The sequence below is a fragment of the Physcomitrium patens genome, chromosome 1 (genome assembly GCF_059467195.1).
Source record: "Physcomitrium patens ecotype Gransden chromosome 1, ASM5946719v1, whole genome shotgun sequence".
NCBI lineage: Eukaryota > Viridiplantae > Streptophyta > Bryopsida > Funariales > Funariaceae > Physcomitrium > Physcomitrium patens.
Window position 1 is genome coordinate 21,010,482 of NC_143410.1, and position 144,179 is coordinate 21,154,660.

The 144,179-nt window shown below is 35.0% G+C and overlaps 7 protein-coding genes and 2 long non-coding RNA genes across 27 annotated transcripts; 4 read left to right on the forward strand and 5 right to left on the reverse strand.

Annotated features, from left to right (window-relative positions):
• Window positions 1–8,881: 8,881 nt before the first annotated feature.
• Window positions 8,882–10,218, reverse strand: LOC112286295 (large ribosomal subunit protein eL28z). The gene is made up of 4 exons (XM_024528052.3): window positions 10,150–10,218; window positions 9,493–9,641; window positions 9,236–9,396; window positions 8,882–9,083 (listed from the first exon to the last, which is right to left on the reverse strand). The coding sequence occupies exons 2-4, from the start codon at window positions 9,638–9,640 to the stop codon at window positions 8,946–8,948; spliced, it is 447 nt and encodes a 148-aa protein (XP_024383820.1). The 5' UTR covers window position 9,641; window positions 10,150–10,218; the 3' UTR covers window positions 8,882–8,945.
• An 884-nt stretch (window positions 10,219–11,102) lies between these two features.
• LOC112286284 (uncharacterized) lies at window positions 11,103–16,779 on the reverse strand. 2 transcript variants are annotated; one of them, XR_016504739.1, is made up of 11 exons: window positions 16,220–16,779; window positions 15,774–15,946; window positions 15,107–15,534; window positions 14,657–14,762; window positions 13,565–14,272; window positions 13,277–13,397; window positions 12,512–12,713; window positions 12,219–12,380; window positions 12,000–12,088; window positions 11,433–11,805; window positions 11,103–11,321 (listed from the first exon to the last, which is right to left on the reverse strand). XR_016504739.1 is itself a non-coding variant. In XM_024528038.3 (10 exons), exons 1-10 carry the CDS (start codon window positions 16,330–16,332, stop codon window positions 11,664–11,666), a joined length of 2,244 nt encoding a protein of 747 aa, XP_024383806.1. In that variant the 5' UTR covers window positions 16,333–16,779; the 3' UTR covers window positions 11,103–11,663. The 2 variants fall into 2 exon arrangements, 1 of the variants encoding a protein (XP_024383806.1); XM_024528038.3 differs by having other exon boundaries at window positions 11,103–11,805.
• A 2,500-nt stretch (window positions 16,780–19,279) lies between these two features.
• LOC112287860 (3-isopropylmalate dehydratase small subunit 1) lies at window positions 19,280–21,134 on the forward strand. The gene is made up of 2 exons (XM_024531414.3): window positions 19,280–19,871; window positions 20,542–21,134. The coding sequence occupies exons 1-2, from the start codon at window positions 19,354–19,356 to the stop codon at window positions 20,852–20,854; spliced, it is 831 nt and encodes a 276-aa protein (XP_024387182.1). The 5' UTR covers window positions 19,280–19,353; the 3' UTR covers window positions 20,855–21,134.
• A 379-nt stretch (window positions 21,135–21,513) lies between these two features.
• LOC141045805 (uncharacterized) lies at window positions 21,514–22,378 on the forward strand. The gene is made up of 2 exons (XR_012218262.2): window positions 21,514–21,638; window positions 22,151–22,378. It is a non-coding gene; the product is annotated as an uncharacterized LOC141045805 (long non-coding RNA).
• Window positions 22,379–36,132: 13,754 nt separating this feature from the next.
• Window positions 36,133–38,316, forward strand: LOC112280048 (uncharacterized). The gene is made up of 2 exons (XM_024514988.3): window positions 36,133–36,266; window positions 36,733–38,316. The coding sequence occupies exon 2, from the start codon at window positions 36,748–36,750 to the stop codon at window positions 38,197–38,199; it is 1,452 nt and encodes a 483-aa protein (XP_024370756.1). The 5' UTR covers window positions 36,133–36,266; window positions 36,733–36,747; the 3' UTR covers window positions 38,200–38,316.
• Window positions 38,317–54,486: 16,170 nt separating this feature from the next.
• On the reverse strand, window positions 54,487–57,983 carry LOC112290338 (uncharacterized). 5 transcript variants are annotated; one of them, XM_024536696.3, is made up of 8 exons: window positions 57,530–57,983; window positions 57,116–57,390; window positions 56,417–56,784; window positions 56,169–56,306; window positions 55,830–55,904; window positions 55,508–55,687; window positions 55,170–55,379; window positions 54,487–54,998 (listed from the first exon to the last, which is right to left on the reverse strand). In XM_024536696.3, the coding sequence occupies exons 2-8, from the start codon at window positions 57,369–57,371 to the stop codon at window positions 54,879–54,881; spliced, it is 1,347 nt and encodes a 448-aa protein (XP_024392464.1). In that variant the 5' UTR covers window positions 57,372–57,390; window positions 57,530–57,983; the 3' UTR covers window positions 54,487–54,878. The 5 variants fall into 5 exon arrangements, with proteins under 5 accessions (XP_024392464.1, XP_024392380.1, XP_024392307.1 ...); XM_024536612.3 differs by having other exon boundaries at window positions 57,116–57,401; XM_024536539.3 differs by having other exon boundaries at window positions 57,116–57,416; window positions 57,530–57,982.
• Window positions 57,984–59,676: 1,693 nt separating this feature from the next.
• LOC112285979 (uncharacterized) lies at window positions 59,677–64,530 on the reverse strand. Its single transcript, XM_024527415.3, has 8 exons — window positions 63,826–64,530; window positions 62,520–62,667; window positions 62,264–62,414; window positions 61,796–61,921; window positions 61,465–61,545; window positions 61,136–61,328; window positions 60,719–60,983; window positions 59,677–60,539 (listed from the first exon to the last, which is right to left on the reverse strand). Exons 1-8 carry the CDS (start codon window positions 64,018–64,020, stop codon window positions 60,313–60,315), a joined length of 1,386 nt encoding a protein of 461 aa, XP_024383183.1. The 5' UTR covers window positions 64,021–64,530; the 3' UTR covers window positions 59,677–60,312.
• Window positions 64,531–69,721: 5,191 nt separating this feature from the next.
• On the forward strand, window positions 69,722–80,460 carry LOC112291753 (ATP-dependent DNA helicase SRS2-like protein At4g25120). 14 transcript variants are annotated; one of them, XR_016504758.1, is made up of 30 exons: window positions 69,722–69,902; window positions 70,102–70,333; window positions 70,685–71,600; window positions 71,729–71,770; window positions 71,962–72,125; window positions 72,323–72,539; window positions 72,860–72,916; window positions 73,085–73,202; window positions 73,369–73,502; window positions 73,826–73,900; window positions 74,085–74,210; window positions 74,492–74,623; window positions 74,743–74,826; window positions 74,948–75,061; window positions 75,269–75,369; window positions 75,624–75,693; window positions 75,897–75,947; window positions 76,115–76,192; window positions 76,367–76,600; window positions 76,809–76,847; window positions 77,124–77,195; window positions 77,354–77,440; window positions 77,607–77,663; window positions 78,022–78,184; window positions 78,592–78,793; window positions 78,938–78,988; window positions 79,364–79,426; window positions 79,553–79,612; window positions 79,807–79,869; window positions 79,969–80,460. XR_016504758.1 is itself a non-coding variant. In XM_090253131.1 (30 exons), the coding sequence occupies exons 2-30, from the start codon at window positions 70,113–70,115 to the stop codon at window positions 80,056–80,058; spliced, it is 3,921 nt and encodes a 1,306-aa protein (XP_090109257.1). In that variant the 5' UTR covers window positions 69,728–69,902; window positions 70,102–70,112; the 3' UTR covers window positions 80,059–80,460. The 14 variants fall into 14 exon arrangements, 10 of the variants coding, with proteins under 10 accessions (XP_090109270.1, XP_090109267.1, XP_090109257.1 ...); XR_016504762.1 differs by having other exon boundaries at window positions 69,723–69,902; window positions 78,592–78,685; XR_016504755.1 differs by having other exon boundaries at window positions 69,724–69,902; window positions 78,022–78,332.
• On the reverse strand, window positions 80,415–81,276 carry LOC149989933 (uncharacterized). The gene is made up of 2 exons (XR_016504763.1): window positions 81,059–81,276; window positions 80,415–80,865 (listed from the first exon to the last, which is right to left on the reverse strand). It is a non-coding gene; the product is annotated as an uncharacterized LOC149989933 (long non-coding RNA).
• Between the last annotated feature and the right edge of the window lie 62,903 nt (window positions 81,277–144,179).

A 144,179-nucleotide genomic window follows, 5' to 3' on the forward strand; every position in this document is an offset into this window, starting at 1 on the left:
ATGACGGAAAGTTCAGAGTCCAAGTTAGATGCTATCATGAATGCCCTCGCTACGTTATCACAAAGAACTGCAGAGATTGAAGGAATCGTGGCAAGGCTTCATAATGATGGAGCATCTGGGATGACACAATCTAGGTTGCACCAGCCTCAAACTTCTACACTTGGAGAAGCAACTTTGCCTCAGGTTCGACAAGCACCGCTGGTTCTACAACATAAGGAACCCCGAGTTAGCCTTCCAGACAAGTTCGATGGTACACGTTCCAAGTTTCGAGGATTCATCAACCAAATCAAGTTGATAACAGTTTTACAGCCCGAACCCTATCCAACGGAGGAGTCACGTGTTGGGCTTGTTGGAACCTTACTTACATGACAAGCTCTATCATAGTTTGCTCCTTTGTTTGAGAAGCGATCGTCCATACTAAACAACTTTGAAATCTTTTTGGAGGCATTTGCGGAAGCATTTGGTGAACACGACAAGGTTCGATGGGCTACAACAAAGATCCGGTCACTACGACAAGGGATGCGTTCTACATCAGTCTATGCATCGGACTTCAGGCAATTAGCATGCGACATCAATTGGGACGAAGAAGCGTTGATGAGTCAATTCTATTGGGGTTTAAGGGACGATGTGAAGGATTTGCTATTAACTCTTCTTGATCCGCAAACGCTCAACGAAGCTATTAGCCAAGCTGTGAAGTGCGATAACCGCCTATTCCAACATCGCCAAGACCAACATTCAAGACAACATACGGTTCGCCACATCCCAACTATGTCGGCAAGCAGCGTGAATTCACATTCAGAGGTAGAAGACATGCAAATTGATGCAGTACGTGTCAAATCTCTTACTCTAGAAGAAAAAAAGCGGCGTATGGAGGAAGGTCTATGCTTGTATTGCGGTGAAGAAGGCCACAAAGTTGGAAACTGTCCTAAGAAGCAAAATCGACGTATTATCAAGACTAGGGGTGTGATTATTCAGGAAAACGAAGATGCCCAGCCACAATAAGAACCGTGTGGCTGGACAGTGAAATATCGCAACAACAACCAGGTTCCTTTCTTTCCGCTCAACCTGCCCTTTGTTTTACAATCCCTTTGCTTATTGGCCCTCAGAAACTGAGAACCTTAGCATTATTAGATTTAGGAGCATGTGCTTGTTTCTTAGACGAAGAATTCGCAAGGCGTCATAAGATCCCTTTAGTACAAAAATCCAAACTTATTCACGTTGAGGTCATAGATGGACGACCTTTATTGTTTGGTAGTGTCACCCATGAATCAGAACCTATAGAAGTGACATTTAAGGACCATAGTAGTCATATTATTTTCAATATTATTAGAACCCCATCAAATCCTATTATTCTTGGTCTTTCCTGGTTGGAAAAGCATAACCCATCCATAGATTGGAAGTTGCGGAAGATGACCTTTCCTACAAAACCACCCAAGAGCAAGTCTAGTAGAAAACCCCGAATAGAGAAATCCTTATTTATTGGAGCAAGAGCGTTTATAAGATTGTCCAAGGAAGGCACACCATTTGTCATTTATGCGGCTCCAACTACCGGGAAGAAGATCTCGACAGCAAGTATACCGGAGCAATATAAGGATTTTAAAGACGTGTTTCAAAAGAAAAATGCCGACATGCTACGAAAACACAGACCATATGATTGCGCCATAGACTTACAGGAAGGAGCACAACCGCCTTTTGGCCCAATCTACAATCTATTGCAGTTGGAGTTGGCAGAGTTGCGGAAGTACATCGACGAGAATTTAGCCAAGAACTTCATCCATCATTCAAAATCATCAGCTGGAGCACCCATCTTATTTGTGAAGAAGAAAGATGGCTCGTTGCGGATGTGCGTGGACTATCGAGGCCTCAACAAGGTAACAAAAAAGAATCGTTACCCGTTACCCTTGATTTCTGGTCTCTTAGAACAACTTGGATGTGCAAGGATCTTTACAAAAATTGATCTAAGGGGAGCTTACAACCTCGTACGAATCAAGGAAGGAGATGAGTGGAAGACAGCGTTCCGTACAAGGTATGGCCATTTTGAATATAATGTCATGCCCTTTGGTCTTACCAATGCTCCATCGGTCTTTCAACATATGATGAATGACATTTTCTGAGAGTACCTTAACAATTTTGTTATCATCTATTTAGATGATATTTTGATATTCTCCAAAAATGACGAAGAGCATGAAAAACACGTTCGTTTGGTATTGGAGAAACTACGCGAGCGAGGACTATATGCCAAGTTGGAGAAGTGTTTATTTCACCAAATAGAGATGGAGTTTCTGGGGTTCGTTGCGACTACGAAAGGCTTGAAGATGGACCCCAAGAAGGTGGAAGCAATTGTGGCTTGGGAGGTTCCGAAGACGGTTAGAGATGTACAATGCTTTCTTGGTTTTGCCAACTTCTATCGGATCTTTATCAAGAATTACTCTCAAGTTGCTGCTCCTCTCACTCGGTTGACATGCAAGGATAAGCTGGAATGGGGACCTCTAGTAGAAAAGGCGTTTCAAAACCTGAAGACCGCATTTACTACGGCTCCAATCTTGGTACATTCAGACTTTACAAAGGCCTTCTATTTAGAAACTGATGCTTTGGATTTTGCTTTGGGAGTTGTACTTTCACAAATGAGAGAAGATAAGAAGCTCCATCCGGTTGCATTCTATTCTCCAAAGGTCTCTGCTGCTGAAATCAATTATGAGATCCACGATAAGGAACTTCTTGCTATAGTGGATTCTTTCCAAGAATGGCGTCACTTTCTTGAAAGAGCTGCACATCCAGTGACCGTATACATAGATCACAAGAATTTGGAGTATTTCATGTCGGCTCGAGTTCTAAATCGACATCAAGCTCGATGGAGTATGTTGCTATCTAGGTTCAATTTTATTATCACTTATCGACCTGGAAAGCAGCAAGGACTATCTGATGCCTTATCGAGGAAATCGTATCCTGTACCAAAGGCTGGAGAAGCAACGTTTGATCAACAATGTACGACATTGTTGGAGCCAGAGCAATTTCAGCTTTGCGCTATTATTATGCCAATTGATGTTGACTTCCTGAATCAAGTACGTGCCGTAACCATTGAAGATTCAGTAGCCATTGATATTAAGCAGCGTGCCAATGACGACAAGTTCAAGGTGGAAGGAGATCTTTTATACTTTGAAGAGCGGTTATATATCCCAAAAAGACCAGCACGACTCCGAGTTCTTCAATCTCGCCACGATTTTCCAGCTGCGGGACATTTTGAATTCAACAAGACCTTGGAGCTTATTTCTCGAGATTTTTGGTGGCCCCAAATGTGGAAGGATGTGAAAGATTTTGTCCTCTCCTGCGACATCTGTTCAAGATCCAAGAATCCTCGGCATCGCCCTTATGGACTCCTACAGCCATTGCCGATTCCACGTCGACCATGGTCTTCAATTTCCATGGACTTCATCATGGACCTGCCATCATCGAATTCATTTGACAGCATCTTTGTCGTGGTAGATCGGCTTACAAAAATGGCACACTTTGTCCCTTGCAAGAAGACATCGTCCAGTGAAGTCACAGCAAGGCTCTTTCTCGATAATGTGTATCGATATCATGGACTACCAGATGATATCGTATCAGATCGAGGAACCCAGTTCGTATCGAAGTTTTGGAGATCTCTCTTTGAGATACTGAAGGTGGATATTAAGCTTTCTTTGGCTTTTCATCCTCAAACTGATGGTCAAACGGAACGGGTGAACCAAGTCTTGGAACAATACTTACGATACAGCATCAACTATCAGCAAGACGATTGGACCACATATCTGCCGCTAGCCGAGTTTGCATATAACAACACCCTCCATGCGTCGACTCAATACACACCATTCTTTTCCAACTATGGGTATCATCCAAAGCTTGATTTATTGAGTCCATCAACAAATAACAATCTAGCAGCTGAAGGATTTACCAAAAAAATATCAGAGCTTCAAAATACATTGAAGCTTCAATTACAATCCGCTCAAGAATCCTACAAGGCGTCTGCAGATAGATTTCGGAATCAAGCACCTACTTTCAAAATTAGAGATAAAGCATGGCTTCTTCGACGGAATATCAAGACCAAGCGACCATGTGATAAGTTGGACTATCGAAGATTGGGACCATTTATCATCCAAAAGCAAATCAATCCAGTGGCGTACCGTCTGGAATTACCGGCTTCTATGAAGGTATATCCAATCTTTCATGTTTCTTTATTGGAGCCTTATCAAGAGTCATCTTTTCCTGGAAGAGTGCAATGTCCGCCACCTAGTATTGAGATCAAGAACCACGAGGAATACGAGGTTGAAAAGGTGCTGGATTCTCGGCGAAGGTGGGGCAAGTTGAAATATCTTGTTCATTGGTGCGACTACGACATTAATGAGTGAACGTGAGAGCCAGCTGAAAATCTCACCAATGCACCGCAAAAGATACAGGAGTTTCATCAACAACATCCTCATAAACCTAAGCCGGTTCGACAATAGCTTCTTTCTGAAGCTTGTTCACCCAAGAATATAAGAAAGGGAGAGAGCACTACCAAAATTCGTAGTTGATGTAATTATTTTCTCCAAGATAAAATAGAATTTTTTCAGTATCCATAGTTTGGTCTTCTGATATGGATAGCCAAGAAATAGATACTATGCCAGTCAGATTACTTCAACCAACTAGTTCACGAAGGCGACCCCGAGATGAAGAACCACCTGCACCACAACGACAACGGAGGATACCAAGTAACCGATCACTGGTGATTGTATTTGAGTCCGAGCCTGCTTGCGATGGTCAACCAGAAGGCATATTTGAAGGACAATTTCACAATGAAGATACGGAAGTTCATGCTTGGTCAGAAGTTGAAGGAGTGGGCCACTACCGTTGGCTTCAAGGGCCGATGAACCACTTACCTCGTGAACAACAGTTGGAGTTCATAGTAGATGTTATGCGACAGATCTTCATTTTCTTGCGTTGGTACTGATTGACAACAACATTGCTTCTCAGAGACCTTGAAGCTAAAGGAGGGGGTGATGTTAGAGACATAGTCCTTAAAACCTTCTAGAGACAAGTTTCTAGAACCTTCTAGAGACAAGCTTCTAGAACCTTCTAGAAGCAAGTCTCTGGAACCTTCTAGAAGCAAGTCTCTGGAACCTTCTAGAAGCTTCTTAGTTGGTAGAAGATGTTCGGGACATAGTCCTTAGAACCTTCTAGAGATAAGTTTCTAGAACCTTCTAGAAACAAGTCTCTGGAACCTTCTAGAAGCTTCCTAGTTGGTAGAAGTTGCTTAAGAAGCTTCCTAGTTGGTAGAAGTTGCTTAAGAAGCTTCCTAGTTGGTAGAAGTTGCTTAAGAAGCTTCCTAGTTGGTAGAAGTTGCTTGAGAAGCTTCCTAAATAGGAGTATATATTGGAATCGAGGCTGAAGAGTTCTTCAGTCTCGACAACACATCTCTTGGAGCTCTAGCTCTCCTCTTTGGTGTTGTTCTTGTATTCATCTGATTAATCTAGTTCTTGCCAGTTCTTCTTGAACTTCTTGGTAGATATCAAGTCTGTATTCTATGTCCGTGACAAAAGAATATAGTTCAATAAGCACAAACCATTACATTTAGAAATGCATAGATATACATGTGAGATAGAATATGCAAAAAAAAACAAAACAAAACAAAATAAGAGCAATAGTACAAACTATTAAAATTGGGATGGAAGATAAATACATGGCTTTGTTACAATCTATTAGTTTCAATGCAATAGAATTTGAATAGGCTAAATATCCAAACAAAACTTATATAGTGTTAATTAATAATTTTTAAGTTAAACCATCATGTAACTCTCAAAAGTGAGAAAAATTACACAAGTATTTTAAAATCAAAAGATACAAAAGTCTTAAGTTGTGAAGAAAAAGTGCTCTATATACAAATATAATAAGATATGTATTTTTATTTCTAAACAAAATATAAATTTATTTGTTAGCTAACTTTCTCATCATTTATCATTTATTAAATATTTATTATTTCTTACATGCATATGTATAGAATCTTTAAACAAAAAAATTAAAATAAATGTATTAAGACTAAGTTGTTAGAAAGACAAGTGGAAATAGATCAAGGAGCAATTGAACATGAATGTGAGGTTAAAAAACAATAAAAATTTAGTTGTTTATCTTTGCATTGTACTAAAGTTTCTAATACAAGACGTAGAAGAAAGCCATGATTCACATCCATAAAAGCAATTAAATTGTTGTTGTTCCTATGACTATCTTTGAAGTTGTAAAAGACTATTTCTTTCACTCTTGCACTTTCATTCTTATATCTTATGTACTTGTAATTACATTACCATCATATATTTACAAATATATACTTAACAAATAAATTTCTATACTTAATTTTGTAGAGTAAATAATTAAAATAATTATATTAATAATTATTATAATTAGTTGGGATTCTATTTAAAATATTTTTAGCATTGTTAGACACACAATTAGACATTTTTTTATTCTAGAAATCAATACATAATAAATTACTAGTATAATAAATTTAAATACTTATTTCTATTATAAAATCTTCCAAATTGATAGTTTATATATATTACAAAATTTGTTGAGAAATAGGTTTCTTAATACACACTTTTTTCTTTAATACAAGTTATTAAAGTAGCAAGACTTTTAATCTACTAATCTTCTTTATAAAACTTATTGAAATCAATCAATTCTTCATCTCTAATTTATGCAAATTTGGATATGAAGGATTTTAAAATAATAGTGAATAAAATGACAAAATGATAAGATTTTTACTTTAAAAGAAAATTTTAATAACATTAATAAAATTTAGAAAAAAAATAGTAGTTTAAATTTTAAATTTCAATTAAATCAAAAAAATACTATTATAAAAAGATTTTAATGGTCTTAAAAAATCACAATAATCTAAATAATTTGACATATAAGAATTTAATTTAATGTTCAAAGATAGTTTGTTTTATAATGACTCAATAAACAATTACAATCTCTATGTTTTATGAACAATTCTAATAGTGATTCAAAGTTTTGGAAGTCCCTTATTCTTTGAAGGATTTGAAAACATAACACCACTATACTCTATCAACTCAACTACAAGTGGCTTACAAATAGATTATGGCTTATATTCTATTTTAGGCATGAAATACTAAAAGAAAAAAATCTTCCAACCAAAAGGTATAAAGATTATAAAGCAACTCATTGTAGAAACATGTTCATAAACTAATTTAAAAATATGCACTAATATGCTCTTTAAGTAATAAATGTGCCCAAACATTAGATTTGAAATATCCGTTTTCAGAATCAAAAAATGATTTTAATTGATCAAAACTCTTAAATAAACATCAAATTTTGTCAGAATAGATGAAACATTTACTAAAGGTTGGCTTGAAAAAAGTAAAATGTCATGTAATGGATTTTCTTTTTCTTTGCATGTCTGACCTAAACTCAGAGTCAACTCACCTAAACTCAGAGTCAAGTTTATGATGTCCTTTTGTAATCAGCCCTCCTTTTTTTAACTAAATGTACCATCAGGGTTAAGCCCTATGAGTTCCAAAATAAGACATGTACCTTTCCCAAGAAATACAGGTTCGATAACCCAATAGAGCGATTCTGAGCGATGCAAATCCAAATGGAGCGTGCAGCTGTGCAGCTTCTTCACCACCCTTGTCTGTGAAGAGGCAAATCCATGGGCGAGATGATCAAGATTCTATACAACCAGTAGAAACTTTTCGAAGATGTACCCAATGAACAGAACTGGATTGCCCCCGCCAGCATCTTCCTCCACTTCTCCTGAAGAGCGAGGTCTTTGCGAGATTTAAAGAACCCAACTGAGTGGACTTAAAAATAAAAAATAAAAAAAACAAGAAAGTAATCCCGAAGTCCAGTTTCAGGGAGATCAAGGTGAGATCATTTTTAGAGTCAATCGAAGTTGATCAAGTATATATATTGCAAGCCTGTAGAGGCGAAACAGTTTGCAGCAAGAGTGTGTAATAAGAGAGCGAGAGAGAAAGATGTTTTTCACAATAAGGTGTCGAGCTAGAAGAGAGTTTCGTGACGAGAAAGGGAATTACCCGCGTTGGTTTTACTCGTTGTTCAACCTTCCCGATGAGAAACAACACTGTTTGAAGCACAGAGGACCCAAAACGCTGAGCAGTTTCTACTGCCTGGATTGCTGTTCTAGGATTTGCGGGAAATGTTGCACCGAGGATCACCGTAGTCATGAGAAGTTCCAGCTTTGGATATCCACGCGCTGCTTAACCATTCGATCCAAGGACCTGTTGAAGAGGGGTATCCAACTGGATGACGTCTTCTCGTGTATCTGCAACAGCCAGGAGGTTACATTCATTTTCAGTCGACATCCGCCGCTGCAGAACAGATCGTCGAGGCCGTGCTGCTGTGTTGTGTGCGGGCATAGGTTCAAGTGCGACAACATCAAATACTGTTCGCTAAAGTGCCTGGTGCTTGGTCGAGGGCGAAAACTTCACGCACCGAACCCCAGCGACAGCATGCAAAATGAGGGTGGGCAACAAGAGGGGGCTCCAGCGGCGGAGGAAAAGCAAGAGAGGGAGCCTCCTTTGGGTCCGCCTGGAGGGATCGATGATGTTCCAGGGAGGAGAAGGCTTCGGAGCAGGAAACAACGCTTCCCGCGCAAAGCACCCTTATACTCCGACACGCCGGGCTGGCTGCTCCAGCCCCCACACTGATGTTCTTTTTAATAAATTGACATTGATTCATTTTCAATCTTATAGGTTTTTAGGAGAAAATAGAAACATCAGCGTAATTAAGCAGCCGACTCCGCATGTATCGTTACAATATATTTCACTGGCTGCTGAAACTCACAGTTAGTTGCTCAAGCATTAATAGAAACTGAAACATTCACTACGGGGAAGAAATAAAATGCCCACCGGGTCCAATTATTGAAATAAAATTATATTCCAAAAAGAATACATCGTCTACTTCTTTGCTGCTGTTCTAGCCTTGGACTTTTTCTTGGTGGCACCAGCCTTGGCCACACGGAGACTCTTATGTACAGCGGCCAACCTGGCCAATGCGGCGGACTTCAAATCAGCCCTGTAGCCATTAGAGGCAACCTACGTCCACAAAGACACGGAAATTTAGCACTGCTATCTAAGAGTTCAACAAAAGAATTCCAACTAGTGACTTTTAGGAGTTAGATGGCAAATCTAGAAGTGTGACACTAAGAGGTGAGAAAACTCCGTTTCAATTGAAGCGTAAAAAGCACCTGATTGACCACGGTCTTAGCCATCTTGCGGAAATCCTTCTTCAAGAGAGAGTTGTGGCGCAGCTTGGCAGGCTGGTTCCTTTTCTTGGTCTTCGTGGTGGTCAGGACCACCGAAAGACCTTCGGCGGGTGCGATGGCCACAGACTTCTTGTTCGCCAACCCTAAAAGTTGAGCGAGTTAATTAACGTATTAACAACGATGTGAATTAAAGGCCAGGGAAATGGAAGACAACAGTTCTAACAATGACGAGGAGCTACCTGAGTACTTGAAGGTGTTCAGATTATACAAGTTATTGGGCTCTGAGCTAAAGGTCACTGAGTTGTTGTTGTTTCCATTTCTCTTCACCAAAAACCTGTTACTGTTCTTGACCAACAACCAGATCAAGTCATCCGATACAGCCGCCATTCTGCACTTACAAGGAAGCACATGAGTACAGAATCAACAAAAATCCTTAAAAAAACAAAAACAAAAAAACAAAAAAAATTCAGTCGATATCGCAATCAAACTATTCACCTCAATTCATAAAACAATCAAATCAATCAAGAGAGACTTCAACATTACATAACTATCCTCGACACGCGAAAGCCCTAAAAATTCACGCAACTCATTCATTAATGGATCAACGCACACAAAACCCAGAATCAGAGAAAATGCGGACGTAAAACCCGCGCCCTACCCTACAACCGACACAAACCCTCTTGAGGATTTTTCGGAGATTGCATGCAAGCACATTCTCACAAGCACATTTCGAAACACCCACCAACTCCCAAAACCTTAAGGCGTAACACAGAACCCTAATCCGACCTCGCAGCCGATGCCCAGAAAAACAAAAATGGGCTGCACTGTTCTAATCATTCAAAAGCTTGCAAGTAACACTGAGAGGAATGACGAGGGTAGAGGAATGAACGAAGTACCTGGAAAAGCGAAGGACGCGTGAGGCCTGCAGCGGGGAAGAGATGGAAAATTTTCAGCGCCAGTTGCAAGTCCGCAAAGAGGGAGCCTTGAGGCGATGCGGCAGGACTAAGTACCAACCTTTCCCTGGGCAAGCCCTCCGCCCATCTGGATGGATGGGTGGATGGATGATTTAAGGCTTCATCCTTTATTGATTTATATCATCTGTTTCCTCATCCATCCAACTGAGGCCATCGTTCGCCGTTCGCGGCGTTCCCGTTCCCGTTCTTCAAGGAACTGGGAGGACAGTGTTTCATAAATATTTTTGTTACAAAAAAAATTGTAAATTTTTATGTTATTATAAAATGATAGCCATAAAAAATTTCGGAAAATCATGATAATTTCTTTCTGTATAAAAATTTAATTTCTTGTTGATTTTTTCAAAAAATTGACCAAAGTAGCAATGATAACTATTTGTTTAGTTTCTTTCAAATTTGAGAAGAAAAATTTTGCTGTAATTACCTAGCTCTTGTATCAACCCAATAAATTAAAATACAAAAATTTGAAACAACATGCATACATACATACATATACGTTTCTTTATTGCATGTAATAATTTATAAAATTAAAAAAAATAATGTTAGTCAACTTTAAACAGGAACCAGTTGAATTCTTGGATAGTTTATTATTGAGTTTACACCTAAATCCACAAAAACATACTTGTAATTAGTTAAAATCTAGATAAATGAAAACAATAACTTCTAAAGATCTGTTTTATTTAAAACTTTTAAACCTTCACATGTTTTAAAATACATAATTTAAGTAACCTAAAATATATTCTCGATGTCTTTCACAAATGGTGAATAGACTTGACGGTTCATTTTTTTAGCAGGCATAATGATAGGAAGCATTTTGCAGAACATAAGAGGATTCACATAAGGGCATAAGGTTTCTACCTTTGACCCACAATGCTCGATTTAGCCATGAACTAAAACCAAAATGATCAGGACTTAAAATGCAATCACATGTGTAATATGATTGGAGATATTGATACAGAACTGTGTTTCAATCCATGACAAGACTGAGGAAAATTGGATGGGGTTTCTTAAATGTGAGAACTCATCACTCTAGCCTGCAGATACTCGAATTATGCAGCGTCCTCAAGTTCTCTGGGAGGTGAACCTATTCTAAACCCCTGCAAGTACAGAATCAACGGTCAAATTTGAGATATCTAAACAAAGCTGGTGTGAGGTAACTTCTAATCAGATGGCACAATAATAACCCAGTGTGACTTGACGCTACTTACATTGTCACTGAATTCTCTGAACTTAGTTGAACATAATCATCCAACGCCACTTGATTGCAGCAAGGGAAGAATTCTACGTGCAAGGAGGTACTGTAAACTTGTAGTGTACAAGACTAACTAAAGGTAGTCAAGCCATTCCCATTTCAGGTTTTCCTGTTGAAGGGAAGGCAATACGTTGACACTGTAAATTACCACCCTCCTGTAGCTTAAACAACACAGCATTCAATTTGTTCACGAAGTCCTCAATTTGTTCACGTAAGCAAGGAATCCAGTGAGACGTGGGGCTGTGCGGACTCGCTCTGAACGTCTCACAGAGGCTTCTTCAACTGCGTATCTTTGAGCAAGCTCCTTAGATCTCTTCTGCAATGCATTACTGCAATACCACAGCGTAGAGGTTCATATCAGATATTTCAAAATAGTCATAATATAAACATCTTCAGGATATCAAGAATGTAAATGTTCTTTACTGATTTGTTCAAACCATAAAACGTACTCCATTTTCGATCCCGGCCAAAAATCTTTGAAACAACTTGGTCCCAGTAATAAGGACTGAAAGACCCAATTCACCTAATTTTGACTTGATACGTTTCCAATTGCTTGCGCAGAGCCTTCTCCCTTATTCCTTTAACATTTAAAGAGCCAATCAACGCATCAAGCTGCAATCAGCAACTAATCAGTTAAATAGCGAAAACAAATCCCGTGTGAAAGAACTAAGAACAAAGCCAAGATTCTGCTATAGAAGTCGATATTCGATGAGGGACATGAACAACTGACAAAGAGGCGTACCTCCTCTTTTCCAGCGTAGTAACCCCAATGTGTGGAATCTTCGCTCTCCACAAAAAGTCGACCCTCCCTATTGAAAAACCAGAAGCGATTGTGATCGCGATCCTTCCCAAGTGGTACTGTGAGAACACACAGTTTTTCCAATTCTCGATCCAGCTGTTCAAGCTGTAGTTGAGCATCCAGGCCACAAAATAAATACTACAAACATCCTGTCCCATAATTATACAATTTTAGGATTATCAGAAATGCTATCATCAGTGTAACAGCAATTGTGCATAGAGATCCCAGATGCACACCTTCTTCTGTCTTTCAGACACCTTTTGCTCTTGCAATTTGCGCACCACCAAGGCATCGGCCTCACCTTTCCTCTTCTTCTGCTCCTCAACTCTCTGTCTTTCCTTTTCCTTTTCCTTCTCTTCTGCAAGTTTCTTTTTCACCTTTTTCTTAAGTTGTTCTTGCCTGGAACGACTGGCCGATACATGCTTATTTTCTTTGTCCCTGTCGGTTTCCAAAATTAATTATCTCAGGTACATGTAACACTTCACAAGTATGAAACATGGAGGACAATTCTCACAAGATCTTTTACTTACATGTCTCTTAACAACTGGTCCAGAGCTCTAGTGCTTCATGTATTTTGGGCTGTCATAGTCATTTGATACGTACTATTGGATACAGTTGCTACTGTGATGATTGCAGACAACGCCCGAGACATTAAGGTAGCATTAAACTTATGTTGGGTTAAACAGTCAATCACTAAAAAGAACGTTGTCAAAACTTTACGGTCGGCTATACAATACGTCATACAGTCTTAATAGCGATCCTTAGGAATAAGATTCCAATCACTCCCCCTCAAAACATAAGCTACGCAAAGGAGTTGCATAAGTCACGCAAAATAAGAATTGTAACTGTGCAAACCGACACTGAGAGCATGCCTCGTTATAGCCGTCGGTCTCCGAGACCGACTGGCAAAAGTGTTGCATGTTCTGAGAATAAACTTAGCTTTTTGAAATACAGATTTCTTAATCAACTTCGCAAATCCAAACAAAACGCAGCAGACTCACCCTGAAACTCCGTTATTGACAGGTGAATGATTCCCATATGAGTTTCGCTTGCCTTTCACCTTCCAAACTGTCGGATGCTTATCTTCAGTCAGCTCCTCGTCATCCTCATCTTCATCATCCTCTGCACCACATCAAGACGACGGTGAGGCTCAAAATCACAAAATAAAAACTAAAAACGAACCTTTAAGGTCTTGATAGGTAAGCATATAAAATATCTACCACTGTCGATGCCTAGCTTAGAAACCATCCTCTAAACTTTAAAGAAAAAAATGAGTTCACAGCTCATACCTCCCTCTCCATTCTCTAAACGTTGTTCTACTTGTTCACCGTTCTCCACACCTCTGCCATTTGCTTGCTCTGCCCGCTGCTGCTTCAAAAGTTCCTTTTCTTCTTTTCTCTGTTTGACTTCTAACGCCTCGATCTCCCTCTTTTGAGCAACAATGAGTTGATACTCCGCAATGTTCTCATCAATCTGATTTCTAATGATACCAGAGTTGAGACAATTGTTCACTAATGTCTGCACAATATTCACCTTTTCAGAAACCTTTACTTGCTTGAAGTAGCCCTTTCGAATCATGGAAATTACATTACTGGACACTCCTTGTTGGCTCGGCAGCTCCAAGAAGTCACAAAGGTCATCCTTCCATTTGGCCATGGTGACCTCAACTCGTTTCTTCCTCTTCTGCTGGAACTCATCCCTCAGGGTTGGGTCGGTCAAAGCTGCTCGGAGCAGTGAATGAATCATCTCCAGCAACAATGGAGCCTCGCCTTCTCTATAGTCAAGTGACTTCTCGAAGTCCTCTAATAAGAAAGGAGAGAGAAGGAGGGTTTTTCCAAACAAGCAACAGAAGTCCCAAACCATCAACATGTCGCCAGTGCACTCAACAGGCACAACAAAATCAGTTGCTGGAACTGGCCGGTCATGTAGAGGAGGATCATTTGCTGATAATTTAACTTGAGTATCCTCGATCGGATAGCGAATGGGTGGTGGTATCACTGCACAAATTCGTAACATCATATCAGCTCTGAAATCTTGTAAACTCATATTGGCGAACCTTGTGCTTATCCAGCAGAGAATAGTCAAATAGTCCATCCAACAGTCGATGAAGGTCTCAAGAACAGCTTCAAAGAATACATCAAACTGAAGCAGTTCAAGCACTATCCATTTACTCATCACTCTCCTTGTAAAAGCAAGACTTATAACCTTGTTTCTTTAGTCTGTGAACGTGAATTTCCGTAAAGGATTTCATCAAATAACCAACATGTTCCAAAATATATTTCAATATCTAACTTGCAGGACTCACTCATATTGCAACTTACATATACCACAGCAACTGATTAAAATTCAAGATCCACAGCAGCTCGGAAGTAAGGTGACACCTCTTTCCACGTGTTGTCTTTTGCTATCGCCCTTCCTTCCGACTCCGGTAGCCTCGCTTCTCTTTCTCTTCCTAACCCCTTGTATCCCGTTTGCCACTTTGGAAACCTACATTACAAAGTTGATACACATTACTAAAGATAAAAGAGGTAAAACTACCTGCATCAGAAGCAAAACACTAATACTATGTCTAAAGTGTTTTGCTCAGGACAGATATTACCAAAAAAATAGAAATAATAGCTGCTGGCAGCGAACCCATGTCGGTTTAAATGGCTCAAAGACATTGATTGGGCTTAAACCGATCATGTAAAAGCGGGAAAAACGCAGCCATGACTTAGAGGATGCATTTCACAAGGCACCTGACAGGCTCAGACAACTTCGGAGTAGGATATCGGGAAAAGCAGGATACAGTTGAGACTTGCGATTCAGTTGAGAAAGACTTCCACCCTTACCTCGAATTTTTCACTAGATAAGTTTCGCTTCGACTGTTTTTTAGCAGCCACTTTAGGTCGTTCAGCAACTGGGATCGGTATTTTAAACTTTCGAGCAAGTTTTTCGTGCACAGACCAGGCCGAGTTCCGAGATAGACCTGATGAAGCCGACTCTCTGATGAACGCCTTCAGAAGAACTCGAGAAAATGGTTGCTTTTTGCGCCGCAAATTCTCCGCCACTATCTGAGAGGTACCAGTTTTCCTCCCTTCGTCGTCCAACCAAGCAACTTCATATAAAGGACTTCTATCCTCTTCTTGGTTAAAAACTTTTAAAATCCGACACGTTCCTAGTGCCTCATCTTGTACCCCCGTAACCTCCTCTCCCGGTACAAATCTCTCCTTGAAAATTTTGTAGATTCTATCGACCAGCTCATCAACACGCAAAGGACCTGAAAACAGAATCATAAAACCTCAGAAATATGCCTGAAATAATCAGAGCATGCCTTTGAGGAGGGTTCACAAAGAAAAGAAAGTTCATGGATATCTACTTCCAGCACGACAACTTCAAGTTCCATCGTCGGTTCATCGCTGAAAAGCATACAAGAAAGAATGCCTACCCTAATTCAGAAAGTAATTAATGGTGTCAACGTAGTTGATGTTGACAAAATAAAGGGAGAAAGCAACTTACTCAAGTGAACCATGCGTAAAACAGGCCCCATGAATTCCTTAGGAAACTGTTGCACTTTCTCCGTGGCCTTGCGTTCAGAGACTAGCGCTTCCTCGTAAGTTAAATTCGTCTTCCCCGAAACTTTGCACGTCCACAACCTCCGCCGGTAGAATTTCATGCAACTCAAATATTCTCTAAGATGTAGTGAAGGGAAAAATGCGCGAAAGAAACGAAACAAGTACAAACTGCTTCAATCCATTCACGCTCACAAACAAAGCACGTGGGAAGACCGCATACTCAATAGAGCAAAAAAAATGGCAATAAGGAGATCGAGTCATGTATCTTCGCAACCCAGTGGAGAAAAACTTCTCCTCGTCACTCTGAAGGAAGCGCAACAAAATAAACCGCCGCCTAGAGGCGAAAATCATCAACAACCAAAAAAATCAAAACAATGAAGGGATGGATACTTATAATCCCGAAAAACCTCCTTCGTGAATCGCACTTTAAAAACGTCCTCATCAGGCAGCAGGTCCTTCGGCGGTTTCCGGAGCACATAAGGCTTACGCTTGAACAGCGGCATTCTGGAAACCCGTGAGCTACCTCTGCCACCACCGCCACGCTTGCCTCGTCGCAATGCGGCACATAGGCGTCGACACTTGTCGTCGGTGCGCACTCTCACAGCGAATTCAACACCTCAACACCGTCCCCTCCGCGCATGGCATCACACTCTTCTCTTCTCATCTCATCCCCACCCGCTAATTAGGTCTTCTCGCAACACGCCTGTCGAACCCCCTTTCCCCACCACACCCCCAGCCAGCCTACACCAGTCGACTTTAATTAAAATCCACTCACAGTGCGTCTCGCTCTTCCCACTCTCGCTCAATCAATCCTCTCTGTCCTCCCCGCCACGACTTCCAAGCGAAACCAGCGGCACGCGCGCGCTGCTGTTCGCGAGCCCCAGGTGGAACCAAGCGATCCGGCGAAAGCCACAGCGTTTCGGAGTTGGGGCGTGGCGGGCGATGGCAGTGGTGGCGAGCCTCATGAGCCTCCGCAGTCGTGGCTTTGGTCTTGCTCCCTCCCTCCCTCTCCCCCCAGCGCTCGCGTTGCCAGCTCTGCCTCGTTGCTGCCTCCCCCCACTGCGTGATTTCCAGCTCCGTTTCGTCCCCCCCCCCCCCCCCCCCCCCCCGCTTCCTGGCGCCACTCTCGGACGCACGCGTGGTCTCGTCCGCCGTTCCTCCATTGTCGTGTCTTCCCCATGGAAGGACTCTCGTCCGCGGCGTCGTTTTCTGGACGGACGACTGACGTGGTCTCCGTTTCGTTCACTATTCGTTGTTCTCGTCGCCGGTGCGACTGGTGGTTGGTGGATGAGAAAGAGCCTCGTTCAGACTGCCGTGCTTTCACTGGCTTGTGAAGCAACTAACTCTTGGAATGGGTGTCCACGTCAGCTTGTCCACGTGTGCAGTTACGTGGACTAGTCGAGGATTTTACAAGGGAGATTCGTCGTGTGTGTTTCGGTCATCTTAACAGATGTATAATATTCAAAACGCTCATCTTTACAGTTTCAATGTTTAAATTATTATTGACATGATGTTCTTTTTTAGGTCAGTATCTCAATAATAATAATTACACACTCTATTCCTCGAATTTTTTCTATAATACAATACTAATTCATGAAATCTATAAAAAATAAAAAAATAAACCTTATTGGATTAATTTTAAATTTCAAGACGTTGGGTTCTATTTTTAAATGTTTTCAAAAAAAATTGGAATAGTGGGAAAATTACTTCAATCTTGAAATATATAATTACATTTTTTTAATTGTTTTGTGGAGAAGGCGAATATTGTTTTAAGAGTTAAGTTCATGTTAAGTATATTGTTTTTATATTTATTATGATACCAATACATACTTACATGTTATCAATACATACTTACATGTTATCAATACACACTTACATGTCTTTATTAAAAATAAAAATAAAAATAAAATAATAAAATAAATCTCACTATGTTTATGGAATCATAAATTTGATATTCTATTATTTTAGAGAATACACGGTGAAAGTTTTTTGAGTTTAAGATGTCAAAGTAAATTACTTTGCTAGAAGCATCGATGAAAGATTATGGATTACCAAAGGTTGTGTTAAGTAAAGATAGCAACATATTACAACTTGGATGGGAGTTTTACGTCTTTAAACTAGCTTTGCTTCCTTATAACATATTAAAATAAAAGAAAATAAATATTATGTCAGCATTTGAGCAATATACATGTGACATAGAGAGTTTACCTATATGATTTAGAATGGTATAAAATAAAATATAGCTATATGGAGTTTTTATAAGATTTTAGAGTGATAGCACTTTGATTTCAATAATAACATATTCATGCTTCAAATATTTTCAGTAGATTTGGATGCGGAGTCTTCTAAAATCTTACACAGATTACAACAGGAGAGTAATTTTAATTAAATTTTTATTGAATTAAATAAATATATATTAACCAAGTGATTTTTATTTTATTTCTGAAAAAATCCAATTAACAAACTTATAGATAGTAGTAGCAGGCCAAAATTAATTTGGCACCAAAACATATACTGATATATTTAAACCTTAACTGATCAACACTCCTTGCAATTATTTATACAAGCATCTTTTTTGTTAAAATTTTATTTTATGATCATATTATCTAATCAATTATTTTAGTTATTAAATCTTTTATTTTTTATTTGTAATCACCAACTGTATGTATATATATATATATATATAAATGTTAAAATTTGTGACCATTCAATGGAATTATCATTAAACCACTTTTAAAAGCACATAAGATGTTCTATTGGTACCTTGCCAACAAATGTTTCTGTAAAGTGCCACTCAATCTCTATGTAAATGGATAGGCTAGTCTTGTATAAATGTATTATTTATTTATTTATTTATTTTTCGGTTTAATATGTTCATTATTAAAATAGAGTGGTAACAAACTCTATAACATAACCCTTCTATATTTGGGGGGAAAAATATAAAAGAGAGAAAAAAATGGAATCCAAAAATTCATAAAGAATTTTATTAATAAAGTGTTAATTAATTTCGTGAACTTTATTATCAAAAGGCAACTGGAAAAATGTTTAAAATGAAATAGTAGTGATGTTTAGTCACATTCAAATCATTATAAAACATGAAATAATTAAAAATAGCACGAATCAAGATGGTTCTAAGTATTGTTTTCACAAACACACTGTAATTTCGATTAATATATATATATATATATATATATGTTTAGGAATAATAGGTTGAAGACCACAGAACGGGCAGGGCGAAGCTTCAGGGGGTCAGGGGGATAGGGCCCCACCCGCGACGCAACGAACCCACCAACTAGAGCCACGGAATAAGGAGACTTGGGCACGACGCAAGCCACATCCCCACTGTCCAGGTCGGTCATAGACCGCGCGGTCTAAAGAAAGGGGGCGTATCTCCGTGGACCTCCCACAAAGAGGAGGCCGTCATTGGAGGTAGAATTTGAGAGAGTTTGAGAGTGTGTTTGAGTGTGTGTGTGGCGTTGCGAGTTTTTGTAGGGTTAAGGAGCTCGATTGTGGCCCTGGGCACCATGGCTGGCGTTGCACTGGGAATACGGGTCGGGGTTGCGACCCCTGCTACTTCTTCGTCTGCGTCCTCCTCTTTCTCCCTGCGTCGGGTTTCTTCTTCTTCTTGCGTTTTGGTGCCATCTCTCCGGAGAGCTGTTGCTTCCCGGGATTGCGTCAATGGTGGCTTTGTGACACTGCTCGATGCGAGGAAGCAGAAGATCTTAGTGTCCACGGGGACGGCTGGCCAGGTGCGAGCCCTTGCGCACGAAGCTGGAGCTGTGATTGAGGAGGATTCTGGTCGTGGTAATCGGATAATTCACGGCCGTTGCTTCATTGTTGGGGATAACATTGACACGGACCAAATCATTCCTGCTGAGTACCTGACCCTGGTGCCTTCGAAGCCCGATGAGTATGAGAAGCTTGGGAGCTACGCTATGATTGGGCTTCCTCAGGAATGGGGAAAGTTTGTCGAAGATGGGAAGATGAAGACCGAGTACAAGGTCATCATTGGTGGCGCCAATTTCGGCTGTGGATCTTCTAGGTGCCTGTCATTCTTATGCCTTCTTCATTTTAAATGCTTTTTTATTTTTATTTTTTATGAATGTCTGTTTTAAGGGTTTTTCTTTGCGCAGAGATTTGGCTTACGACTAATTTTCCTTCGCTCTTTGCTCTCAATTGTATAATTTGATTGAATCTGAGGGTCATGGTGTACGCAGCTTCTGTCTTTGGTCTGCGGTGCTGCTCATTCACTATCTGTAGTGTACATTGTCAAATTCAGAAGGCTTGTCAGGGGTTTTCAGGGTTTATGGAGGGTTGAATCATTAGAACCCGTGTCGTTGTACTGTCAGCATGCACATGGGAAAGAGATGTTCCAGTCGTGCAGTATATGCTTTGGGCTAGTTTTTATCGAAGAATGTTTTGTGTAGTGGTTTTTTAACGTGAGTAGAGTGACGTGTCCTCGTAATCCAATCCACTTAGTTGGAAAGTTGATCATATTGAACAAACATTGAAATTTCACTTTCATTTTCGTTTCTTTTTCTGTTTTTCTGTATTTTATTTTTTATATTGTGTGTGTGTGTACATGTTCACTTCTTGGTTTTTTTCGGCTGAGTAGGATGATGAATATGCCTACTCTTGGAGGTTTTCTGATCGTGATAGCTCCGTAGTTACGCATTCCTGAACATCTGGTTATGTCCTGTACAAATTTGCAGGGAGCATGCACCAGTGGCATTAGGTGCTGCTGGTTGTCGTGCCGTGGTAGCCGAATCGTACGCAAGAATCTTCTTCCGAAATTCAGTTGCAACAGGAGAGCTGTATCCTTGTGAAACACAAGAAAAAATCTGGGAGGAGAACCATACTGGCGATTATGTAACTTTGGACATGGAGAAAGATGTGCTGGTGAATCACACAACTGGGAAGCAATACAACTTGAAGCCTATTGGTGAGGCAGGACCAGTCATTGATGCCGGTGGGATATTTGCTTATGCGAGAAAAACTGGAATGATTGCATCTCCAGCACAATAGGCACCCGGTTCTAGTGGTTTCAAGCGTGTCTCACCTTGAGCATCTACTGCTTGCAGTAACTATTTTTCGCCCTCATGTTCCCGTTTTTTAAGCTAAATTGAAATATTTGATTTGTTTAATTTGGTGGCTATTGCCAAGTTTAAACCGATTATATAAAATCATTTAGCCCTGAAGTTGTTCAGGAAGTGGCTGTTTACAAGGACCATAAGTTCTTACAGAATTTCCCTCATGGAACAAGGAGCGTGTGACTATATTTCAAATGGTCACTTCTATTCTCGTCTGGAGCTTTGCAGGTCAATTCCTTGTGGGTGGCTATGGTTCGTTGTTCTGCTGAGTTTGTGAATGTTCCAGAGGACCTTATTAGATAATAGCTGAAGTATCGAACTTCCCAAGTTTCGATATGCATTATCTCCTCTTCATTTGGATAATTTTTTTAGTGTGATAGATTCACCTATACATTATGTGGAATTGATTGCAATTACTCTTACAAAATACTGGAATTTTGAGGAGTGACCATCGTTGGGTTCTTCTTGATCTTGTTCTAAAGAACCTCAGTCCTCGGTGGAACTGCAAAGCATTTAAGTATCAATTGATGTCTATTGACACAGAGCCATTCAGGTTCACGGTGAAAATATTTGAAGAATGGCACGACTCCATCAGGAGGTTGGGTTGCATATACAACTACATGGTTGTGAGCGTATGATTTACGTCCAATGCTCACGAGGATTCGAAACGCTCCAATGAGCCAGATGCCGTCAACGGATTTGTAATGGGAACCTTTGAGGTGCGTTACTGGGCAGTCGTGATTCTCTAATCATAACGATGATTTAGGTTGTGGGAGCACCTACAGACGCTTGAAGGCCGAGAGTGATTTTTGATTGCCAAACAAGTCTGCAGAACGAGTTGACACTATGCATCGCTGCGGTCAACCTCACATCAACATGCACCACGGTAGTCAAGACCTGAAGTCCAAACCAGGAACATTGTAGCAGACCCTCATTTCTTCATGCTTCCACAAATCCAATTTTTCTCTGTGCAACGCTTCCCATCCGGCTTTGCCGCACATCCTCATTGCACGTATACTTAGACTGTATCAGCACCTTCTGAACTCTCATCAATGGCCAATTTATTTGACGAGGAAGAGATTCCACAACGTGGAGTTAATCTTGCTTGTGACTTGAGCAAGGGAGGGACCCAAATCACCCTCAACTGGCGATCAGCACGCTGATGCGCAGTGGCAACTTTTCATGGTAAAATTTTCAGATGTGAGGGCTGACTGCAATTTCCTACCTGCAGGAATCAGAGGTTTACAAGCAAAACTCTCGTTGAGTGTATGAGATCAGAGACAGTGGTAATCTATTCTTCCATCGTTCGTCTGCCCAGCTTTGTGCCAAGTGGGAGGCTTATTTTGGACTTGCACTTATGTGGGTACGTCGGTTTGATCACATTAATGTTGCATTCGTAGTTGGTGGTCCTGTTTAATATACCGTTCGGACACAGTGTGGATCTATTTGACTGTTTCAATGATCAGTTCTTAGCTTCAAATGGATAATGCTTGTTCTGATTTAAACTTCATAGCAAGAGTGTGATATATGTGCAAGGAGGGAGAAGTTACCGAGGAAAAGCACTAATACTGAATGATACGTACACTGTCCATTTTATTATATCTGGCTCTTATTTTTTTCCGCATTCTACTAATCTATGGCTCATTATTAGATTTCCACACTTCATGCATGGATTTTCTTAGTACACTGTAACATCTAAGGTGTAATATAGTTTAAATTTAAAAATTTGAACTTATGTAAAAAAAATGAATTGAAATGGTTTCTTCATAATAATATTTCATACAATTCAAGTAAATTTTTTTGGACATATCATCTCATCTCAAGTGATGATTTGCAAATGGATTCTGAAAAAGTACAAATTATTATGAATCAAAAAATCTCAAGAACTATACATGATATCTAATCTTTTTTGAGATTTGTTGACTATTGTCAAAAATTTGTTAAGAATTTCTCTTAAGTTTTTTTCTCAGTTTTTTTATTTACATGATTAATTTGCAAAGATAAAATTCAAGTATAATCAAAATGAAAAATTAATATTTTAAGGTTTAAAAATAAGATTTATCTTAATTCCTATTTTGTATTGTCTAATATTTTTGAAGTTATTTTTTTATAAGAAAAAATATATTTTGTTTTTATAAGAACAAATTAGATTTTGTAGTAGGTGTAGTTTTATTACAAATGGATAGTGATAATAGACTTCATCCTATTTCTTTTTATTCAAAAACATTCTTAATAGTCAATATTAATTGTGAGATCTCCAATATAAAATTTATTACCAGTGTGGATTCATTCTAAGAACAATAAAAAATTTAAGAAGACTCTTCTTATTCAATCAAAATTTATATTGATTATTAGAATCTTAATTATTTCATATCAATATGTATCTCAAATTATTGTTAAGCTAATTAGAGCATGTCTTTGTCACAATTTATATTTAATATTTCATATTAATCTTGAAAAAATAAGAATTATCAATTACCTTGTCTAGATGTTTTAGTCTTGTATTTAAAAAAATAAATAAATACTGCATATAATTAAAAATGGGCCAAGTTTTTAAAACTGGAGCAACTATACTTTAAGTTCCTAAGTCAATAATTCAAATTGATTCTACTTTCCTTGAAGAAGTTTATTCTAGTATGTTATTGAACCTTCTTGTTTTTGATGTTAAAAATAACCTTTATAATGATTTCAATAAATTTGATTTTAATGATAATTTTCTTTATTATGTATGATACTTATAAATTCTAAAAGATCAAATATAATTATGTGCATTTCAAATATAACATGAATTTCTAATAATATAGCACATAAGATATTAAAAAAAACTTTGGAACTTATTTTAAAAGATTCTTGGTGGCTTCAAATATGAAAATTTGTCAAAATATCTATTCAACCATATTACAATTGTTTTAAAGTAAAGATTCCATGTTATCAATCATATAGACTTTTTCAACTTCTACCTATTATAAAGCAAATTTGGTCATTTATTTCAATGAATTTTTATTACAAATCTTTTGATCATAAATTCTTATAATTCTATTTTTATAATGGTAAATTATCTTATCAAAATTTTATACTTTTTACTATATAAAAAATTAACCATTAGTAAAAAAAAAAACTAATTAATTTTTTCATAAATAATATATATAAAAATTATAGACTTATAAATAATATTATATCTAATTAAGAGCCAAACTTTACATCAAAATTTTAGAATATACTTATTAATATATAAAAGATAAATATCAAGTTATCTTTAGCTTTTTATCTTTAAATTAATTGACAAATAAAATTTATAAATTAAATACTAGATTAATTCTTGTAATACACCATCAACTATTATCAAATCAATTAGACAAATTTATTGCCATAATCAAAATTTCATATGATAAAATAATACATTCTTCTCTTGTCATAAACATACATATTTACCTTAATAATTATCTAGGTTATATGAATAGATAGAAGTAAGTACCAATAAATAAATTTGATAATATCTTATGAAAAGCTTCTTAGAAGCTTTATAGATGCAGATTTGCTTTTAAACATGTCTACAAATGATTTATTGGTTGCAAACTTGGCCAATAAGTTAGCTACATGTTGATATTTTGACTACTTGTGATATAAGTTGGATATATGGCACACATCTAGAAAACTTGCTTTGCAAATTAGACACATCTCCTACAAATTACATATGTGTTGGAGGTCCTATAAAATGTGGATAAGTGGCTCTTAGATAGATGGTATATATAAAAGTAAGAGTGAGGCCTTCTTTATTCTTGTAAATTCTTTTTAAAATTCTAATCTAGTTTTAAGGATCTCTAGTTTTCTTGACTTTTGGTAGTAGTCATATTAATTGCTTCTTGAATATATATATTATTTTTATTTTTATTTTTTTTCTATCTTTTATTGAAAAATATCTTACTTATTTATTTACATTCATTGAATTCTTGTCTTTGACAGATTGACAAGAATATACTTACAATATTAGAGCTTTATCTTTTTTTTAATTAAAAATAAATTATGTCTTTTTCTTGATAAAACATAAGTATATTAGAAGTTAGAAATTATCCTCTTTGAAGTTGATATTATTCTTAGAATTTTTATGTTCTCAAATTCTTTCTTATATTTGTCTTAAGCAATATTAAATATCTTCTTTTTTTTATTGTGTTATGATAGCAAAGCTTATTAAAATAAAAAGTACAATGATATAAATGTAAGAATAATTAAAAAAATTAATTCTTGCAAGAAGTTTAATTTACCACCACAAGTAGCAATAAAATTGATAAGAAATGAAGATATAGAGATGATTGGAACTGCTTCAACATCTATACTAAATCATGTTATTTCTCCCATAGTGGAACATCCTTCAAGTGTTAGATAATCAAAAGTTGCCTTGTTTGAAAAGTTTAATGGCACAAGATCATAGTTTTAAAGACTCATTAATCAAGTGCAACTAATGATTCAACTTTAACTCCAAAACTATCCAATTCCAAGATTACAAGTTAGTTTTATTAAAATATTATTTAAATTTTTTAATTTTAATTTTAATTTTTTTATCTTTATTTTTATCTTTTTTTAAACAAAATGATCTAATATTAAGTAATTAAGAGGTTTTTTTGGCAAATATTTAATCCATGTATAGAAAACATGATGTAATTTGTATTACAACCAATAAGATCCATATTTTACAATAAGATAATTTATCATTAATATTATATGTTTGAAAATTTTGATAACTTGTAATTAATATCAAATAAGATGATACTATAATTATTAGTCAATTATTCTATAGATTAGAATATGAAGTAATTAAATTAATGCTAAAATTACTTGATCCTGAGAAATTGAGTCAAATAATTAACTTTGGTGTAAAGTGTAACAATTGACTTTTAAAATTTTGATTTGAGAATTGCTTAATTAAGATTCAATATTTTCATAATTTAATGGAAATATCCACGTTTTTAAAATACATATATTTGGAAGTAGAAGATATACAAATAGATATGATATGTTTTAAATATCTTACTAAATAAAAAATACTTATTGTTGTTAAGAAAGATTATACTTATATTATAGCAAACCTAAAACAATGAAGCAACTTTTGGCTGTAGCACCAGAATGTCGATCTACATTGAATTTAGTGCTAATACGATGCAGATCCCACACTAAAGAAATTCATGAAGTTAGCTTAAACCCAGATCCGAGAGCACCAACAATCGATGTATCAATCAATGGCGTTTTAATTCCAGAGATTCAGGTCGATGGTGGCTCCAGTGTGAATTTAATGAACACGGATATAATGGAGGACTTGGATCTAAAGCAATTGCTACCTACGACATTGGTCTTGCGAATGGCAGATCATAGTTGGGTAAAGCCAATGGGAATCTTATGCAATATTGCCACTGTAATCACGGGATTGACATACAAAATCAATTATATTGTATTCTGATTATAGAGTTTTACGTTATTGTATCCCATTTTATTGGGCAGACCTTGGCTTTATCAAGCCAAAACTAAGAACTATTGGGGCCGAGGCACATTGACAATTGGAAAAGGCCGGGATCAGATTGTTCTACAGATGTACCTGGTACAATATTATGGAGAATCTCAATTGCCAAAATCAAAATTTACATCGGACAACGAGAGTCAATTGATTGAGGCAGATGACGATGCTATAGGTTCTTTGCAATTTGGGGTAGGACAAAACACTTCAACAGCAAAGGAAGGAGTCTACCAATGTGGAAGTCCCGGTGAATATTTACTGCATCAAGAGGATGCGACTAACCCGGATCATGCTATTGCCGAATGGATGAACAATCTTGCAGTCAATAGAGTCAACACATTGGAACAGATTTGGGTGGTTCCCATATGTCGGATAATACAAGATATTCAAATCAGGAGAAGATAATTAAATCAGAGGTTGTTGAAGACCCTGTGTGTCAATCTATTAACCTGGGCACCAACAAAACGCCACAGCTAATTAAAATATATACCGATATTATTGGTATAGAATTGAATGCTTGGAAACAATTTTTTGTCCATCACAAATCTACCTTTGTATAGTCGTATGCGGATTTGAAAGGGATTCCAGTTGACATGTGTGAGCACCAGATTATTTTGGAGGAGGGTGTTACGTCAGTTCGGCAAAGACAACACCGGCTTAATCCAAAATATTTTCTTTTAGTGAAAGAGGAATTGGATAAAATCCTCGACGTGGGTTTTATTTATCTTGTTTCGCATAGTGCATGGGTGTCGCCAATCGTGATGGTACCAAAGAAGAATGGAAAAATCAAGATATGTCAAAATTTCTGAAAGTTAAATATGGCCACCAAAAAAGATTACCTTTCATGGACAGTATGGATAACCTGTTGTCATTATCACCAAGTAGTAAAAGAATAAGAGTGGGGCACCAGTTAAAGTCATTCTGTGGTATTGTTTTGGGTTGGTTGGAGTGCCATTTTCTTGTATTTCTTATGTTTTCAAGAGTAGTAGTTCCAAATAAAAGTTAACAGTGAGGAGCCAGTCACAAGTGTCGATTGAAGATGTTCTAGAATGGATGAGTCAGCAGCAACAACAATTGGAACTTTGAGATGTCTAGATCTTGAAATTAGAAGCTCAAGTCTGTGAATTGGGAGAGTATAATGAAGATCTATCAAACCAGTTGAGGAAAGAGTCGATAGACTAGAAGAAGAAGACGGAGATTTGCAGTTGGAACCAGAATCAGTGGAACCAATAACAAATACTGCAGCGATTGATTAATTAGATAGGCGAGAGGGATCGCAATTTTTGTGGAGATTTGTTAGATAATTTTTAGATAGGTATCAATTGAGTGTTTGCGAGGACGCTACACAGATAAGAGTGAGGCTATGTAGAATAAGTAGTTATTTTCAGAATGTAGATACCTAGTATATAGTGTAAACATGGATAGATAACTGCTGAAAAAGTGGTTCAGCAGGTAGAATGGATGAATAATCAGGAAAAGTAGTTATCATTTGTAGTATAGGAGTTGGTATCTCAGGGTAGTATAAGGAAGATGGGAGAGGGGAAAAGAATGCTAGACTGCGATAGTACTGAGCCGGAGATAAGCTTGGTGCTATCTCTTCTTCTTAGTTTTCTTGTTTTTTTTGTGTTAGTGTTGATTCTAGTGAAGAGAATCGATTTAATGAATTAATGTTTGATTTACGAAGTTGTTTATGGATCACTGTTTATCAATTGTTGTGAAAGATTGAGGACGTATGGAAGTTTCCAGTCATTGTTTATCGCAAGGTTGTAAGTTTAGTGGAGAGGAATTGTAATCAAAGGAATTGTCTTGATCAGATTCTGTGGATTGAAAGTTATTCATTGCAGGGTTTGGGATATGCTTGTGTGTTCGTGAATTACACAGGGTACTGAAATCATTGTCGTGGATGTTATTGTATTGATATGAGAGAGTGGACAGTAGGAGGAAAAATTAAGTGTTCTTTGGTATGGTAAGCATTCAGCAGTAGCGGTTAATTGCATGACCCTAAAAATTGGAGCTCATATAGATGGTCTTTCCTTGTGTTTGAATTCCCCTATATGGATTTATTCTAGGAGGTTTCTTTCGGAATAAGTAAAACAACAACCACACCTTAAAACTTTGATTTTTTTCTATCAAACATTTTTGGCATACTTATTCTTACTTCCTTTATACTTGTAATAGTAAGATTTTTTGAATTTAGTAATAAACTTGATCTATTTACTTCTTTCAATTGCATAACTTTTTAGTGTAGACTTTAAATTTTATTATTGATTTCTTCTACAGGTGTAGAAATAGTACTTTTATGGTTGACATAAAAAATATGCGAGATTTTCATCTTAAGAGTATTGTCAAGCTCATGAAGATTTGTAATTATTGTAAATTTATTCTCACTTCCACTAAGAGTGGCATCCATAATTATTTTCTTCTATAGACAACTCAAACAAATCAAAAAATCAAATTGGAAGAGACTAATCTACAATCGCTATTATCAAATAAAATTTCTACAAAGAATATTATTTTATTTTTTTTAAAAAAAATTATTATCAAAAAATTAGAATATTACTTTAAAGGTAGATAGTTTGAAATCCTTAAAATATAATAATAGAAATAAAATAATCCACTTATTTATAAAATAAAATAAGAATAATAAATAAGCACTTTTATCAAGTTATCAAAGACATGAATTTCAAAGAACCAAAAGGTCAATGCATTCTTATGTCACTCAAAAAGACTTGATAATCATTTAAAGATGTTATAATATTAAATTAGAATACCTATTGCTAAAGACAATAAAACTAGAGTCTCTTAAAATAAGACTAAGAATAAGAAATTCTTACTTCCACATATACTATCTACTAGGAGCTATATAGCAACATTCTATTGGACCTCCAACATGAGTCCAAATAAAAGAAATATGTGTCTAATTTGTAAGAATATTTTTTATATGTATGCCACATTGTTAATTTGTACTACAAGCTATCAATACGAGCAATATATTGTAAGAACAATTAATAGCTCCAATAGTTAGTTATAATCACTTTTGTAATTTTTAACATATTTTTACTAATTTTAATGCTAATATGATTAATTTATGGATCCAAATTTTCTTTTTTAGTTAATTATGACTTTATTTATATTTTTAGGTTATTCATTAGATAGATACTTCTAATTATTAGATTGAGTGATTGTTTTAAATTCTAAAAATAGTAAGTTTAGAAGATCTATAATTTTCTTTTTTTGATCTGATTTAAATTCTCTTTTAGTTCTATAATTAGAATTTTAGTAGAATTTTTCTTCTAAGTTCTAGAAATTATATCTTGAATTAATCCATGATCATAGTTTTCAATTTCAAGGCTAATTTCTAATTTGATTATCGTTAGAAAATCTCTTAAGTCTAATTGCTCTATCTTCCTATTTAATTCCAAGATTTTTTTAAGCTTAAATTTCATGCTGCAATTTAAATGGATTAAAAATATGAAGTCTAATTGTTAAATTAATGATGATTTCTAAAAGATGGAGGTGAGCTAATTGTTGTGGTGGAATTTCTTCTCTTAGTGATTTTAATTACTATTTGGAGTTGAAAATTAGAGAAAAAGAAAAAAAATCACAAGTGTATTAATTCAAGCCCAAATTACAATTAGGTCTTGGATTTGCTAAGAGTTCATGTTTAAGGGAGTTGAAATTGAAGAGTGATGATCATGATGGCTTTGATGGCAAGAAACCTTACTGACTTCCAAGTAGACTAAGTAAAATTAGAATTATAGTTGGAATTCACAACTAAATTAGCAAATTAATTGGTTTTTATGATTTAGATCTCGGATTTGGGCTTGTGAATAGTCAATCATAGGATAAAAGTATGTTTTAGAATCATTGGTGGTATTATTTTTGCCAAAAAGGTGTTAGTTTTTTAGTTATAAGCATTTTCAGCCTTAAAATCGGACTTAAGCTTAGAGTGATTGTAGACCCTTGATATTGGTTAGAGATTTTTTGATTTGGATGACGGAGATGTGGCCGCCACCTTTGGACCTCCTCCTACCTAATTAAGAGGGCTTGGGTGGCTGAGCTCCCTCTCTCTTTCTCCCTTTTGTAAAGCAAAGCCTTGCCAAATTATTTCTAGGCTTTTAATTGAAGAAATTTTCTCCCACCTTGTCACTACCTCGGTATTTTTTTTCCTCTCAATCACTCATTTTTTATGCTTTTGAGAAATATTTGGTAATTATCTTCTTCCAATTACCAAATTTTCAAATATGCAAGCCACAAGCACTTTGAAGCTTAGACGGATTTTTGGCGAATTTCTAAGTGCCAAGGGGTCTATTGCCCTCGGTAATGTAGGAGTGTCAACTTTGAAAATTTGTAACTTAGTGATCTATAACTCAGATTTAATGTGATTTACTATTAAGAATGAAATTTAAATTCTAGTTTATTAGAAAATTTAAATCACTAACTTCCAACTTATAACAAATTTTTGATGATTTTTAAAGTGAAGATGGATCTGTTGTCTCAATAATTTAGAAAAATTAACTTTAGAAAAACATAGCTTAATACCTACTAATTTTTTGTCATCAAATATTTTTTTGAAGAAAAATATTTCTAAGTGTTATTTTAGGAAAAAATTATAATTATTAACTTTGAATCATTAATCAATTTTTAGTGAATTTTTAAGTAAAAGCGGTCTATTTCCTAGGCAGCCTAAGTGGCTCTACTTGGAAAAAACCATATCTCAAGCATTTTAGATCGGATTTCCACAAGATTTAGAAAGATAGAAGCATGTTGGAATTAACTTTGATCACACCAAATTTCATATATATTAGAGTCTCAAAGTATTTTTGGTGAATTTTTGAGTGGCAAGGGTAGCTGCCTATAACTTGACATATTCAAGATATGTTATTGTTTTCATCTCTAATTATTCTCTAATCACATCTTTTAGCATCTAATCTGCTAAATTAGCTCTCATTTGTCTTATTACCATTAATTAATATTATTTAATAATTTTTAAGAACTTTTTCCTCATTCCATTAATTAATGGTAAAGTTTCATCTTTTCATCCATCTTTATCTTTAAAAGATAAAATAAAATAAAAAGTAACTTTATCTTTTTATTTTTATCTTTTACTTTTAATTGTAGTTTATAACTTTTACTTTTTACCTTCAATTTTTTATTGTGGTTATTTTTAAACTCTTCACTCAACTTTTAGTGATTAATTTTAACTTAATTTATTTATTTTTTTTTATTTATTTTTTTTCATAATTTTCAGAGTTTAAGCTTGACCAAGTAAACCTTCAAAGGTAATTAACTTATTAGACTATAACATTTAAGAAATTATAAAAATTATATACTTAACTTATTGTATTTGGTTGGATTAATTGTGATTATATATATATATATATATATATATTTTATGGTTTAAGTGCTCACATTGGTTAATATTGAATTTTAATCTAAGTTATAATTGAATAAAATTGAACTTAAGTAAGGGAAGAAAAAACTGCTCACATACGTGGCTAACTTATTCACCAAGTTTGTAACCTATTAATCAGCTACAAACATATTTAAAGTCAAATCCGTATCTATAAAGTTTCTAAAAAGTTTTGCTATAAGATATTATATTAACTACTTACTTTTATCATCTATCTAATACTTCTTATTTAGATAATTACGTATGTTTGTAATACTTCTTCACTTGAGGCTTGGTGATCTACAAGTGCTAATGAGAATGAACATGCATTTTTTATTGTGTTTTTGCCAACAAAACTATTTAATGAATAGCAAAAAGTTATGCAGTGGGCATTGTCAAATTTTGCTTACAACATATTTGATTGAAATCAAATCACTTGATATTATATCATGCATTCTCCTTCAACAAAAAGAGAATATTAAGAAGTTTAGATTTACAACCACTTAAAGCTGAATTTTATAATTGGCACACATTATTCTCTCATTATTACATATAGATAAAGCATTATAAGAGGCTATAAAGTACAGGATGGTACAAAGGACAGATCTACCTGATGTATACTATCAAACAGCTATGGCACTTTCTTCCTTTCATAACAATTTGATTGAGAGTATGCATCATGTAGAACATTTTTCTTTTCTTTTCTTTGCTTTTCTTTTTTGATACACTAAATCATAGAAGCTACTATTTGGATCCATATGAAGACAAAATCACTAATAGAATTGTCAAATTTTCAATATTTTATTAACAATTCTAGGGATATATATATATATATATATATATAAGCTATTATCAAGAATATAAGGGTATTCTTGATATTTCAACATATTTGAGGGATATATAAGATATTTTCCCAATAACTAAAGAATTCCTCCCTTCAAACCTAGAGTAGAGTAGGCCATGTCAACACATGCACACAAGCCACAAATTGTAAAGAAAGACACAAATTTAATTAATATAGCCAATTTGAACTATTGCAAATCCATTTGCTGCCCACTTCATGCATGTCCACTGCCAATGCCCAGGTTCATCCAATAGACAGTGGATGAACCCATGAGAATGTGTGAGTTTCTTCCAGATTGATGGCGAAGTAGAGGGCAGGTGGGAAGCGCAAGTTGTGGCCGACATGGATATTGAAGGAGTAATCCAGGACTGGCGCTCACTGTGGATACATCCCTCACCTTGTCTTGTGTATCCCAAGTCCCTGCTCTCGCAGCCTTTGTCAAAGGCTTCCAGGGCATGTTGCTTTGCACGTCATTGAACATTCTATCGTCAGATCGTGAGAGGCCAGTTCCCTGCGGAACGTCCATTTTTGGTGCTGAACTGAGAGCAGAATCTCTCGTACTGTTGGGTTTGACGCCTAATTACGGTCTGCAAAGATATTCGTGCTCGGATTGGACGATCATTTTTTAATTGTGGAACGAAAAGTTATAGAGCCTCGAAAAGAATCGGATTCTCTTGGCTTGTGTAATATCACATGTCATAAATCGATGATGAGGATTTGGGTTACTTTTTTCTGTAGATGTTTCTGATGTTGTTGTGAAGCTTCTGTGAGCGATTATATGGTTCATTCAAACTGCAACAATGCATCCTCATTGGTGATCTGTGTGGTGTATCAGATGGAAAGGTGGAATGAAGGGCCAGATGATCCTTCCAGCAATCTACGCATGAGTGCTTCGACGAGAAAGAGATTCGGTTTGACCTATTAATGCCACAATTTTAGTCCGAGTTGTGGATTTTTTTGCCTTCTGGAAAGAAAAGATACTCAACTTAAAAGTACCCGTGTTCCATCATTAAGAGGCAACCAACCTGGATATTTTAGGAACTCTATCTGAAGGCGTGTCGGATTCTGGTCGTTTCTCCAACATCTGGAACATGGTGGGAGTCCGTGATGAATTTCGTGTTTTGCTTCTGGCCACTTCATGGAAACAAAAGTTATAACTTCCCAGAAGTCTTTGCTTCTTGCAGGTAATCTTGCGCCAAGCACACCTTCGAATACGTCGGTTCTCTGAATGATGAATCACCCACGATAGTCTCCTAGCTGGAATACCTATATAAGTACTGAGAGATTACTGCCCACAAGATGACGGGTCATTGATATAATAAGCATGAGTGAGATACCACACGTTGCGTAATTCTTGTATAGGATAGCAGGAATACCGTGAGTGCTGAGAAATGTGGCGAAGATGTGAAAGGAATTTTAGCTGTACATGCTGTTCAATCACGTTGATTCTCATTGCGTATTTTTATGGTGTCTTTCGTTTCAGGAAAATTTGTATGTAAGTCGGTGTCACTGAGAGCAACCAGTAACTCACGCAGTATATTAACGAATTCTTTCTAATATTTTGGCGTTGTATCGCATAGCTGCAAAGGTTAACTGCTTGCAGACGACTTGCTCATTAAGCATGCGAGCCAGTCAAGTGACCGTGTGCACACTGTGATAGTTTTACCACAGAAGATGTACATGTTGGACGACTGATAGAATGAAACGACTACGGCGAAAAGCAGTATGAAATGAAGAAGGTAGTTGGTATACATCCAGCGACTCACGGGTCCGATTTTCGAGGTGTTGCCCAATTGAGAGCTAGAAACTTTGAGACAATTCAAGATACTTTGTTGTTTTCTCGTGTGTTGTATACATTTTGTCGTACATGTGTCCTCCAAAGCCCTACTGCGCAGTTTTTAATAGGGAATGGTCGCAGACTTCCATATAACCACCCCGAGGGTCGAGCTGACTGGCTGTGTCTTCAGAGACGATCACATCTCGAAATGATAACTACCCCGGAGGACAAGAAGTGAAACGTGTGGTTTTCTGCATAAACCTGGATGAATACGATGCACCTGTCACTGCCAGTGAGGTCGTTGATCTAGTCGATCGAAACTTTATGAACTCAAGGTAATCCAAGGATGTGAAAGTCGCACACAAAGTCAATGCTCTCTAATTTCGATTCATCATTCAAGATGGAGCTACAATTGCAGAAAAGTGCAGAGAATCGGGCTTGAGCTTAGTCAGGTGGAGTAGATTTTTCGGGCTTGTGTCAACTTCTGCCCAGGTAGGATCTAAGGTTAGAGGATGCTCACGGACTGCCCTTGATGTCGCAGAGATCTTCATCACCCGGTTTGAAGACGTTAATGCGGTTGGAGCCACTTGTCGGTGGGGCCCAGATTCCCTACTGCGGAGGAATTTGTTCACGGATATGAGAAAAACATGATTGCATGTCTGAATATCAGGCCACTGCAAGCGTAAATATCAGGTCACTGCTGCAGGTTCCCCACCGATTTGGGTCTACGTTTCCTCGTTAAGTAGTTTTCCCGGCACCAGATAAGACCAACAAAAATTCAATAAAGTAAGTCTGTTTAGTTTCAATTGTTACCGCGCTAAGAGCCATGTTGCTTTTCCAGCCATCACAGCTTTCTGGATTTGTGATGCGTTGGCGAAAGCTCTTTTCGAATACGGCTGAAACACACTCTTTAACAGTTCCTAGTATAAGTTCTAAAGCTACCCAAAAGTATCATGTAAAGTAGGAGACAAATGAGTGACCAGTATGTAGTCTTCAACATGTTTTATGTATGGGTATTGTATATCAGCATGAGAGCGAACCGAAAGATAAACGTGTTTTTTATGTAATTTAGGTGGAAGAAAAATGAAAATAAATTACAATAATTTTGTATTAAATCATTTCAACAACATTTTTACATACTATAAAAACGTTGAAATTAACTGTGCCCCGATCGTTTCAAACAGAATATCCAAATAGCCATGACACATTATCCATTAAGACTCACTTGGTCATTTGTCAAGTACTATATACGTGGGGCGGTTCTCCATTTCAAAAATATAATGAAGCATGGGTCTAGAATAATATATATATATATATATATATATATACAACATATTATATTTCAAACTGATGCGTTAATGTATTTTCTACAACTGAATAATGCATTAATATAGAAGACAAGATAAATACGCACTGATATATACTAATAAATCCTGGCATCGATTCACCGAGGGTGGGGAGCACGCTGCTGTCTTGTACGGTGGCCTATAACCAGAGATTCCCAGCAGACTGCCGAAATCTAGAAATGGCAACTGGGTCCATGGGGATCCAGTAATCCGGCGTAAAGCCGACTGTACGCAATCATGAGGGTGATTCCGCTGTCTGTTGCACGATAATAGTCCAAGTCGACAATTCTCGGAAGAATCCATTGTGATATGTCAGCGTTCCGTCATCGCGCAGTGGGCAACAGATCAGCCCGTAGCACATGAGCTCGTGCTATTCGAACATGCCTTAATGGTGCAACGGAGCTCGGTATATAAGGACTGCCACATAGAGTAATTTATGTTTTCGGTTCCAGTTCCGCGGTTCAAACCTGGCAGCCTAACTGGTAAGTGTAGCTGATGTAGCTTCAATTCCTATGGGATTCTGTTCTCACCTCCGCGGCTGTAAAGTGTGTGTTTTTGTGCGTGAGTAGTGAAGCGCTCATTTTCTGTTTTCCATTGGGTTGTCTCTGCAAGTTGATGTTTGACGAAGAAAGTAGATTTTCTTGCTTTTGATCTTCTTAAAGATGCCTTAATGGTAGTACCCTGAAACATCCTTTTCAAAACTTTTTTCGATTCGTGCGTGTCTGGATGTTGGTGGTGTTGCACTGATTCAGAAAAATCTAGGATTCGATTTTTCACTTCATTTTTTACTAGCATTTCCCGATTCTTAGTTTGAACTGATATTCCTGGTTCCGTAATCGGGAAAAATAGTTTTTTCAACCTTAATTTATGACTTTGCGGTCATGAATGCCAGCTGATAATTGCTATGTGCTCCTTGTGCCGATCGTTTGTTGACTCGTCGAACTGCAGTAGCTCGCATCGTTGATGATCATGACGACCCTCACCATTAGGACGAAGGAGTTGCTGTGTGTCGCGATTACTATAATCGTGATGTTACAAGCGCCTGCTTCGACAACTGCCGTGGTTAATAATGTCGCTTTCGAGTGGACGCACATGTTGGACACGCTCATTTGCCCTCAAGGAGCGACTAACCTTGGATTTGCACCGTTGACGTCAGCCATCCAACCTCAGCTGCACCTGGCCCAGTGGCACGCTCTAATTGCACTGAAAGCCACTGGCGATTGCACCACTGAGCAGGCAGTCGTCGCATTCGCCAGCTTCAAGATCCTCTCCCACTACTTCTCTTGGACACAAATTTTAGATTTTAACCTCGGTCCACTACTAGATCGTCAGCTAAGATCGATGGACCTTACGGAAAAACAAAAGAGGCTTTCAAAGCGGATCGGCCAGACCGTCGCTGTGAATCTGATTCGTCAACGGAGCCCAGCATCAGAGTTCACTCAGGGTCCAGTCCACGCTGCTGTGGACGATGTTATCAATCCCCAAATTGGTGTGTTCCGCCACTTCGCTACCACACCCGAAGGGAGAGACGCCGCCCACTTTTTCTTCAACCAAATGGTCTCGTGGAAGCCCTTCGTACTCCCTCACCCGCTTCAGTTTATAAAGGACTACCTCAGCGAATTCAAGCCCCCAGTAATTCCATCGGCCGAATGGGACGCTGACTGGGACGGATTGAAGGATATTGGACGTGCCGGATGGTCGGGCCGCACCGCTGCGATGAACCTCAGCGCAAATCTGTACGCGTGCCCTCGCTTGAGCAATTTCAAATGTAGCTTCGAGCAGGCTGCGTCTGCTGCAATCCAAACCGCCTTACCCTCCAACACTTCCCTCTACGACAGCGTCCTCTTGCTTGCCAAGACCAGTGTGTCAATCCACGACGCTGCTATCACGCAAGTGACTGTTAAGTTCGGATTTTGGTTCTGGCGGCCCGAGCAAGCCTTCCGCTCGGGTGATGGCACTCACGCTCCAATCCCCGACTGGTCGCCCTACCATCCAACTCCCTTGGAACCCGAGTACCCAAGCGGAACCGTAACCATTGTATCCGCCGGTACGGGGCCCTTGCAGAAGTACTTCGGGAAGGACAAGGACGTGCCTTTCTTCATAGAAGGTGGAGGCACCTTTAACTGCGAAGGTTTTGTTGGAGTCCCCGTTCCGACTGTGAACTTCACTTCGCTTGATGCCTTTGTTACTGAAGCTGGGAAGTCACGAATGTACTCTGGAGCTCATTACCAAAGTTCTGTCGATGACGCTAAAGAAATTGGCAAGAGAGTGGCGGATTACGTGGAGAAGCATTGGACGCACACCCAGCCGTCGGGTGTGTTGCCGGATCCCACATTCTTGGACATCTTTGCTAAGGTTGTGAAGAAATCGGGAGACTTCAGTCCTGTCAGGTACGACGTGAGCGCTTTGAAATGAGTGATTTAGAAGGAGACGTGGAGTGATTTGAAGTGAATGCTTTCAGATTTACAATCTTTGTGTATTGACCTACAAGACAGTTTGAATAAGTAAAAGCCATCCTTTCTCTATTGAAAACATGCGCAAAGAATTGCTTTCCAAGCTCATTCGCTGCACTGCTTGTAGTGATCCCAGATGAACCTGGAATTCTAGATAACGCGTGCACTTCATTCTCTGCTATTATCGAGCTCATTTGAACTTGCAAATTCTACTCTACCCACCTGCATAGTACAATGGAGAGGCTTGTCACTAGTTATAATTCGTATGAGTGCACTAGGTTGATCACAAGTCCACGGTCATCATGTGAGAGCATCATCCTATGCAGCACATGTAAGAGCTTTCAGAACTCATGTTGAAACCCAATACTATATCAAAGAATATAGAATAGAGTATATTTAAGAAGTGAATTGGTGATAGTACAAATACAATATATAAATATTTCAGGACTCTTATCTATTTGCAGTCAAATATGAGCAAAGAATAAATCTAGCATTATGAATGATTAAGAGGAGTTTTAACAAAAGTGACAACTTGATCCCTATTTACTTGCCTATCCATTTGTAAAGGCAAGCTGCCATGAGGTGGCAATGTAATCATTCATCCAATTATACCAATATAATCATTCATTTAGTTACACCAATACAATCATTCATCTAAAATATTAGATGTGTCTTATTATTATTGCCATGAGGAGTGAATATGACTTATTACAACACCTTCTTTTATATCTTATGAGAGTATTGAAGATTCAAAAATATACTAATCATAAGTATGGATAAATTGTGAGATGATAGCGGTGTAGAAGAAAGCATGTTGAGTGTCTTACTTCAATTTTTGCACTAGGAATTGGTGAACATCTTCTCTAATTGTTTAATTAAATAACCATCTTTCACTTTATTTTCAATGACTTCTCTTCATCCTAGTAATGTCATTGATAGTCACAAACATTTGTGGTTTTGTTTTAGTTGATGATAGACTTTACATATAATTTTTGTATAATTTTGGCTTCTTGGGTCAAAGATTGTGGTTCAACATATTTGATATTATGAACTTTTCTTTTTATGTCAATGTTTTAATTTCATATACTTTTAGATTTGTAGTAGACACTAGGACATTGTTACCTACCTCCTTCAAAATATTAAGATTGAGCTTTTTTGGCAAAAACTTCTAATTTTTTGTAATCTATTCCTCATTTTTTTATCTTCAATGTACTTTGCGAATAAGAAGCATTTTATAGGAAAGAGTTTTAAGTGGTAGGTCGTCTCTTTCTTTAAAGTAGATAACATAGGATATATATAATGTTGTTAATTAGATGGAAGAGGCCTCTCTCTTTGATTCATTGCTATAAGATTGAATTGGATAGATTCAAGTTTTTATTAAAAGAAGATTTGAAGGAATATATCATAAGAGCAAATGTTTCATTTCTCAAAAAAAAAGAATCATTTTAGAATAAAAAAAAGAGTATATTTTTTAAATATAATTTGAATATGTATTCTTTGATTAAAATATCTATTAATAGGAATAATACTTTAATTAATCTTTAAGATTGAAAACACCTATTTTTTATCTAAATTATTGAGAATATATCTTTTTCAAAGGTTTTATAAAGTTATCAATCTTTTGTTTACTAGTATGAATGTAGATCACTTCAATATTATCCTCTTTGAGTCTTTTTTTGATATAATAATATTTTAGCTTGATGTGTTTAGTCCTTGCATGTAAAATTAGATTCTTAAGTAGTTTTATTGAGTCCTAATTATTACAAAATATTTTTTTTGGTCATACTGGTTATTTTTCTAATTCAAACATTAATATATATATATATATATATATATATATATATATATATATATATCTACATTATTTTCCTTGAATTGTTAGAGAGAGCTCTATATTTTACCTCTATTATAAAGAAGACTACAGTGAAATGCTGCTTGTTATTCTAATTCAACCATGCTTTATTAGACTCTTTATTAGACTTTGGTACTTTGTAATATCTACAAATTCTACTTCTATATTCATATGAAGTCTTATTTCTTCTTCCATTAAGATTGTTAGTGTAGTAAAATTTATATCAAGGATATGAATCTTGAAGAAAGAAAATCTTCAATACACTCTTGTGTTAGTGAAGAAAATTAGAAAGTCACTCAAAAGATCATATAATATTAAACTAGAATGACTATTGCCAAAAACAAGAAGACTAAAAAGTCTTGAAATAAGACTAAAGACTAGAAAGGCATTAACAAGAGTGAAGAAGGCTTCACTCTTGCCTCCATATATATTCTCCAACTAAAAGCTACGTGGCGATATTCTATAGGACCTCTAACATGTATTGACTTTGTTAGCCACATGTCTTAACTTACAAGGCGAATTATCTATATATGTCCTACGTAATTAGCTTGTTCCACAAGCTATTATATAGAGTTAATTTGTTCCATAAGCTACCAACACATAATTAACTTGTTGGCCAAGTTTCTGACCTACAAATACATCTAAAGTCAAAACCGCATCTATAAAGCTTCTAAGAAGCTTCTCTAGAAGACTTTATAAAATTAATCTATATTTATCTACTTCTATCTAATCATATAAGTAACTATTGGGATAAATATATATATCCATAATATTACTCTTCTTTCTAAAGATGAGTTCCATGAGAAGCAGTCATCATTTTTCATGGATCTTTACAATTCTTCATCTTAGTTTTGATGGATGTTGTTGATGAAAAGCTTTAACTTTCTTTATTGCATTTGCAAGATTCTTTGCTAGCTCTAATGTGTATTTGCTAATATCATATCCATGCTAATGAATAAGATATTCCAATCTATTTTGGCACCATCTTAAATCTAAGACTTCTTCTACTTTGAACTCTTGATTATTATCCACTTTTACAGGAAGAGGTGGCATTTGTCTTCTTCTCGAGATATTCACTATCTTATATGGCTCAAAAAGAGATACATGAAATATAAGGTGGATTTTTATAAATTCTAATAGATAAAATCAATAAGGAACATGATTGATTTGTTCACAAATAGAAAAAGGTCTTAGCCTACACTAGTCCAACCTATCACAAGGACAATTAGTCTTGATATTGCGACAAAGTAACCATACCTTGTCACTTACATTGAATTGTGCTTGCTCCTTATAATATGCATCTGCATTGGTCTTTTGTCATTCTTGAAGTTTTTTTAATTGTATCTTCATTGTTGCATGTAGCTCTAACAAATGATTAACTAAATCTTTTGCTATAAGATTATCAACTTTTAAAAAGTCAAAAGTATCAAGTCTTGGATGATAACCATAATTAGCAAAAAAAAGTATTTATTGAGTAGAAGAATGTATCAAATTATTATATGCAAACTTTGCCAATGGCAAAAGAGTTGTCCAATTAACTTGATGATAATTAATAGTACATCTCAAATACTGCTCTAGGACTTAATTCATCTATTCTATTTACCTATTACTTCGAGAATGAAAAGCCAAACAAAGTTTTATATCCACCTTTAGAATCTTGAATAGGATTTTTTAAAATTTTGATACGAATTGAGTCTCCCTATCCGTTATAATATCCTTTGGCAATCCATGATAGGAATAGATATTATCAATGAAAAGTTTAGTTGTTTCTTTACCTGAAATAAATTTTATATATGGTGCAAAATATACCATTTTGGTGAAACAATCTATGATTACGAATATAAAAACATATAAACTTCAACTTAGAAGATCTATAATAAAATCCATAGAAATGGAAGACCATGATTGTTCAGATATAGGCAATGGTTGGAGAAGTCCATAGGATTGTTGACAAGGAGTTTTTAATCTTAAACAAATATCACATGACTCAACAAAGTCTTTTATTGCCTTCTACATTTGCGGCCACCAAAAATCTCAAGATATAAGCTCTAAAATCTTATTGTATCTAAAATGTCCTCTTGTTGGAAAGTTGTGACTTTCTTGAAGAATACATATAAACGTGCTTCTTTTTCTCGAACATATAAGTATCCTTCAAAATAGAGTATGTTTTTTTTGAATTTGAACTTTAGAATATCATAAGACTTAGAAGAAAGATTCTTAATATCATGAATAAGAAGATCAAAGGACATACCTCATTGAATTTGTTTAACAAAAGTTGAATCAATAATCAATTTTGATTTTATTGCTTGAAGATGAAAATGCTCTGGTTTGAAGAGGATTGTTCATTGTTGATCAAAAGATACATCTCTTTCTTTTGGAACAAGATAAAAGCATCTAAAAAGAGTATTTGATAAATCTTATTATTTTTCAAGTTCATATGTAATCTTAAAATCAAATCTTCATAATGACATGCTCCAACGTAATTGGTGACGATTCAAAATATGTGCCAATATGAAATACTCGAGGTTCTTATGATCTATATATACTGTGACTTAATTTGAAGTGCTTTCTAGATAAATGATGCCATTTTCTACATAAATCCATAATTGCAAGAAGTTCTTTGTCATGGATCTCATAGTTAATCTCAGCTCTTAAAAATTTCTTGGAATGAAAAGCTACTGGATGGAATTTGTCATCTATTTTTATTTATCATAATACTGCATCCAAGGCAAAGTCTAATACATTTATTTTCATAAAAAATATCTTAAAAAAGTCAAAACAATGCAAAATTGGTACAAAAGTAAATTCCTTCTTCAAAGCAACAAATGATGCTTCGACTTCTTTATTCCATTCAAGTTTGTCTTTACAAGTCAAACATGTGAATAGAGCTACAACTTGAAAAAAGTTCTTGATAAAGATTTGATAATGATTGGTAAAGCCCAAAAAGCATTGCACATCTCTTACTGTTTTTGAAATCTTCCAATCTATGATAGTTTGGACCTTCTTTAGATCCATTATAAAGCCTTCATTGGAAATGATGTACTCCAAAAAGTCAACTTGAGTAGTGTATAATACACACTTTTCTATCTTTGCATAAAATCTTACATCTCTTAGTTTTTGTAACACATGATGAACATGAATTTCATACTTTTTTGTATTCTTAGAATAGATTAAAATATATTCTAAATAGCAGATGACAAAATCATCAAAAAACTCACAAAAGACATCATTGATTAGATATTAGAAAGTAGCTCATACATTTGTAAGTCCAAAAAGCATGATATTATATTCAAAATATCCATACCTAATTTGAAAAGCAATCTTCAATTCATCTCCTTCTTTAATGCAGACTAGGTTATATACTCCTCATAGATCTATTTTTGTATAGATCTTTACTTAATTTAATTGATCAAAAAGTCTTAAAATCAAAGATAGAGGATATTTCTTCTTCATGGTGATCTTGTTAAATCTTTGATAATCCACACATATTTGCAAAGATGTCTTTTTTTCTTCACAAATAAGATATGAGTGTTAGTTAGAGATTTAGAATGGCATATAAAGTTCTTAGCCAAATTCTCATCAATATACTCTTTGGGTGCAATCAACTCATTTTGTGATAGGCTATAGATTGATCAAAATGGTAGTTGAGTTCTTTATTGAAGATCAATGGTACAATCATAAGAACAATGCTTCGAAAGAATATCTACATTTTTTTTAAAAAAAAACTCTTGGAAATCTTGATATTGGCTACAAATACCACTTGATATCTTCTCATGATCAACAATGGACGTCGCATATATAGCAAAAGATGACCCTTCATTTGTGACATGCATGAAAGGTCTCGCACCTATCAATAAGGATTTAAATATACTAAACTTATGGATTTCTACTTACCTAAAAAGACCTTAAGTTAAACTATGGAAAAAATTAAGATTGCCAGAAATTTAATCTATTTGAGGATTATATCTTTCTAACCACATTAATCCTAAAAAAATCGAGTTAAAAGAAGATTTAATCATATTAAATATTATTAAACTATTGTGACTACTAATTACTACTTCTATAGGAATAGTTTCATGTGTAACATCTCTAGAAGATAATGAACATCCATCTATTACTTCTACATGCACAGGTTTGATTTTCTTAACTAAATATATATCTTGTTTTTTGACAAGGTCTTCATATATAAAACAAGCTAAGACTCTTGAATCCAACAAGGCTAAGACTTTGTGATTTTTTAGTCTTAAACAGACTTCTACTGTAAAATAAGGTGAGGGATCAGAGGAGAGAATAAGACCTTTGCAAGATGTTACATATGATTCCAGTCGTATGATCCTTATTGTAGCTAAAGCAATTTTTTTCTAACACATTGTCTTCTTTGGCAATCGTACTTTTCATTTTATAATTAAGTTGTTTCTTAGGACAATGTTGAGTACTATGCTTAGCTTTTGCACAATATAAGCATAAGCCTTCTTGATGTTGTTGATTCTTTTCCTGCTTTGTGAGGGATTTAAAACGTACTATTGTCATATTTTAACATGAATATATAGTGAAAGATAACAATATGGATCTTATTATAAAAAAACCATGTTAAAAGATAAAGCAGAAAAATATATATAAAAGATAAGAAGGTAATAAAACTTTTAGTAGTAGTACTGACTTTTTAGAAAAGTAACTTCTATTTATTTTGTAGGACCATAAATAAAGCAAAATAAGATAAATTAGAAAAATAAAAGATATAGGCATATAAAAGAGAGAATTAGGAGTTGATGTGAGTGGTTTTTTCTCCCCTCATTTAAATTTGATTTAATTAGATTATATCTTAGATTAGAATCTAATATTAATTGATGTGGAGATGCAAATCATATATAAGATAGAAAAAAATAAAATTATATAATAATCAAAATTAATCCAACAACCCAAACAAGTTAGTTACAGATTTTTATGATTTAGTTTTTAGCATTTGTAGTTCATTTAGTTAAGTACCTTCCAAGACTTATCTCATCAAACTTAAACTTTGAAAATTACGAATTAATAATAAAAGAAAGAGAGGAAATAAAATAATTAAGACCATACTAAAGTACTAATCTAAGGCTTTCCATAGGATATTAAAACATGTGAACCGGAGATATATATAGAAAGTTATCCATGGATGAAGTTTTTATCACCAAACTTCATCTAGAATTAAAAATCATGTAGTAAATAGCCCTAAATATTTAAGTTTAGCACTAACATAAAGTTAAGATTTTTAAGATAAAAGATGAAAGTTGGAAGATTACATATATTTTTTAAAACGTACTATTGTCATAGGATCTTATATATTTTTTATATATTATGAATGCTGACAATATATATCTTATATATAGAAAGTTGGAGTATCTTTAAAAAAAATTAAAATTAAAATTAATAACTAAAAATTAAGTAAAAAATTTAAAAGTAATAGAAGTATAAGTTGAAGATTAAAAATAAAAATTTAAAGGTTAAAATTAAAATGAATAAGAAAAAATTAAAATATCAGATTGATTTTTATATATTTTTTTATTTTATTTTATTTTATCCTTAAAGAGTGAAAATGGATGGAAAGATAAGAATTTAAGATTAATTTCTAAAATGAGGTAAAAATTTCTTTAAAATTATTAAATAATATTTATTAATGAGAATAAAATTAATGAGTGATAATATAGAAATTTACATGCTAAACAATGTGATTAGAAGGTGATTAGGGAAGAAAAACTTACTTAGAGTATATCAAGTTGAGGCAGCACATCCCTTGTTGTTTAGAAATTTGCCAAGATTCCACCACAACTCTTATGTACTTGAAATTTTTTGTAGTTGAACTAAACTTAGGATTGTTTCTATCTTCTAGATTTTGTGGTGATCCAATACTTGACAGTTGCGATATGAATTTCCAAAATGTTGGAACTTGAGCTACTTAAGCAGCAAACCCCCTTCTACTTAAAAATTTACTAGAAATTAGTTAATAATTCAAAGTTCACAACTCTATTTTTTTCTAAAACTATAATTTATAATGCTTCTTTTTCAATAAAATTCAGCAAAAAGACTTAAGTAAATACTGAGGTATGATTTTTCAAAGACAACTGTTCTAATTGCCGAGGCAGTAAAACCCTTCTCACTTAGCAGAACCCTTCTCACTTAACAATTCATTATGAATTTTTTATAGCTTGAAAGTTAGTGATTCAAAATTTAAAGTAAAATAGACTTCAAAGTGTACTCATTCCAGTAATTCACATAACATCAAAGTTGAGGTAGGGATCACCGAGTTATGGGTTTTTGAACTAGATGCTTTTACGCTGCCAAGGGCAGTAGACCCTTGCTACTTTAAAAATTTGCCAAAAATCTGTCACAGCTCCAAATCAAGCGTGCCTTATGTCATTAAAAAGCTAAAAGTAAGTAGAATTTGGCCACAAAATTTAATGAGAAGAAAATGAAAATAGACATATTGAGAAAAAAAAAAAAAAAAAAAAAAAAAAAAAAAAACCAAGGCAGTATAAGGTTAAAGGATAAGATTTGCATTCTTAAAATGGGGGAATATTTTTGCCATGGCTTTGCTATAAGAAAAAATGGAGAGAGAGGGGAAGCTCAGCCACCCAAGCCTTTTTAACTATGTGGGAGGAGGCCCAAAAGTAGCAGACACATCTCTACCATCTAGATCAAAAATTCCTAACTAAGATTAAAGGTCTACAAAGATCCTAAGCCTAAACTCAATTTCAAGTCTCGAAATGCCTATATCTCAAAAACTAATGCCTTTTGGAAAAAAATAATACCACCAATGTATCCAAATCATATTTTTATCCTCAATTTTACTATTCATAAGTCCAAATCTAAGTTCTAAATCATTAAAACTAATTAATTTATTAATCTAGTTATAAATTTTAACTAGAATTCTAATTTTAATTATCATAATTAAGAGATCAATAAGGATTCTTACCATCAAAGCCTTCATGATCACCATTCTTCAATTTGAACTCCCTTAAGTACAAACTCTTGGCAAATCACAACTCTTAATTTTAATTTGGCCTTAAATTAATATAATTTTGATTTTTTGATTTTTTTTTCTCCATTCTTCAATTCCAAATAGTGATAAAAATCACTATGAAAGGAAACTCCACCATAAAAATTAACTCACCTCCATTTTTTAGAAATCATCATTATTTTAACAATTAGACATTATATTTTTAATCCATTTAAATTGTGGCATGAAATTTAACCTTAAAAAATCTTAAAAAATTAAATAAGAAGATAGAGCAATTAGACTTAAGGGATTTTTTAATCATAGTCAAATTATGAATTAATCTTAGGGTTGAAAATTAAGATTGTGGATTAATTCAAGATATAATTTCTCGGATTTAAAAGACAAATTTTATTAAAATCCTAATTTTAATATCAAAAGAGGATTTAAACCAAATCAAGAAAAAGAAATCATAGACCTTCTAAATTTACTATTTTAGAATTTTTAACAATCACTTAATCTAATAATTAGAAGTATCTATCTAATTAATAATCTAAAACTATAAATTAAGTCATAATTAACTAAAAAACTAATTTGGATCCACAAATTAATCATATTAGCATTAAAATTAGTAAAAATATATTAAAAATCATAAAATTGATTATAACTAACTATTAGAGCTATCAATCGTACTTACAATTGGTTTTAATAGACTTTACTTCAAAAGGGACAAAAATTGATACCCGAAGAGGGTCGGTTATGAACTTGGGTTGAAATCAGACTCCAAGGCACAAAATTGAGCCTCAATGACAAATCAGGAGTTCTTTAATTTAGAAAATAGGATTGAAGAGCAGACTTAATAGAATTTCTATAAGCATTAATTTTAAGGATTTTGGGTAGATAATGACTTTGTAAGAGCTTTGTAAATTTGAAGTTATTTTCAATGATTCTGATTTTTAGAAAATAAAATAAGATTAGTATTTTGGGTAATTTCAGGAGTTTGATAATAGAGCTATAAGTGAAATTTTTTGGATTTGTGGATGTAGTTGTGCTTGATGTGTACTATGAATTTGGATTTGATTAAACGATTAGATTGAAAAGTATGAAGGTTTTTGTAGATTATGGTCTTAGAATTTAGGATTTTGAGGACCAATGAGGTTTTCTTAGATATCTGTCAATCTACCAATTAGATTGAGACAAATTTTTTTCCTAGAGGTAGTTAGCTTGATTTCTAACAAGTATTTAAAGTTTCAAAGCAAAGTGATAGTTTAATCAAGAGTAATTGGCTCTAGGAGATAGGCATCAAGGTTGGAGAAGGAGGCCAATGAATATTCAAGCACGTTTTTGAAGTTATTGTCTATTTGATAATTTTAATCCTTTTCAAATTTTTTTTTGTGCTTATTTTTAAATTAATTAGTAAAAAAACGTATAAAATTCGAGTTAAAATCAATGATTCTAATATTAGTTATTGAATTTTAAAATTTGTTGTAAGGTTGTTAGAAATTTGTTTGAGATTTAAAAAAAATTGATTAGAATTTGGTTAAGATTAGGATTTGGTTAGGATTTAGGTTTTGGTTAAAATTAAGATTGGGATTTGATTAGAATTAGGATTTAGTTAGAGTTAGTATTTGATTTGGTTTAGGATTTGATTTGGATTATTTTAGGATTTCTTTATAATTTCTTTTAGGTTTTTTTAAGATTTCTTTGTGTTTTTTTTTATAATTTATTTTAAAAATAAAAATAAAAATATTAAAAATAAAAATAAAATGAAATAATAATAATTAAATTTAATTGATGCTTTATTATATTTTTTAAGCTTTTATAGAAATTTATATATGATTTTGTTAAAGTGATTAGGACTTATTGTTGTAAATTCCTTTTATCTTCCACAAACAAGTGCCTAGCACATTCTCAAGCAAGATTTCATGTAATATGACACTGTATCAACTTGAATTGGCTTTGATAAATAATTTTCTAAAAACTTAGGAGTTGCCATCATTATTTGATTTGTTCTTCTCCAGCCATATCTTTGTCCTTGATGTCTTTCAAATAATTGATTATCACATGTAATGGCTTGAGCAATAAATTATCTTAAAGATTCTATCTATAGCATTTTCAATAATAAGTCTTTAACATAATCCTTGAATCCATATCAAAATTGATTGAAAAGGGCTTTGTCATTCTAGTCCATGCCAGAAGCCAGGTTTTGGAATTCAATAGCATATATGGTGGTTGACCATGATCTTTGCCATGAAGATAAGAACTTAGTCTCTGCTACTCTTTCTCAATCACTTTCTCCAAATGTGGCCGTAAACACTTCTAGGAATGAATTCAAATCATAAAGGAGTTACAAATCTTTTTTCATTAAAATTACAATCCAAAAGAAAGTGCTTCTTGATAGAATTGTGCCTATGAATCCGACTTGATTAAATCCATCAAGGTATTGAAAAAGATGCAACCTTAGATAGAGCTTAACTTATTGTAAAAATCTTCAAAATTTTGATCTTGTTCTATGAAACTTGTCAAGCATACTAATCATTGTCCTCTTCATACTTATAGAAACAAAACTCCCTTGATTTGGTTGTAATGTCAATCTATTTGCTTCTTTCAATTGCTCAACTTCTTACTGCAAACTTTAAATTTCTTCCATATGCATAGGCATAGTACCTCCATAATTCACATTGGAAATATATGAGATTTTCACTCTTAGAGAATTGACAAGCTCATAAAGATCTACAATAGTTGCAAATCTATTCTCACTTTTGCTAAGAGTAGCTTCCGTAATCTTTCCTTCTATAAACAATTCAAACAAATTCAAAAAGTTAAATTAGAGAAAAATAATCTACTACCTCTAATAAAAAAATTTACAAAGAAGGGTAACTTTTTCTCTTTAAGGAAAAGATCAGTGTTAGAAAATAAGATTTTGTTTAAAGATAGGTAGTCAGCAACCTTCAAAATACAACAATAGAAGTGGAGTAATTCATTCACTTCTTAAAAAAGTCAAAAATAGTATGTTAGCATTCTTTTTAAATTATCAAGGACATGAATCTCGAAGAAAGAAAATCTTCTATACACTCTTATGTCACTGAAGAGAACTAAAAAGTCACTCAAAAGGTGATATAATATTAAACTAGAATAGCTATTGCCAAAAATAAGAAGACTAGAAAGTTTTGAAACAAGACTAAGGACTAGAAAGGCATTCACAAGAGTGAAGAAGGCTTCACTCTTACCTCCATATATACTATTCAACCAAGAGTTATGTGGCAATATTCTATAGAACCTCCAACATGTGTTGTCTTTGGTAGTTACATGTCTTAACTTGCAAGGTAAATTATCTACGTATGCACCACATAGTTAGCTTGTTCTATAAGCTATCAATATTTGGTTAATTTGTTGGCCAAGTTTCTAACCTATAAACTTATCTAAAGTCAAAACTACATCTATGAAGCTTCTAGAAATCTTCTCTAGAAGACTTTATGAAATTAATCTATATTTTTTTACTTCTAGCTAATCATATGAGTAACTATTGGAGTAAATATATATGTCCATTACAATTTGTTAAGTTGAATCTTTCAAAGAGATTTAGTATATAGTTCCTTTGAAGCAATATTATTCCTTATGAGAGATGAATAAATTCTATTTCAATGTAAAAAGTGAATAATTCTAATTTTGATATTTCAAATCTACTCTCTAGTTTTTGCTCTAGTTTATGCTCTAGTTTTTGCTCTAGTGCATCAATATAAACTATGTGATTTTTGGTAATCAATAGGTCATCTACACATATTAGCACTATCAAGGTGAATTACTCTTCTTTACAAAAATATATATTGTAGTCTGTTTTTATTCTAATCATACCAAAGTCTATCAAGAATACATGAGTTTTAATGATCAAGCCCTACTAGCTTCTTTAAGATCATACATTACATTTTTAAGTAAGTAGATTTTACCTTAGTTTTCTTTCTAAGAGAAGAACAAATCTTAGAATAATTTCATGTGTATCTATTTTTTGAAATTTCTATTTTGAAATATATTTTTTATGTCTAAAAGACGTATATTCTATCCTCTTGTTGTTGCCATGATAACTACAAAATAAATTATTGGCCTATTGACCATAAATACAAAGATATCTTAATAGTCAATATCTTTTTTTTTTCAAATCTTCAAGGAATTAATCTTGTTTTGAATTTTTCTATCTTATTGTCAATAATTACTTACTCTTTAAAATTTATTTTTAGGTGATAGTAGTTTTTTCTACTAATCTATAAACCAACTTCTAAATTTAATTTTTTTTAGATAGAATGAAGTTCCTTCTCCATTGCTCTAGTCTATTCTAAGTATTGACTTGTTTCTTCAATTGTATTAGAATCTTTAAGACCAATTATATAGATATAATCTTCTAATTGAATTGTTGGTCTTCTCACCTATGATGATTTTTTAACTTAGGATATTAGTGTTGTATTGGATGATGTTGTTTCAATCCCTTGGTGAGCCATTGTTGTCTACTCTTCTTGAGGTTGTAAATGGATATCTTCTTCTAAAATTGTGATGAGTGAAAGAAGAGATGCAACTTCATTTATTGTGGTAAAATCTACTCTTTTATTTTAGTCTATAAGTTGTGGTAATATTATCCTTGTAATTCTAAATAATTTTTTATTGAATATAACATCTTTATCGATGATGATTTTTCTAGTCTATAGATTAAATAATTAATATGCATTTGTGACTAAATCATATTTCAAGAAAAAATATTTTACTGATTAGATTGCAATTTTTTTATTGATTTTTTAAGATATGGACATAGGCAAGTGATCTAAAGATTCTAAGGTTGACAACTATAGTTTTGAATCTTATAACCTCTTTTCTGGAGTCATGCCATTATTACTCCTTCTAAAGCACATGTTAATGATATATATTGATGTATTGATTACCTTTGATTATATATGTATATATATATATATATATATATATAGACATCAAAAATAAGATTCATGCTTTGTACTTACTCAAGAAGTAATTAATTCTTACACTTTTCTATTTCATTTTGGTATGGTGTATGCTTGAATCTTCTCATGTATAATGTCATTAATGGTACAAAATGTCCCAAAAACTTTAGATGTTTACTTTTTACATTGATTTATTTTTATATTCTTAATGTTATCTCCTTTTTTTTTTCAATCAATATTTTAAAGTTCTTGAAAGTTTGAAAGATTTATGACTTCAACTTCAAAAAATAGATCTAGGTCTTTTTAGAATAATTATCAATAAATATTATGAAATACCTAAAACCAGATAAAAGCATTGTTAGCATTGGCCTACAAAGATTTGTGTGTATAATATTATTTCTTTGTATGGTCTTATTCTTTGATTTCTTTGAAATATTAAATCTTCTATGTTTATCTTCTAAGCAATGTCGACATGGCCTATTCTTTGTTTGTAATAGTGGTAATCCTTCTACCATGTTAGTCATTTCATGTAAGGTTTTAAAATTAACATGTCTTAACCTCAAATATCATAGATCAATTGATTTTTCTTCTATGAGATATACGTGAGATTCCAAACTATTAGATTCTAACTTATACAATCCATTGGTAGAATCATAGCTTCTTCTAGTAATGACTTTGGATGGGTCAGATGTATTTACTATTTGATAGTGGATCCATCTAAATATAATAATATAATATTTATTTATTATATTACCTATTGATATCAATTTTTTGTGACACCAAAAATATATAAAGCATTGCTGATTCTCTTTATTACTCCATCACATTTAAAAAGTACATTGCCTTAGCCTATAATTAAATAAGAGGTCATATTAATTGAGCAAACATTAGAATCTTTAATTGTCTTTAACTCAAATATTTTTGATGAATCTCTTCTTATATGTTTTGTGGTACCAAAATCTAAATACCAACTTATATTGTTGTTATTGATGTCTATTGATACCATTATTGCTTCAAACATTTAAGCTCCTATTGTCAATTCTTCTACCATTGGTTTTTTTTAGATAACATTTATTTAAGATCAATGCTTTGCTCATTATTCTTGACAAAAGATGTAGCATTTTTAAAGTATGGGAGATTTTCCCTACTTTCTTATAAAATAGTCCTAAATTCTATAGTTATTCGAATGATTCCTTTGCATAGGTTTACAAAATTTTGGTGGTATATTGCTATTGACATTTAGTTGTATGCTTCTAATCTTCTTTGATCTTTGGATATCATGATAAGTTCTTAATCCTTTGTAATATGTTCCAAAGTGTCCTCTAGCTCTTTCTATTAAAAAAACTTTATTTCAAATTTTTTCATCTTCCTTCTTTACTTCTTCTAATAGTAACTTGCTATAAAGTTTTTCGAAGTTGAATAGTTCATCCTGACACAGTAATACATGTATGAAGGCATCATAGCTTTTGGATAGAACTCCAAGCATAATCTAAACCATTCTTATATTTGGTATCATGTCTCTAACACTTGGAGTTGAATGACCAACTCTTTGACTGACTTGATGAAGTCTTCTGTAGTGATTCCATCGATCATTTTGATATTCCCAAGTCTATTGCTAAGATGGAAAGGCTTTTTTCTATTAGTAGCTTCAAATATATTTTTGAACATGTCTCCACATGTTGTAAGGTTCTCACTTTTTACAACATGATGCAATATTTTATCTTTCAATGAAAATATTATGATTGTTAATACTTCGTCTTTTCTTTCTTACTCAATCTCAAGTATAAAAATTCTAAATTCTATAATGATTTTGAATTCTTTTAGGAAAATATAATATTTGAATTTCTTCTCTCTCAAAATGGTCATGATTTTGATTTTTCACACTCTATAATTGGATATGTCTTCAACCTTGTTGGAATCAGCTATATAACAAGTTTTTTTTAAAGTCATTTTAGAAGAAAAAAGAATCTATCTCTTTTGGCTAACTTAATTTTTTGTATACATAAATATAGACTTAGGACTTGTAGTAAGTCTATTTTTTTTATAATACAAAATGAGAAGTTTATACAACATGTTCACTTGATTGTAATTTCTATTTGGTGCAAGTTGGCAGCTTTTGTCAAAAACTTAGATCTTTAGATGTCTTTTCAACTGGCAGCTTCATTCAACTATACATGTAATTTTTGTCAACAATGCAAGTCTCAATAGTTCTCCAATAATTATCCAAAGGATAAGTACCAAGTCTTCTTTTTTAGTTGTTGAAGTTTATAAACAAGATGATGTAGGATTCCTCTTTGGTGCTGAAGTTTCCTCTAAAAACTACTTCTACAATTCTACATTCAAAGCCATTGCTCTAATACCATTTTGAAACCTAATATTACATCAAAAAACATAAAATATAATATATATATAAGAAGTGAATTAGTCATATTATAAATATAGTATATAAATATTTCAAGTTCCTTATCTGTTTGCAGTCAAATATTGGCAAAGAATAAATCTAGTATTATGATTGATTAAGAGGAGTTTTAGCAAAAGTGAACTTGTTCCCAATTTACTTGCCTATCCCTTTGTAAAGGCAAGTTGCCATGCGGTGGCTATGTAATCATTCATCCAGAATCTTTGCCGTGGCTTGTTGTCATGAGGTGTGAATGTGACTTGTTACAACACTTCAAACGGGCATTGCTACGCGGGCCCAGTACTGTAGCCATCTGAATGCCTGAGTTTGGATCCACATAGCAATGTATGGCATCCAGACAATAAATCCGAAATGAAAAAAATAAATCAATTTCTGCAGATGCAGTGCGGGACCACCATTGCAGTAACTGTGATCAAGGCACAGGGGACTCAAATCAAGTTTCTGAAATAGATTCATCTCATGGAAATTTGTTAAGCGCATCTCTCATGCACTGAAAGTGCTTATTTCCATAATCAAAGTCTGTTGGCTCATTTGCAAACATTTGGGCCTCGGGGTTGTATAATGGATCCTCTACGAACTGCATTTAGGAAAGAAAAAAGATTTAGTAGACACCACCTCGAAATTGACCTTATCTTTACAATGCTCATTCTGCAGAAAGTCTTAGCTTATACACAAAGCACTGTACTTATTATATAGACAGACTGCAATGGCAAATAGTTGACGGTTCACAGGTGTATGAGTGCAGTACCGCCCAAAACCGATGTAGGATTCGTTTCCGAAGGCCTGAAATCGATTTAGCTGATCGACCTCGGTACATAAGATCAGCTTCTCTTTGAATTAGGTTTAGTATCTCCCTTGTTAAAACAGTATCAAAAACCTGCACAGTCCACTTAACATAGCCCAGAATCGCCATTCTGTCGTCCATGGATTCCACTTTCTTTTCAAGTTCTCGGTACAACTGTCGCAAGCAAAACAAAACGAACCGACAGTGATTAAAGCATTGCACTAACCGATCACTTCACGATTCTGGGCGTTAAGCCGCACACACTGACAAACAGCTGCAGAAATACACAAGCTCAAAATCACCTGCCCAAGTTCTCCTGCTCGAATTGTTGCTGGAGTTGTGACGTTGATTAGCTGGCCATTAGTCAACTCCCAAACTTTTGGAAGTGCCATTGTTGTCAACTTCCTTTCTATCATTCTACGATGAACGACGACCTCTGTCTTTAATTTTAAATTGTCTATTGTTTGGATCAATTTCAATTGCTGCATTTCACAGCAATTTCTGTCGGTTAAATCAATATAAGGATAAATCACAGAGGCTATTGGGCAAATATAACTTAACTCATGGCGAAAAAGAATCTGTGTCACTGGCTTATATTATAACAGTGATTTATCAAAGTTCTACCTTTTCCATAAGCTCTTTACAAGCTTTTTTCTTTTCCTCTCCTTCCAAGTTCTTTGCATTTAGTCTCCTGTATTCCTGAAAGTACATAGATTCAATGATGTCCAAATTCAGTGTCTCCATGAACATTTCTTACTGGAAGAGCGGCATGTCTAACTGAAACAAAGTCAATGTATTAAATTGACAACGAAGAATTTCTTTCGAATCAAACTTTTTCCGTTATCATTTGGTTCAAGAACAGAAGTGAATATCAATACAAACTAATGAGTACAAGAACAAGTTTCTCTCAAGGTCACAACAATGCGATTCAGGTTGAAATAACTTGATGGGAAGAGAACATGCCTCCACTTGCCACGTCTCAAGTTCTTTGCACAATAGATTAAAATCATTCAGAGTGGAGGGATGTAGACGCCGTTGGATCTCGTACTGCACTCTCGCCTCAGCGTTTTCTTTATTGATCCTGTCTCTCACAATCCAGAACTGCCAATATAGACACACGCGGATGGTATAAATGCTCAATGGAATGCCACAAGTTTTGTAAACAACACATGGGGATTTGAAATTCACTGAAAATAGACTGGGACATCAACCTCCTTCATTTTTGCAGCATATTGGCGCATGCGGTTCGCAGTTCGTTGAGCAATTTTCCGGCGAGTGTGCTTTTGAATAAATATAACAGCCGCAATTCGTTTCCGTTCCCACGCATCCGAGTCCTCATAAAGTCCAGGGATCTTGTAGTAGTCGAAGGTGTCGCTTATCACTACCCCATTCTTGTCCAATGACCAGTAGGTCGGATTTTTATCCATCTGGGTGAATGCCTCCCTGTAGGTTTGATGTACTCGCGTTCGGAGCCAAGATAGCTGAGTCTCACGTGACATCATCACCGGGTAGGTTTTCAGCTTCTTGCCAGGAGGCCACAACTCCAGTGTCTGGGCAACAGCATTCAAGTACTCGATACCTATTTTTGCAACCTCCCACATCCATGAAACTAACGTCACAATCTTCCTCTGCAGTATAAACAAAGGAGCTTAGAGTGAGTAAAGAGTCTCATACTTGAAAGTAAAAAGTATAAGATCGTTTCTAAAACAGAGTGGCCAGGAATAATTCATCAGCTTCAAGTCAAAGCTAAACTGCGTGGCCAATATTGACATCTAAAAACTCCCAAGTGAACACAACCTTACTAAAAACCATCGCTCGGAATATAAATCTGCATGTATCCAAAGCTCATCATCCACGCATTAAGGTGTTACTAGTTGCAGGGAAGAATTCGCAACAGAGACTACATGTACCAGTTCTTATGTCCTTAAAACCCCCCCGATATGCCATAGGCTCCTTTTCTGAACGATCAATGTTTACTGTTAAGATAATAGGCTCTGGATTGGAATCCCGAAACAATTGCATTAGGAATTGGTTTTTGGGAGGTGATGAAGGCCTGGGCGGCGAGCACGCAGGAGGTGTTGGAGACCTCTTTGAAGGCGACGGTGACTCCGGTAACGGCGGATGCACACAATGTACAGCATGAAGGCCTCGAGGAAAGGCCATCATGAAACGTTAGAACCGCCTCCTTCAGAAACACTATTCAAAAGTTAGCTGCACAATCCACAATCCACAGACGCTTTACCAACTGCGAGAAATACATGCAGATCCCATCGTCATACAAAACAATAACTGGTTTAAAGATCATCACATTTCCAGCAATTAACCTTCCAAATGTGATGGTTCCCTCTCCCGGACACGTAACCAACTAAGATAACCATGTTCAACATCGCTTCCTCAAATTCATCAACATATCCAATACTTAGTCCGTGAACCAATCCACAACAGGGATCCTCGTCCCTCTGAGCCCTCTTCACAAACATCCGCGCTAAAAGTTCGTCTCGCTTCGAGCAACGGCCATAACTCTCGTGCCCGCCTCAAATGAACTCCTCAACCACGCCTCTCGAAGCCCTTTCACAACCTACAACCACAACAAAACGAAAAAACCTCGAGGCACTCGTAATTTTTCCGAGTGCTCCTGCTCGATCGATCGCAGCAACAGAGCAGATGACGAGAGACTCATTCGATAACAAAGGCCTGATCAAGATTTCAAGAACTGCGTGCAGGGGTAACCGAGCTTAGGACAGGCCCTGAAAAGAGGAGAAGAGGCGGGTTCCGATGAGCGACCGCACAAAGTGGGCGGGCATAGGGGAAGCATGCGAGAGACGGTTGGGAACCCTCCTCATTTTAGGTATTAAATGAGGGTAAATAGTAGATGGTTATACAAATGAAGAGTTTTCTAACTTATAAGTTTTTTGATGGTGGTCTAAAGGGTGATAAAAATGGTCTAAGAGTAGATAAGAATGGCCAATTGGTAGTTTAAGAAAAGATGCAATATTTAAAATAAACTAATGTAAATGAGATAATTAAATATTAGTGTTGTGGTTTACTTATTGTCATCATGTAGATTCAAATCATATTTATCATGTCTAATAGATTTTTTTGTGATATTCATCTAGTAAAACATAGAATTTTTTATTTGATGAAGTCTTTTGTTTTCTCTTTCTCTCCATTTTTTTAGATACAATCTAACTCCACGCTTAGAAACAATGGGTGATGAGTAAAATCTTTTGCCCTAACTCAAGCACCTACAATGCAAATTAGTGAATGCTGATTCCCAAAAAACAATTGATGCAAGTGGCATCATTGTATTTATTTGGATATTTTTGTAATTTTAAATTTAGTACTTATTTTTGCTACAGTATTTCTAATAAAGATTATGTGTTTTATAGGCATTAATCAAACATCTATGTATTATCTATGCTTCTCCCTAGTACTAAAGATATTTAATTGAATATAATAATAATAATAATTTTTTATTTTATTATTATTATGATTAAATCAAAATATTTACAAGTGAAAAGCTTTTAAATAACATAGAAAAAAATGATGGCATGAAATAAATTGCACATAATGTGCATTATTTTGTAAATAATTCAATAAATTATTCTCAAATGTGTTACAGATTTTAGAAAGTAGACTAATTTACAAAAAACCTTTTTCAAACTACATCTTATTTAACTTTTATATACAATAGTTTGACAATAGCAAGGCAAGTATATTAGTAGCAACCAATTGTTATGCACATAGTTATATCACTTGGTTTGCTATAGTATTAAGTTATAACTAATAGGAGACATTTTGCTAATATACTCAAGAGATGATTTAAACAAGAAATCTTGTAACAGGTGCAAAATAGCAAATAACAATTAACAATGCAAATCTATGTTTACAAAGTCATTTTGAGATTAGGAATGTTAGATAATTGTATCAAAAATTTTTTAAAAAAAGAATGTGCTAACAAAGCACACTTGTATTTAGAAATTTAAAAAATAAAATAAAATAAAATAAAGTTGAAGTGATAGTTCATGTTTTTTTATGTAGTATAATTTTATCATATATTTCATTTATCAAAGCTCTATATTTTACCCATCAACACTTAGAAGAATTCCTTAAAATAATGTCATGGTCTGCATACCTCATGATGTAATATATAATGTTTCACATTTGAGAACCTAAGGGGGCACATAAAGTAAGTGCAACATAATTTTCTAAGTGACATTTGATAAAAGTGAAACTCCAGCTCATCTACAAAATATTTCACATATCCTTCTACATACCGATCATTGCAACACCATCGACCTACAAGATACACAAAACTTCTGGAAAGAATGTCCATAGGAATAAGTGATGCTTATGATTCTCCCTGCACGAGGACCCACCATTCATATACAATACGCCCACAACGCAAATGCACTTTCATATCTCAATTCAGTCCACACAGGTTCCCGACAGGAGAGAGTGTCACAGTAGATATATTAATCAATCATGATTTTACTGAGGCCTCAAGCTTTAAAATTACAGTGACCACATTCTGTTTTTCTTGAAACTCTAGCTCATCTACAAAGTATACATTTATAAATTTATCCAGAAAGCAAAAGCTTTCTCAAAAAGGATAACCTTCACTAATAACTTGTCTGGATCGTTTCTTGTACATAGTGTTCGAAACTGCCAGGGTCCTATACCGGTCCGTTGATCCAAAAGCTGGATATTGAATGCGTATTCCAAGTATCAATTGAGATACAGCAGCTCGGACGAACAAACTAAGCGTTACTGACGCTTTACCATCTCTAATAAGCCCAACAGTACCAGTATGCGGAGTCACAGCCAGCCTCTACATCAGAACGCATGCTGATGAAGAACACCATCACGTACATTCCCACCTCAGCCTTGATAAGTTCCACCACTGTCTCGAGAAGTGACATCCAAGATTCTTACATCGGGTACAGCCAGTTGAAAGATTGCCCAACTGCTGAATCGGTAACATCAGCTGAGGTCGTGTTTTGACACACAACAGAGATTGTCGACATGAAGAGTAGCCAAAGATTTATCACGAGTATACCCACCAGATAAGAAAAATCTAACGAACTGTAAATTTCCCCAGATAAACCTAGTTTGACCAAACATGCACTAGTCCATGCCGGTTTCCAGTGTAAATCTCGTTCCTTTCTTCATCGTAAAACAAAGCAGTAACATCCTCTAGAGCTTCCTGCACAGAGCTTCTGATATTTGAGGAATTGGAACGCGTTCGAGGGCTGACTCCAACACTAGGGTCATCCGCCCTAATTTTTGCGAGACACTTCCCAGTCAGGATGTTGCTGATATTAATAGAACCAACTGCATCAGCAAAGCGAGATATAAATAAAAAAAATGTCACATTGAAAAGATACTGAAAATTATTAAATTAAAGAAGATTATATATTCAAAGTCAACGACGTAGCTACACGAAGAGTTTTCAAATTTCGTTCTCTTTCAGAAGCACACCAACCCACATACCAGCAAAGCATCGGTCATACCTTCCTCGGCAGAATTGTCCGGGTGAGCCTTGCAATATGAAATGATGAGATCTTGTTCACTGGTGATATATATGTTATTTGTATTGCAATCAGGATACCATAGTAGGTGATCCTCAAACGACGTGACCAGCTCTCCCCTAAAGTTCCACACAGCAACCGTTCTGTTGCGGAATGTAAGAAATAGCTGATTCTCATACAAGAATATGAATGCGGAGGGTGTCATGAACTCAGTTCTGCTTACTTCTGTCATTTGAGAGTTCCTAACCTGCAAATTGGTATTTCAGACATTAGCACCGACCATATTGTAGACAGAATACAGCATCAAACGCACAATCTCTAAAGAAATCGATATCGAATAGTTCAAGCAACTCAGGAGATTCAAAAATGGAGATTTACTTCGTTTTCAATGAAACTCACATCAAGAATTTGCAGATTCTCATTTTCTTGCTTGACAAGCAGTTTCTCGTTGAACTGTTCAATAAAGTCAACTTTTTTGTTTCGATGAAGAAGATGATTAAAAGCTTTCAAGACGGAACCATCTTCAATGGACAGAATCTTCAGGGGCACATGACTCTGTGCTCTGTCAAAGATTAACAGCATAATCCCAGGGCTGACAAGAAAACAACATAAACTGTAAGCAAAACCATCCAATGAAAAATAAACAGAAATAAGGCACACTGATCCTTAAAGAATCGAGCAGAACTTACTGGTATGCGTGAGTTTAGAGACAAGAAAGAGAAAGTCACCTTATTTTGATTTCTTGCACGTGCTCGTCAGATATAGAATACAGCATTGTGTAATTCTTCAGATCAAACACCTTGTAAATTCTGTTAGGGTCATCCCAAGTTCGATATCAGAAGCAGAATATCAACCCTTCTCACAAATTATGGATACAAATGGAAAAAACTTAAACTAGTTTCACATGAGCAGTACCACAGCAAATACATTTCAGAATCAAAAGCGCTACTCAGAACGTAGCTGCGTAGCAGAAGGAACATAGAAACGCGGTATAATTTGAAGTTCAAATTGAAAATAGTTCACTGCAACTGAAGGGTTCCATACGTACAACGCTGATACCTATCTTGTGCAGAATATGTGAGAACCTTCCCATTGACATCATCAAACTCAACGAACCCGGGCCATCTCAAAGATTCTGACTCAAAAAGAGAAAATCCTGCACCAGGCTGCCCCCTCCGGATGTACCTGTTGGACTAAAACGTTAGAAAGCAACAGAATAACGTGCATGTCTCACAATTCCAAAACTATGGTTCATTACATATCCAAGCCCTCCATATACATGACAGGCAGCTAGACTTGGTACATGCACCTGAAATTGCATAGCAGGGTTGGGATACTCTAATCTCTAGAAGCCTTTGAATTTGAATGAAAACTGCAGTAGCATGGACAAAACAGGCTCCTTCTCGACAAGTCTAAGTTCATAAGCACCCAACACATCCACCAATCATGCTACGCAGATTAATGCAAAGCAACCAAATCATTAAACTATTAAACGCTATTGAATCAGCGTCCAACAATAGTGCTTACTCAATGGGTGTCGTCCTGCACTTTAATGAGCTGAAGTTATCGGAAGCATAAACAGACACAGTTATTAACGAATCGTTGTTCTTGTTGTAAAAAAGGCTGCGGATCACTTCATCGGCACTGATGTTGAGAAAGCATATCCTCTTGTTTGTGTCTGTCAGATCGTAAAAATGAGCCACCATTAAATAAATACCATATTTAGGTCTTTCATACTCAAAGTGACATCAGACAATGTACTGCACATAGATCAGCATCAAACCTCTGCTAAAGGCGGCACATATTCCTGAATGTGTCAATGCAAACACTGTATCTCGAGCAGCCACAATCTCCACTATTCTGGATCTCTTCTTCAAGAATGGTAGTTTCAAGAACTGATGGGCCTTAGGATCATGCGTATCAAACTCCTCCTGAAAAAATTAGAAGGGTGCCAGAAGTGAAAAATGAGCAACTATACACAATGACAAAAACCTACAAATTAAACTTGGCACCCTAGTGCAACTCTGAAAAAAGGGCACAGAGTAGTCCCAGCATCTGATTCGTGCCACACTGATTAAGCTACACAATGTAGATCAGATTCCACCAAAGCTCCAATACAGCTGAATCTAATACCGTCTTGACAAACGGGTTGACATTATCTCTACTCCAGGATTGAAGATAAGAACAGTGCAATAATCATAACAGGAAAAAGGCATAGAACCAGTCGAAGAGTGCGCAGAGAGTACGTTGGGAAGGAAGAACTCGATGTTTCATAGATGGACCTCAAAAATGCCGCTTCTAGTAAACGTAAGTGAATGACATCTTTCAGAAACAAGGCAATTAAACAGCTACAACAGAGACTCGTATCCTAGCTAGCTCACATACCAGATGACAGTGTCGTAACAAAGCCATGTTTTAGACCATCCACATTCTAAAACAGTTATAAATAGTCTCCACGCAGTGATTTCTACTCTGATTGAAGAGACAGAAATACGATGAAAGGATTTTGAACAGACCTAAGGACTGCAAGGTCAAAGTCAATCTCAGTCGACGACAACGTGGTCTGACAGTCAACGAGTCGTTTCATTTTTGTATCATAATCACTGAGACCAGAGACAATCACAAGAAGCATACAGTAAGTGGCAGACATACATGACAAGTTACAAATCGAGTGCCACACCAGGAACGTAGAAAACCATTTTGATGAACCCTATTCCCCGCAAGCACCACGCACAATGAGAGGATTACGTGATATATTAAAGCCGAACAAATCAAACGACCGTCTCGACCATTGAAATAATATCTGATGATAAGACCTAAGAAAGTGTCCACAAAAGAAACAAACAAGTAAAAAACAAAAAACGATCGACTGCAAAACTCGACTCTACATTCGAGTAAAAGTCCAAACTAAGGAAGACAACTCCTACCGCGAATCTTTCGGCGTTTACAACCTGATTGAGCTTAACTGTAACAAAACGCCCTAAGCGATGAGCCAATTACTAACGTAAGAAACACCCACGAAGCCGTTTGTGCCCAGGAAGTGACGAGCGATTACCCACACAAATACGACACAAACGCTCACAACCCACCTGAAGATGAAAGTTCCGGAACTTCTCCTGCGAGTTGGTACGGTTGAACGACCAATTCCCTGCCCGACTTATTTCCCGCTTCAGAAGCTTCCGCACACAGTTCTTGGAGTCATCAGGTCGTGGACGCTTTCCAGCCACTATTCGGCGCCCGCATGTCGGCCTCGGGCTCATCCTCACCTTGCTCATCGACTCCATACCTCGACCTCCCAACCGACGACCCAAGGTAACCCCAACTCACGTCTGGCAGGACCTTGCCCTACATGACCTGATGCATCAGAACCGTTTCCCTCCCATCTTCCGCTTTCCTCTCGTCTCCTTCCTATCGGTCTCTTTCTCGCTCTATCTCTCCAACGACTGGCCGTCAACTCTCCTACACTTCCAAGGCACCTCCTCCACCACAACGACTCTCACTGAGTCTCGCCATAGCATGGCCACAAAAACCCGCAAAAACCAAAAAACGAATGCCCCACACCGCAGTAGTACGCTGCCCACCACTCTCAAACTCACTCTCAAATTCCAGCCATAACCACCACAACCATTCGGCACCAGTGCAGCTGTAAACACCTTAACCCTTCCAGCAGTTCAGCTTCTCATGGGAATGACCCGAGCCCTGCAATTCTACGAGATCCCTCCCTCGATGGGGTTCGATCAAAAAGCAAACCCTTACCTCTCGAGACCTTGTTCTCTGCTCCCAGGGCTTCCTTCCCTGCCCATCTCCATTTCTTTACATACAAGAATGGCCATTATGGCGTGACCTCCATGCTCCTATTCCCGCCCTTCTCCGCCCCACCCTATTGCCAATAATGAAATAAATTGCCGTGACCGTGGTATCCCATGCGTCCAGCTACAATGTTAATTTGAAATTTGAAGCTGGCCCTGCTTTCGACCCCACTCTCTCTACCCGTCGGCGTTCTTCCCTCTCCCGCGCTGATTCGGCTGGCCGGCTGGTTCGCTGGCTGGGCTGTAGAAAACGACCGCGTTCCCCTTGTTCCCGCGAACGGGCACGATGGGGTTCGTATTGGCGCCACGCCGTGGATATGCCATTCTGCGTGGAAAGTGTTCCCGTTGCCATGACCGTTCCATCCGCTGTTGCCTGTGATTGCGACAATTTTCGTATAATCCGTGGATGAATTATGGACCTGCTTAAAGGACGAGTTGTGGATGTAAATCGTCGGTCTGTGTCGACTTCGCGTGGTACATGCCTTGAATATGTTGTATAACTTCATCCTTTGGATGAAACTAACAGACGACTGAAAATAGTTTTTATATGCTAAGGTTTTTTTTTCACGTTAAAATTAAAATTCTATTATGATGGAAAGAAAAAAAATTCACTAATATTCTTGTGCAAGATTTGGTAAATACTGATTTGGTATTAACATTGTCCATTGCACTATGGCTCTCTACATCCTTGAATAACTTTTTAATTTGCACAGAAAAGTCGGAAAGGATGTGACTTGTGACATGTGTATTTTCAATATGTGACACATAATCAACAACCACGAATGAAGATTGTCACTATGAAAAGATTGATTGTTAATGATGATTACTTCGAGTTTAATGCGTATTCAACTATTTTGTAACAAGCATTTATTGAAAAAATTAATAAAGTCTCTAATTTTGAGCTGACCGAATCAAAAAATGTGAACAGAAAATTTAATGTGTACAGAGCATATTATGTACTCAGTGTACGTTATTCAAAAAATATCAGAAAAATCAAAAAAAACAAAACAAAACAAAAAAGAAAACGAAACACACACACACACACACACACACAATCACCAGAATATTGATACATAATGTTAAACAAAGAAGATGCATATTAAAAAATGCAAGGACTAAAGTTGCTTTTGGTAAATTAACATGTTATTCAAAGGAGGTAAGAATAATTGTGTATTTATTAACTTGTAATCTTATATGCCTCTAAGAAAAGTTACATAAAACTATGGAGAATGTTAAATTGATGTGAGTTTTTACTAAATTTATCCACCCATCCTCACCATCATGAAATAAAAAAAAAATGAAAATGAAAAAAATAAAATCATTTCTACTTTCATTTCCCCACTACTAGATCCAAACTAATGAAAACCAACCATCTTCATCATGATTATCATATTCTTCATCATGGGTGGAACAATTTAGTAAAAACCTTTGTCGATTTTACAGTCCCCAAAAATATAAATAAATGATAAATTGGTTCATTGATCAAATTTCTTACAATAGTATACTTGAAACATAAGGTAATGGATATAAAAAAAAAATAATAATAAAACTTAATTTGAAATACTAATAAAATTTATATTATATGTATATGAGTAAACTTTTTAAACTTTTTGATTTACAAACACAAAAACACAACAACAACAACAATACAAACAAACAAGAAACAACAAAAATAGAAAAACAAACGAAAATAGTTTCTCAATCTTACATACCCTTGAACTACATTAGACCTAAGATTCTTCCTAAAATCACTCGATGGTGGATAAAATATAATTAACATTAGTTTATAGTCTACTAGTAAAATTTATTTTTTGGGTAAATATGTAAACTCAGATCTTGTCATGTGTCTATTCAAGAAGTGCTAAAGATAACACTGCATGCCCCTGTGTGTGTGAATAAACTAAATAGATTTATTTAAGATTTGTTGTAGACATGCAGGATATTTCTCATATACTCAAGATTAACTTCAAAAGGTGTTCTATTTGTCATGGGTTGTTGGAAGTGATGATATTCAAACACAGTTTACACTTAGTTTACAAAATATGATAGACTTTATTTTAAATACTTGGCATAATATTGTTCCTGTGTACGGTGTAATATATTTTAAATAAATGGTAAAAACAGATGTGGTGATTGTGTCTTAAAGATGAGTCATTTTGCAAAATGGTTACCAATAACCAGCATATTACTTTGATTATTTTTCAATTAGATTCTCTACAACACCTTCAAAAAAGAAGCCAAGTGTTGTAATCACAACATTTTTATGCTACAACTTTTCAAAAAAATAAACATGAATAAATTCAAAAATTATCTTGAGTCTTTCATAGAGTCAAAGGATACACTTTTTTAGTACAATGTTTTTAATAACAACATTATAACCTCTGTCAATACCGTGCACATTTCTTTAAAGAAAGGTCCTGGAATTAAGGTGGTGCACAAGAGTCTACTTGGAACAGAAAAACCATAGCATTTTAATAAAATGAAAGAATAGAAAATTGCAGACTTGACACAAAAATAGTCTGATGGATTGATGCAAGGGTGACATAGTCCATCTCATATCACAAACTTGTGAAGGATTTGGACTTGTGGGGGAAAATGCCAAAGAAACCCATCAAATTGTCTTTTTCCAATAAATATTTAATATTTGAATTGGAATATTCATGGTAGTACTCATACAACATCAAACAAGTTTTTGTAACACAAGTAAAATTGTGGTTAAAATAACCTTATTTTGACGTCAAATGGTGGCTGTCAAAAGGAAAAGGAAGAACACTATCAATGTGTATTGAGGTTATGTAGAATGGTCTGGAGGTTAAAATAAATTAAATCAATAGACATTTTAATTTTATTTTTGGGTTGTTAAAAAAAAAAAGAGAAGTCAATAAATTTAAAACTGTAAAACAAACTTTGGAAATACTGGATGTATTATGATTTCATGGAAGATTTTTTTTCTCTCTCAAACATGTTTAAAATGAAGATTGAGATCTGAAGATGTGTATTTGTTCAGACCAATCATTTTAAAACTATGAAGTTATTATTTTGAATCTTATTTAAGTTGCATTAGTCTTAGGTTTAGAAAATACAACATTCTTTTTGATGAAAACATATGTCAGAAGTCTTAAATGGAATAATTAAAACACACGATCATAGTTGGTGGTGTCAAATTAAATTTGAAAGATGGGAAGCATGTACACACTTATACCAATGGAAAAATGTGTCACTAAACATGGAAAAGCTTGTAAAAGCTCCAAGGTCCAGTCTCTAATAAATTATGGTGCCTCAAAAAACCCCACGTTTTTGTGCTCCCATGTTCTTGTGTTCCCCTCTTCATGGCCAATAACAAGACTTCTTTGTCATTTTATCTTACATCTAAGCTGTTTTATGAAATAAATATTATTTAATAACAATAAAAATAAAATATAATTTCATGTGTTCAAAAAAGAGACTTAACTACGATTGAGATAGTTTTTTTTTTTTTTCTAAGACTTTAAAGAATTAACCAACATACTAATTGTCCGTAAATTCTTTAAAGTTTGAAGCAACCTTAGACGCGTATAGTATTATATTGCCTTTTTATTATAATGGTGTTATAATGCAAGAAGTTTGCACAGTTTGGCATGCTTATCTATTATAGGAATTCAGATTTACTAATGAACCAAATTATTTAATAAATACTCAAAGTATCATTTGTAATGCAATTTAATGAATCATGTTCATTTTTTGTATTTTTAATAATTTAAAAAATATTTCGAATTTAAATATAATTTATGATTAATAAATACGTGTCATTTTTCATTTTATTGTAATATTGTTGACAATATAATACTTTGAAGCGAAAATTTTAATATTCTAAATATTCAATATTGTCATTTACTTCCATTTTTTATTTGTTTCTGTTTTTTTGTGTAATTAAAAAAAGTTCACTTTAAATAATTATTTATTCTTAGAAGCCTATTTTGAAAGATCATGATATAAATATCTCATAAGAAGTTTCGTTTTTGTGTAAAAATGAATTTTTTGAAACTTTAGCTTTTGAAAATATTCTGAAATAACAAGAGACTATTTAATTGAAAATTTTATTATTTAATTAAAAATTAAAATATATTAAAAAATATTTTGATTATAAAAATTATATCAAAAATTAAGAATTTAATTTTGTGTTTTTAATAATTATTTTAGTTACATCCAAACATTAAATCTCAATTTCTTGTAAAACCACCATTTGATGTGGATATATTAAAATTTATAGGAATCAACACTTTTCATATTATATAAATATTAAAATAAAGGCTCACGCTACAATCACACCCCAAGTTGCCATGTGCATATCTATTATGTCTATACACACCTAAGGCTTGTGATTGCCTCATCCAAATTCCTTTTTTCTTCTTGGCGCAAGTTCCAAAGGCCTCCTATCTCTTATCTCAATGTGGGTCCTGTCTCTCTTCCTTTCTATGGTGTGGGTCCTAATCCCCGTCCTTCTCTTCCTTGCCCCTGCATGGGTCGTAGCCTCCCTCCCTCTTTGTTACTTCAGTGTAGGTCTTGGTCCCCTTTACTCTCTCTTCTTTGTCAAGGAGGGGGATCAAGATTCATGCCAAGGCAAGGAAAAAGAGGATATTGATCGGAACCTGCATTGAGACAAGAAAAAGGGATCCAGATGAGCCAATTAGAAGCCTTGGGTGTGTGTACAGATATAGTAGGTGTGTGTATAGCAACTTGGAGTGTGCTTGTAACTAGAGCCTAAAATAAATTTTACGTCATCTTTTTTCTTTAAAGCAAATGAATTTATTTACCTCACTATGCAATTGACTAAACAAAATTTTTCAACCAATTTTTAAATTTGAAAGTTGTGACTTCTTATCTTTTATCCCTAGTATAAAATCTACCTAAAATAAAACATACGAAATGCATTGTATCGAATTTTCACAGTGGTCTTGCTTCACATTAAAAAACGGTAACCATCTTTCACAATGTGGACTCCCTTTCAGTCTTTTTGCATTAAACCACAACGTTTACTTTCTCGTATTTTGTAATTATACTTTAAAGTGTTTATAAGTCTACCTTGTGAAACGGATACACTTCTGCTGAAGAACCAGGCTTCGTGGAAGCTGTCACCGGGGCTTTGAAGCGTCACAAGTGAAGCCCCAGAAACTGTAACCTAAATGAAGATTTATCGGATCTAGTTCCCCTCTTATTTAGATTTAAGTTTTCATATTGAATGTGGCTTCTTGGTGAAGCCTCCGGGGTTCCTCGTTTTAGAAGTGGAACGTTCGTGATGAGGAAATCGAAGCACTGAATCGTCAACTGCTTCGGAATGTGGCAATACTGGACGTTGGTCTATCGATGAGAATTCGAAGGTGAGAGCATTATCTGTCGGAGTTTTTATATTTATATTTTTCTTCTTCTTCTTTTGAGTAACGGAGTTGGCGAGTGAGTAGCGGGTTGGTTGTGAGATCAGTCTTTTGGAGCGAATGTAAGAAGTTTCCTTATGGCGCTGCGGTCGTAAGCAGTGAGGATCTTATGGAATTTGCTGACTGCGATTGGTGCTTTTCGCAGAGTAGCTGATAATGTCGACAGGATCGAGCGCTAGGCTCAGCGAGCAGCAGCAACGGAGGATCACGGATAATTTCCGTGCTGCCAAAGCCAAGCTTGCTCAGAAACGCCCATATCCATCGTCTCCTTCGTGTTCGGTTCTTCCTCTTCCTGCAAATTCTTGCAATGTGGAGAATGAACATCCAATGCAGATAGTCCATGGAGAATGGTTTCCTCAAACATCTTCGAACTTCAGGTGTTACTTCCTGTCCTTTATAGTGATTTTCTCATTGGTGTCATGAATTTCGTTTCTCTCAATTAATAATCCCTCGAACTAGTTATAAGGCTTCAAATGTAGTCTTCAATCACTCTATTTTTTAAGCATATTAAATTCGTTTTTTGTTTGATAGTAGTTGATGATCTTGCAGAAACTAAGTAGGTAGCATTTGCTCTACATCAGATCAATGACCTGGAGTAAGAAGTCTAGTTGTTCTAGTATCGTAGATCTAGTTTCTCTAGTTTTGGACAATCCTTGTTTGCACACATGTTCACTTGGCCGCATTTTTTCTGTTTTAAAAATACTGAATTGACTTAATTTTTGTATCAGGAGTCCAACTCCTGCTAAGAGAATGTGCAATCTAACCCTGCCAGATCGAGGGGAGAGGACACCTTTACAATTAATACCAGCGAATAATATTTTGGTGAGTCCACAGTCTGGAGCATCTCTTAACACCTCATCAACTTGCTGCGATTTCGTAGAAGACTCCTCCGGTGGCTCCTGTAAGATGCCAGCATTATTCCAAACTTCTGTGTCTGATGTATCGTCCAAGGAATGTCCACCAGGAGAAAGAGAGTTTGAGTATGTTTTACCTGGGGATATATGTGAAGATTTTGACGAAGATATTCTGCAAGAATTGGATGAAATATGCAAGAAACAGTCGAAGCATCCCACTGCGACAACTGCGGAATGCATCGAATCCTCCTCCAAGCTTGCACCCGGGCTGTGCTCTACGGCTTTACTCCCTACCGTGCAGGATCCTGTTGTGCAGCATTTAGATTCTCATCATGGCCTGAAAATGCAACCATCACAAGGGTCAGCTTCAGTTGCATGTTCAACTGTGACGGAACCTTCTAGTGTATCTTCTCACATGCCTGACCATAAGATTTCGGCAGATGTAATTCTTGGAGGAGAGCCCGGCTTTTCTAGAGATCGTTGTTTAAATGAGCTGCCAGTCTTGGGAGATGGCGTCCTTGCCACACAATATTCGACTGCGGATTACACAACCACAGTGACAGGAATTCCTCACGATAGTTCTAAATCTATATCCTCTCCACCAAAAGTGAACTTCGCCAGTTATAGTGTTTCGGTAGTGTCACCTCTGACTGCCCAATCGACCGATAAAACCACTTGTGATGCAGAACTTCCAGACCACTTAAAAAAGTTGAACGATTCTCAGAGAGAAGCCGCTTTGAGTGATACTCTGAAGCCGTTGCTAATTTTGGCGGGGCCTGGAAGTGGTAAGGTAGGGTCTTCGTATACATGGGGTACACCGTACATCAGTTAATGTTGTATGTGATAATTGACATGCGCAAGGTTCTTACAATTCCGTGACGTGTGCCATTCTGATATCATACCGAACATTCTATGCAGACATCCACAATGGTTGCACGGCTTCTGACACTTCTCACAGAGGTACAACTAATTTCAAGGAAATATCAGTCTTAACAGTTGCTGCTAGTGCGTTGCTTAATTAGGCACGCATAGCTGAAACCTGTAATCACATTGCCATGTTTCTTGTCGGGTATGTTCTTGAAATCTGAAATCTGAAATTTTGTACAAGTGTTGGACAGGTTCACACCTTCACTCTTTTAAATTTTCTGCAGGGGATAGAGGCAAAGTGCATTCTGGCCATGACCTTCACAACCGCTGCAGCGACCGAGATGAGACAACGTGTAGCAGTAGCAACAGGCAAAGCTATTTCTAAGGAGCTCACAATTTCGACATTTCATTCGTTTTGTCTACAGCTTTGCCGAGCTCACGTAGATAAGTGAGTCTGTCAAGTACAGGAGAGAAACTCAATTTTGGTCAGGAAATTGTATTCAGTAGTGATGACTATGTGTGGACATGTCTTCCTTTTGTTCACTTTCTGCTTCGTAAACTTTTTCATGCACAAAAGTGCATTATTGCTGCAGCATGTAGTCGCAGGAGCTCTGAGCATCACATTCTTAGTCGTCATATTGGCAGGTTAGGACGCTCTGCAGAGTTCCTTGTGTATGGGCATGGACAGCAAAGGAGAGCCGTCATTGAGGCCACTCGACTGGCAACAATAGAAATTCAGACTGGTCAGGGTGAATCTGCTGAGATCGATACTTCAATAACAGAAGGAAGTGTAACAGACAGTAACTCTAATCCATCAATGTGGAAGGACAAGGCCAAAAAATGGCAACAGTTTGTCACGCAAGTATGCTCGAAACCTGCTGAAGTCCTCTATTGTTATACACCTGATATTGTATCTCATCACACAAATGCGACCCACGGTACCTTAACACGTTATTGACAACATATGCCAGTATATTCATTGCGTAATCCCAATATTTGCTAGGCATCTAATAGCAAAGAGTATTCTCGACCATGCTCTTACAGTAATATAAACACACATCATGCCATTTTGGTAACCTAGCAAGTTGACAATGGGTTCATTTAACAGCGCAATTCATACCACCTTCTCTTTTGTCTTCCTTGCGGATTTTCTTACTTGGGTCAGTCGTGTGCTATTTTAAGGCAAAGTCTGCTGGAAGGACTTCACTGGACTATGAGAAAATGGGAAACGCAGTTGGGGTGAGTTTTCATATTTTTGTTTATGTCTTAGTGGGGAGGGGACTTTTGTGGATTAAATGTTGTATTCATGGCAATTTAATTTTCTACTAGGGTCCACAAAACCCCGTCAATTTTCCTTAGAGACCTTAGGAATTTCCCAATAACGCGGAGCTTACTTGTAACTCCTAGTTCTTGGTGCAGGCTTCTGTCTTGAGGCATTATGAGGCGACCTTAGCTGCTTGCGACGCAATGGATTACCATGATTTTATCAGTTTTGCTGTGTTCTTGCTTGAGAAATATCCCGAAGGTATACCAAATCACTCAAAACTTCTGAAACGTTCTGGTCTTTGTGAATGAACGAATCTTCATGTCACAAAGCTTCCTGCCATTGGTGATGTACAGTGTATTACTAGTGAGCTACATGCTAGCGATGTTCCAAATAGACACGCTTGATTAAATATGGGAAGGAACAGTGCTGGATGAATGCCAGAAGACATGGACTTGTGTGCTGGTAGACGAGTTCCAAGACACAAGCAGGATGCAGTATCGATTCCTTCGGCTTCTCGCATCACACAACCGTGTTACAATTGTTGGGGATGATGATCAGGTAATACAGCTATTCTATTGTAGATAACTGCAGAACTGTATTTAATTGCTTTAATCTCCATGTATCTCTTATTTCATGTTGGCAATGTTGAGCAATTATCAGTACGAATTGTACTAGGGTGCGGTGAGTTTTGCCAATGGCATTGTCATGATTGTTTTAATAATTTTAGATCACTTAGATTAGCATGATCATTGAGTCAAAAATAAGTCTGAGTATCAGATATTTGTCTCAAAGCTGCATGACTCCCCCTGAATTACCAATGCTTCCGATCACATGAAGTTGAAGAATTTTCCTTTTAACTCCGTTCTTTTTATTAAATGCAGTCTATTTTTAGCTTTAATGGAGCAAATGCCCGTGGATTTGACTCTTTTCGCCGAGATTTCCCTATGCTGAAGGAGGTGCGGCTTTTTTAAACTTGACTCTAAATCGTTCACTTGTATTAAGCTTGTCAATATGAAAGTTGAACTTCATGTTTCTGCACCATTGGTTTCAACTTCCAAGGGAAAGTGTGATGTTTTGGTCTCATTTTACTGCCATTCAAGTTTAAAGTGAGGTAACACACTTCATGTGCTGTCTTGACAGGTAAGATTACATCAAAACTATCGATCTACTCGGTCTATAGTAGAGGCGGCCACTTCATTGATACAACATAACAAGAAACGTTGTCAGGAAAAGCAAGCCCACACACTCAATGATGTCGGTGAAAAGGTATTTTGTCATAATCCCTGGCCTCGTGTTTGCCATGTCGCAAACCAGTTGAAGTTAGATATTTAATTCCCGCTAGAACTTCTTGGTAGGTATTCATGATTTTGTTCGTTTTATTTGTTTTCTCTAGCTTCGTTCCTATCTCTGTCCATATTAGAGAATTTTATGCTTATTTCCATACTTTTCTTATGCTGACCTCCAAGCAACAAGAGTTTACGATTATTCAGAAACATGTTTGACAAGTCCCGCAGACGAAGCTAACCCTTAAGAGCCATTGCAAGTAGATTGCGGTGATGGAGTGCCGAACGGAGGCAGCAGAATGCTCGTTCGTCGTAGACTCTATCCTCACGAATGCTGCTGGACAAGGTTCATCGAATCCTACATTTGGAGGCATAGCTGTACTGTATCGTCGCCAGGTAAGTGCACCAGGTCTGTTGTATGGTTTATGCGTTGACTCAATTTTTTTCATTTGTTTCCCGAACACGAAGCTTCTCTCCGACAGTTTCAAGAGCGACAGTAGTGTATCCATGCGCAGGTAACTGGAAGGATGTTTCAGAGTGCCTTTCGATCCCGCAAGATCCCATTTAACGTGCACGGAGTTGCGTTCTATCGCAAAAAAGTATATACTGTACATTCTTCCTGTAATGCTGTCTTAAAGAGAATTTTTAACTCAAACGTCTCAGCAATGTATCTGATCATTCAAGCAGACAAGGTCTCTATAATATTCATGATTCTTGCAGATTATAAAAAGCGTCATTTCAATGCTTCGGACTGTTCTACCAGGCAACACGGACATTTATTGGCGTCGAGTGCTGAAGGCATTATATTCTGGGGACAAATCCGAATGCAAAAAGGTGAGCGTTAGAAATGGCAGCTTAGCCAATGATGTGATTCCATGTCCGATTATTTGTTTGACTTCGATAATGCGACGCTAGAGGAACTTCACCTTTTATAAATCGAAAAGTTTTTGAGTTCACTTTGAAACGACTTGCACGTGTTGATTTATGAACTAAAATTTCCGGCATTCAATGTCAATTTTTTGAGCATGGTTCAACTTCCAGATTATTGAATACGTGGATAAAGTTGCCAAAAGTAGTAACACAAGCTTCCACCAAGCTGCACAAACGATTTTTACTGCTAAGGTTTCTGGCACTTTCAGCAGGTCCGATTTTATCCAGCACTGTCCTATTAATCTTGAGACACATGTAGTGATTATACATCCATAGCTTAGGTTTTTGAGCCCGTATTATCAATAACCTCTATTCTTCCGTAGCTTTCCTAGTTTTGGTGTTGTATAATGTCTCTGTGGCTGGTTTTGGAAGATAGGTGTAACTGACGCAATTGGAGGGTCGTCTTGATCGTACTGACGATTGCATTCTCCATCATATTTTGAGGTTTATGATTGGGCGTGTGCAGGAAGCAGCTTGCTTTGGGGAGGAGAGTACTCACCTCTGTAAACATGGTTCATTGCCTTGCACACAAGGTTGTTCAAATGTCATACCAGAAATTGGATCTCAAGACTAAAAGGGAATGACATGATTTATAATCGTTGTTCACGGTTTGGAATTCGAGTCTTGTTTGATGATTCAATCTTGTACCAGAAAGTGCTTTGCCGGCACTCCATACGTGGTCTTTCCAAAACTTTATACACGACAATTACCTGACTTGTGGTGTGGTGGTTGTTGCTAGGAGCGGTCGTTGTCCGGATTAGTTACCGCTGTCGTCAATTTACTACCTCAAGTACGCTGCAGTCAACTAATGATAATTTTGTTATTTTATTCATTCTTGATGCTTCGCTTTTCTGCCAAGGAATGAATGTTCCACACTAGTCCATGCGCTTTATGTTGAGAAATGGTACAAGGAATGCATCTGAGGATGTCCATCGCATTTGCAATCGTGGAATACAGAGGCCTGTCTTCAATTCACGCGCAGTAGTGGACGAGGATGGAGGAAAACTGCTGAATGAGGATGATGATCCTAGAACGGTAAATCGACCTGCCTATTTGCACAATAGATTTATTACTGGAGCATTAAAAGCTTCGAATGAATGTGAATGTTTGGGACTGCAATATATTTGTGAAACTTTTGGTGGCAGTCCTTGCATGTTGCTGCCAGCTTCAATTTAGCGTGGATTATACAATACAATATTTGATTCGTAGGTGCTGGAGTACTTCTTGGACGACGTGAGTGAGTTCTTAAGCAACTTCTGCAGCTCATTCTCACAATGTGATGAAGATGATTCTATAGTATGTGGCCAAGTCCCCCAAGAGGAGGGCGGTTGTCTGTCCATACTCAAAGCCTTCCTGGATCACCTTTCAAGTCGAGAAGCGGAGAATTTTCAGCAAAGGAAACAAGATAATAAGAATTCAGTAACATTAACTACAATGCATCAGGTACTTCCACCAACAAATTTTGTATTGATTAAGCAAACAGCTTATTTCTGGTGAATACGAAAGCAATTACTTTATTCTTTTCACCAATAAATTTCCTGTTTCCCCAGACAAGCTTGATCAGAGCGTGTGCATGGTGGAATGAATTGAAACTAATGCTGTTGTTCACCTCTGACAAGGACTACAATCTTGTGTATGCTTCTGAGTGCAGTCTAAGGGTCTGGAATGGGACACCGTTTACATCGTGAAGGTAGTCTCATCATGTTTTGTAAAATTTCATTTCAACTACTACATGTTGCTGCTGCAAATGGGTGACCACTCGTGCCTCACTTTTATTAGAACCGTTTTCCTTACAAACGTACTGCATCGTTCGTCTTCGTTTGCAAATTACAGTAAAATAGCTGGGTTCATTACGTTATTAACGCATGGTCAATTACTCCAAAAACCGTGCAGTTAAGTGCATCACCCAAACAGCACTAATCTACTTATTTGAATTTTTTCCCCTAATATCTGGTTTTGCGTGAAGGCAAACGACACAGAGACACCATTACTGAATGAAGGAAAAGGTCAAGTGGCAGATGACTCATGCTCAATTGAGGTCTGTAGTATATCTTTTTACCTTCCAGCAAATATACATATATATATATATATATATTAGCAGTATTTAAGAAAATCACATCTATCTAATGAGCTCAAGGCAATTATAACACTGGTTTCCGCATCTTCTCAAAGAAAGTGGATTTGCTTTTTGAACAGGAAGAAAGACGCCTCTTCTACGTGGCCATGACTCGCGCACGTAAGAAGCTCTACATTTGCTATGTGGTAACCGACAGTCTACGCCAGGTGAGATATATTGAAATTAAGATGTGCTTGTACGATCAGTTTAAGCATCTCTCCGAGCTGTAGCACTCATTGGTGATTAAGACGATGTGTCTCTACATCTTGCAGCCGACCCGATATTAGTAACGAACCAATTTTCTACAATCTGATCTGCGCTATTACATTTCAGGTCCTACAACCTTCTCGATTTTTAAAGGAGCTTCCACGCCAACTTTTGCACTTCCAGGTTGACAAGAATACAGTCTTTTTGGAGTTACTTGTGAATCAACTACATAATTGCAATTCAAAAATCGCCAACAAGCACTCGTTGATTACACTGTCACCCGATCTAAAATGTGAAATTTCTTGAAATTATGATCGCGAAGCTGGAGGCAAGCTGTTTGCCGCTGCCTGACATAATTATTCGAAATATATTCACTGCAACTTGCGAGTATGATTTTTAAGTTATAATTTATTTTAAACTCAATTTAAGATTATTAACGATAATTATGTAATTTCATATAATCTGCCACGGCGTACTTGTGCTGTCAAAAGCAATTTATGCTTGAGCTGAGTTATCAGTTTATGTGATTCTTGAGGTGCAGGGCGAAAGTGAGAAAATTAATGTCCCTGGAGCTATACCAGATAAGGGCTCTTCTCCAGAAATTCGTCGAGACCTTCCGTGTGACTTTCCGACAAGCTGTGCGACCCCAAGTACAGCATCCGGAAACAACGCAACAGAGAGCACAGTTTTGCAGGATAGTGCTGGTAGGGTGGACCTAAACGACGTGCATAATATCTTTGCTTCTGAGGAAGGCGCATGTGAGAAGACAAATGCGAATAGGAATGGAGATTTGGAAAGCGTTCTATCCATGGACACTGAGAATGGAGCTGCTGCAAGCATGTTCTTGAGAGGGTGAAGAATCAGAAATATTAATGACTATTTGCAACTATAGCATCGTAATCACAGTCGCTGTCTTCGAATTCGTTTGTGGATGGGTTAATGAACTGTAGTGCTTTACGGTAGTGTTACTTTTATTTGAAATATTTGCACTAGGGAGAAAATAAACATGTTTTTAGAATGAGAGTCTCCTATATTGTTCTGAAAGCTGATGATATCTGAAAAAGATTTTGATTTGAGATTTGTTGGTTTAAAGAAGAATTAATCTTTGCAGATTCAACATGGAGGCACGATCAACTGTTGCTGCATTATTCAACAGTTGGGCCAGGAAACCTGCGTTTCAAGATCCCAAGCGTCTGCTCTCGAAGGTTCAAAGACAATGTATTTATGTCGCGAAATATGTTGTGATGGCGTGGAGTTAGCTGATAACGCTGATATAGAAAAAATGAAGCTTACGTCAGCATGGAAGCCTCGTGGTTTGCATCTCTTGTTTTCTGTGTGTTCTTGGCTTCTTTACTGCGTTCCTTGGTTATCTTAGCCTGAAGTTACCCGGTATCTACGCAGCTGTTACCTTATGATTACAAAGCCATTGACCTAGCGAAGTAATTTTTTTAACACAGGTAGGATTTGTTGTCGACGAGCGATTGCGAAACAAGAAAACGAAGAACAAGGTACCTCTCCTTGTACATCCATGGCGCTGATTGTCGAAGCATTCATCGCTGAAGTTTTTTTGCTATTAATTCCAATACTGTTCCGAATGTTGTTAAAATTTGTTTTTTTCTGCTAAAAAACCATCTGCTCATCAGCTTTCCTAAGTCGCAATTCACTTTCCTAGTCAAGTAGAGTTCCCCCTTCCGCTATTTATCTATGCTTTGAGATGTTGCTCATGCTCTCTTAGATTTCCGCTTCTTTGGTCTCCGTTTAAAGGTTGATTCCGATTTTTCATAAAACATCATTCGGGTGTATTTTCAGTTTATTACGCGATTGTCGTATGATCAATTGTTCCCTTATCGTCCAAAATTGACGATTTCTGGGATACTTTGCAGGAGGTCTTAATCGCACTGAAGTGTTGTCTAAGGGATGATGCAGCCCTCGCCTTTGCAACGAATGTAAGTCACCGGTTTTACTCCAGTACGTTATTCTATCTTTGTCGTAAAGGACCATTAGTATGGTCACCACGCACTGTAACTCATATTCAACTGAGTATGACCTGACCAACGATATTAGTTGTTCAGGCGATAAAGTGGGGAAGATTACCACCAGAGGAGCGGGCTCTGTTCCAGGCTGAGCGTCAAGTAAGTACCCACTGTCCAGTATGATCCGAATTAATATGATATGTTGAATCTGAACGGTTAATACAAATTGCGCTCAGGTATGCATCACATTCAAGGTCCACACAGGCAATATACTCAACTTCAGAACGGAAATATTTTAACCCTTCAGAACTATGTCGAGGACTGAATTTCTGTGGGCAACCTCAATTGTGCAGGAACATTTTCAGCAGCAGAGCAGTGAGCGGTCTATGAGTGCAGCAGCTGCTACATCAAAGCAGGTTCTCTCGTCTCTACAACCTGATAATGCTTGGCATTAAACTTGTTACCTATTGTTGCATTTTAGTTCACCTCTAAACCCTGCTTTTGTTTTTACTCAGATCGCATTCTTGAGGAGTCTTGGTTGTACAACGGATCCCACATCTCGATTACACGCATCCAAGCTTATTGAACAGTACAAAAGGTTATAGGTGATAAGATTATGGTTTAATCACACGGGCCTATTGGTTCAAAAATTTGGAGAGCGAATTCGGAATCTGTAGCATAGATCATCATTTGGGTTCGAAATTTGAGGCTCAATTTCGAACTCAATTTCAATCTCAAGTTAATTGTTGAGTAACCAAAGCAAACAAGGCTCACTGGATCTATTGCTAATTAGTGCATCCAGTTAACAGGTTACCGACACACCTACACGACAACTAGCTGCGTTCATTCAGATCTCCTGAATATTTGATCATTGCACCACGGATTGACGTCAGTCCATTGCGAACTTTCGGTGTTAAAGAGTTCGTTAACTTACATCAAAACATGTTCGTAGTGAGCACGATTAAGCAGTTAATGAGAAGGCCCTTCTGAGGCCTAATCTGTGTGCATTTTATTTGCTTACAATATCTGCTTGAAGCAAATTAGCTCTCCCAGCAAACTAGAGCATACACATCTGTACACTCACGCTTCGAGAAATCTATAACCTTAGAGCTCTAAGTTCTACTTCTCTGAGGAGAACGCGCCCTTCACGGCGTCTCCAAGTTGATCCATCTTCTCCGCTGCTGCGTCCTTGATTTTCGACGTATTCTTCTGGAGCTTGTCCACAACGCCTTTGCTCTCCCCATCTTCAGCATGTGCTCGGTGAGTGCCTGCTGCCCTCATCTCCTTCGCTACCTCGGACTCCAACTCCTCGGGGGTTGGCTTCCGGTCCTCTCCTCCTTCAACTTTTTGCATTTTAGGCTACCCTAAAAAAAAACTTTGTTTGAACGCTACGTCAGATTCTTCACCCAGTCCTGGACATAGTCACGAGAATCACACCCTCAGTCTAACCTCACCATTCATGGGAGTAACCTTTCCCAACCTTCGGAAAACGGTGCTGCTTCAACCTATTGCTGTTGTTATTCTTTGGAAAAGCAGCCACACATACTAAGATGTAGGCCTCTGTACCTGGACATCGCAGAGGACTGGCTGGAAAGGGAAGCTTACCTTGTGGGATGCAGTTGGAGAAGATGTTGGTAAGGTCCAAGTTGCTGTGATCAACCGATTCCTGCTTGAAGTAAGTGTCTGGGCTTGCGCGACGTTGGAAGGCAGATGGAGCTGCAACGGTGACGTTCTCTCTAGAACGCAAGCTCGACAGCATCATGCCAGTTTCCAAGTGGCACCTCCGTTCATGCTGCCACGTATCATACGCAACGTCAGCCATTGTCCAGGTGAGACTGTGCCCTGTTGGAGAGTTTTGTTGATATAGATCATAATAAACCAGAGGTCGTGCTGCAGATGGTGGGAGTTCTCCCAAGTCGCATTCATAGAAATATTAATGATTTGAAACACAATAGGGTGTGAATGTTGATCATCCACATGGATTTGAGATTTCTCAAGTGGATGTGATCCTCACACCAATTGAAATTGTAAAAGTTCATTTTTATGCATTGTAACATAGCTCTAGAACATTCTATTTGAGTGCTTAATGCTGTGTAGTACTACATATTCATAATTGTAGTATTGACACATCATGGATTTTTAAATTTTGTATGTATGAACAAGTATAGATAGGTAGGTAGATAGACAGATAGATAGATAGGGTGTTGCTAATGCCACCACATCTTGTTCTTATTAACTTTATTATTATTTTTTATTAGAATTAAATTTACCTTCTATATAAGTTGGAAATTGGAAATTTTGGAAATATTAACAATTCTATTGATTGGAATGAAAAAAAAACTTAAGAGACATTTTGAATAAGTGGCATGTTGTTGTGGCAATATCAAGAAGTGTGGTAGCATATGGTGGTTGGCAAATTGTGGTGGCATTAGCAATACCATATACACATTGGTTTTTGAAATGTAAATATAATGCATTTATTAAAATTACTACCTAAATATAAAAATATATGCAATAGATAAGAATTTAATTTAATTTATATTTAAATAAATTTGATTAATTCAAGGATAAATATAAGAGTAGACTTGATAAAATTTTAAGTTCCTAAATAATCTTGGTAATAGAATTGTGGAGTTTGGTATAAAAGTACAGATACAAAGAGGGATTTTGAGAAAAAGAGCAAATGATAGAGGTTGCTTTCTATAGAAAGCAAGTAAAGGGTCTTAGGTAGTAATGCCTTTTAAAAGAAAATTTGATAAATATTAGACTCCTAATATATAAAAAGAAAGATTCTTAAAAAAATAAAAAACACCAAAAATAGGTCTGATAAATTTTGTTGAGGTTATAAAAAATATGCCAATAAATTTTAAATTTCTAAAATGGCCTTGATAAATAAATATAAAAAAAATTACACACTGCATATTGCACATTATTTTTTCTTCTTATACATTCTACTAATTCACTTTAAATACAACAATTACATAATTAATAACAATGATTATAGTAAAAAAATAGTCTATTACTTTTTGTATATTATTATAATATACATGATATATAATTAAGCACTAAAAGAAAAAATGGGGCTTTAAAGCATATAATTTATACTTCATTTTTGCAATACAAATATATAAAGATTTGACCTTGTTGGAGGTCAATTTAAGACATATAAGATACTTAAATTGGCAACCTCTTATATAACATTGTAATTGTTGATAACTTTAAAGTCTATATTGAAATTATTATTAAAAAAAAATATGCATTGTGAAGTGTATTGCTGAAGATTATTTATGGAACTTACATGCTACAAAATTACCAACAAGTTTAATATTCACAATGCATACACATAACAACAACCATTCCTATATTAAACCTACTCATTTGAAAAATAATTAAGAAACAATAGTATGGATAGCAAAAGTAATACAAGAGTGTCTTTAAAAGATTACAATATATAAGCCAACAAAGATTATTGAAGATGTAAAAATAGATCATGGTGTTACAATCATGTGTTAGTATGGTATGGAAAAGAGAGTGTTGAGCCAATTAATCAATATTGAATAGAACTATTGCATGGTTATGATATGGTTGATAAAGTCCAATACATAGAATATAATAACTAGAGATATTGAATGGAACTATTGCAACCAAATCTAGTAAGCATTGCTATTGCCCTAGGTTATAGAATGCATAAAAAGCCTTGTTGTTTTGACCATATTTTTATTATATTCTATGTATTGGTTTCAAGATTTCTCCTCAAATGATGTCTTTTAATTGTTCTCAACTAAATTCATTTATAAGACAAATGTTTTGAAAGTTTATTTATATGCAACTTCAATAGATACTAAAATAACTATGAATCCAATAGCATTTGTTGTTGTAGATATTGAGAACAATAAGATTTTTTTTTTTTTTTTTTTTTTTTTTTTTTTTGAATTACTTAAAAAAACACTCTTATAATATGATATGGTTGATAAAGACATGATCTAGATGACATTTTTTTGGATAGCTTCAAAAGAGTTATTAAAATTATATAACTGATATTTTCAAATAATTTTATAGTATTTATATGTACCACCTTACTGAAAATTTTAGTAAAATGTTTAAGAATTTTGAGATGGTGGATTTACTTTGGAATTTAATTATTAGGTTCATATCCAATTTTTACAAAGATGAGTTTGTAAAGATTAGATCAATTTTAAAAGATGCTACTACATAAATCAATGAGTTACGACCAAACACTTTAACAATTGTATTCTTTGAAGGACATTAATTTGGACAATGACCATTTAATGTGAAAAAATTATGAAATCCATATTTAAAAGAAATAAAAAATTCACTTATTTATGAGATTGTAGAAAAGAATTGATGCCAACTTATGGCTTGGTTCTTTGACTACCAAGATATACATGCTTTATAGACCACAATGTTATTACCAAAGGCCAAATATTGATAATACAATATTTCATGTTCAAGTAATGTTGAATATGAATGTATTAGATGCAAACTAAATCAAATTAGTAATTTGCAAAGCAAGTTTGCATATATTATAAATGAAAATATCTTAGCATTTTATATAGATATATTACAATAATTTGTTTGTACTAAAGAACTAATTTGTGCAAGTGCAGACCTGGCTGCTTTTTAGTTGCAAAGCATACAAGAATATTATCTATTATGTTTTACATTGAAAACATTAGAATCTAAATAACATTTTATAAAAGTTTAATTTGATAGTACTACTTCCAAATACATGAAAGGTGTCTAAACAACCAAAAAAAAAAAAAAAAAAAAAAAATACTTATTAAAGTTTGTAGACATATAAAATATATTGTTTAGAGCAATTGCTATAAAAAGCTTAAATATTTCAAAAAGAACATACTAAAAGCCTATTTAGATACAATTTCTTTTAAGAGGCATTACTCTTTAAGACCTTCCATTCTTTCATTGCAAAACAAGTCTTGTGCTAAACCATTCATTTCCAAACCTTCTTTTGCAGTTTCAAACCTTCTTTTGAAGTTTCACATTTATATAAAATTCCATAATTCTATGATAAGAATTATTTTAAAAATCATAAATTTGTTGATCCTATTATTTATATATCAACATTTTTCAAGTATATATTTTACATTTTATTTCTACTGAATCAATTTTAAAAATTTTGACATCAATATTCATGACATGATTTATGTTGATTAATTTTGGATTGTAATATGCTATGCATATGCAATAAATATGTACACAATATATGCAACTAATTTTAAAGTATTATTGTTAAAATTTTAATAATAAAAAATATATAAATAAAATTTTTGACTATATATTTTTTTATAATTTTTTTATAAATAGATGTAGATATATATATATATATATATATATATATATATATATATATATATATATATATATATATTTTTGTAAATTTTGATCAAAAATATTTATTTTAGAGAATCTCAATAACTTTCTCTATATTTTATTATTTATTTTAAATATAATATCATTTGAGTCTTAATTTTTTTAAATAGTATTTATGTATATTTTAAGATTTTTATTTTAATTATATAATTTGATTATTGACATTCTATATAAATAAAATTTAAAAATATAATTTTTATTAAAAATATTAAAAATATAAATTATATTCATAATTATAAATAATCTCTAAAAGAAATGACATAATCATAGTAATAACTTTGAATATTATTAAATAAAATTATTTACTTATTTATTTATTATTTTTTTATTATGTACTAGCTAAAAAGTCAAAATATTTATATATTAATTTATATATAATAATAAAAATAATTCTAAATTAATCTTTATAATATTTTTAATAATATATATATATATATCAAAAAATTATCAACTTAAAAACATAATTTTCTCAATCATGAAAAAATAAGCTTTAGATTCATTTTTCTACTATTAGATTTATAATTAATGAAAATTAAGTATATTCATCATAATTATCATATTCTTCATCATCATCATAATCATATTTTCTTCCATTTTTTAGTGCCTTCATAAAAAAATCCTAATTATTGATTTAAAAAAAACAAGAGATTTAATTCAAAACATTTTCTTTGACTTGCCTCACTTTGTAGCTCAAGTTTGCTAAGATCTGCTTGTATTTTTTTACTGTTGAAGTAATACTCTCTTAGTCTTTATCTTGTACATATTTGAGTTTTATTGCTACTTATATCATCTTCTAGTATGGATCACGAGGCAATGTAAAATTTGTATTTTAAAGAGTAGAATCCTAGCTTCCACACTTGATAACCATTTTAGTTCTCTTATTTTTTCTTTAAAAACTTGCATGCTTGTTTTGAATGAGATCCGTATTTTGTAGTAAAAGGCTAGAATAATTTTTATTTTGATTTTTTTATGACTATCTTTGATGTTAGTGTTGATGGCACATTATAACTTTTTCAACTAGTATGTAGTCGTAATTATTTACATGATTGACGTTCTTATCTTTAGATTACTCTAGTTATATTATAGAGTTTGCAAGCCTCATGGACTACCTATAATGTATAGTTGTGCTTTTGTAGAGTTAGTAAAGTTCAATTGGATTAGTATAAGATTCATCAAGATTATTACACTCTAGTAATAGGCTTGTGGTTTGTTGTTACGTTGTCGATGTTAAAATTCTAATGTTGGTAGCTATTGTATGATTTTTTTTTTGGTGTTTAGGTTTCATATTTAAACAACCAATTATTCTCAAAGAAAGATAGAAATACAAAAAAGAAATAAGAAAGTATATATATTCAAAAAGAAATTAGAATGGCTATTGCCAAAAGTAAAAAAAATTAAAGACCTTTGAAATAAGATTATAAGCAAGAAAATAATTGATAAGAATGAAGAAGCCTTCACTCTTCCCTTAATATATACTATTTAACTAAGAGCTACATAGCAATATTCTATAGGACCTCAAATATATGTCCAATTTGTGAGACACATGTCTTAACTTATAAGGCAAGTTTCTTAGATATATGCCACATGGTTAGCTTGTACCAAAAGCTATCAATACATATAACATGTCGCTAAGTTATTAGCCAAATATTCAACTTATTAATCATCTATAGACACATGTAAAGGTGTTGTGTAAATAAAGTCTATTATATATAATATATTGAGTAATACAAACTACTTATAAAGTTTATAATTTAAATCAAATATAAATATACATCCAACATACTCTTGAGGAAAGATTATAAATCTATATTAAATTAAATTAAGCTATCTCTCACACCATAAAAAGAAAATCTAAAAGTACAAGTGTGAAGTTAAAAAAAACCTTAAAGCTTTACTAAATGGCTAAATTACCATAGCTAAACAAATCCTTACAACATGTTCTTTCTCTCTCAAAAATTACTTAGAAGACTTGATTTGACAAGAATGTCAAGGATTTTTTTTTCTACTTAAGTATTTAAATTCTAGTTTATATGAATAAAATCTTTAAAAAAAATATATCAATGAAAATAAAAGAATTAGCTAAATTAGACTACATACATCCAACGAGAGATGGCATCTGATGCCATATCACGTGACAGAGATAAAAAGACATCTATAAAGCTTATAAGAAGATTTTTTAAAAGATATTATCAAATTAATCTATTTATATTTGCTTCTATTCATTCATATTATCTTGGTAACTATTGGAATAAATATGTATGTCCATAATAGCATCTTTTATTTATTTTTTTTATCTTAAGATTCAAATTTTAGATACTTTGATGAAAACTTGGTGATAAGTGCTTATAATAACACATACATGCATAGATGGTATTTAGAGAGAATTTTAAGTTTATTATATCTAAGTTATTTTAAATGATGTATAATTTTTGTAACTTATATATTCTACAAAAATAATTTTTTTTTAAAAATAAATAATCTTAGTCTTTGTTTTTTTAGAACTTATAATTCAATGGCTTTTAAAATATTTAGTTCTTTATAAAAAAAATTATTAAGATAGTAGCATGCAAACATGTTTATATTTGTGTTGCAAGCTTTAGTTGGAGTTTTTTTTGGAGCTTTAATTAGTTATATTGTAGAAGATCAACTACTATTCTAATTCTCTTTGTGTATGCACCTTATGAAACCAACCTCAAAAATAGATGAGTTTAAAAATTGACTTTGAAAAGCTATTATATTAGTTGCATTGAAGTATGATTTTGGATTTAAAAAAAAGTATTTTAGAGATTAAAAAGAGACAAGGAATGTGGATATAAGGGCATGGAAATTAAGAGTGAATAAAAATTAATAAAGAATACCATGGTGCATTTGATTGCATATTGATGTTGGAGGTGGTATATGACAAAAGTGATATAAGGGAGGAGATTTCATATTATTAGTTAGTAATTTTGTAGTTATGTAATTTGATTATGTGATTCAAAAATTGTCAAGATAGTGACATGCAAACATATTTATGTTTGTATTCCAAGCTTTAGTTGGTGGTGCAGAAACCTTACAAACTTTATAGAATAGTACTTAAAAGTTAGGTAAATATATAAGTATTTTATTACTTAAGTTAAATATATATATTGTTGATAGATCATTGTGGAAGACAATTTTCATGCTTTATTTATTTGTTTTGAACTTATTTTGAAAAACTATGATTTAGAGAACTCTTGTTAGAATTCCAATAGGATATTGTAACCATTACATTTGATGTTATTCATGAGTACTAGTATCCATTAAAGCAATAGATCCATTTTAGTATATGGTAGCAAACAAACTAATAATTGAAAAGAGTCTAATGAGGCTTGAATTGAAAAAACATAATATCAGACAAACTGAAAATAAGGAGCCATTGCTATATAAATCCATCAATCTGTTTGAATAGAGAATATTAGTATACAAGGGCATTATTAGATAGGTATCTATAAGAATCCATAGCAGTTAATGGATTTGAGTTGTATGTTGTAAGGAAGTAAAGCAAGGTTGCAAATGTATTATAGTGAGAGTTGGAAGACAAACATGTAATAGAAGAGTAAAGAATAGATACAAGCGGAACAAAATTGGTTGATTGTCAATAGTTGTAGGTAGAGTAGATAAGGTTGAGATGCATTGTGTTATTAAATAGTAAAAATCAATGGATTGGACAATAAGCTATTATTTGTAATAGTTTTTGTAAAGAAGATTAAAAAACTTAGAAAGAACAATAAGGTATAATATACAAATTGTGAAAAGTAGAGAGAGTTATTTTGATGTGAGACATTAGAGATTTCTTGTATTTCTTTTAAAATTAGTATTTGTATGAATTAAATTAAGATTAATATATATAAAAAAATCTTAATTATTATAATTTTTATTTATTGAAATATCTTTATTATACTTGTGCATTTGATCTCTACTTTATTTAATGATATGTAATTTTAATTATTAAGCTTTACTTGTAGAAGTTGCTATTTGAGCTATTGACCATATTTTTGATTATAGCCTTTTATATATACTTTCTTTATTAACATGAAAACTTGAATAAATAATCAATTTAAATTATCAAAATAATATATTAATTTTTAGTTTTATATAAATAATCTTTGATAGATTATTATAAATCAGAGTGTATTTGTGATCCACTTATAGATAATTGTGATAAAAAAGTCACTCTTATAAGATATATACAAATATTATAATTAGCACATTTGTAATTTCTACAAAGTTGTGTTATTGTTGTTGCTTCATTAATTTCAAACTATGAAAGAAAATATTATATAGATATCTCAACATGTACCTTACTTTTCAACATGTCCTTTAGTCTATATAGTCTTCTATTTAGATGGCTTGCTCTTAGATTTTTCAACCTCATACTAACTATTACAAGTTTCAACCATTGATCATGCACTTTTTCTTGTTTGTAGAAGGATAGTGGATCAAATATACAACTAATAACATTATGAATAAGGTAAAGAACTTTGGAAGAAAATAAAATTTGTAATAGTATTGTATCTAAAAATTTAAAATTATTTACCATATAATATTAATAGTGAAAATTTGTAATTTTTAAAATACCATCATTTCTTTGTAAACTTCAAATATGATGCTTATATGAAAGATTTAATATATTTTCTTATTATCCTTATGCATGAAGAATTATTATTATCAATTGAAACTCTTAAATATTGATATTATTAATAAATAAGATTAAGAATATATACAAAAATATTTTTCATAACATTGATGAAAAAACCAATATTGTATTAATGATATACTTAGATTTTTTTAAAATTCTCTTTAGTCTTGATTTTTCTTATTGTATTCTTAAAAAAAAAAAAATTACACTTTTTTAAGATCTTTAGTAGACACTTTTAAATATGATTTCAAGACTAAATATTGACTCTCTACTTATGATATAGTAATACTTCTAAAACAAAGGAAATTATTTATTCAAGCTTTAATAATTTTTTTCTTGTGTGGTATCCAAGTATTTTGTAAGTACACAAGAGCTACATCAACAATAATAGAAATATACTTATTGTAAAGATTAGACCATTTTAGCTCAAAAAAATATTTAAAAAGAATATTAAAAATAGTAATCCAATTTATAAGAAATAAAGACTATCTTATTTCTATTTCATTTAAAAAATAATTCTTATAATTATTAATATCATTTTTTGAATATACCAAATGTAGAATAAGATATTTGAAATAAAAAATACTAATTTAATATATTTATTAATACCTAATTCCTATCAATACTAATGTATATAGATCAAATATTTCTATACAATTGAAGAAGTTGAATTAATACTCAAAAAGATAAAAGTTTATTTATTTTTGTTTTGTTTTGTTTTTTTTTTTTTTGAAGGAAAGCAACAACAATGAAAAAAGAAGAATTAAAACTTTTAATTTTTACAATATGCAACATATGAATTCTAAACCTATTTTTTTTATATATACAATCCATAAAAATTACAAAAGTGTATATTTTTTCAAATCCAACATAATCTAAATATACAAAAAATAAAAAAATTACCTTCTTATCTTCATTACATTAATAAATAAAGTGATAATTAAAGGCATTATGAAGCAAATAAGAAGTAAATGATCAACAAGTGGAATATGATCCAATCTTTGCCATTCATTATAAATAATATAAAGAATAATTTTGCCATTAGAATTGCTTTCTTTTAAGGTAATGATATTGTTTTTAGATGGAACTCTTGTAGCAAGCAATCCTTATGTTATTTCTTTCTCTACTTGTTGAAGACACCAAATAAATAAATGATCTAAAAGAAAAGCAAAAGTTCCATGATTATGAAAAGTATTCCAAATTCTCAAGTACTATTGTGTATTATCTTACAAATGATGGGCATATAACTCAAATGGACATCTAGTCAATTAAATTGTACTATTTTGTTAAAAAATATGATTATTTTACTAATAATATTTTTTTTTTCCTATTACACTTAAAATCAATACAAAATTTATTAGAGTAATATTAGAAAATGACATCTTTGTAGGCAAATATATCTATATTATCTTTCATGTCTTCTATAGTTCCAAAATATCCATATAATGGTACAAACATGTGTATCTTACTTTCTATTATAAAATTTAAATAATTATAAAATTATATTATATAATTATATAATTTCTTCTTTCTTTTCTATACACTACACACAATGTCAAAAATACAAAACCTTAGTAAAAGATTAATAAAAAGAAAATTGAGTATATTAAAATTGATAGATGTAATAAAGTAATAAAATAAAAATAGCCATTAATAATAGCTACTAGTATCAAGGATATAAAACTCAAAAAAAAAAATCTTAAATAGACTCTTATGTCATTCAAAAGAACTACAAACTCACTCAAAGATGATATAGTATTAAACTAGAATGACTATTGCCAAAAACAAAAAAACTAGAAAGACTTGAAACAAGAGTAAGGACTAGAAAGACATTGTAACAATGTATAGATAAGATATTTATATTTTTGATACATAAGAATAGATAATTGGAACCATATTTGAGAAGTTATGGACGTTTCTAGAATTTGAGCTAAGTTATTGGACTATATAGGATCCACCATGGACCATTCTAAAAAGAACTTAGGATGGTTATCTACATGAGATTTATCATAAAACCTTCTAGAAAGAATTTAGAGTGGTTATCTAAGTAGGATCCATCATCTAAGAACATTTTAGAAAGTCTAAGGTGATAGAACAAAGTATAAATAAGATTGGCGAGTGCCATTAGAGGCATCTAATCAGATATGGCTTTGAACATTTTTTCTTAATAAAACTTATTTTTATATCTTGGTATTCAGTTCTATTCTATTCTATTTTTGTTTATCTAATTTTGTCTTTCATATCCTATTTTATTTAATTCTGTTCAATTTTGTTTTGATCTATTTTGTTATACTTTGTTATAAGATTTTATGTTGCTATAGATTGAAAGAGTTTTAGATTGTGAAGATAGATAAGTCCTATTTCATTGATATTAAAGTAAGTATTAGACTATTTTTTGGTAGTGTATCAATAGCCATCATTTAATTTGAAGTCAATTTTTGTCATTATACTAGATACTATCTGAGGCTGTTAAAATAAATAGAAGATAAGTTAAAAGGTAAAAGATATTATCTTAATAAGTTGCTAATGATCAAAGGGGAGCAAAAAGATGAAAGAAAGTTACCAAGGTTGTGGCTAGGGTTATAGGTGGCGGCTAGGATTATAGGTGGCAGCTAAGGTTTAAAGTGGCAGCTAGGTTAAGAAGAATCTAGGGTTTAGTTGGATGAAAGTAAGATGAATGCTAGCCAAAATGGATGTAACTTCTACCTATAAGTAAAGAGTGTTGGAAGTAAGAGGCATCTCATTCCACACTTCTCTTGTGTCTAACCTTGCTGATTTCTACATATTTGTGTCTTGCTTATTATATTTCTTCAATAGGTTATGGACCCACACATATTTTGTTATGCTATTCAAGTAAGTTGAAGTCATTTGCTGGTTGTTATTCTTATGTGGAATAGATCTTATGGTATTTGCTGATGTTAGAGATTGTATGATCTAATCTTATATTTTGACTTGTGGAGGTTTTGATTTGTGCCTTATAGATTTGTAACATCAATTTGAAGGTTCTTAACTTCTAGGATTGAGTGATTAAGACCTTGTACAAAGACCTTGTACAAAGACCTTGATAGTGTCTTTGGTGTTGTGGTGTAAAAGTGAGTTTTATGAGTGGAAGAACTTGATGGTGAGGTTGATTAGAGTTCACATACTTGTTAGAAGCTTCAAAAGTTGATTTGAAAGTGTTTAGAATGAAGAAACATTCATTTATTCACAAGAGGGCATTCTGAGATTTTGCAAGTGCAAAATTATTTTGGTGATTTTAAGCACATAGAGACTCCTTTTCTTGATATTTTTTGATAGACCTCTTTTAAGACATAGCTTCAAGTGAAGGTGAAGGTTTGAGAGTGATTGAAAAGTTTAGAGGTGACAATTTCTACCATTGGAAGGTCAAAATGGAGCTTTTGTTAGCATCTTTGGACCTTTGGGACATTGTAGATGAAAGTGAAGAGCCTCCAAGCACGCATGCTAATGCTAAAGAGAGGAAAGACTTTACAAGACATGAAAAGAAGGCTTTTGGTATGATTGCCACCAATTTAGATGAAGCCAACTTTTCTCACATCATTTCTTGCAAAAGACCAGCAGAAGCATGGAAGACTCTTTGCAACATATATGAGAGCAAGAACTTATCTAATATCATCTTCACAAGGAAGAAATTCTTCACTTGCAAGATGGAAGAAGATGAAGACCTCATGGCTCATGTCAATAAGATAAAGGCCCTTGCTAATCAACTTGCAATTATTGACATGCCTTTAGAAGAGAGTAATATTGTCATGACCTTGCTTATGAGCCTTCCTAAGTCCTACAACTACCTCATTGTGGCATTGGAGTCCATCAAGCTAAAAGAACTTACAATGGATTATGTGATGGCAAGACTTGTCCATGAAGTGACCAAGAGGAAAGAAAAGAGCTCTAAAGTGAAGATTCGGCTCTCTTTTCAAGACAAGGCAAGGAGAATCATTCTAATCAATGTGGCAATGTAAAAACTTGCTTCATTTGTGGAAAACCAGGTCACTTTGCTTGAAATTGCTACAAGGCTAAGAAAAGAGATAGAGAAAGTGTAAACAATGCTTGTGATGAATATGGAGGTGATGTTTATGCATTCATGGCAAGTGAAGGCACTTCCATGGCTGCCATGTCCAAGTGGATCATTGATTCTCGTGCCACCAAGCACATGACTCTATATAAGTGTTCATTTGACACTTATGAATAGATTTCAACGGCAAATATCTTCATGGAAGACAATGGCATAGTACAAGCTATTGGAATGGGCTCCATTGTTATAGAGATTTTTGTGAAAGGCCAAACCAAAAGGGTCAGATTGAAGGACAACTTACATGTGCCAAAGATGAAGAAAAACCTCCTCTCGGTGAGTAAACTTGTTTCACATGGTTGTAAAATGCAATTTGATAAGAATGAGTGTTTTATGAAGACATTGGAAGGAGATCATATTACAAAGGGCTTTAGAGATGGCAACCTCTACTTCATCAAGTATAAGAAGGTGAATGAAGTTAAAGTGGCCGCATTTGCTAAATTTTCTTAAGATCAAGATAAGTTTGTCATTTGGCATTGAGGCCTTAGTCATTTGAATGCCAAAAGCATAAAGGAGCTCCAATCTATGGTAAGTGGCTTAGATCTTGGTCATATAAGCTACAATACTATGACATTTGTTTGTGAAGGCTGTATTCAAGGCAAACAACAAAGGGCCTCATTTCTAAGTGGAGTTGCAACACGTGCAACCAAGTTATTGGAGATTGTCCATTTTGATGTTTGTGGACCTATGAAGATGCCATCAATAGGAAGTGCAAGGTATTTTGTCACATTCATTGATGATTTTTCAAGGAAGGTTTTGATTTTCATCTTTAAAGCAAAGAAAGAGTGTTTCACAAGGTTTAAGGAGTTTAAGGCTTTTGTGAAAATACAATGTGAATGCAAAATCAAAATATTGCATACAGACAATAGAGGTGAGTATATATCACAGCAATTCAATGATTTCTTGAAGATGCATAGTATTGCAAGACAAACCTCCATTCTTTACACTCCACAACAAAATGGAGTTGTTGAAAGAGCAAATCAGACCATTGTGGAGATAGCAAGGAGTATGCTTCATGCACAATATCTTGGACATGAATTTTGTGTAGAAGCTGTGGTGAATGAAATATATACAAGAAATAGGTGTCGTACAAGTATACTTACATCAATGACGCCAGAAGAAGCTTGGAGTAGGAGAAAACCTTGTATTTCTCACATGAAGATCTTTGGATATATAGCATATGCAAAGATATCAAATTATATGAGATCAAATTTGATGCAAAAGATACAAAATGTGTGTTTGTTGGATATTGTGAAGGTACAAAGACTTATAGGCTCATGTGTTTGGAGACTAAAAAAATCATCAAAATTCGTGATGTTGAATTTTTGGAACACAAAAGTGCTTGTGAGCACTTGGAGATGTGTCCAAGTAGGAGTAATGGTGTATTTGTAGACACATCTTTAAATTTAGCAAAGAAGAAAGAAGACAAAGATAATGATGGTTGTAAAGGTGGAAATGAAGATGAAGAGACAAAGAAGGTGGACAAGAAGGCCTCTACAATTCCTAAGACTAACAATAAAGAGCATGAAGATGTTGATGATGATGGTAATGAAAATTATGAACTTTTGAATGAGAAAAGACTATCTTCAAAAGAAAAGAAGGTTGGAGGTGACCATAGAGTGCAACAAGTTTAGTCTTCTTCAAATAAAAAGAGATATCCTTTGAGAGATAGAAAACAACGTGGTGATTGGTCGAAGGACCATATTTTTTCTCAAGTAAGTAAAGAATATGCCAATATTGCACTTCTTGCTAATTTGTTGAGTTTATGTAATGCAATGAAGTCCACAGATGCTATGAAGTGAGAGAATGCTATAGAAGAAGAATACAAATCACTCATGGACAATGGAACATGGGAATTGACTCAACTTCCACCAAATCGAGCTTCAATTGGTTGTAAGTGGGTGTTTAGAACAAAGAAGGATGCAATGGGTAATGTTGTGAGGTATAAGATAAGATTGGTTGCCAAACGCTATATACAAGTTGTTGGTATTGATTTCAATGAGACATTTACTTCCATGGCCAAATTTACCACTATTAGAACCATTGTAGCAATTGGGACAGCAATGAAGTTGGAGATGTACCAAATGGATGTGAAGACAGCTTTCTTGAATGGAAAATTGGAAGAAGACATCTACATGGATCAACCTCAAAGATTTGTTGAAGATGGCAAACAACACCTTGTATGTAAGTTGAAGAAATCCTTGTATGGGCTCAAGTAATCATCAAGGACATGGTACCAACGTATCGACATCTTCTTTGTGAATGAGGGATTTTTGAGGAGTGAGGCTGATCATTCTATGTATGTGATGCAATCAAAAGTCTTCTTGCTGATTGTTATTCTTTATGTTGATGATTTGAACATCTTGACCAATATTTTGAAAAAGATGGATTAGTTGAAAGCAAAGCTAGCAAAAGAATTTGAAATGAGTGATTTGGAAGAGCTCTACTATTACTTAGGAATGGAGTTTTTCAGAGATCGAGCTAAGAAGATCATTACATTGAGCCAAAAGAAGTACATTGAAGAAGTGTTGAAACGGTTTAACATGAAGGAGTGCAAGTCCATTGGAACACATTTGGAGGCAAATTTGAAGTTGATGAAGCTCACGGATGAGGAATTTGTTGAAGTTGAAGAAGAAATGAAAGATATTCTATACAAGACAACAATATGTTCACTTATGTATGCAATGGTTGATACAAGGGTAGATTTTGTATATGCAATGAGTGTTGTGAGTCAACACATGTCAAAAGCTGGACCAATTCATTGGACAACCATTAAGAGGATCTTGACATACTTAAAAGGCACTTTGAACTTCAAATTGTGTCTTGGAGTTGATAGTATTACATTGCATGGATATTGTGATGCAGATTGGACTTGAGATGCAAATGATAGAAGATCAACAATGGGATATATATTCTTTATTGGAGTGGAAGAAATTTCATGGAATTACAAGAAACAACCAACAATTGCAAGGTCTACAATAGAGGCGGAATACATGGCAACAAGTTATGGTGTAATGGAGGTAATATGGCTAAGACAAGTTTTAGAAGACATTGGACTTGTACAATTGGAAGCAACTCCAATGAAGTATGTTAATCAAGGATGCCTTGCTTTTGCCAAGAATCCAAAGTATCATTCAAGGACAAAATACATTGACATTCAACATCACTTCATACGAGAGAAGATTGAGTTGGGAGTAATTGATATGAAGTATTATGCAACAGAAGACATGCTTACTGATTTACTTACAAAAGCATTGATGGCGGTTAGGTTAAGAGGAATCTAGGGTTTAGTTGGATGAAAGTAAGATGAACATTGGCTAAAATGGATGTAATCTCTATCTATAAGTAAAGGATGTTGGAAGTGAGAGGCATCTCATTCTACACTTCTCTTGTATCTAACCTTGCTGATTTCTACATACTTGTGTCTTGCTTATTGTGTTTCTTCAATAGAGGCTACCATGAGTTACTCTTAAAAAGTCAACTGGGAGGTGAAAAGTCATTATAATAGTAGAATCTAGTGGAGAATTTATAGTATGTGTGATATGATAGAGCAATCCTAGTTGGAGACTCAAATACAATATCTCTTAAGCTAAATAGCTACTTTGTAAGGGCAAATAGAAGCTTCTAAGACAAAGAAGTCAACATCTATTAGGTTAAAATTGAATAAGCCTAGTACATATTCTGGGACTTCAAAACAAGAAGATGTATGTCAATGGCTCTTTAATATGCAATAATATTTCTAATTATATGGAGTAGATACCATTGAAAGAATTATGTATGCAATCAACTATTTGAGAGATGCGGTTGCCATTTGGTAGCGACATTGAATTCAAAGTTATGGACCTTAAGGTGGATTTTGTAATTGGAACAAGTTTGAAATCGAATTTAGGAATCAATTTTGGTCCATCAATGTGTCAAGGAAAAAGACTCGATGAGCGAAAATATACACAAAAAGGCTATCTCGATATAATAAGTCAAAATATAAACAAGTAGGTATATTAAAAGGAAACTGGAATGGCTATTGCTACAAGACAAGAAACTAAAGACTCTTGAACTTGGACTAGAAGCAAGAAAGGAGTTGACAAGAGTGAAGAAGCCTTCACTCTTGTCTCTATATATACTATCTAACTAGGGGCTACGTGGCGACGTTCTATAGGACCTCCAATATGTGTTGACTTTGTAGGACACATGCCTTGACTTACAAGGCAAGTTTTTCTACGTGTGGGCCACATAGTTAGCTTGATCTTCAAGCTAACAACATGTGTGGCACATGGCCAACTTGTTGACCACGTTTCTAATCCAAAAAGTCAATTAAAGACACCTATGAAGTCAAAGCAGTATCTAGGAAGTTTCTAGGAAGCTTCCATATTAAATATTATAGAATTAACTTACTTTTATCTACTTTTACTTACTTCTACCTATTTCTATATGTAATTATTAGCTTACATGATTATGGCCGTGACATTACCCCCCCTTCTAGAGACGAGTTCCACGAGGAACGGTCATCATATGTTGAAAAAATCTATGATGCGACGAATTGTATTCGCCACATACTCTGATCTCTGTTCTCTTCGAAGATGATTGATAGGGCCTCTCAACCATCAGTAGTGTCCCATACCACAGTTGGAAGACCACCCAGTTATTTGATCATTGTTGAGGCCTTTGTAACTTCCTTCGAATAGAATATTTGGAACACAATCAGGAGTTGTTCCTACCTTTAGCTAAATCACCAAACATCGGGAGTCCCTTTTCCAATCGTGATACCAAACGCGTTGTATCTCACCATCTATTCAAAGAAAAACATGTCGTTCTTGAAGATCTTCATTTCAATTGCGTCGTCTTGAAGGTTGTGACAATCGTAATGTCTCGTCCGACAGGTCAGCAAACGAAGGTTCTTGAGTTGAATCTGCTGGTTGTTGACTCTCCATCTAATTAGCGTCACAAATGCAAAGAAGTTACAAACAAGGATAGGAAATTGAATGTTATCTTGCCTCAATCTTGTCTCTTTTATAAGAGAGATTTTCATCTTGGTTTTGATGGATGTCGTTGATGAAAAACTTTGACTTTAGCTGATGCATTTCCTAGATTCCTGGATGGCTCCCATGTGCGTTCACTAATATCATATCCGCGCCAATGAATAAGATATTCCAGCTTATTTCGGCGCCGCCTTGAGTCTAATATCTCTTCCACCTCAAATTCTTCATTATTATCTACTTCTATAGGAGGCGGTGGCATTTGTCTTCTTCCTTGTATATCCACTGTCTTATATGGTTCAAGAAGAGACACGTGGAATACAGGATGGATCTTCATTGACTCCGGTAGATGTAACCGATATGCAACTGGGTTGATCTGTTCAGAAACAGAAAAGGGGCCAAGCCTACGATAGTCCAACTTGTCACAAGGTCGAGTAGTCTTGATATTGCGACGAAGTAGCCATACCTTATTACCCACATTGATTTGTGGTTGCTCCTTACGATATAGATCTGCATTTATCTTTTGTCGTTCTTAAGCTTCCTTCAATTGCGTCTTCATTATTGCATGTAACTCTGACAACTGATTTGCCATATTTTTTGCTGTAGGATTATCAACTTTTGAAAAATCAAAAGTATCAAGTCGTGGATGATAGCCATAATTGGCAAAGAAAGGTGTTTGTTGCGTGGAAGAATGTACCATATTATTATAAGCAAACTCTGCCAATGGCAAAAGGGTTGTCCAATCATCTTGTTGGTAGTTGATAGTACACCTTAAATATTGCTCCAAGACTTGGTTTACGCGCTCTGTTTGTCCATCAGTTTGAGGATCGAAAGCCGAAGATAGCTTTATGTCCACTTTTAAAATCTTGAAAAGGGTCTTCCAAAATCTTGACACAAATTGAGTTCCTCTATCCGATATGATATCTTCAAGTAATCCATGATAGCGATAGATATTATCAATGAAAAGCTTAGCTGTTTCTTCACCTGTGATAGATTTTGTACATGGCACAAAATGTGCCATCTTGGTGAAACGATCTACTATCACAAATATAGAATCATAAGATCTTGAGCTTGGAAGATCTGTAATGAAATCCATAGAAACAGAAGACCATGGTTGTTCTGGTATAGGTAATGGCTGAAGAAGTCCGTAAGGTCAATGACGAGGAATTTTTGATCTTGAACAAATATCACATGATTGTACAAAGTCTTTGACTGACTTCCACATTTGTGGCCACCAAAAATCTCTTGATATGAGTTCCAAAGTCTTATTATATCCAAAGTGCCCTGCTGTTGGAAAGTCATGACGTGCTTGAAGAACACGTAAACGTGCTTCTCCTTCTGGAACATATAGGCGTCCTTCAAAATATAATAGATTATTCTTGAACTCGAACTTAGAAGGATCATGAGACTTCGAAGAATTATTCTCGATATCATGAACAAGAGGGTCTGAGGACATACTGGACTGGATTTGCTTGAGAAAAGTTGAATCAACAGTCAATGTTGATTTCATTGCTCGGAGATGAAATTGCTCCGGTTTCAAGAGGACCGTTCTTTGTTGCTCAAAAGCTGCATCTCCTTCTTTTGGTGCAAAATAAGAACGTCTAGATAGGGCATCGGACAAACCTTGTTGTTTTTCTAGCCAATAAGTGATAATGAACTCGAATCTTGACAAAGACATACTCCAACGAGCTTGACGACGATTCAATACGCATGTTGACATGAAATACTCGAGGTTCTTGTGATCTGTATACACAGTGATTTGACTAGAAGCGCCTTCTAAATAATGACGCCATTCTTGAAAGGAATCCACGATCGCAAGAAGTTCTTTATCGTGGATCTCATAATTGATCTCGGTTGCTGAGAATTTTCTTGAATGAAAAGCTATCGGATGAAGTTTGTCATCTGATCCCATTTGTGATAAAACTGCACCCAAGGCAAAATCTGATGCATTTGTTTCCATAAAAAATACCTTGGAAAAGTCAACACGATATAAGACTAGTGCAGAGACAAACGATGTCTTTAAGGCTTCAAATGCTACTTTCGCTGTCGTATTACGTACTTTCTTGCTCGAGAATGCGCCGGGCGTCTGGCTGTAGAAGGTAGTATGGAGATTCGCCGATAGTCAAGCAGTCTATCAGTTTTTGACTGCTGGAATATAAACGACTGCAACAATGTACCGTAAATCTATACGGATGCTCTTCGACTGCTTGTCGAAGTCTTTTTTTTTGCCCCAGCCGGTAGATCTCTAGACATTACAGAGAACCCCGAACAATCCAAACTGTTAATCTTCAATACTCCTTTGTACTTACGATCTTGTATCCACTAACTGTCCTGTTAGATTAACCCAATAAATTTCATTCACTCCGCATACTCAATCCTATAGACACCCTTTTAATCCTTCAATCACAGACGTAACTCGATTTTACAAAACAGTCAAGAGTATTCAAACCCACTTCATTTAAAAATCCCGATTCACCATTACAACACTGACTTCAGCAGCGATTGCATCAGTCTTTCCAAAACTCTACGAAGAAGAAAAATCCAAATTCTATGTCTTTCCTTCCCCGACCCAAAGCATGAAGCTCCTCTCTCTAATTCCCTTGATCTTCAAAACCCTCCAATGAAAACCGAACTGGTAACCTTGCAAAAGCTTGAAAACTAGCTCCCCCCCGATTCCCCCCAAAAAAAAAAAAAACCCCCCTTTCAAAACTATATTCCTCATAACCTTATCCTCTGAATTTCTTCAATCTCCCGTCTTAGATCCGAAATTGGCTCCCACCTCAAGCTTGGATCCGAAATTGGCTCTCGCCATCAAGCTTGGATCCAAAATTGGCTCTCGCCGTGAGAGCTTTCTCCTCCATTTTTACCTTTAAGAAATCCATTTACCGAAAACAACGTTCCCTGAAACGGCACAGAGAACAGGACAGCCTGAAACAGAATCGAACCCCGTAATCGGGACCACATTGAGTCGCCGGATCAATTCAGGTCCTATATTGGGAAAGATGCCCGTAGTAACCTGGATGTTCCCGTAATTGGGTCAAATTGGTCCTCGCGTCAGATTGGCTAAGACCCGTAGTAAGACCTGGATTTCCCGTAATTAGATTGCATTGGGTTGACCGGCCAATTCAGGTCTCATATTGGATAAGAGGACCCGGATTGGATTATTGAAATTGGATCCAATTGGCTCCTCGAACCCGTCGTGTGATTTGGTCCTTCTCTTCCTATTGGAATCGAATGGAGCATTTCAGTATGCCCCGGCTGACTGTAACGGAGTGACTGAACCTGACCACTCAGTATTTGTACTGGAGTTGGTCGATGCTCCCAATATTCGAGGTTACTGAATATTAATAAAATTCCCCTTTCTTTTTATTTTCACTGTATACTCGTGTTACAACACAACATCCACTCCCTCTGAACCTGTGCATCCTCCGGTATGTACCAATTTACCCAATTGCTGTTTGATTCAGAATATATCCCCTACGTCTTTGTCCAGTTCGTCTTTGTCACCTTCATTATCCATATCACTTTCATCTTCTTGCTGCGGAATCTCTGTACCTTCATTAAGGTCTTCCATATTCATCTCTGCGTGTCTTCGTTTAAATATTTTTACTCGCTTCCCTGCAATTGATATTTTCAATTTTGTACCATCTAACTCTCGTAATGAGTAAGTCGCATTATCATGAACAGTTGTTACAACATATGGTCCAAACCAACGTTTTGAAAATTTCCGCAAGGTACTATGTTGATTATCTAGACTATTGTCATAAACAAGTACCCAGTCACCTTCCTCGATTGCTTTTGGTCTCAATCGATGTTGCTTATCGAATTGCGCCTTGTTTTGTAACCTTGCTCTTTTTAACCTTTCCAATGCTATCTGGACATCTTTCGTTCTTTGCTCCAATTGTCGAATCCTAATAGCCAGAAGTTCTTCTCTTGTCAATCCATCTTCCCATGGTAGCATACTCCAAGTAAGTACCTTTTCTTCAATCGGCATAATTGATTTTTGACTTGTCATAAGTTCTACTGGCATATATCCTGTCACCGAACTATGTGTTGTTCGATCAGCCCATAATGCAAATGACAAAAGCCGTGGCCACTCTTTAACTTTTCCATTACAAGCTTTAACCAATGCTTTCACAATCGGCGGGTGATCGCGTTTGCTTTTTGCATTCCCTTCCGGATTATAAGCAGTTATCAGTGATAGTTTAACTCCACATTTTTCAAAGAACTTACGAGCTTCTTGTGCATTTAATTCTCCATGATCTGCAAGTGGTTTTTCCTATGCATCCGTAGCGGCAAATGACATCTTCAAGCAAAAACCTACAAATCCCCTCTGTAGATTTTGCCCTCAATGCTCTTCCTTCTACTTGATTTGATAAATCTTCACGAGCTAAAACCAAATATCTCATCTGCCATAACCCAACCGGCATAATAACCAAATCAACAACCCATTAAAAATGAATAGCCAAAGGATACGTAGGATGGAGACCATCTCGATGTCGGATATTAGAATACGATTGACAGATTTCACATGACTCTACAAATGAGAGCACATCTCGATACATATTTTCCCACCAATATCGTTCCTTGAGTTTAGCAAAAGTAGCCCAGATTCCTCTATGCCCTGCCCATAAACTATCATGAAACTCCTTTAATAATTTTAGTTTTTCTTCCCTTTTGCCTATCACTTGTTGTGGCATCCCAATTCCTTTCTTTGGTCTCTTCCATAAGAATCCATCTCGAAGTAAAAATCCATATGCTTTTTTTCTTATTTGTTTGAATTTTTCTGTAGACCAATTCCCCTGCTTAGACAAGGTATTCAAATAATGACCAATATCCAATAATTCTCCTTTATAAGATTCTTCAAGAAATAGCTTGTCTTCTCTGTTGAGATTTGATATTGAATAGAATTTCAATCCGACATCATTAATGTCTTCAACCATTTCGTCCTCCCTCTCGTATCTTGCTCGAGATAGCATGTCTGCTACTAAATTGTCCTTTCCAGTGATATGCTTAAATTCTGGATTTAGTGACTTAATATAAGCAATCCATCTCAACATTGCAATATCTGGCATTGAACAGTTAATAATCATTCCAAGCAATGGCAAGCAATCTGTTTCAATTACTACTACTGCCCCAATCAAATAGTCCTTTTCAGCTTTCATAGCCGAAACGACTCCCCAAAGTTCTCTTTTGACTTGCGAATATGCACGCTGACGAATACTTAAAACTTTAGCCCCAAATCGAACTGCAAATCTACTCCCATTCGAATCATCTTGACCCACAGCCCATCCAACGGCAATTGGACTAGTGTCTGCAGTAAGAATCACTGGTCTATTGCACTTATAATCAACCTTCCTCAATATTGGAGGTGACATCAATAATTTCTTCAATCTTTGCATTGCCTGAATATGCCTTTCTTTCCATTCAAATCGGTAACCCTTGCGTAACAGTTCATATAATGGATCCGCTATGTGAGCAAAATGAGGGATTCAGATTCGATAACATACACATGCACCCAAAAACCTGCGAACCTCTGTTAAAGAACCACAATCCTCTTTCATCCTTCCAATTGCATCAACTTTAGTCGGATCTGGTTTTCTTCCATAAGATCCGCATAAATGTCCAACAATTACAACCTCTCGCACTCCAAATACGGACTTCATACCCGATAATGTAAGATGAACTTCTCCAAGCCGAGTTAAAATCTTTTCACAATCTTGTATATGATCAACAACATATCTGCGACACCCCCTCGTATCTAAAGTTTCATCCTTGTCTCCTTCTCTGCACCCTTTTATAGGAACATCATCCAGAAAAGGCATAGTCTTTTTCGGAATAAAATCTCTCAATACCTTATTCATCCCATTCATCATATGCGCAACTGAATTGGTCGCGCCTTGAGGAAGAGTGCACATTCTAACCAATCCAAGCGGTGTCCTCATCGTTGTCAAATCTCTACTTCCTTCGGCAAGTTGAAATTGATTATAACCTGAATACAAATCACCCATTGAATAGATCGCCCTTCCAGCAAATGCCTCAGCAAATTCATCCACAATAGGTCCAATTCCTGCATTCCTGACAGTTACAGCATTCACCGACTGCATATCTTGAATAAACCGTAGTGACCCATTCTTCTTAGGTACCGTAAACCATCGACTAGAATACGGCACAAATGAAGGTTCTAATATTTTCATCTTTATCTTTTCTTTCAATAGTTCCACCAATTTAGGTAAATGTGCCCTCGGTACTGGAATCGGTCTTAGATTCCAAGGTACATGCGGTACAATGAAGATAACCATAGATGTTATAATATTAGGATCCACACACCCAATTTCATGACATTCGAAGGCAAACGATCTACCTTGTTTAGCCAACATCTTTTTGAAGCAAGTAATTTCCTCCGGCAATAAAGAACCATCAGAACCAATCTTCAATTCTTCAAAAGTCTCTTTAGTAAACTGATGTCCAATACTCATTGGATCTCTTAAACTTGCTTCTTTTGATGCTTTTCCCATTTGTTCTTTAGAATCCTCTGGTAATGGTCCGGCAACAGGCTTTACCTTCTTATCTGCCGTTTTATATTTCGTCTCTATTGTGACTTCTGGTGCTTGAAAAGATTCAAGCATGGTATAAACCTCTCTCGAATGAATCTCAACAATCTTATCATTATCCCCTAATCCAATAGATGTAATTAATTCCAATGAATCTTCCAGCCCATTTTCTTCATAAACACCCAAAATCCTCTCATCATCTTGCAATGTACCTATCTTGCGTAACTGTCCTTCAATATCATATAATCTTTTTCTTTCTTTTCTTTTAAAATCATCAACTTTCTTATACATAATATTTCCATTCTCCAATATACCAATAAAACTCGCATCAAAGATACCTTCATCTCGCGAGAGTACCTCCTCTTTTGTACCTCCATAATCTCGCTTTACAGTGGTACCTCTCTTAAATCCTTAAATCCTTCAACAATCTTTGGCAATGGTTTCTCCCTCAACCTATCTCGATTCCGTTCATGGTTAGGAGGTACTGTTAGAAATTATACAGCTTTCCTCCCATCTTCGCTCCGTATCCTTGCATAAGCAGAACCATCGTCAAGTACCTTTGTTTCCATCCGTATTGCCGTGATATAAGGTTGTCCTAAAATCAACGGATAAGACGTTGTATCTTGAACGAAGAAATGTTGCTCTGTTGCAACATCCCCAATCCGAATTTTGACATCTGGACAAGCTCCATATAATTCGCCTCGTGTGTTATTAGCTGCTCGTATTGCCCATCCATGTTCCATATCAATTGGCCATTTTTGCTTCTTATAAAGATCTTTAGACATGAGATTTATTTCAGAACCATGGTCCATCAAAGCAACTATTGGTTCTTCTATATCTCCTACCTTCACCAATACCTCAGTAGTTGCCCTTGCCCAATGCTTTCGAGTATAATGGCTCAAAGTTTCCATTCCCTTGTCACTAGAATCTTCGAAACGTACTCGCTGATTATACCCATTCTTTTCATTTGTTGGTTGCTTGTAACCAATATCAACCTCTTCTTCATCTCTACATATTCTTGCATCAATAGCATGACTCATTCCAGTTTCGCTCATTAATTGCCTCTTTCGCTTAATGCTGTCAATGATAACATCATGAAACTCCTTCTTTGCAATTTCCAAGACTTCTTTCAATGTGAATTCCACCTTAGCGTTTAATATACGTTCTTCCAACAGCCCTTTCAAATTTGTTGCCGCTTCAATGTCAAAAAGTAGTTTATAAGCAATTGATTTGCCCTTATCTTTTGTCTCTGTTGTTTTTTCTCCCAATGATGCTGAGGTATCCTTTACAGGCAATTCCTGTGAAGCTGCCTCCCGAGCCTTATCTCCTCGAGTTTGCCTCTTAAAAGAATTTCCTTATCTAGTATCATCAAAATTTTCTCGTCTTTTTTCTTCCATCAAAGCTTCATGTTGGCTCTTAGCAATATATGCATGAACTGAAAGAGACTCAACAGGATCCTCCCAACTTGTTCTTCCTCGTATTGTAGCTGCAGTTCTCAATAACGCTTCTCGAGGTAATTTCTCTTCTTGCATTGTAGAAACGGCAGAAGCCCAAAACTCGCTAGTTTCCATACTTCCACCAATTTCATCATCTACTCTAGCACCATAACTTGCACTTTCTCGTGCTTCTGTTTCATGCTCTTTTAAGTAATCTTGAACCAATGCTCTCATTCCTCCCTTGCCAAAATTGGTTTGAAGAAGATCCTCCCTATCTTTCAATGCTATCTTCCCATCTTTCCAGCAAATAATTTCCTGCCGTATCATATTATTAAATTCATTGCAATCTTTTCTAGTGTGTGAAGCATCATCACACCAAATGCATCTTTGTACATATCCTTGTTTTGAAACATTCTTCGAATTGTTTATAGAAGTATTCTCTTCAAGTCTTGCCAATTTGATTTGAAGATCTCGCATTCCTCGTATAATTTCTTCCATACCCATATCTGCTTTCTTTGACAAAGATGTCGAAGGTTGAACTGTAGGCATTGTCGGTGGTGTTGTACGTACTGGAGCTTTGGGTGCTTGTACTGTTTTCGGAATATTGCTCCTATCCTTCCTCCTTTCTTTTTTTGTAAGCAACCCCACCGCATCTTCAACGTTCTTCCACTTCGTTGTCAATCCTTCATCTTCTTCTTTGTCTTCAAGAAGGGGTTCTAATTTCTCTTGCAATTCTCCATCAGCAGCTTGAAGAAATAGATCAACTTTGTTCGGCTCCAATGTCAATTTTTCTACCTTCGATAATTGAGAGTACTGCCTTTCAAATTCCCTTAGTAGCTCTGTTGCTTGCAAATTCTTATTGGGCCGTTCAATCCATCCCAGAAACAGCTTCTTAGTAACGCGATCAGCATCTTCCAAGAAATATTCATCTTTCAATGCATGTGAAAAATCCTCCCATGAATTTCCACAACGATGCGTAATCGATGTAATGTGGTCCCTTATCTCCGGTATCGTGGCAAGTCCAAATAGTGCAACCATTTTTTTCTCAGAAACCCGATTTAATTCCATTTCACGAACATAACATCTTAAATACCTTGAAATATTCCTCCCATCAAATTGATCAATTTTATTGACCACTGCTTGCAATGCTTTGGTTGCCAAAGCTTCCTATCGATCATTGCTTTACTGTTGCTGCATTGACAATGAAAAGGCTTGAAACAAACTAGCAATAGATGGATCCATGTGCATACCTTGTCCTTTAGAAGACTCCCCACCAGAAACTTCTCCCAAAAATCCTTCAAAATTTTTATTTTCGTTTTCCATAAAAATAAAGATAAAATCAACCGAAATCCAATACCTTCCACCTCAAGCTTTCACGTTGGGTTCACCACTTATGTCGTATTACGTGCTTTCCTGCTCGAGAACGCGCCGGGCGTCTGGCTGTAGAAGGTAGTATGGAGATTCGCCGATAGTCAAGCAGTCTATCAGTTTTTGACTGCTGGAATATAAACGACTACAACAATGTACCGTAAATCTATACAGATGCTCTTCGACTGCTTGTCGAAGTCTTTTTTTTTTTTTGCCCCAGCCGATAGGTCTCTAGACGTTACAGAGAACCCCGAACAACCCAAACTGTTAATCTTCAATACCCCTTTGTACTTACGATCTTGTATCCACTGACTGTCCTGTTAGATTAATCCAATAAATTTCATTCACTCCGCATACTCAATCCTATAGACACCCCTTTAATCCTTCAATCACAGACGTAACTCGATTTTATAAAACAGTCAAGAGTATTCAAACCCACTTCATTTAAAATCCCGATTCACCATTACAACACTGACTTCAGCAGCGATTGCCTCAATCTTTCCAAAACTCTACGAAGAAGAAAAATCCAAATTCTATGTCTTTCCTTCCCCGACCCAAAGCATGAAGCTCCTCTCTCTAATTCCCTTGATCTTCAAAAACCTCCAATGAAAACCAAATTGGTTACCTTGCAAAAGCTTGAAAACTAGCTCCCTCCCGATTCCCCCCAAAAAAAAAAAACCCCCCTTTCAAAACTATATCCCCCCTAACCTTATCCTCTGAATTTCTTCAATCTCCCGTCTTAGATCCGGAATTGGCTCCCACTTCAAGCTTGGATCCGAAATTGGCTCTCGCCGTCAAGCTTTCTCCTCCGTTTTTACCTTTAAGAAATCCATTTACCGAAAATAACGTTCCCTAAAACGGCACAGAGAACAGGACAGCCTGAAACAGAATCGAACCCCGTAATCGGGACCACATTGAGTCGCCCGACCAATTCAGGTCCTATATTGGAAAAGATGCCCGTAGTAACCTGGATGTTCCCGTAATTGGGTCAAATTGGTCCTCGCATCAGATTGGCTAAGACCCGTAGTAAGACCTAGATTTCCCGTAATTAGACTGCATTGGGTTGACCGGCCAATTCAGGTCTCATATTGGATAAGAGGACCCGGATTGGATTATCGAAATTGGATCCAATTGGCTCCTCGAACCCGTCGTGTGAATTGGTCATTCTCTTCATGCTGACTCCCATTATTGGAATCGAATGGAGTATTTCAGTATGCCCCGGCTGACTGTAACGGAGTGACTGAACCTGACCACTCAGTATTTGTACTGGAGTTGGTCGATGCTCCCAATATTCGAGGTAACTGAATATTAATAAAATTCCCCTTTCTTTTTATTTTCACTGTATACTCGTATTACAACACGACACCGCTTCTTGATTCCATTGGAATTTATCTTTACTAGTCAAGCGTGTAAGTGGAACTGTAACTCGTGAAAAATCTTTGATGAAGATCCGATAGTAATTGGCAAATCCCAAGAAACATTGGACATCTCTTACTGTCCTTGAAATCTTCCAATCCATGATTGTTTGGACTTTCTTAGAATCCATCATGAGACCATCATTTGAAATGATGTATCCTAAAAAGTCAACTTGAGTAGTGTGAAATACACACTTTTCCATCTTGGCGTATAATCCTACATCTCTAAGTTTTTGTAATACTTGACGAACATATATTTCATGTTCTTCGACGTTGTTAGAATAGATCAGGATATCATCTAGATAGCAGACGACAAAATTATCTAAGAATTCATGAAATACATCATTCATGAGATGTTGAAAAGCAGCTGGTGCATTCGTGAGTCCAAAAAGCATGACATTATATTCAAAATGTCCGTACCTAGTTCGAAACGCAGTCTTCTATTCATCTCCTTCCTTGATTCGTACTAGATTATATGCTCCTCTTAGATCTATTTTTGTATAGATCTTAGCTTGATTCAACTGGTCAAGGAGTCCTGATATCAAAGGTAATGGATACCTGTTCTTGATTGTGATCTTGTTGAGTCCTCGATAATCAACACACATTCGTAAAGATTCATCTTTTTTCTTTATGAATAGAATTGGAGCTCCTGCTGGAGATTTTGAATGGCGTATGAAATTCTTCGCTAAATTCTCGTCAATATATGTCTTGAGTTCAGCCATCTCATCTTGCGATAAACTGTAAATTGGTCCAAATGGTGGCTGAGTTTCTTCCTTGAGGTCAATTGAACAATCATATGGGTGATGCTCAGGAAGAATATCTGCATTTTTTTTTCTCAAAAATGTCTTGATACTCCTGATATTGACTTGGAATGCCACTTGAAGTCTTTACGTTTTCAGAAATAGGTGCAGCATAAATAGCAAAAGTTGATCCTTCTTTTGCTGCGTGTATAAATGCTTTTGCACCTATCAGTACGGGTTTTACTATACTAGACTTATAATTTTTTACTTGCTTAGTAGAACTATTAATAATGCTCTAGGAAAAGTCAAGTTTATACGAATTCCAATCTATTCGAGGATTATATTTTTCTAGCGAAGATAAACCTAAAATAACTAGATTGGACAGGGATTTAATTATGTTAAAAGCTATGTAGCTATCATGATCGTCTATTGTTACTTTTATAGGATGAGTTTCATGAGTGACATCTCCAGAAGACAAGGGACGACCATCTATGACTTCTACATGTATTGGTTTAGGTTTCTGTACAAAAGATATTTTACGACTTTTAACAAATTTTTCATCTAAAAAACATGCTGAGGCTCTCGAATCTAATAAAGTAGAGGCTTTGTAATTCTTAGGTCCTAAATATAAATCTATTATAAAACAAGGAGAGGGTTCTGAGGAGAAGATAGGACCTTTATTAGGAATTATACAAGGTTCCAGCTGCATGGTCCCTATTGTAGCTGGACGAATCCGTTTTCCAACATGTTGTTTTCTTTGACCGTCGTACCCCTCATTTTATAGTTGCATCGTTTCTTTGGACAATGTTGAGCAGTGTGCTTAGGTTCTCTGCAATATAAATATAATCCTTCTTGACGACGATGAATCTTTTCTTGCTCAGTTAGGGGTTTAAAACGTATCGCGTCAATTTGCATGTCTTCTACTTCCGAATGTACATTTGGCAAAGATGTTGATGTTGCCATTGAGTAATAACGTTGAAGTTCCCGTGAATGATTCTCGGATCGAAATTCGAAAAGTCGATTATCACATTTTACCGCAAAATTGATTGCTTGACTCAAAGTTTGAGGATCAGGTAAGTTGACCATCAATTTCTTTACTTCGTATTGCAATCCATAAAGAAATTGACTGATGAGTGCAGCATCATCCCACTTGATGTCAATTGCAAGTTGTCAAAATTGTGAAGCATATACTGTTACTGAGCGATTTCCTTGTCGCAGAATTCGGATCTTATTTGTTGCAACACGAGTTGCATCGTGTTCACCATACATAGATCGAAACTCCACCAAAAAAGCTTCCAAATTGTCCAATATTAGATTTCGTTGTTCAAGAAAAGATGAAAACCACGATAATGTAGAATCAGAAAGTAGAGTGCCAATAAACCTGACTTGTGATCCTGGAGTTGGATAGCTTTGCGGTTGAAGTTCAATTGCCAATTGTACTTGATTGATGAACCCTTGAAACTTAGATCTTGTACCATCAAATTTCTCAGGTAAGGCAATTCTTGGTTCTCTAGTGCTTACAGGGTGTTGTATAATTGGAGAAGGAACGTGATTTGTTGTAGATGTTGAAGCAGCTCCGATCATCTCTATATCCCCACTTTCTGCTATTCTTGTTCTTTCATGTGTTGGTGAATTGAGTTGATGCATCACAAGCATTAACTCCCTCATTTGCCCTTATATTTGTGCCATTGCACTCTTCATTTCAACAAGCTCTGCCATAATGATACTAAGAAGAAAAATTTGTTTGATCCTGCTCAAGACAAAAGAAAAGAAAGACTTGATAACAAAGAAGATACTAAGAACAATATCAGTTTAGAAGTGGGTAATCCGCAAACTTCTAATACGCTTATGTCTTGTCAAGAGAAAGAGGTAATCCACTCTCACTCAAGAAAAATAAAGCTCTGATATTGTAAGTGTACTCTTGTCAATCTGTCAAGGACAAAGACTCGATGAGGGAAAATATACACAAAAAGGCTATCTTGATATAATAAGTCAAAATATAAACAAGTAGGTATATTAAAAGGAAACTGGAATGGCTATTGCCACAAGACAAGAAACTAAAGACTCTTGAACCTGGACTAGAAGCAAGAAAGGAGTTGACAAGAGTGAAGAAGCCTTCACTCTTGTCTCTATATATACTATCTAACTAGGGGCTACTTGGCGACGTTCTATAGGACCTCCAATATGTGTTGACTTTGTAGGACACATGCCTTGACTTACAAGGCAAGTTTTTCTAAATGTGGGCTACATAGTTAGCTTGATCTTCAAGCTAACAACATGTGTGGCACATGGCCAACTTGTTGACCACGTTTCTAATCCAAAAAGTCAATTAAAGACACCTATGAAGTCAAAGCAGCATCTAGGAAGTTTCTAAGAAGTTTCTATATTAAATATTATAGAATTAACTTACTTTTATCTACTTTTACTTACTTCTACCTATTTCTATATGTAATTATTAGCTTACATGGTTATGGCCGTGATACAATGTGGAAAAGATAGTACATGATGAGTTAGAAAATATTACTTAATTTAGGTCGGTATAAGATTATGTCTCATAATTCAAGTCTTTATGTTTTTAAATTGATAATGTTTCAAAGGTGGAGATGATGGATCGATTTCTAAGAGTTTTAAAATTTGAAATCCAACGAGAGGTAGAATTAAGGGATCTACAAATATTTGAAGATACAATTAAGATTGCAAAGAAGGTAGATGCTATAGATTTCAGAAATTATGGAGAACAACTTATAGCATGAAGTTCTATGCCACTATCTAATACTATGGCACAACAACCAATGTTAATGAAGATTGATGCCCTACAAGGACCATTGATACTACAAAGACAAAAAAAATTGATACAAAAGGAATTATATTTCTATTATAAGGAGCCAAGCTATCAGATCAAAAGTTATTCAAAACATTATAATTCAAGTACCAACAAAATAAGGAAGATTTATAATCTCAAGGCTCACCAAATCAATAATGAAAGAGAGCAAAGAAACAAGGGTCTTTAATAAAGGCACAGTGGACCAGTATTGGAAATAGCTACTATCTCTCACAAAAAAATGATATGGCCTTGGAAAACTATAAAAAGAGTTGACTAGTGCATCTAACAAGACTACTAAAAAGATAACCATGTCAATTATTTGTAGATTATGGCTCTACAAAAAATTATATCTCAACTAAAATTGCTAATTAACTTGGAATTAAAACTAAAGTAATCAAGAGAAGGAGTATATATCTTATATATGACTAAGAAAACATATTGAGTGAGATATATAAAGAAGAAACCTTGAGATTGATTCACACCTACATCTTAAGAAAGAAGTTTAAGATAAAAAGCTAAGATATGATATTATCTTCAACATGCTATGGCTAAAAGTAGGAAATAAGCAAGTTGTTTGGATAGCCAAGATGATCTCCTTCAAAGAGAGTAAATGCAAGATGACTCTTTATGCCTCTATATCAAATAAAGAGAAAAAATAATCTATATTTAAAAACTAACTTATACAGATGATGTTTATGAAGAGACAAATACAACATAAATAACCAGTATATATAATGGTTTCAAATCTTGCATAAGTGGTGGAAAAAAAAGTCGAAGATATAGAATATGTGTGAGTCATCAAATTGACTTATTAGTTGTTTTAAAACAAAAAAAATACATGTAGAGTGCCAAAATTAAATTTTTTAGGTAAAGATGTGCTTAAGAGATGTTAAATGAAGGAAAATAGATTTGAAAGCCATTATAGGTTTCTAGGCTAATTAGATGTTTTTAAACACCATGATAAAGTCAAAAATAAAAAATTATTTATTTTACTAGTAGAAAATAAGAAAATCAATAACTAGTGTAGTCCTTCAAAGGAGAGAGGTGCACAAATTCTTTATGGATTGTAGCACCTTGAAGGCAGTTAGAAAGATAAGATTAAGGCCTCATGGCCTCTCTTAGGAACTGATATATAATACTTGTGAGCCTTGGTGAGGCTCGAATTCCTGATCTCTTAAACAAGTTATCCTTGAGGTAAAAGTTATTTACTTAACTATTTATTTATTTACTTACTATTTTTCAAACCTTCATAACTTACTCATAATAACTCGGATTTACATGTTTCTTATACCATTGAAAAGACAAAAAAATTAAATCTTTAAAAATATATTCTTTTATTTTTATTTTTTATATTTTAATAGGTAAAAATTCAGTGAACAAACTATAATTAATTTTGTAGTATACAATTGCTTGATTGTACTTGTTTCACTTGTTTTTTGTTTTGATTCTTTTGTTCTTATTCTCGCTGCTTTTGCTTCAAACCACTCATTATAAGAAACTCTTAATTGAGGCCATCTTGTAATTGGGTTAAGAAGTAAATTTTACACTCACATTTTGGTGCATTTGCCAAAAGATGGTGCTTCTAATGGTGTGTGTAAATGTGAAGTTGCTTGTTGTGATTGATCTTGCTTGGTTTTATTGACTAAGAAATTCAAATAGGTCTTCATCATTGGTAAGTGTTTGACATCTATTTCTTATGTGTGAAAACAAAGCATTTCAAATTTTCACTTTATAAGATAGTCAAGGATTTCAATGTTGAATTGAATGTAGATTGCTCTCGGGTTTTATCAATCAGTTTTTATGTATTTCATTTTTTAAATTAAAACTTCTTAAAAGTGTGTATCTTGATGTTAGCTTTCCAAAAAGCTATCTCACGTTCAAATTAGAGTTGATTTGAATTTTTAGTGACTTTTAGATTAGGAAGAGGTTCACTGCCTAGGCAGTTTCATGTACTCCTTGTTTGGAAAGGTATTTCTTAGCGACTAGTGATTATTCTAATGTGGAAAATTTTAAGGACAAGTATCTTGAAGTTGAGTTTTTAGTAGTGAAAAATTCAATGCTATTGAATCGAAATAAAATTTGTGGCGATTTGTAGAATGGAGAGAGATTATTGCCATAATTGGAATCAAATTGAAGTTAGTGATTTCTATCTCTTCTATCATTTATATTTTGGATTTTGTGTTATATTTTATAATTTTGTATTAAAAATATTCTTCTTAATTATATCAAATTATAATAAAAAGGTTAAAATATATCTATATATATATATATATATATAAAAATTAAGAAAGAAATAAAATAAAATAATAATAAAAGAAAATCAATATTAAATTAATAATAATAATAAATTAAAAATAAAATATAAATAATAATAATGATAATATTTTAAAATAATTATTTAATTAATTAAAAAAAACTTAATTAATACTTTTAATTTACTTTTAATTTTAATTTTTAATTTTATTTTTTTATTTGTCTTTTTATTTTTTATTTTTATTTAATTTTTACTCTTACTTTTATTTATTTAATTTATTTTTTCTTTTATATGCATGATAAGTTTTATGTATTGAGATAAATTCAATATATTTTATTTTATTTTTTCATTTATTGATTTTTCCAAGGTAATATTATTTTTTCTTACCTTAAGTAATACTTAATTAATTTATTATTAGTATTAGCATTACTTGGTAGTTTTCTTAAGTTGGTTTTTAGTTCCAAAAGCATAAGAAGTGGAATTCGTCTTTAAGGTTTCATCACTCTCTCTCCTTGTAATTTTTCTTGTTGAGGGTATTTTTCTAGTGATAGGAAGATTTAATCACCTTATCTATCCCTCACACCATTTCTTTTTTTGTCTTGTAAAAATCCAGTGGAAGATCTTTCTATAGTGGTAGGGAATTTAATTACCCCCTCGACCCCTTGTATCTTCTCTATTCACAAAATTAGTATAAGAAGAATTTAACAAGAGCCTCAAGGGAATTCTTCACCAACAGTAAAAGAAGAAGAAATTTTAAGAAGAAGAAATAGGTAAAAAAGCTATATAAAAGGATTTTAGGAAAAAAAAAAAAGGAAAGAAGAAGAAGAGACCAATAACTTCAAATCACAATCTAAGGTGAGTATTTTTTTGAAAAAATTCATTGAGTTCTACTTTATTTTAATAACATAGATTGTGATTTGAGTAGAAGCATAAGAAAAAGAAAAGAGTGGTAGTAATAGCTTGCAAACAAGTAAGTTCCTAAACTTTTGTCAATTATTTGTTTTTTTTAAATTTTAAAAAATTGCTTGAATACAAAGATCAGGAACTAGGAGTTGGAGGATAGAATCTAGAAGGAAGATGTAAGAGAAGTAAGTCTCCAATCTCTCTTATAGATGTGGATGGTAAGAGAAAGATAGAACCATTAATTCAATATCCTTAAACCTTAAAATTCCTACTTAGAACATTTAGTTCACAATTGATTAGGAAGAAAGTCACGTATTTTAGAAGTTTGTTGACAGGTGTCAAGTTGGCTAGGGATGCAAGTAGGTGAGTTCTTCTTCAATGTTGTATGAATTATTTATAAAGAATCATTTTTTTAATAGAAAAATTATTGTTAACTGTTATGGTAGATAATTTTTTAATTGTCTTATTGTAAAAGAACAAAAAAAAAAGAAGTCTTGAGCTCTTTGTTGTCTCAATATGGAATTCTTTTAAACAACTAAGATTGCTTAAGATCACTTCTACACAATGGTTGTTCCATATAACAATTAAAATCAGGAATTGTCTTATTTGAGGTAGTACTTAAGCAAGTATTCATCTTTTAGTTGTTTTTGTTTTGTCTCCCTTCCATATTAGAAGGTATTTTAGTAAGTTGTAGGTAGAGGAGCCAAACATTTAAATTGTTAGAAAATTAGATAGATTAAAAAGTGTGATAAGTTAAATGATATGTGTATAGTTATGTAGATGTATTATTATATTAGATCTAAATAATCCTATTTATTTTTAACTATAAATAATCTTAAATCTATTTACAATAAAAACAAATTAAAGCCTAAATAAATAGAGATTCAACCGTGGAACAAAAAATCCTCACCTCCAACATTAGAAGACGTTTTTGTTTTAAATCTAATTGAATTAATTTTGAATGAAAGAGTAAGAGAGAAAAGATTAGATCTTGACCCTCCTAACTTAGTTTTAGAGGTAAATCAAGTGAGAGAAGTGTCAACACCTCTTTTTCCTCCAATGGAATATGAAAGAGAGTCTATATCTACTCCTTTATCTATTAATCTCTTGGTTCAATCAAGGAGCTTGCCGACAGTAATTCCGAAGGATTTATAAGTAGTTCATGTATCCTACAATCTCCCTATATTTAAAGGAACTAGAGACAATGATCCATTGGCATACATAGAGAGATTTATGAAACTTCTCACGATGTATTTAATAACCAATTTGGATTATTATCCTTTATCATTTTGAAGTATCCTAAAAGATGGAACTTATGAATGGTATAGAAACCACCGTCCTTTAAAATCTTTAAGAACTGGGATATGTTCATGATAGCATTTTTAAAAAAAATTAGATTAGAAGTGGCACAAAGTAATGCCCTCATAGCCCTTTTTTCTTTGACATAAAGAAAAGAGGAAGAAATCATCAAATTCATTTGAAGATTTGAGCTTGTAATAACTCAATTTGTGGGAATTCTTTTCAAAGATAATACCCTCATCTATTTTTTTATTCAAGGATTTAATAGTAAGAAAATAATTTAGAAAATCTTCAAAGAAAGGCCAAATAACTTAGAGGAGATAAAGAAAATATCTTGTTTGATTGAAGACATCAATAAGCAATAAGAACAAATTTGAAAGAAGGAAGATCATAGAATATCTAATTTTATTCCTATCTATGCCTAAAATTTAGAAAATTTTGAGGGACATTTGTATTGAGCCGTGGAAAATCAATTTCAACCTATAAATCACCATCCAACTTCTTTAGAGATTAGACTTTCTCCCAACTTCCTTGAATTGATATATCTAGAAGATAGGAATAAATGAAAGGAAGACTATAAGAATGAAGTCCTTCAAAGCCAACAAGGGTTCCAAAATGAACTTGCTTAGAAATTGAAGGCTATGCAAGATCAGATGATTCTTTTAATTAAGAGCCAAAATTCAGGATTTTGGTGCATTGAGTATAGCTAATCAGGACATACAAGTCAATTTTAATTAAATCAGCAAAGTTACTAGCAAAATCAAGGTAGGCAACAATTGTATATTCTTCTTCATAAGAACTAAGATATGGTAGGTTTTGATTTTTAATTTCAACTTCAAAAAAATTTCACCCAAGGCTTTAAGACCCTACAATAATAACAACATAAGGTACACCATCTTTGCAAGAAAAGTCATGCATCAGGTAGTTGTTGGATAAAAAATATGGTAGTATGTAGAAATTGTGAAAACATCCATCCTATAGATGTATATAGGCAACTTGACAAGATAGTTTTCTTAAAATTTTCATAATAGAATTACTAACAATAAGCCAAAGATTATTTGAAGGCTACAAGAATTTCAAACTTTGATAATAATCTAAGTCCTCTTAACTTGTTTTATGGTTATAATAATAATTATCAAATCCAATAGCCTCCCTCAAGTTTAAATATACAAAGAAGATTTATTCCATTAAATGGTGGCCAACTTCAATATGGCCAATAAAAAGAAGGAAGAAATTCACAAGATATAAGGTATTTAGAAATATCAACTAAGAAATAAGATTTTCAATCGATTAGAGACCAAGTGTTATTTTTTTATATACATTATATCTTCCATGAAGAAGTATCGAGTAAGGATAAAAAACTTTCTAATATACCAGCCTTGGTAGTTATGACAAGATCTAGGTATACCAATCCTCTCCTTCCTACTTCAATAAATAGTAAAAATAGTTTATAGGATTCTCCTCATTTTTTTTATTTAAACAAAGCTATATGAGAGGCAATAGATAATGTGAAGAAATCAAAAAAATATTCTGTAATTTATAATCTACTACCACTCAAAAAACTAAGGTAGAAAAGAAAAAAATCCTCATAGAAGAATTTTCCTCTTTAGAAGAATAAGGTCCTAGGATCCTTAAATTACAAGGTGGTATCTCATTTTTCCTAAAAAAATATGATCAAAGAGAGTCTTATGACTTATGAAAAGACTTAAACAAAATCAAGGTTGACATAACTATTGCTCAATTATTGGAGGTTTTATCAATAATGAGAAGAGTATTTAAAACAAGCTTACCTATTAGAAGACGAAAAAGGTCTCATGTAAAAATCCAAGCCATGTAAGAATAGTTTAAGGAGCACAAGAAGTCAAGGCAATTGAATTGAAGGCATCAATAGTTGATAAGCTCATCTCTTATATGATTGTGAATGGAGGTAGTGGGTTAAATATAATGTCCATACAAATAATAGAAAAATTCGGTCTTAGTATCACTGGCCCTTCTTTCTATGTAATTAATATAGCTAATCAAAGCCAAGATACCCTCTTAAGCCAAATAAGTAGATGTAGAATAATAACAAGTGGTGAAGAGTATTCTTTCACTTTCTACATTATTCATATGCATCCAAGTAAGAATTTTTATCTATTACTATTAATTAGACCTTGGTTGAAGGCGACTAAAGCAAAAATTAATTGAAGTGGAAAAAAACCCCATATCATTTATTACCTTTCAGAAAATCTTACAAAAATCTTTATTTAATTCTAAAGATTACCATTAGAAAGAGTTCCTATTAGTTATGATGAAGATGAAACTCACACTCATCAATCTTAAGGAGAACTGAAGAAAAAGATAAGATTTCTTCATTTAGAAAAAAATAAGTGGATTCAACAGAAGTTAATTAAACTTATTCCATTTAGTTGCTTGGGCCTTGGATTATATGATTAAGAAGATAATGGAGAATTTATCCAATGGTTAGAAAAATATCCTACTTTAAGTTTAAACAAAGTAATGAATATCAATTTTATAGATAGTTTCCCTTCTTCACAAAAAAATCAAGTAGAAGTTGATTTAGCAACCTTAGTCAATGACTCAAAAATTGAGGATGTCTTTGGGATGAACTTTGATGGCATTTAAGGCCAAAAATTAGAAGATTTTATTGAAAAATTTGACCTTAATTTTTATCTACAATTTAAACAATTTTCCACTGGTCTTATCGCTGGAAATAATATGGCCATTTACCCTCCAATATGAAATAATTGATAAAAAGGTCCCACAGAATAATTGCATGCATAAAACCTTGATTATAAATTAATGGATGTGTCTTTGAAGAATGAGAATCTAAAACTCATCAAAGTGAGAATTCAATTGAAAGAAGATGAATTGACAAGTTACAAATCATTAATCATGGAATATAAAGATGTATTTACTTGGTCCTATAAAGACCTTAAAAGCATATATGTGGTAAATACAATTCGTTGCATCATAGTTTTCCTCAACATATGATGACCACTCCTCGTAGAACTCGTCCTTAGAAGGGGGGATAATGTCACAGACATACACATGTAAGTCAATAATTACATGTATAAATAGGTAGAAGTAAGTAAAAAATAGGTAAAAATAAATTAATTCTATAGAATTTACTATGGTAGTTTCTTGGAAGCTTCATAGACACTGCTTTGACTTTATAGGTGTCTTTAATTGACTTTTTGGATTAGAAACGTGGTCAACAAGTTGGCCATGTGCCACACATGTTGTCAGCTTGAAGACCAAGCTAACTATGTGGCCTACAAGTAGAAAAACTTGCCTTGTAAGTCAAGGCATGTGTCTTACAAAGTCAATACATATTGGAGGTCCTATAGAACATTGCCACATAGTCCTTAGTTAGATAGTATATATAGAGACAAGAGTAAAGCCTTCTTCACTCTTATCAATTTCTTTCTTGCTTCCAGTCTAATTTCAAGGGTCTTTAATTTTCTTGGCTTTTGGCAATAGCCATTCCACTTTCTTTTTTAATATACATATCAAGTTACTTCTATTTTTTCATCTTTCTTTGAGAGAAGTTTCACTTGTTTATTTGTTTTTATCATGTTCTTGTCCTTGACATCCATTCACATCTACAAGAGAGATTGGAGACTTACTTCTCTCGTGTCTTCTTCTTAGATTCTACCCTCCAACTCCTAACTCCCGCTCCTTGTATTCAAGTAATATTCTAAAATTTCAAAAAAAGAATAATTGACAAAGTTTAAAAACTTACTTGTTTGCAAGCTATTAATGTTTTCTTCCTTTTTTCTTATGCCCTTTCTCCTAAAATCACAATATGTGTTAGCAAAATAAATTTAAAACTAAATAATTTTTGTTAAAAATATATTCACCTTGGATTATGATTTGTACTTATTAGTCTTTTATTATTTATTTATTTATTTATTTATTAATTTTACTTATTCTAAATTCTTTCTATCTAATCCCTCTACATATTTCTTCTTCTTGAATCTCTTCTTCTTTTATTGATGAAGAATTTTCTTGAATTCTTCTTAAGCTCCTTTTATACTACTCTTATGAATAGAAGGGATATGAGGGGTGGAAGGAGTGATTAATCCTCCCTACCACTACAGAAAATTCTTCAACTAGAAGTTCACAAGGATGAAAAGAAATGATACAAGTGGTGGAGGGAGTGATTAAATCTCCTTACCATTAAAGAAAGATCCTCAACTAGAAAAATTACAAAGAAGGGGAGTGATGAAATCTTGAAGGTGAGCTCCACCTTTTATGCTTGTAAGTGACAACCACCTAAAAAAAAAAACCAAATAATGCTAATACTAACATTTAACTACTCAAATTCTACTTAGAGTTAGAAATAATACTATTGCAAAGAAATAAATTAATGAATGAATGAAAAATATATTAACTTACTTCAACACATAAAATTATCATGCATGTAAAAAAATAAAAAATAAAAAATAAAAAATAATAATATTTAAAAAAGAAAAGTAAAAGTAAGAATTAATATAAAAAGATAAGTAAAAGTCAAAATAAAAGTCAAAATAAAATAGAATAGAAGTAAAAACAAAAGTAAAAATAAAAATTAAAAATAAATTAAAAATAAAAAATTAAAATAAAATTAAGAGTTAAAAATCAAATAATATTAATTAAAAATTAAAAGTAAAAATAATATTAATAGATTTATATTTTTTATTAAAATAATTAAATTATTTTAATATTATTATTTTTATTTTAAATAATAATATTAAAATAAATTAATTACTAACCGTAATCCTGTAATTAATTACTTTTAATAACTAAATCAATCATTTGTCTTCCTGAACTGACTATTCTATGGACTATTAGTCTATTTTACCAATATCATATAGAAACAAACTAATATCTATTCTACATAGCCCCACTCCTATCTATGTAGCATCCTCGCAAATACATAATTGATTCCTATCAAGAAACTACTTAACAAAACTCTACAAAATTACAATTTCCTCTGGCCCACCGAATTGATCATTTGCTGCATTATCGAATGTAGGTTCCATTGAATCTGGTTCTAAATGTAAATCTTCCTCTTCGTCCAATCTTTCCATCGACTCTTTTCTCAACTGGTTTGAGAGATCTTTATTATACTCTCCCAATTCATGGACTTGAGCCTCTAGTTTTAAGATCTGGACATCTGTCACGGATATAATCATATAAGCTAGTAATTACATATACAAATAGGTAGAAGTAAGTAAAAGTAGGTAAAAGTAAGTTAATTCTATAGTATTTAATATGGAAGCTTCCTAGAAGCTTCATAGATGCTACTTTGACTTCATAGGTGTCTTTAATTGACTTTTTGGATTAGAAACGTGGTCAACAAGTTGGCCATGTGCCACACATATTGTTAGCTTGAAGATCAAGCTAACTATGTGGCCGACACGTAAAAAAACTTGCCTTGTAAGTCAAGGCATGTCTTCTACAAAGTCAACACATATTGGAGGTCCTATAGAACGTCGCCACGTAGCCCCTAGTTAGATAGTATATATAGAGACAAGAGTGAAGGCTTCTTCACTCTTGTCAACTTCTTTTTTGCTTCCAGTCTAGTTTCAAGGGTCTCTAGTTTCTTTGTCTTTTGGCAATAGCCATTTCAGTTTCTCTTTCAATATACATACTTATTTATTTATATTTTGTTATCTTTCTTTGAGTGAAGGTTCACTTGTCTGAATTGTTTTTTCATCAAGTTCTTGTCCTTGACAGATTGACAAGAATACACCTACAATATCAGAGCTTTGTCTAATCTTGATTAAGAGTGGATTACCCCTTTTTCTTGATAAGATATAAGCATATTAGAAGTTGTAGATTACCCTCTTTTAAACTGATATTGTCCTTAGTATTTTCTTTGTTCTCAAGTCCTCTCTTCTATTTGTCTTGAGCGATATTAGACATCTTCTCTCTTCTAAGTGTTATCATGGCAGAACTTGTTGAAATGAAGAGTGCAATGGCACAAATACAAGAGCAATTGAGGGAGTTAATGCTTGCGATGCATGAATTCAATTTACCACCACAAGGAGAAACAAGATTGGCAAGAAGTGAAGATATAGAAATGGTTGGAGCTGCTTCAACATCTGCACTAAACCATGTCCTTTCTCCTATGGTGGAACGTCCTTCAAATGTTAGAGAACCAAGAATTGCCCTATCCGAGAACTTTGATGGTACCAGATCCAAGTTTTGAGGATTTATCAATCAAGTGCAACTTGTGATTGAACTTCAACTCCAAAGCTATCCAACTCCAAGATCACAAGTTAGATTCATTGATATGCTTTTTTCAAGTTCAGCACTATCGTGGTTTTCATCTTTTCTTGAATGATGAGATCCAATATTGGATAATCTAAAGGCTTTTTTGGTAAAGTTTTGATCAATGTATGGAGAACATGATACAATTCATGTTGTAACCAATAAGATCCGTATTTTACGACAAGGTAATCGATCAGTAACGTTATATGCTTCACAATTTTGACAACTTGCAACTGATATCAAGTGGGATGATGCTGTACTTATTAGCCAATTTTTCTACGGATTAGAATATGAGGTAAAAAAATTAATGCTCAACTTACTTGATCCTCAAACATTGAGTCAAGCAATTGACTTTGCTGTGAAGTGTGATAATCGCCTTTTTGAATTTCGATCTGAGAACCGTACAAGTGAACTTCAACGTTACTATAATTCAATGGCAATACCAACACCTCTTCAACACATACATTCGAAAGTAGAGGATATGCAAATTGATGTAATACGTTTTAAACCTCTTACTGAGTAAGAAAAGACTCGTCGTCATCAAGAAGGATTATGTTTATATTATGGAGAACCAAAGCACACTACTCAATATTGTCCGAAGAAATGACGCAATCATAAAATGAGGAGTATGGCTGTGAAAGAAGACAATAGGTCAAAAAACGAGTTTGTCCAGCTACAATAGGGACCATGCGGTTGGAATCTTGCACAACATCTAGTAAAGGTCCTATTCTCTCCTCAGAGCCCTCTCTTTGTTTCACATTAAATGTTATTTTAGGACCTAAACATTACAAAGTCTCTGCCTTGTTAGATTCAGGAGCCTCAACATTTTTTTTAGATGAAGAATTTACTAAAAGATATAGCATATCTTTAGTAAAGAAAACTAAACCTATTCATGTAGAAATCATAGATGGTCGTCCATTGTCTTCTGGAGATATTACTCACGAAACCCTTCCTATAGAAGTAATAATCAATGGTCATAATAGTTTTGTAGTATTTAATATCATTAGATCTCCCTCTAATCCAGTCATTTTAGGTTTATCATGGTTAGAAAAATACAACCCTCAAATAGATTGGATTTTCCGAACTCTTACTTTCTCTAAAAGTATAACTAACAATGTAGTTAATCAAATAGAGAGTTATAAGTCCACTTCAATTAAACCTATATTTATAAATGTAAAAGCTTTTTTACATGCTGCTATGAAAGAATCACCATATATTATTTATGCCACACCCGTTTCTATTGGTGAAAAGACTTCAAGTGGCATTCTAAGCCAATATCAAGAATTTTAAGATGTATTTGAAAAAAAAAATGCGGATACACTCCTGGAACATCATCCCTATGATTGCTCAATTGACCTTCAAGAAAGAACACAACCGCCATTCGGACCAATCTACAGTTTATTACAAAATGAGTTGGCTGAATTCAAGGAGTATATTGAAGAAAATCTAGTCAAGAATTTCATACGCCATTCTAAATCTCCTGCAGGAGCTCCAATTCTATTTGTGAAGAAAAAAGATGGATCATTGCGGATGTGTGTTGATTATCGAGGACTCAACAAGATTACCATCAAGAATAGGTATCCACTACCTTTAATATTTGGACTTCTTGATTAGCTGAATCAAGCTAAGATCTATACAAAAATAGATCTTCGAGGAGCATACAATCTAGTACGTACCAAAGAAGGAGATGAATGGAAGACTATGTTTCGAACTAGGTATGGACATTTTGAATACAACGTCATGCCTTTTGGACTTACAAATGCACCAGCAACTTTTCAACATCTAATAAATGTTGTTTTTTGAGAATTTTTGGACGATTTTGTGGTCTGTTATCTAGACGACAACTTGATCTATTCTAAGAATCCAGAAAAATATGAACTTCATGTTCGTCGTGTGTTACAGAAATTAAAAGATGCAAGACTCTATGCCAAGATAGAAAAGTGTGTATTCCACACTACTCAAGTCGATTTTTTAGGTTACATCATTTCAAATGATAGACTTATGATGGATCCTAAGAAAGTTCAAACTATTATAGACTGGAAGATCTCAAAAACGGTAAGAGATGTCAAATGTTTTTTGGAATTTGCCAACTACTATCGGATCTTTATCAAAGACTTCTCTCAAGTTGCAGTTCCACTTACACGTTTGACTTATAAAGACAAACTCCAATGGAATGAAGAAGCGGAAGTTGCTTTTGAATCTTTGAAGACAGCGTTTATTTCTGCACCAATCTTGTATCGTGTTGATTTTTTCAAAGCATTCTTTATGGAAACAGATGCATCGGACTTTGCTCTGGGTGTGGTTTTATCACAAATGGGAATAGATGACAAACTTCATCCAGTAGCCTTTCATTCAAGAAAATTCTTAGCATCAGAAATCAATTATGAGATCCACAACAAAGAACTTCTTGCAATTGTAGATTCTTTTTAAGAATGACATCATTATCTAGAAGGTGCTTCCAGTCCAGTCACCATATATATGGATTATAAGAACCTCGAATATTTTATGTCAGCACATGTATTAAATCGTCGCCAAGCTTATTAGAGCATGTCTTTATCAAGATTCGAGTTCATCGTCACTTATCGGCGAGGAAAACAACAAGGTTTGTCCGATGCCTTGTCTAGACGTTCTTATCTTATACCAAAAGAAGGAAATACAGCTTTTGAGCAACAAAGAATGATTCTCTTGAAACCGAAGCAATTTCATCTTCGAGCAATAAAATCAACATTGACTGTTGATTTAACTTTTCTTAAGCAAGTCCAGTGAAGTATGTCTTTAGACCCTCTTGTTCATGATATCAAGAATAATTCTTCTAAATTGCATGATCCCTCTAAATTTGAATTCAAGAACAACCTACTCTATTTCGAAGGACGCCTATATGTTCCAGAAGGAGAAGCACGTTTACGTGTTCTTCAAGCTCGTCATGACTTCCTATCAGCAGGACATTTTGGATTTAATAAGACTCTGGAGCTGATATCTAGGGATTTTTGGTGGCCTCAAATGTGGAAGGTAGTTAAAGACTTTGTACAATCATGTGATATTTGCTCAAGATCGAAAACTCCTCGTCATCGACCTTTTGGACTTCTTCAGCCATTACCCATTCTAGAACAACCATGGTCTTTTATTTCTATAGACTTCATCACGGATCTTCCAATCTCAGGTTCTTATGACTCTATATTCGTGATAGTAGATCGTTTTACCAAGATGGCACATTTTGTACTATGTACAAAATCTATCACATGTGAAAAAACAGCTAAATTCTTTCTTGACAATATCTATCGCTATCATGGATTACCCAAGGATATTATATCAGATAGGAGAACTCAATTTGTATCAAGATTTTGGCAGACTCTTTTCAAGATTCTTAAAGTGGATATAAAACTATCTTCGGCATTCCATCCTCAAACTGATGGACAAACGGAGCGTGTTAATGAAGTTTTGGAGCAATATTTAAGATGTATTATTAATTACCAACAAGATAATTGGACAACTCTTTTGCCATTGGCAGAGTTTGCTTACAATAACACGGTACATTTTTCTATAAAACAAACACCTTTCTTTGCTAATTATGGTTATCATCCATGACTTGATACTTTTGACTTTTGAAAAGTTGATAATCCTGCTGCAAAAGATTTAGCAATTCATTTATCAGAGCTACATGCAACGATGAAGGCGCAGTTAAAAGAGGCTCAAGAATAACAAAAGGTCAATGCTGATGTCTATCGAAATTAACAACCATCATTCGTCTTGGGTGATAAGGTATGGCTACTTTATCATAATATCAAGACCACTCGTCGTTGTGACAAGTTGGACTATCAAAAGCTAAGACCATTTTTTATTTCTACACAAATCAATCTAGTTGCATATCGTTTATATCTACCAGAGTCAATGAAAATCCATCCAGTATTCCATGTATCTCTTCTTGAACCATACAAGACAGTGGACATATCAAGAAGACGATAAGCTCCACCTCTTCCTATAAAAGTGGACAATAATGAAGAGTTTGAAGTAGAAGAAGTCTTAGATTTAAAGGGGCGTCAAAATAAATTAGAATATCTTGTCCATTGGCGTGGATATGATATTAGTGAACGCACATGGGAGCCAATAAAGAATCTTGCAAATACAGCAAAGGCGGTGGAGGCTTTTCATCAATGACATCTATCAAAATCAAGATGAAAACCTTCTTTATAAAAGAAACAACATCTAGGCAAGATAACATTCTACTTTCAATTCTTGTTCGTAGCTTCTTTGTAGTAGTGACGCTCAAGAGATGGAGAACCAACAACCAACAGATTCGACTCAAGAGCCTTTATTTGCTGACCTATCGGATGAGACATTACGATTGTCACGACCTTCAAGACGACACAATCGAGATGAAGATCTTCAAGAACGACATGTTCTTCCTCGAATAGATGGCGAGATACAATGTGTTTGGTATCACGATTTGGGAAGGGACTCCCAATGTTTGGTGATTATGCTAGAGATAGGAATAATTCTTTATGGTATTCCAAATATTCTATTCGAAGGAAGTTACGAAGGCCTCAACAATGATCAAATAACTAGGTGGTCTTTCCTCCTTGGTATGAGACATTACTGATGGTTGAGAGGCCTTATCAATCATCTTCAAAGAGAACAAAGATCACTATATGTGGTGAATATAATTCGTCGCATCATAGATTTCTTCAACATATGATGACCGCTCCTCGTGGAACTCGTCCCTAGAAGGGCAGGTAATGTCATGGACATAATCATGTAAGCTAGTAATTACATATACAAATAGGTAGAAGTAAGTAAAAGTAGGTAAAAATAAGTTAATTCTATAGTATTTAATATGGAAGCTTTTTAGAAGCTTGATAGACGCTGCTTTGACTTCATAGGTGTCTTTAATTGATTTTTTGGATTAGAAACATGGTCAACAAGTTGGCCATGTGCCACACATGTTATTAGCTTGAAGATCAAACTAATTATGTGGCCGACACGTAGAAAAACTTGCCTTGTAAGTCAAGGCATGTGTTCTACAAAGTCAACACATATTGGAGGTCCTATAGAATGTTGCCATGTAGCCCCTAGTTAGATAGTATATATAGAGACAAGAGTGAAGGCTTCTTCACTCTTGTCAACTCCTTTTTTGCTTCCAGTCTAGTTTCAAGGGTCTCTAGTTTCTTTGTCTTTTGGCAATAGCCATTCCAGTTTCTCTTTCAATATACATACTTGTTTATTTATATTTTGTTACCTTTCTTTGAGTGAAGGCTCACTTGTTTGAATTATTTTTTTTATCGAGTTCTTGTCCTTGACAGCATCATGGAGTTCCAATTGATGCTGCTGTTGACTCATCCATACTAGAACATCTTCAATTGATACTTGTGACTAACTTCTCACTATTACCTCTTAATTGGAACTACTACTCTCCAATACACAAGAAACACAAGAAATGGCAATCTCAGAAAAAAAAAAAAAATCCATAATAACACTATAGAATGACCTCTAATTAGTGCCCTACTCCTATTCTTTTATTACTTAGTGATAATGACAACATATTACCCATACTGTCAGTTTCTCACCTCCTTCCCAAAAAATAAAAATCCGTCCTGATTTTTATGTATTAAATAACCATATTCGATTCCCATTAATGCGGGTACTGAATTGATGGCCCATGAAATCCTCTAATTGAACAAATTCATTGAAAAAACCTTCAATCACCGATACGATCCATGCCAGCGAACTTGAAATTTGTCCAAAAAATGATTAAACCGGTTATCATATAGTAATACTAAATCATTCAGCATAAAAATCTTCAGACGCAGTTTACTATCGTAGTAACTCTTCTTTCATTTTTGAATTGCTTCTATGTAGAAAAGAGCTATAGCCCGTATTTCATCCAATTCCTCCAATTTTACCAATCAAGAGTGTAATGACTCGTTGTCACTGAGACGTTCATCTACGGTAATCTGTAGAATTTGAACCTCCAACTCGATTAGTAAAATTACCTCTTGTTCGTAAACTAGTTGGAATGAAATAGTATTAGTAGTTACTTTATATGCGGTACGATATACCTACAAAGTCGCAAAGAGTTTGGTCTTCCAATCGATATCCGCCCCTCAAAATTATCTTAATCAAAATCTTGCATAAAATTTCGTTGGTCTTTTCTATTTGTCCATTTGTCCAAGGATGATATAGAGTAGTTTTTTGATGCTTAATCTCATATGTGCTTGTCAAGACAGCTATGGTAGCCTTGGTGCAGAGACCAATTTTGACTTTAATGCATCAAAGGCCATGATATATTTCATGGTCCAGAGGAGACTAGTCCCATCTGACGAAGGTTTCTTCGGTAAGTTTGTTAAAGATTGACAAATAACTACAAATGAACAAATAAAGCAGTAATAATAATTGACATAGCCCACGAATCCTCGAACACTAGAGATTGTCTCTGGTCTGGACAAATTCATTATATGCTGCACTTTGTGTGGATCCATAGCAATACTATGGCTCGAGATGATATGTGCCAATAATTTTCTAGAAGAAATACCAAATTGATACTTATCCAAGTTCAACAATATTCCAAACTTAACGCTGTCGTATTACGTGCTTTCTTGCTCAAGAACGCGCCGGGCATTTGGCTGTAGAAGGTAGTATGGAGATTCACCAATATTCAAGCAGTCTATCAATTTTTGACTGTTGAAATATAAACGACTGCAAGAATATATCGTAAATCTATATGGATGTCCTTCGACTGCTCGCCGAAGTCCTTTTTGCCTCAGCCGGTAGGTCTCTAGACGTTATAGAGAACCCCGAACAATCCAATCTGCTAATCTTTGATACCGCTTTATACTCACGATCTTGTATCCACTGATTGTCTCGTTAGATTAACCCAATAAATTTCATTCACTCCACATACTCAATCCTATAGACACCTTTTTAATTCTTCATTACAGACGTAACTCGATTTCATAAAACAGTCAAAAGTAATCACATCCACTTCATTAAAATCCCGATTCATCAGTACAATAGTGACTTCAGCAACGATTGCCTCAGTCTTCTCAAAACCCTATGAAGAAAAAAAACCCAATTCTCTATCTTTTTTTCCCCGCTCCGAAGCATGAAGCTAGCTCTCTGACCTTTCTTCCAAAACCTATTCTCTCCCCTCATTTCTTAACCTATCCTCCCTTTTAACCCTAATTCTTCCCTCTTTCAAACCCTAGCTTCTGAATTTCTTCAATCTTCCATCTTGGATCCGGAATTGGCTCCGCCGTCAGAGTTTTCTCCTCCATTTTTATCTTTAAGAGATCTTTTTATCGAAAACAACATTCCCTGAAACGGCACAGAGAACAGGACAGCCTGAAACAGAATCGAAACCCCGTAATTGGGACCACATTGAGTCGCCCGACCAATTCAAGTCTCATATTGGCTAAGAGGCCCGTAGTAAGACCTGAATGTTCTCATAATTGGGTCAAATTGGTCCTTCGCACCAGATTGGCTAAGAGACCCGTAATAGGACCTGGATTTGATGTCTTAAAATTAGATCCAATTGGCTCTTCAAACCAGGCTCACCCGTCGTTGAATTGGTCCTTTTCCTTTCTGTTGACTCCCGTTATTGGAATCAAACGGAGCATTTCAGTATGCCCCGGCTGACTGTAACGGGGTGACTGAACCTGGCCTCTCAGTATTTGCACTGGAGTTGGTCGTTGCTCCCAATATTCGAGGTAACTGAATATTAATAAAAGTTCCATTTCTTTATATTTTTACGGTATACTCGTGTTACAACACAACAACGCACCGAGCCAAACATTTGCCCAGATATTTAAGATGATCTTATTTTTTACTGAATGCACAAAAGTCATCTAAAAAGATTTCCATAAACAGCTGGAGATAGTCTTAGAAGGCTTGAGTCATCACTCTTTGAAACGTGACTAGGGCATTGCATAACCCAAAAGGCATCACGTGATAAGCAAATGTACCCTAATCCATAATAAATATTGTCTTGAGCTGGCCTTCCAATGTAATTTGAACTTAATTATACTTAAAAAATCCATCGAGGAATGAATAACATTTGTACCCTGTTATGATGTCCAATATACTATTTGTGAAAGGTAATGGGATGTAATCTTTCTTAATGGCCGCATTAAGTTTTTAGAAATCCTGACAAATTCAAATTTTCTCATTCTTCTTAAGTACCATCACGATTGGAAAAATCCACTCACTATTTGGTATTGGATAAATAAAACCAACCATAAGAAATTTGTCCAATTCCTCCTTCACCATGAGAAAATATTTAGGATTAAGGCGATGTTGCCTCTACCATATTGGTTTAGCATTCTCTTCTAAAATGATACAATGCTCACAAACTTCAGTGGGGATACCTTTTAGATCATCATAAGTCCAAGAAAAAGGAGATTTATGATGTAAGAAAAATTCTCTCTAACAGGTCAACTCCTGTTCCTTAATACCTTCGTAGACCTTAATTGTGTGAGGCTTTACTGTGGTTGCCAAGTTGATAATTTGACATAAAAGTGCAGCAACGATGTTCTGCTTCAACTCCCGCCTTGGTTTCAAATCAATCGGTAAGTCCAACATGTCCAAAGTACTGAATCCTGTGTCCAAGGCACTCACATGGTACACATCATACTTAGTCATTCAATCAATATTAATTTTAACAAAGATTTCCAAATCCGACAGGTATATCAAGTACTCCCCTGGACCGCCACATTGGTACATCACTCCAAGGTGTTGGACTGCTTCCACGGACGCCTCCATAATTGCTGCTATTGCATCATCATCGGAGCTAAGCTCATCATCCAACGTTGTCGTATTACGTGCTTTCCTGCTCGAGAACGCGCCAGGCGTCTGGCTGTAGAAGGTAGTATGGAGATTCGCCGATAGTCAAGCAGTCTATCAGTTTTTGACTGCTGGAATATAAACGACTGCAACAATGTACCGTAAATCTATACGGATGCTCTTCGACTGCTTGTCGAAGTTTTTTTTTTTGCCCCAGCCGGTAGGTCTCTAGACGTTACAGAGAACCCCGAACAACCCAAACTGTTAATCTTCAATACCCCTTTGTACTTACGATCTTGTATCCACTGACTGTCCTGTTAGATTAACCCAATAAATTTCATTCATTCCGCATACTCAATCCTATAGACACCCCTTTAATCCTTCAATCACAGACGTAACTCGATTTTACAAAACAGTCAAGAGTATTCAAACCCACTTCATTTAAAATCCCGATTCACCATTACAACACTGACTTCAGCAGCGATTACCTCAGTCTTCCCAAAACTCTATGAAGAAGAAAAATCCAAATTCTATGTCTTTCCTTCCCCGACCCGAAGCATGAAGCTCCTCTCTCTAATTCCCTTGAGCTTCAAAAAACTCCAAAAAACCGAACTGGTAACCTTGCAAAAGCTTGAAAAACTCGCTCCTCCCCCGATTCCCCTGAAAAAAAAACCCCCCCTCTCAAAACTATATCCCCCCTAACCTTATCCTCTGAATTTCTTCAATCTTCCATCTTAGATCCGGAATTGGCTCCCACCTCAAGCTTGGATCCAAAATTGGCTCTCGCCGTCAAGCTTTCTCCTCCGTTTTTACCTTTAAGAAATCCATTTACCAAAAACAACGTTCCCTGAAACGGCACAGAGAACAGGACAGCCTGAAACAGAATCGAACCCCGTAATCGGGACCACATTGAGTCGCCCGACCAATTCAGGTCCTATATTGGGAAAGATGCCCGTAGTAACCTGGATGTTCTCGTAATTAGACCACATTGAGTCGCCCGACCAATTGAGGTCCTATATTGGGAAAGATGCCCGTAGTAACCTGGATGTTCCCGTAATTGGGTCAAATTGGTCCTCGCGTCAAATTGGCTAAGACCCGTAGTAAGACCTGGATTTCCCGTAATTAGACCACATTGAGTCGCCCGACCAATTCAGGTCCTATATTGGGAAAGATGCCCGTAGTGTGAATTGGTCCTTCTCTTCCTGCTGACTCCCGTTATTGGAATCGAACGGAGCATTTCAGTATGCCCCGGCTGACTGTAACGGAGTGACTGAACCTGACCACTCAGTATTTGTACTGGAGTTGGTCGATGCTCCCAATATTCGAGGTAATTGAATATTAATAAAATTCCCCTTTCTTTTTATTTTCACTGTATACTCGTATTACAACACGACATCCACCCCCTCTGAACCTATGCATCCTCCGGTATGCACCAATTTACCCAATTGCTGTTTGATTCAGAATATATCCCCTACGTCTTTGTCCAGTTCGTCTTTGTCACCTTCATTATCCATATCACTTTCATCTTCTTGCTGCGGAATCTCTGTACCTTCATTAAGGTCTTCCATATTCATCTCTGCGTGTCTTCGTTTAAATATTTTTACTCGCTTCCCTGCAATTGATATTTTCAATTTTGTACCATCTAACTCTCGTAATGAGTAAGTCGCATTATCATGAACAGTTGTTACAACATATGGTCCAAACCAACGTTTTGAAAATTTCCGCAAGGTACTATGTTGATTATCTAGACTATTGTCATAAACAAGTACCCAGTCACCTTCCTCGATTGCTTTTGGTCTCAATCGATGTTGCTTATCGAATTGCGCCTTGTTTTGTAACCTTGCTCTTTTTAACCTTTCCAATGCTATCTGGACATCTTTCGTTCTTTGCTCCAATTGTCGAATCCTAATAGCCAGAAGTTCTTCTCTTGTCAATCCATCTTCCCATGGTAGCATACTCCAAGTAAGTACCTTTTCTTCAATCGGCATAATTGATTTTTGACTTGTCATAAGTTCTACTGGCATATATCCTGTCACCGAACTATGTGTTGTTCGATCAGCCCATAATGCAAATGACAAAAGCCGTGGTCACTCTTTAACTTTTCCATTACAAGCTTTAACCAATGCTTTCACAATCGGCGGGTGATCGCGTTTGCTTTTTGCATTCCCTTCCGGATTATAAGCAGTTGTCAGTGATAATTTAACTCCACATTTTTCAAAGAACTTACGAGCTTCTTGTGCATTTAATTCTCCACGATCTGCAAGTGATTTTTCCTACGCACCCGTAATGGCAAATGACATCTTCAAGCAAAAACCTACAAATCCCCTCTGTAGATTTTGCCCTCATTGCTCTTCCTTCTACTTGATTTGATAAATCTTCACGAGCTAAAACCAAATATCTCATCTGCCATAACCCAACCGGCATAATAACCAAATCAACAACCTATTTAAAATGAATAGCCAAAGGATACGTAGGATGAAGACCATCTCGATGTCGGATATTAGAATACGATTGACAGATTTCACATGACTCTACAAATGAGAGCACATCTCGATACATATTTTTCCACCAATATCGTTCCTTGAATTTAGCAAAAGTAGCCCAGATTCCTCTATGCCCTGTCCATAAACTATCATGAAACTCCTTTAATAATTTTAGTTTTTCTTCCCTTTTGCCTATCACTCGTTGTGGCATCGCAATTCCTTTCTTCGGTCTCTTCCATAAGAATCCATCTCGAAGTAAAAATCCATATGCTTTTTTTCTTATTTGTTTGAATTTTTCTGTAGACCAATTCCCCTGCTTAGACAAGGTATTCAAATAATGACCAATATCCAATAATTCTCCTTTATAAGATTCTTCAAGAAATAGCTTGTCTTCTCTGTTGAGATTTGATATTGAATAGAATTTCAATCCGACATCATTAATGTCTTCAACCATTTCGTCCTCCCTCTCGTATCTTGCTCGAGATAGCATGTCTGCTACTAAATTGTCCTTTCCAGTGATATGCTTAAATTCTGGATTTAGTGACTTAATATAAGCAATCCATCTCAACATTGCAATATCTGGCGTTGAACAGTTAATAATCATTCCAAGCAATGGCAAGCAATCTGTTTCAATTACTACTACTGCCCCAATCAAATAGTCCTTTTCAGCTTTCATAGCCGAAACGACTCCCCAAAGTTCTCTTTTGACTTGCGAATATGCACGCTGACGAATACTTAAAACTTTAGCCCCAAATCGAACTGCAAATCTACTCCCATTCGAATCATCTTGACCCACAGCCCATCCAACGACAATTGGACTAGCGTCTACAGTAAGAATCACTGGTCTATTGCACTTATAATCAACCTTCCTCAATATTGGAGGTGACATCAATAATTTCTTCAATCTTTGCATTGCCTGAATATGCCTTTCTTTCCATTCAAATCGGTAACCCTTGCGTAACAGTTCATATAATGGATCCGCTATGTGAGCAAAATGAGGGATCCAAATTCGATAAAATACACATGCACCCAAAAACCTGCGAACCTTTGTTAAAGAACCACAATCCTCTTTCATCCTTCCAATTGCATCAACTTTAGTCGGATCTGGTTTTCTTCCATAAGATCCGCATAAATGTCCAATAATTACAACCTCTCGCACTCCAAATACGGACTTCATACCCGATAATGTAAGATGAACTTCTCCAAGCCGAGTTAAAATCTTTTCACAATCTTGTATATGATCAACAACATATCTGCGACACCCCCTCGTATCTAAAGTTTCATCCTTGTCTCCTTCTCTACACCCTTTTATAGGAACATCATCCAGAAAAGGCATAGTCTTTTTCGGAATAAAATCTCTCAATACCTTATTCATCCCATTCATGCGCAACTGAATTGGTCGCGCCTTGAAGAGAGTGCACATTCTAACCAATCCAAGCGGTGTGCTCATCGTTGTCAAATCTCTACTTCCTTCGGCAAGTTGAAATTGATCATAATCTCAATACAAATCATCCATTGAATAGATCGCCCTTCCAGCAAACGCCTCAGCAAATTCATCCACAATAGGTCCAATTCCTGCATTCCTGACAGTTACAGCATTCACCGACTGCATATCTTGAATAAACCGTAGTGACCCATTCTTCTTAGGTACCGTAAACCATCGACTAGAATACGGCACAAATGAAGGTTCTAATATTTTCATCTTTATCTTTTCTTTCAATAGTTCCACCAATTTAGGTAAATGTGCCCTCGGTACTGGAATCGGTCTTAGATTCCAAGGTACATGCGGTACAGTGAAGATAACCATAGGTGTTATAATATTTGGATCCACACACCCAATTTCATGAGATTCGAAGGCAAACGATCTACCTTGTTTAGCCAACATCTTTTTGAAGCAAGTAATTTCCTCCGGCAATAAAGAACCATCAGAACCAATCTTCAATTCTTCAAAAGTCTCTTTAGTAAACTGATGTCCAATACTCATTGGATCTCTTAAACTTGCTTCTTTTGATGCTTCTCCCATTTGTTCTTTAGAATCCTCTAGTAATGGTCTGGCAACAGGCTTTACCTTCTTATCTGCCGTTTTATATTTCGTCTCTACTGTGACTTCTGGTGCTTGAAAAGATTCAAGCATGGTATAAACCTCTCTCGAATGAATCTCAACAATCTTATCATTATCCCCTAACCCAATAGATGTAATCAATTCCAATGAATCTTCCAGCCCATTTTCTTCATAAACATCCAAAATCCTCTCATCATCTTGCAATGTACCTATCTTGCGTAACTGTCCTTCAATATCATATAATCTTTTTCTTTCTTTTCTTTTAAAATCATCAACTTTCTTATACATAATATTTCCATTCTCCAATATACCAATAAAACTCGCATCAAAGACACCTTCATCTCGCGAGAGTACCTCCTCTTTTGTACCTCCATAATCTCGCTTTACAGTGGTACCTCTCTTAAATCCTTAAATCCTTCAACAATCTTTGGCAATGGTTTCTCCCTCAACCTATCTCGATTCCGTTCATGGTTAGGAGGTACTGTTAGAAATTATACAGCTTTCCTCCCATCTTCGCTCCGTATCCTTGCATAAGCAGAACCATCGTCAAGTACCTTTGTTTCCATCCGTATTGCCGTGATATAAGGTTGTCCTAAAATCAACGGATAAGACGTTGTATCTTGAACGAAGAAATGTTGCTCTGTTGCAACATCCCCAATCCGAATTTTGACATCTGGACAAGCTCCATATAATTCGCCTCGTGTGTTATTAGCTGCTCGTATTGCCCATCCATGTTCCATATCAATTGGCCATTTTTGCTTCTTATAAAGATCTTTAGACATGAGATTTATTTCAGAACCATGGTCCATCAAAGCAACTATTGGTTCTTCTATATCTCCTACCTTCACCAATACCTCAGTAGTTGCCCTTGCCCAATGCTTTCGAGTATAATGGCTCAAAGTTTCCATTCCCTTGTCACTAGAATCTTCGAAACGTACTCGCTGATTATACCCATTCTTTTCATTTGTTGGTTGCTTGTAACCAATATCAACCTCTTCTTCATCTCTACATATTCTTGCATCAATAGCATGACTCATTCCAGTTTCGCTCATTAATTGCCTCTTTCGCTTAATGCTGTCAATGATAACATCATGAAACTCCTTCTTTGCAATTTCCAAGACTTCTTTCAATGTGAATTCCACCTTAGCGTTTAATATACGTTCTTCCAACAGCCCTTTCAAATTTGTTGCCGCTTCAATGTCAGAAAGTAGCTTATAAGCAATTGATTTGCCCTTATCTTTTGTCTCCGTTGTTTTTTCTCCCAATGATGCTGAGGTATCCTTTACAGGCAATTCTTATGAAGCTGCCTCCCGAGCCTTGTCTCCTCGAGTTTGCCTCTTAAAAGAATTTCCTTCTCTAGTATCATCAAAATTTCCTCGTCTTTTTTCTTCCATCAAAGCTTCATGTTGGATCTTAGCAATATATGCATGAACTGAAAGAGACTCAACAGGATCCTCCCAACCTGTTCTTCATCGTATTGTAGCTGCAGTTCTCAATAACGCTTCTCGAGGTAATTTCTCTTCTTGTATTGTAGAAACGGCAGAAGCCCAAAACTCGCTAGTTTCCGTACTTCCACCAATTTCATCATCTACTCTAGCACCATAACTTGCACTTTCTCGTGCTTCTGTTTCATGCTCTTTTAAGTAATCTTGAACCAATGCTCTCATTCTTCCCTTGCCAAAATTGGTTTGAAGAAGATCCTCCCTATCTTTCAATGCTATCTTCCCATCTTTCCAGCAAATAATTTCCTGCCGTATCATATTATTAAATTCATTGCAATCTTTTCTAGTGTGTGAAGCATCATCACACCAAATGCATCTTTGTACATATCCTTGTTTTGAAACATTCTTCGAATTGTTTATAGAAGTATTCTCTTCAAGTCTTGCCAATTTGATTTGAAGATCTCGCATTCCTCGTATAATTTCTTCCATACCCATATCTGCTTTCTTTGACAAAGATGTCGAAGGTTGAACTGTAGGCATTGTCGGTGGTGTTGTACGTACTGGAGCTTTGGGTGCTTGTACTGTTTTCGGAATATTGCTCCTATCCTTCCTCCTTTCTTTTTTTGTAAGCAACCCCACCGCATCTTCAACGTTCTTCCACTTCGTTGTCAATCCTTCATCTTCTTCTTTGTCTTCAAGAAGGGGTTCTAATTTCTCTTGCAATTCTCCATCAGCAGCTTGAAGAAATAGATCAACTTTGTTCGGCTCCAATGTCAATTTTTCTACCTTCGATAATTGAGAGTACTGCCTCTCAAATTCCCTTAGTAGCTCTGTTGCTTGCAAATTCTTATTGGGCCGTTCAATCCATCCCAGAAATAGCTTCTTAGTAACGCGATCAGCATCTTCCAAGAAATATTCGTCTTTCAATGCATGTGAAAAATCCTCCCATGAATTCCCACAACGATGCGTAATCGATGTAATGTGGTCCCTTATCTCCGGTATCGTGGCAAGTCCAAATAGTGCAACCATTTTCTTCTCAGAAACCCGATTTAATTCCATTTCACGAACATAACATCTTAAATACCTTGAAATATTCCTCTCATCAAATTGATCAATTTTATTGACCACTGCTTGCAATGCTTTGGTTGCCAAAGCTTCCTTTCGATCATTGCTTTACTGTTGCTGCATTGACAATGAGAAGGCTTGAAACAAACTAGCAATAGACAGATCCATGTGCATACCTTGTCCTTTAGAAGACTCTCCACCAAAAACTTCTCCCAAAAATCCTTCAAAATTTTTATTTTCGTTTTCCATAAAAATAAAGATAAAATCAACCGAAATCCAATACCTTCCACCTCAAGCTTTCACGTCGGGTTCACCACTTATGTCGTATTACGTGCTTTCCTGCTCGAGAACGCGCCGGGCGTCTGGCTGTAGAAGGTAGTATGGAGATTCGCCGATAGTCAAGCAGTCTATCAGTTTTTGACTGCTGGAATATAAACGACTGCAACAATGTACCGTAAATCTATACGGATGCTCTTTGACTGCTTGTCGAAGTCTTTTTTTTTTTTTGCCCCAGCCGATAGGTCTCTAGACGTTACAGAGAACCCCGAACAACCCAAACTGTTAATCTTCAATACCCCTTTGTACTTACGATCTTGTATCCACTGACTGTCCTGTTAGATTAATCCAATAAATTTCATTCACTCCGCATACTCAATCCTATAGACACCCCTTTAATCCTTCAATCACAGACGTAACTCGATTTTATAAAACAGTCAAGAGTATTCAAACCCACTTCATTTAAAATCCCGATTCACCATTACAACACTGACTTCAGCAACGATTGCCTCAATCCTCCCAAAACTCTATGAAGAAGAAAAATCCAAATTCTATGTCTTTCCTTCCCTGACCCGAAGCATGAAGCTCCTCTCTCTAATTCCCTTGAGCTTCAAAAAACTCCAAAAAACCGAACTGGTAACCTTGCAAAAGCTTGAAAAACTCGCTCCTCCCCCGATTTCCCTGAAAAAAAAACCCCCCCCCTCAAAACTATATCCCCCCTAACCTTATCCTCTAAATTTCTTCAATCTCTCGTCTTAGATCCGGAATTGGCTCCCACCTCAAGCTTGGATCCGAAATTGGCTCTCGCCGTCAAGCTTTCTCCTCCATTTTTACCTTTAAGAAATCTATTTACCGAAAACAACGTTCCCTGAAACGGCACAGAGAACAGGACAGCCTGAAACAGAATCGAACCCCATAATCGGGACCACATTGAGTCGTCCGACCAATTCAGGTCCTATATTGGAAAAGATGCCCGTAGTAACCTGGATGTTCCCGTAATTAGACCACATTGAGTCGCCCGACTAATTCAGGTCCTATATTGGGAAAGATGCCCGTAGTAACCTGGATGTTCCCGTAATTGGGTGAAATTGGTCCTCGCATCAGATTGGCTAAGACCCGTAGTAAGACCTGGATTTCCTGTAATTAGACCACATTGAGTCGCTCGACCAATTCAGGTCCTATATTGGGAAAGATACCCGTAGTGTGAATTGGTCCTTCTCTTCCTGCTGACTCCCGTTATTGGAATCGAACGGAGCATTTCAATATGCCCCGGCTAACTGTAACGGAGTGACTGAACCTGACCACTCAGTATTTGTACTGGAGTTGGTCGATGCTCCCAATATTCGAGGTAATTGAATATTAATAAAATTCTCCTTTCTTTTTATTTTCACTGTATACTCGTGTTACAACACGACAACGTCAATTCTGATGTTGGTAATTGAGACTCCCTGTGATAGTGTACTGGGTACATTTGTAACACCATTTTATCTCCGTCCTTGCCAATTGTCAAAGTACCTCAATCCCAATCATTCTTGGCCTTCGCTTGATAAAACTATGGTTTTCACAATAAAATTGGATATGATAAAGTCGAACATTGTAACCAAAAGATGATGTAGTCAATTTCATATGTAATACCAACAATTATAGTTTGAATACTCCATAAAATATACATTGGTTTAACCTGGCTATGATCTGCCATCCTTAACACCAATGTTGTGGGTACTAAGTATTCAAAATCTAAAGCATCTAGTGTATTAGCGTTCATTAAATTAACGTTAGAACTACCATCCACTTGAACACCTGAGATCATAACACCATCAATCAAAACATCGATGGTTGGTGCACCTGAATTAGGGTTCAAATTGACTTCACAAACTTTCTTATTGCGTTACCTATGCCATGTTAACAATAAATTTAATATAGAATGACACTCTGGTGTGACCGCTAGAAGTTACTTCATAGAAATAAAAGGTCGAATAACATCCAGATCCTTCAAAATATCATAGGATTCCATATTTATTGTAATTTCTAATGCCTTCTTTCTTTTCTTTGGATTGAATTTAACTCTGAGAGGTAAGATATTCTTCCGTCCTAGACTTGAAATTAGAATAGTAGCCTAGGCTTTCTTGGAATTTGTACCCCCAAGAGGATCTTTCAATAAATAGGATGTTTCTCAAAATTACATAGAGAATGAAATAGCTTGAAACGGAACCAAAGCCTCCGTAATCAAAACCTCATTAAATTGCCCACCTGAATCAAGTCTCATCTTAGGTAAGAGGCCTGTAACAAGGCCTGGATTGGATGTCCCCATAATTGGATCAAATTGGCCCTTCGTATCAAGCTCATCGGAATGTTGAATTGGTCTTTTTTCTTTTTGCTGACTCCTAATAAGAATGGCTTGGATACATTCTACTCGATTTACTGGAGAATCTTGAACACCTTAAATTATTTCCTCAATTTTTTTTTAGATTTGGATCTATTGATTCCTATTATTGAAATTGAACGAAGCATTACATTGTTGATAAGTATGCCCCGACTGCTTATAATTTCCACACACTGGCACATAATCATCATTGGCTCTGGGATTGGGACATTCACTAGCATAATGACTAATCTGTCTGCAATAGAAACAACAAAGTGGTCTTTTTGTACCTCCATCAGGCATATTGGGTGTCTCCATCGATATATACCTACTAGGCTTGTTCCATATAGGATTAGAAAATGATCCTAGTTGTCCCATTGGTATGGAGGGTACTTGGTTCGCTGATGTCGGTGGAGCATATTACTGATACTTCTATTGCACCTTACCATAGTTTTGGGGATTTGATGTAGACCCCTAATTAAAATTAAAACTTTGAAAGTTATTGAATGCTCGATTTTATCAATTAGATTGATTTTCATTCCATCTATATGTATTTTCCATTTGAACTTGATTGACATTCCATTGAGTTGGTGGGATTATGATCTAATTATTGAATTATTGTTGCTTTTGTCAATTCCAACAATTAGCTGTTAAGTGCTTTCTTTTGCAAAATGTACATTGACTCATCATTTGTGAGGATGAAAGGCATTATGTTTCCAAATGACCATGGCTCTTACAATTACTGCACCATATATTGGTCTTAGTATTGGTAGGCTTATGCCTCTTCTTCTTATCTTTAACCATATTAACAGCCATTTCTTCCATTTTTTTCATTAGGTTCAATAACAAGGTTTCATTGAAATCTTTTGGTGCTAGTATTAATGGTAATTCTGTTGTAGTTAATACTTGTTGTTGATATGGAAAATATGGAGCATACGCTGTTATCATGATCAGTAGTATAGCTTGCAATGGGATGACATTAATTAGCCCCTGAATATTGACACTGGAATTAGCCACTGTTTCTAACATCTGTGGATAGCTACCTACTGATTCATAAGTCGGATTTTGATAGCGACCTTGAACTGGAATCATCGTGGCACCCATAGTTAAAAACTGATCATAATAGCATTCTTTCCAAACCTTGGCTCTATTAACAGATGTAGTTACCGTATTTGGTTGAGCATCTTTTACAAACATTTTTAGTTTGATTCGATTAATATGGACAATACAAAAGCCTCTGGCATTTGGTGATTTAGCCACTTGCGGAGTATATCTGCCACACAACCATAGTATGATTCCACTGCCTCTCCTGGACCCATTTTGCTAGTCATTAATTTTTCTCAAAGTTGATCCTCAAAACTAATTCGACAAAAATGGATTAAAAATGCATTCTTCAATGCTTCTCAATTGAAAAATTGACCCACTAATTGATGATTGTACCATTCAAATGCCATGTTCTTTAAGGTTGCTAGCAATCATTGTAACCAAATATCTTCAGTTCTTCCATTATTCGCTACACATGTTGTCAAAAACTGAGACAAATGTTGATCGCAATCCACACTTCAAAAATCCCTAAAAGTAGATAATGGAGCCATGCTTGTTATGCGATCACTCACGTCACCCATTTGTACTACTATGAAAATTGCTAGACCACCCATCGCCATTGAAGTGAATAATGTTCCACTTAATCTTTTATTAAAATAATTGGCACCTTTTCCAATTGATTGTTCTAAATTTTCAAGTTTCCTCAATTTGCTATTATTATTCCTTACTAAGTTAGTTGGTTGAATTGGGGGTGAAAATGATAGATTTTGAAATACACTGAATTGGCCCTTATTAACCAGTAATTTATGCCACACTATGGAACCAGTTTTGACGGAATTAGAAGCTTCTGTTATTGAAAACGTATCTATTAGAGTATCCAATTCTATTATGATTCCTCCACATATAGTTAACGGCCTCAAAGAAAATACTGGTCTATTGACCAAATTTTTTGCAAGTACTCTTGGTAATTTTCTAACTGTATATACTTCTGAAATATTTGATGTCGATCAGCTTCTCGGTATACTCGGATATGC

Coding starts and splice junctions, on each gene's coding strand:
- LOC112286284 (XM_024528038.3), bottom strand. CDS start 16,332: ATGCCGCTGTTCAAGCGTAAGCCTTATGTGCTCCGGAAACCGCCGAAG. Junction 15,535..15,773: donor TTTACGCATGGTTCACTTGA/GTAAGTTGCTTT, acceptor TTCTGTTTTCAG/GTCCTTTGCGTGTTGATGAG. Junction 11,806..11,999: donor ACGTATCAAGTCAAAATTAG/GTGAATTGGGTC, acceptor GTGGTATTGCAG/TAATGCATTGCAGAAGAGAT.
- LOC112285979 (XM_024527415.3), bottom strand. CDS start 64,020: ATGGAGTCGATGAGCAAGGTGAGGATGAGCCCGAGGCCGACATGCGGG. Junction 61,329..61,464: donor GTGCAAGAAATCAAAATAAG/GTGACTTTCTCT, acceptor TTTTCTTGTCAG/CCCTGGGATTATGCTGTTAA. Junction 60,540..60,718: donor GGACAATTCTGCCGAGGAAG/GTATGACCGATG, acceptor TTGCTGATGCAG/TTGGTTCTATTAATATCAGC.
- LOC112286295 (XM_024528052.3), bottom strand. CDS start 9,640: ATGGCGGCTGTATCGGATGACTTGATCTGGTTGTTGGTCAAGAACAGT. Junction 9,397..9,492: donor GAACACCTTCAAGTACTCAG/GTAGCTCCTCGT, acceptor CTCAACTTTTAG/GGTTGGCGAACAAGAAGTCT. Junction 9,084..9,235: donor CTAAGACCGTGGTCAATCAG/GTGCTTTTTACG, acceptor TTGTGGACGTAG/GTTGCCTCTAATGGCTACAG.
- LOC112287860 (XM_024531414.3), top strand. CDS start 19,354: ATGGCTGGCGTTGCACTGGGAATACGGGTCGGGGTTGCGACCCCTGCT. Junction 19,872..20,541: donor TTCGGCTGTGGATCTTCTAG/GTGCCTGTCATT, acceptor ACAAATTTGCAG/GGAGCATGCACCAGTGGCAT.
- LOC112290338 (XM_024536696.3), bottom strand. CDS start 57,371: ATGATGGCCTTTCCTCGAGGCCTTCATGCTGTACATTGTGTGCATCCG. Junction 55,905..56,168: donor TTGAGACGTGGCAAGTGGAG/GCATGTTCTCTT, acceptor ATGTACTTTCAG/GAATACAGGAGACTAAATGC. Junction 55,688..55,829: donor GTAAAGAGCTTATGGAAAAG/GTAGAACTTTGA, acceptor TGTGAAATGCAG/CAATTGAAATTGATCCAAAC.
- LOC112280048 (XM_024514988.3), top strand. CDS start 36,748: ATGATCATGACGACCCTCACCATTAGGACGAAGGAGTTGCTGTGTGTC.
- LOC112291753 (XM_090253131.1), top strand. CDS start 70,113: ATGTCGACAGGATCGAGCGCTAGGCTCAGCGAGCAGCAGCAACGGAGG. Junction 74,211..74,491: donor TCAATGATGTCGGTGAAAAG/GTATTTTGTCAT, acceptor CATTGCAAGTAG/ATTGCGGTGATGGAGTGCCG. Junction 77,196..77,353: donor ATGACTCATGCTCAATTGAG/GTCTGTAGTATA, acceptor CTTTTTGAACAG/GAAGAAAGACGCCTCTTCTA.